We start from the raw sequence: 144,179 nt of genomic DNA on the forward strand, positions 1-144,179 counted from the left end.
AGAGTGGATGAAGCTCAGAATCAAATCAATGATTTAAAACATAAGAAAACAAAAAACAAGCAATCAGGACAAGAAAAAAGAATCCAAAAAATCTAGGATTCTCTATGGAACCTCTGGGACAACTTCAACAGCTCCAACATTTGCATCATAGGGGTGCCAGAAGGAGAAGAGAAAGAGCACGAAATTGGAAATCTATTAAAAAAAAAAAAAAGAAAATTTTCTTAATTTGGTAAAGGAAATAGACATGCAAGTCCAGGAAGCACAGAGTCTCAAACAAGATGGATACAAAGAGGCCCACTGCAAGACACATCATAGTTAAAATGCCAAAGTTTAAAGAAATAGAATCTTAAAAGCAGCAAGAGAACAGCAGTTAGTTAGCTACAGGGGAATTCTCGTAAAGAAAATTGCAAGCTAGGAGGGATTGGCAAGAAATATTCAGTCATAAAAAGCAGGGACATACAGCCAATATTGATTGCTCTTCCCAGCAAAGCTATCATTTAGAATTGAAGGGCAGATAAAGAGCTTCCTTGATGATAAAAAACTAAAGGAGTTCATCATCACTAAACCATTATTATGTGAAATGTTAAATGGACTTATTTAAAAAAAGATCAAAACTATGAACAATAACATGACAAAAATACATATCTATCAACAATTGAATCTAAAAACAAACTAAGCAAGCAAGAAGAACAGAGACAGAATCATGGATACGAAGAGCATTTTGATGGTTGCCAGATGGGAAGGGCTGTGGGGGAATGGGTGAAGAGGTGAGTGCGTTAAGAAGTACAAATTGGTAGTTAGAGAGTAGCAATGGGGATGTAAAGTACAGTATAAGAAATGGAGTAGCCAAAAAACTTATAGACATGACACATAGACATGAACAATGGCGGGGTGATTGCCTGAAGAAGTAGGGGGTGCTGGGTAGAGGGTGGCAAAGGGGAAAAAATTGGGACAACTGTAATAGCATAATCAATAAAATATAATTAAAAAAATAAAATATAATTTATTTTTTAAGTATATTTTATTGATTATATTGTTACAATAGTTCCAATTTTTTCCCTTTGCTCCCCTCCGCCCAGCACCCCCCTTCCCCAACAATCCCCTCCCCAAGTCCATGCCCATGGGTTGTACATACAAGCTCTCCTGCCTCACCCTTTCATATATTCTTCTTCTTTTTTAAAAAAAATAATTAATTAATTAGTTAAATATTTTAACAATAAAAAATAACAATCTCTCCCTCACAGACTTAAGACCCTTTACAATCTTATAAAGGACAATGGACGAAGGTCTCGAGCTCCTCTAGCTGCTTCAAGCTGGACATGGTCATCGTCCTACCTACCCTTGGGTCAAGAAATCCCTAATAAGAGTGGGGGTGTGGAGGGGAGGGTGGCCTTCCCACAAGGGGAAGGATCGTGCAGACTCCAGGTTGGTTGGCTGTCTCTGGACAATGGCATGATTGGTTTAACAGGCTGGCATCCTTGTTGTATTCTGGGGGCAACACTTAGTTTGGACTGAGGGAAATATTTTAGGTTTCCCCCCTCTCAGGCCTCTGGGCTCTTTCTGTCCAAGCCATTAGGATAGAAAAGAGAAACCAGTTTTAAAGTGAAGCCCACAGACCATCCCGTTCTTCACCAACCCAGCCACTTAGTTCAGCCAAACCATTGAGTCTCAGGAGGCAGCAATGCAGACAGGATTAAGTGAGGCTATACATACAGACAATCACTCAGGTAATGAGATCGTAGGCTTATGCCCTTTGAAAACAGAAAACACATGTTAATTTATGTAACATAACCCACATACAAGTCTCTAAATCTGTAGGACTGTCTTATCGGAAAGACATCCAGTTGCAAGGCATTTGACATTCTTCTTGCCTGTAAATTAAACATCTTTGATAATGCCACAGACATAGTTTAACTTTTAAATGAAAACAAATTTTAAATGAAAAGAAACTTTAAAGGCGGTTAGCTGCACTACTTTATAGTCTACCACTGGGCATTGTGATCTTCCTTGAATCATGATTTTTCTCCCTAAGATTACCCTCCTTGTCATTAAAGGGACTGCATTAAGTTCATTTTTAATTTATCCTGTTCATTTGCATAAACACAACAAGAGCAGCAAATGATCACTTATGATCTTTCGTTCTGCTTTGCTGGAACTTACACAAGGAACATTTAGGGTGACTTTCAGTCTGCCCTTCAGGGCACAGAAGTTGAGCCACATACCTGGCATTCAGCCTTGCCTGTAAACACCTGTCTTTTCCAGGTCCTCCTGGTTTTCCATTGTGCCTTAAGGTCCCTTCTAGCCATCTTTCAGGAAAACAACCTCCATTCCTTCCCTGGAAAGATTGCTATGGACCGCTCATCCATCCAAGGTACCAGGCCTTTTATCTCGTGGACTTTCATTACCTTTGAAAGTCAGTCCCAGTTGCTCAGGGCTTTTTGGTAACAACCAAAGCCCAAGCATGTCTCCTTTAGGCATGACATTCCATTCAAAGTCTCAGTTAAAAAAAAAAAAAAAAAAAAAAAAAAAAAAAAAACCTCTATTAACAACTGGTCTTATTAGTTTTATGCAAAGAAACTTAGGTCATTACTTACTTCTTTAGAATGCCAAATTCTGGAGGGATCAGATAGGGAGAAAATATATACAGTGTGAAGGAAAATCCTTGTCCTTCTAATATTCACTGAACTTGCATTTCTATTCTTTATATTTTTATTTTTCCCCCCACTAAAAATTTTTCTGTTTGTTTTTCCATTACAGTTGTCTCACTTTTTTCCCCCTCTTCCTTCCCTGCACCCTGCCCCCCCTTCTTCCACATTCAGTCTCCACCCAGTTGTCCATGTCCATGGGTCATTTATACATGTTCTTTGACTAGACCCTTCCCCTTCTTACCACTTCTCTCCCTCCCATCTCCCCCTTTGTTACTGTTAGTTTATTCCCTGTTTACATACCTCTGGTTCAGTTTTTCTCCTTTGTTTGTGTTGTTCATTAGTTTCCTTTAACAGGTGATAGCATAAGGTAATTTTCTTTTGTTGCCTGGCTTATTTCCCTAAGCATAATTCTCTCTAGTTCCAATCATGTTGTTGCAAATGGTAGAAGTTCCTTCTTTCTTTCAGTACTTATTCATTGTCATTTTCCCCCTTTGTACTCGTGTTCCTCTCTGTCTCTCTCTGTTTCTTCATCTTCTTAAAGCAGACCCTTTAGCATCTCTTGCAATGCTGGTTTGGTGGAGATATATTCTTTTAACCTTCTTTTGTCTTGGAAACTCCTTATTTCACCTTCCATTTTGAATGAGAGCCTTGCTGGGTAGAGTATTCTTGGTTGTAGGCCTTTGTTTTTCATTACTTGGAATATATTTTGCCATTCCCTTCTGGCTTGTAGTGTTTCTGCTGAGAAATCTGATGATAGCCTTATTGGAGCTCCCTTGTATGTTATTAGTTGTTTCTCTCTTGCTGATTTTAGGATTCTCTCTTTGTCTTTGAATGTTGGCATTTTAATTATGATGTGTCTTGAAGTGGGCCTGTTGGGGTTCATCTTCATTGGGACCCTCTGTGCTTCCTGGACTTGCATGATTCTTTCTCTCTTCATGTTAGGGAAGTTTTCTGTCATTAGCTTTTCAAAGAGGTTTTCTATTCCTTGATCTTCTTCTTCTCCTTCTGGAATTCCTATGATACGGATATTATTACATTTCATGTTGTCCTGCAGCTGTCTTAGAGCCTCTTCAGTCTTGTTCAGCCTTTTTTCATTTTGTTGCACTGTCTGGGAGTTTTTGTCTACATTGTCCTCCAGCTCGCTGATCCGATTTTCTGCTTCCTCTAGCCTGTTTTTAATTCCTTCTACTGTGTTCTTCAATTCAGAGATCGTATTCTTCATTTCCTCCTGGCTCTTATTAATAGCTTCCATGTCCTTTTTGATGCTGGTATAATTCTCAGTAAGTTCCTTATAGTTCTTCTGGAGTTCACTGTAGTTTTTCTGGAGTTCTTTGTAGTTTCCGCTGAGCTCATTCAGCTTCTCCATAATACATGCTTTCAATTCCATATCTGATAGTTGGCTCCCCTCCATTTCATTTAGCATTCTTTCTGGGGACTCTACCTTTCCTTTCGATGGGGGGTTGTTTCTCTGTGTCCCCATTTTTGTGACTCCTATTGTTTGTTGGTACTTCTTAGAATGATCTGCACTTCCTGGATCTGCCCCTGGAGGCGTCAGATCATGTACCAGTCTGGGCCTAGGCAGCCTGTTGGAGACTTCCAGGGATCTACTGCCTTTGTCTGACTCCTTTAGTTGTTAATCTATTCAATCTGTGATTAGCTGTCAGGCTTAAGGACCGAGGGTGTGGCAGCTTAATTCCTGTAGGCAGGGCCTTTGCTTCCCCTCAGGCTGCCGCCACTTGGCCGGGAATGGTCTGCCCGCAGTACTGGGGATGAGTCAGCACTGGGACCCGGCCGGCCGCTTCCCCAGCTCTCCCCTCAAAGCCACCACACCAAACTCTCCCCAAGCATTTCCTGTCCTCTCTGTCTTCCCTCTGCTTGTGCCCAGGGTAAGTGGGGGCAGAATATTTTCATATGTGATCCACTTAAGAGTTGTTTTTCTCCAGCTGTTTCTCTCCGGCTAGCAAGAAACCTTGTGGCTTTTCGCTTTTCTCAGCTGGATACTATTTTACTTTCCACTCTGTTGCTGTAGGCTGGGAAGCTCAGCTGGGGGTTTAGACCCTGCCCTTCTCAGGGGGAATCCCCGGCTGCTGAGCTGTTTCTCAGTCCCTTCAGCTGCCACCCGTGTGAGCCCAGCCAGCCCCTTCCGCGTCTCCGCACTTCCTACCGGTCATGTTGTGATGTAGCAGCCTTTTCTGTCTCTCCGTGGTTATAAGACTTCTCTCCAGCTGGTGTTCAGTTGGTTATTCCAGATGATTTCCTAAAATATAATTTTAATGAAAAGGCAAATGAACTAGAATCACTAAAATAATTTTGAAAAAGAAGTGGGAGAAATCACTCTACTCAGTTTCAAGACTTATTTTACAACTATAATAGTCAAGACTGTGGTGTGTTATTGACAGAGGAATAGGCACATATATCAATGGAACAGTATAGAGAACCCAAACATATCCACATAGAAGTACAGGCAACTGATTTTTGACAAAAGTGCAAAACCAATTTAATGGAAGGATAGTCTTTTCAACAAGTGGTGCTGAAGCAGTTGGACTTCCATCAACATAAATATAAACCTTGACCTAAGGACATCTTACACAAAAAATTAACTCAAAATGGATCATAAACTTAAATGTAAAATATAAAACTATAAAACACTTACAGCATAAGAAACTATAGGAGAAAGTCTTTGAGACTTAAAGTTAGGCAAAGAGTTCTTACACTGGATACTAAAAGTATGATCTATATAAGGAAAAAATTGACAAATTGGACATCAAAATAAAAAAACTTTTACTCTGAAAAAGGCCCTGTTAAGAAGATGAAAGACAAGTTACCACCTCGGAGAAAATATTTGCAAGCCACATATCCACCAAAGTACTAGAATCTAGACTGTACAAAGAATTCTCACAATTCAACAATGAAAAACAAACACTACCAGATATTTGACTCAGGAGGATATACAGTTGACTAGTAAGCCCATGCTTAATTAACCATCATAAAACTGACATTATCCTGCTCTTCCCACTAGTCTTTAGTAAAACTCCCCAATTCTCCTGAAGCCAACCCTGGCCCTTCTTTTCTCCCTCTTTCTTTCTCCCAGCCTAAAAATGACTTCCCTGATTTTGCCCTCACAGGTTCTCTCTTTTCCTAAATTAGCACTCCTGTCTAATTCATGCTGTTGACCTTATCTTGGTGTCTGGAGGAAAGTAATCCTGGGGTAGTTAAATCTCACCAAATCAGGCCAGCCACAGAAAAGTGAGGCAAAGTGGGAAAGGGAGGAGGGATTTTAAGGTATGGGGTTACATGGGTTGAACACAATTGGGTTCAGACAATGAGATGTTTTTGGTGTTCCCCTCATCCAATGAATGGCCACCAAGTTTTTTCTTTATTCTTCTCAGATAAGAAAGAGAAACTAAAGCATGGACTAACCTCAGTTTTTCTATTCCCTAAGCAGCAAAGCCTTTGCTGTTCAAATCAGTGTTAAATGTGCCACTTAATGGTCAGCCAATTGACTTCTGGTTATTTCACATCCAAAATATGGTTGAAATGGAAGAGGAATGTCTGGTTAAGAGGCAGGCCAAATTATCCACTGCAAGTTATCCACTAGAGGAAAATTGGTGTGTGTGAGTGGGTGGGTGTGTTTGTGTGTGTGTGCACACATGTGTGCACATGTGTGATCCATAGGAACACAGAGATTCAGAATTAAAACATTGGAGGGCAGAGGTGCTCAGCATCCTTTGAAACTCCCAGGTGGAACCCAGGTCGGATGTACATCCTGCATGGACTTTCCTGCTCAGCCAGGATATCCCGTGTTTGTCAAAAGGACTGCACAGGGAAGCCCTAACCATTGTCCTTTCCAAAATCTACCAGTCAGCCCCTCCCAGCCTGCAGCAGCTACCACAGGCAGAGGAAGAGTAACTCTGGAAACGGTGTTATCAGCATCCTCCATGGATTTCCTCATCTCCTCCCCAGCCTTGTTAGCCCCAACCACCTTAGCATCCTCAAACAGAAATCTGGGAGGCTGGGATGGGGTCAACACCCTGAAGCCAGCCCTCTTTCTTTTGCCAAGACCTGCTTCATCACGGCCCTGAGCAGACAGCTGAAGGCTGCAGCTAGAGTCCTGGGCCCTGATGGAGCCCCGGCCGGGGCCTGAGGCTGCTGCTCTCCGCCCGGGCTGGCCGGCCCTGCTGCTTTGGTTCTCAGCCCTGAGCTGTTCTGTCTCCTTGCCAGCTCCTCCTTCTCCTTCTCTGGTGCCCCGAGTCAGAACCAGCTACAGTTTTGGAAGGACTTTCCTCGGCCTTGATAAATGCAATGCCTGCATTGGAACATCTATTTGCAAGAAGTTTTTTAAAGAAGAAATAAGGTCAGAATCTCAATCAGATAACTCTGAGGGGCAAAACTGTGTTCCCATGATGTACAGATGTCCAGTAGTTTGTTGAAAATGAGCCAGGATGTAATTTATGGGAGGGAACTGAAACAAAGCCATTTAATCGTAGTAGTAATGGGTCGAAGTTGGGGTAGAGAGGAGAGTAAGATGTGAAGCCAAATTACAGCCCTTAAATGCTAAGTCCAAAGTGTCCTTCTGACGTGAGGACTTAAAGTTTTCTTTTTTTTTTTTTTTAATGTTTATTTATTTTTAGAGAGATGGGAAGGGAGGGAGAAAGGGAGAGAGAGAGAGAGAAACATCAATGTGCAAGAGAAACATCAATTAGTTGCTTCTCACACACCCCCAACCCAGGCATGTACTTTGACTGGGGATTGAATCAGTAACCTTACAGTTCAAAGGCCCGTGTTCAATCCACTGACTCACACCAGCAAGGACTAAAGTTTTCTTTTTTATGAATGGAGTAGCCTGGGCCTATGCATTAACCAAGTTCATTTCTCATAGAGAAAGGAAAGTAAAATTTCTAGAAAGCCTATTATGTGACAGGCATTTTTAAGCTATTTTTATTTACTCCTCACAACCATTCTGGGAGTTAGTGTTTTCCACTCATTAGTCAGATCGTGAACTGAGACATACAAAGTTTAAGTGACTTGCTCAAGGTCACCACCTAATAAGTGGCAGATCTGGGATTTAAGCCAGGGTGGTTTGCTCCAAAGTTTCTAAACCATTTTTTTGTTGTGAGATATTGCCTTGATCAGAGGGAAACTCAAGTTTAATAAATTGTGATGCACACCACTCTCACCAAAAAATGGGATCACATTGAAATTCAGGCCTGTCAACACACAGTCAATTAGCCTTTAACATGGCCAAGACCCAGCAGCTGCTGTAGCAACATCATTATAACTTTGGTCATTGCCCTCAAGGGGTTTAAGAGGAGAAAGCGGTGTTACAAATAACAATAATAAGGCCTGGTCTGATGCAGGCCAGAAGTGAAGTGTAAAGGACCTTTGGGAGCTTGAGGAAATGGTTATTATTTCCAAATGGGGACTGGGGAAAAGTTTCTCCAAGAGAAGGCATTCTGAGCAAGACCTTAAAGGATGAGTTGAAATTTAGTGGCAGGGGAAGGGATTAAGCTAGAAGGACCAGCTTAAGCAAAGACCCAGAGGAGTGGGAAGAGGTGAAAAAAGTTTAGTGACTAGGGCATGGGGTGTATGTGGAGGTGTGGCAGGAGGAGGTTTGGAAGAGTCAGATGGTGTAGGGAGCTTTGAACACTGTGCCCAGGAATTGGGATCTTAACATGTGGACAAGTGATTCCCAGCCTTTTCAGTACTAAAGACCCTTTGTAATAAGCCTCTTCTCCTCTGTCCAACTCCAAGGACAATCTCAGATGTGTAAGAGTTGATGACTAAACAAAAGGCATTAATTTACAATAATTTATAATAATTTCCAGTCTGTATTAACCAAAGGCATATTTGATTATTCAACTAAGTTACTAAACAGAAATATCAAATAGAAAATATCAATCAAAAATGTTGAACTTCTTTTGCAAGATGGTAGATTTTGAATGGAGTTTATGTGAATTTTCCTTATTAGGTGTTTTTCAAAGGCATTTTGAAAGTTGAACCCAACCCCCACAGACACACAAATGGGGAAGCTCTATTGCAGGTAATGGTGAGGAAGATAAGTGTGGTAGGGAGAAGATGACACTTGTGTTTTGAAAGGACCTTATGGAAAGAAGTGTGCAGGGTAGACACGTGATGCTGGCAGGGGCCTGTCAGATCAGCTCTCTTAGACTAGGAGAAAGGTCATTGGTAACAAAGCAAGATAGGAGGGATGCTAGTAGGCTCAGCTAGAGAGTTATTTTGTTTCCAACTCGATCAATGTGAGGGGAAGTAAAGATGGAGATATCAAAAATGGTCAAGATTTCTCACCTAAAAAATGGGATGGAGAGGACCAAGAACACAGAGAATGTGGAGCTGATTCCTTGGAGAAAGGAGGCAGTGCGAATCGGACACATTTTAAGATATAAGAGAAGGAAATTAAGGGATTCAATGAAGGAAGAGCTCCAGGTTCACATCCTCCTCCAGATAAGTAAACAAAGTATATGAATCTTACAGTTGACTCTTCCCCAAGTGGTAATAAATGAAGTTCTTCTCACCAGGCAGGAATTGGCCAAATTCAGGAAGCATTTCACCAAATAAGTTTGTGTGCCATTCAACTTCAGGATATTACTTAAGCTCCCTCAGAATTCATTTTCCATGTATGCCTGAAAGGGAAGTGTGCTGATGCAAGCAGGAAGCCACCAGGCAGGGCAGGTTGCAGTTTATAGGTCTCCATGTGGAGAATGCACATTCCTTATCACAGAAAGAGCAGAGAGACAGTCAGTGGGTCTGGAGTGTGGACTTGTTTATAGTCCTTTTCTCTACATTGTTAATAACTTTTTTTTCTTATTTTGAAAGTAAAATCTGTTTATTTTAGAATTTTCAGGAAATACTGATTAAAGAAAGCACAAAATAAAAATCACATATAATTTCTCCACCAAAAGATCACCCATTTATTAACATTTGGGTATATATCATCCTTGTCACTTTTTTTTCTAAGTATGGATTAAATTTTTTTCAAAAAAATATGATCATACTATGTATACTCTTTTGTAAACTTTTATTTAACAATATACAGGGTGTCCCCCAAAAATGTATACACACTTTAAATAATTATAAAGTTGGTGTTTATTAAAATACATCTCATTTTCAAAATGTAATAGAGTCTACAGACATTATATAATTGTTTTGTCAATGCCTGTTTTCAAACTGACATCCGTTCTGGCCCAGGCACTACTGACAACACAAAGCAATGGAATCACAAACATCACGAAACATTTTGTTTGGTATTTGTGTGCATTCTCATTCAATGGCTGCTCTCAATTCAGCAACTGTTGCAGGTTTCATAGCGTAGACTTTGTCTTTTAAGTATCCCCATAAAAAAAAAGTCTAGTGGTGTGAGGTCTGGTGAACGCGCAGGGTATTCCATGAAACCCCTTCGTCCAATCCACCTGATTGGCAAGATCTCATCAAGGTAGGATCTAACATAGTGGTGGTACTGTGGGGGAGCCCCATCTTGCTGTTTTGTGATGTTTGCAATTCCAAAGCTTCACATTGTCAGCCATGCCTGGACCAGAACGGACATCAGTTTGAAAATGGGCATTGACAAAACAATTAAATAATGTCTGTAGATTCTATTACATTTTGAAAATGAAACGTATTTTAATAAACACCAACTTTATAATTATTTAAAGGGTGTATACATTTTTGGGGGGGACACCCTGTATTTAAAAATATTTTGGTAACATCTTTTTGATTTTTCAGTAGCTTCATTCAATTGTATCAATCAACCAAAATATATTTAACTGATCCACTGTTGTGGGGCAAGTAGGTTTTTTTTCACTTTTCACTTTTTCACTTTTCAGTATTATAAACAGTGCTATGTTGACCATTCCTGTGGCTAGACCTTTGTACATATCAATGATTAATTTCTATGACAAACTCCTAAAATATATCTGTCATATAAATCAAAATATCCTGTATTTTTTGACACAGAAATCACATATATATGATAGATAGATAGATATCCAAATGGAGACTTCTACTTATAGAGCTCACTTCTTGCATACTCACGAATATTTAATATTACTAGTATTTTACTCTGTATTTCTCCTGAATTGAGTCCTTTTCTTTTTTCAGGATTACTTGCCATTTGTATTTCTTCTTTGCTAAATTGTCTACAAATTTTCATCTTTTGCCTCTTTCTAACAGTGTATTTGTTTATCTTGTTCTTGTTTAAATCTCCAAACTTTTCTCTACTTTTAAAAATGATTATAATGATACCTTAAGAGAAAGCCTATCCAGAACTCTCAGATATTTGGCTGAAATGCTATAGTCAGAGAAACATTAACACCCCATTTCTGGTCTTCATTAAGGATTAGGCAATGCTTGTTGTTCAACAACAAATAGAGTATGAGCTTTCCAGGCTGGCTAGGTAAGCTGAAGACACATGATTGGTAGATGAATATTACCAGTCCTTCATTTCCTTATCTTTTCTTGGGTGAGAATGTTAATAATGAATCTGATGCTTCCCATACTCAACCATTGACCTTTGAACATCTGAATGTTTTCAGTATCAATTTTCCCATGCATTCCATGTTGACTTTCAAATCTTGAATGAAAAAAGTTAAGGGAAGCTAGAAAAATGAATAAAACTGATTGACATATCCTTCCTACTGAAAATTCCTATTGTAAAATCCTAAGTGATGATGCCAACTGGCAAGATCTACCAGAATTTGATTGATCAGTATTTGTATGTGCAGGTAAAAGATGGGAGGGAAAGGAGTACTTAGTGGCACTATTTCTGATCAGAATCACTCATAGGGATTCCTAGGCTCTTACTAGGATGGATGCCTTAACTCACCTTCCTTATTATACCCACTTGGCCTTACATCCCCACTCCCAATCCCAAATTCTTTTATTAAATATATTTTATTGATTATGTTGTTACAGCAGTCCCAATTTCTTTTCTTTTGCTCCCTCCTGCCCAGTATCCCCTTCCCTCCAGCAATCCCACCCCCCTTAGTTCACGTCTATGAGTTGCGTATATAAGTTCTTTGGTTTCACCCTTTCCTATATTATTCTTAACTTCCCCTGTCTATTTTGTACCAAATGATTATGCTTCTTAATCCCTGCACTATTTCCCCATTTCTCCCCTTCCCCCTCCCAGCTGATAGCCCTGCAAATGATCCCCACACCTATGATTCTGTTCCTGTTCTGGTTGTTTGCTTAGTTTGTTTTTGTTTTTATTTTTTAGATTCAGTTGTTGATAGTTGTAAGTCCAAATTCTTAAAGAATTTCTAAATTATTCTGAGTAGTAGAAGGCTCACATTAAAATAAGTAAATCATTAGGCTTGATTTTGCCTTCCCTTCTCCTTGTCCTTGTATGTCTCCTTCACCTCAGAAGATGAGTAATTATTGTTCTAACTCACTTCCTCAAATCAAGTCAAGGTGTTGGAAGCAGCAGGTCTTAGAGCTTATGGCAAAAGGATCTACACATCATCTACACATTCAGTCATCCATACATGCACCCAGCCATCCATCCATCTATCCATCCATCCATTCACTCACCCAGGCATTATTCCATGCATTCTTCCACCCAACCATCACTCTGTGCATCTAGCCCTTATCTATCTGTATATCGAAACACCCATTCATCCATCCCTCCATCAACCCAACTAAAATGTATTCAGCACTAATTTGGTGTTAAGCACTCCACTAGGTACTGAGGAGGTTACTTTCTACTGAAAAGGCAGAGACATAAACAAATGGTTAAAGCAGAGTGTGAGGACTATGGTAAATACACAGAATCTCATGAGAGCATACAGGAGGAAACTTTTATCTCAACTAGGAGATGAATGAGTGAGAATCAGAAAAAATAATACCTGTCTGATTTTGAAAGGGTTGGTTAAGAATTATCCTGGCAAGAAAGAGGAAGAAAGTATGATAGACAAAGGGATTAGCACATGACAAGGTGAGTGGAGGCCCAGGCCCAAAATGATGTGGCTTAGCCAAGAATGGTTAATGGTTTGGTGAGACCAAATCAAGCTTGTAAGGAGAATAACAGGAGATGGACCTAGAAAGAGCATTATGGATTGCTCTAAGAAGAACAAACTGTGTCTTGGGAGATTTGGGAAGATGCTGGATGTTTCAAGGGTTCTGTGCACAGCTGAAAGATAGAGAAGAAGGAAGAGAGACAAGAAATATTTAGGAAGGCATACCTATATAATTAGTCTTTGACTGGATGCAAGCATAGCCCCTGGCTGGTTTGGCTCAGTGGATTGAGCGTCGGCCTGCGAGCTAAGTGTCGCTGGTTCGATCTTCCAGTCAGGGCACATCAGAGAAGGAAAACTCTGACTCCAAAAAACCTCCGCTGCCTTGCGGCATACCTCTTCAGGGGAAAGGCTAAGGGAGTAAACCCCGACAGAAAATCCGGAGCCGGAGTCCCTAAGGCGGTTTGACGTTGTAGTCAACACCGGCAACTCCTGCGGCGCACCTGAAGCCAAGCTGTATTGACTCCGTCTTTCCCTTGGACCCTTCAGCTGCGAAGAGAGGGGGGGTCTGCTGCATGGGCAACAGCAGACCCTCCATATCACCCTGCCCAGGCTCTGTAGCTTCAGCTTCACTGGAGAGGACACTCCAGCGTCATCGCAAGATGTCGATTCAACACGGGAGGAGACTGCACAGCCATTCTCAGCGGTGCAGATAGACTCTTAAGAAGCTACACCATCGTCTCTCGAGACGGACGGCTGCCGACGACGAGGATGCAAGCATGAGAAGTATACGAGAGAAGGAGGCATTTTATCCTCATTCAATGCTGTTGCTCTCCACACTCCCACCCTGCCTTCCAGCTCTGGGAAACTATGATCCTGATTTTTCATACTTCAACCAAGTGAAGACTTGGCCAGCCTCACTTCAAACATGCTCATGATCTCAGTTCAGAAGAAAGTTTATAATGCTGCCTGTGTTTTGAGGTTTTCCAAATTTCAGAACATTAACATATCTTGGAATGAAATAAAAATGAATAAAAAGTTCAAATGAATAAAAACGAATATAGTTCAGTGAATAAAAGGCAGGGTTCATTTTCTCACTGACATTCTTCTGTTAAAAAAGTAGGTAACCAAAGTGTTAAGAATATACATGTTTCCCATTCCATGTCGTAAACTTACTACCATTTTGAATGAGGGAGAAATGTGGCTTGTAAATTTTTGTCCTGAATTGATCCTTGAGCCACTCCTAAATGTGCACCAACCATCCCTTATAGGTTACCTACCAAGTCATGGCTGTCTTCAAAGCAAAGCCTACTCATGTGGTGGGGACAGAAAAAAACATTATCTTGTCCCACAGGGCAGGATGTTCCTCTTCACATCACCCCCACTAGCTGGAAGATAAGAAGCCCTGAGATCTGTCCCTCTCTGCTATTAATTGTCTGTAACTCACTCATCAGAGAAGTAGCTTTCAATTTTCTTATCCTCAAAATATGGGGAAGGGAGTAGGGACAAAAGGATCTTTAAGGACCTGCTGGATATAACCCACAATAATGTCACCAATCTGTCCCAAGTAGCTGATTTATAAAATGGATGATATAGGACTAAGCAATGGCAAAATGGCAAGCTCTGAAGCCTTGAATGTTGCTTCTTTCCTTTCCTGGTTGTGTGACATTGGGCAAGTTACTTTTAACTTCTATGTGCCGCAGTTTCCTCAATAGTACTGACCTCACAGGCTTATTGAAAGGTTCAACTGAATTGATATATGGAAAGCATTTAACAAAATGACTGGAACGTGTGTTTCATAACTGTGTGTTGCTAAAATCATTATTTAAGAGAGCCACCTAGTTGTAATTCCTTAGTCACAGGCCTTTTGTATTGGGAGGGGTGGGAGGAAGAGGTTGAACATCCACGAGCAGGAAGAGCTGCAGGAAACAGGCAGACAAACTTGCCTCAGAGACGTAGGCCATTCCTTATCCTCCCAGAAGAAATGATCATTGCCCATGGTTGTCCTGAAAATTCCAGTAAAATTGACTCATTGCAAGTTCACAGTGTTTCATCTTTTTAACTAAATTTGTGGCGATGTTCTAGCACAGAATTCTTTGTGCCTATTTCCTGGCAATTTGAATAGTCCTGAATTGCAGAAGGTCCTTATTGACTGTTTCCACTAGAGCCCCTTCTTCAAAAAGCTTGTGGTCTCTTACAATAAAGCTCTGTCATATAAGTGAGGAAACAAAACAATGTAGAGTTTAGGGCTAATCAAACTGCTAATTCTTCCAAAACTTATTATCACGAAGCTACCCAAAAATGCCCATGAATAAGAATTTAAAGATGCTTATTTAAATTAAGTATATAATGTATCTTATAAGCCTAATTTTTGTTTTCAGTATGACCCTAAATTATTAATAATAATGAAGGTAAATGTTGCCTCACTAATTTTTATACATAAATCAGAAGTTGATTTTATTAATTTATTTATTGTTTTTCTGTTAAAGTGGTCCCACTTTTTCTCCCATTGCTCCTCCCCTCCCTTCTCCCACAGTCAATCCCCACCCCATTGTCCATGTCTATGGGTCACTTATACAAGTTACTTGATTAGACCCTTCCTCTACTATCCCTATTCTCTCCCTCCCACCTCCTCCCTGCTCACTGTTAGTCTGCTCCTGTTTACATGCCTCTGGATCAATTTTGATCATTCGCTTGTGCTGTTCGTTAGTTTCCTGTATTAGGTGATATCATATGGTATTTGTCTTTTATTGCCTGGCTTATTTTACTAAGCATAATTCTCTCCAGTTCTATCCATGTTGTTGGAAATGGTAGGAGTTCCTTCTATCTTTCTGCTGCATAGTATTCCATTGTGTAAATGTACCACAGTTTCTTGATCCAGTCATCTACAGATGGGCACTTAGGTTGTTTCCAGGACATAGCTACTATAGAGCTGCTATGAACATAGGGGTGCATGGGTTCTTCTGAATTGGTGTTTCAGGATTCTTCAGGTATAATCCTAGCAGTGGAATCACTGGATCAAAAGGCAGTTCCATTTTTAGTTTTCTGAAGAAATTCATACTGTTTTCCATAGTGGCTGCATCAGTCTGCATTCGCACCAACAGTGCACTAGGGTTCTCTTTTCTCTGCATCCTCACCAGCACTTGTTGTTTGTTGATTTGTTGATATTGGCCATTCTGACCAGTGTGAAGTGATATCTCATTGTGGTTTTCACTTGCATCTCTGATGCCTAATGGTGTTGAGCGTTCTTTCATATGCCTATGGACCCTCTGTAGGTCCTCTTTGGAGAGGTGTCTGTTCAGGTTCTTTGTCCATTTTTTAATTGGATTGACTGTCTTCTTGGTGTTGAGTCATATAAGTTCTTTATATATTTTGGAAATCAATTCCTTCTCTGAGGTATGATTGGCAAATATGTTTTCCCATATGGTTGATTTCCTTTTCATCTTGCTGATGTTTTCTTTTGCTGAGCAGAAACTCTAGTTTGATGTAGTCCCATTTGTTTATTCTTTCGTTTAGTTCCTTTGCCTTAGGAGATGTATCAGTGAAAATATTGCTATGTGGGATATCTGACATTTTCCTGCCTATGTTTTCTTCTGGGACCTTTACGATGTCACAGCTTACATTTAAGTATTTTATCCCTCTTGAGTTTACTCTGGTGTATGGTGCAAGTTGGTGGTCTAGTTTCATTTTTTTGCATGTCCCTGTCCAGTTCTCCCAGCACCATTTGTTGAAGAGACTCTTTTTCCTCCGTTTTATGTTCCTTCTCCTTTTGTCAAGTATTAGTTGTCCATATAGTCCTGGGTTTATTTCTGGGCTCTCTATTATGTTCCATTGATCTATATGTCTGTTCTTATGCCAACACCAAACTGTTTTGATTGCAGTGGTCTTATAATATAGTTTCATATTAGGTATTGTGATTCCTCCTACTGTGTTCTTCTGCCTCACAGTTGCTATGGCTATTTAGGGTCCTTTTTGGTTCCATATAAATTTTTGAAGTGTTTGTTCTAGGTCTGTGTAATATGTCACTGATATTTTAATAGGAATTGCATTAAATCTATAAATTGCTTTGGGTAGTAGGAAATTTTATTGATGTTGATTCTTACTATCCATGAACATGCTTCCATTTATTTGTATCTTCCTTAATTTCTTTCTTCAGTGTTATGTAGTTTTCCAAGTACAGGTCTTTTACTTCCTTGGTTAAGTTTATTCCTAGGTACTGTATTTTTCTTGTTGCTATAGTAAATGGGATTTTTTTCTAGTTTCTATCTCTGATATTTTATTGCTGGTATACAGAAGTGCCTTCTATTTCTGGACATTAACTATGTACCCTGCTATTTTGCAAAATTCACTTATAATGTTGAGTACTTTTTTTGAGGGGGCAATAGGGTTTTCTATGAGTACATAGTACTCTACCATGTTGTCTGCAGATACAATTTTACTTCTTTTCCAATTTGGATGCCTTTTATTTCTTTTTCTTGTCTGATTGCTGTGGCTAGAACTTATAATTGTATGTTGAATAGGAGTGGAGAGAGTGGACATCCTTGTCTTGTTCCTGATCTCAGGGGAAATGTGTTCAATTTTTGCCCATTGAGTATGATGTTGGCTTCAGATTTCTTGTATAATGGCCTTTATTATGTTGAGATATGCCTCCTCTATTCCCATTTTGCTGAGTGTTTTCATCATAAATTGGTGTTGTACTTTTATCAAATGCTTTTTCAGCATCTGTTGATATGATCATGTGATTTTTGTCTTTCATTTTGTTTATGTGGTATATTACATTTATTGATTTGTGAATATTAAACCATCCTTGCATCCTTGGGATGAATCCCAGTTGATCATGGTGTATGATATTTTTAACGTGTTGCAGGATCCAGTTTGCCAAATTTTGTTGATGATTTTATCATCAGTTCTCATCAGAGATATCAGCCTGTAACTTTCTTTCTTTGTTGTATCTTGACCTGCTTTTGGGATTAGGGTAATACTGGCTTCATAGAAAGAGTTTGGGAGTCTTCCCTCTTCTTGGATTTTTTGGAATAGTTTAAGAAATATAGGATTTAGTTCTTCCCTAAATGTTTTGTAAAATTCGCCTGTGAAGCTATCTAGTCCAGGCTTTTTTGTGCTGGGACTTTTTTGATTCCAGCTTCAATTTCACTAGTTGTTATCAGTCTACTCAGGCTTTCTATTTCTTCTTGATTCAGTTTTGGAAGATTATATGTTTCCAGAAATTGGTCCATTTCATATAGATTGTCAAATTTCTTGTCATACAGTTGTTCATAGTAATCTCTTACAATCCTTTGTATTTCTGTGGTATCGGTGGTGATTCTACTCTTTCAGTCCTGATTTTGTTTATTTGGGTCTTCTCTCTTTTTTACTTCATAAGCCTGGTTAAAGGCTTGTCAATTTTGTTTATCTTTTCAAAGAACCTGCTCCTACTTTTGTTGATCTTTTGAATTGTTAGTTTAGTCTCTATATCATTTAATTCTGCTCTGATCTTGATGATTTCTCTCCTTCTACTCACTCTGGACTTCGTTTGTTTTTGTTCTAGTTCTTGTAGCTGTAGGGTTAGATATTTTTTATTTGAGATTCTTCTATCCTTTTTAGGTAGGCCTGTGTTGCTGTGAACTTTGCTCTCAGGACTGCTTTTGCTGTGTCCCATAGGTTTTGGGTTGTTGTGTGTTCATTACCATTTGTTTCCAGAAACTTCTTGATTTCTTCCTTGATGTCATTGTTAGCCCATTCATTATTTAATAGCATGTTATTCATTCTCCATGAGTTTGAGTGTTTTGAGTTTTTTCCTTAAGGTTGATTTATAGTTTCAAGGCTTTGTGATCTGAAAAGATGCTTGATATAATTTCAGTTTTCTTGAATTTGTTGAGGTTTGTTTTGTGTCCTACTGTGTGGTCTATCTTTGAAAATGTTCCATGTGCACTTGAAAAGAATGTATATTTTGCTTCTTTGGGGTGAAAAGTTCTATATATATCAACTAAGTCCATCTGATCTAGAGTGTTGTTCAATGCCTCAGTATCCTTGCTGTTTCTTTGCTTCAAAGATCTGTCTATTGTTGACAATGGAGTGTTAAAGTCCCCTAATATGAGTGTGTTGCTGTCAATATCCTTCTTGTAGTCTTCCAACATTTTCCTTATATATTTGGGTGCTCCTATGTTGGGTGCATATATGTTTACTAGGGTTATATCTTCTTGATTGATTGTTCCCTTAAGTATTATAAAATCTCCTTCTTTGTCTCTTTCTATGGCCATTTGCTGTGAAATCTGTTGTCTTATATATGTATGGCTACCCCAGCTTCTTTTTTCATGTCCATTTTCTTGGAATACTTTTTTCCATCCCTTCACTTTCAGTCTCTGTAGATCTTTTGTTTTGAGGTGGGTCTCTTGTAGACAGCATATATATGAGTCATGTTTTCACATGCATTTCACTACCCTATGTCTTTTGATTGGTGCATTTAATCCATTTACGTTTAAGGTTATTACTGACAGGTAATTATTAATTGTGACTTTTTCCCTTTCTACCTGTGTTCCTCTCCCTCTCTCTTTTCTTCTTTTTCTTAAAGCATTCCCTTTAGCATGTCTTGCAATGCTGGTTTGGTGGAGATGTATTCTTTTAGTCTTCCTTTGTCTGGGATACTCCTTATTTCACCTCCCATTTTGAAAGAGAGCCTTGCTAGGAGAGTAGTCTTGTTTGTAGGCCTTTGTTTTTCATTGCTTGAAATATTTTTGGTCATTCCCTTCTGGCTTGTAGTGTTTCTGTTGAGAAATCCACTTATAGCCTTATAGGCGCTCCCTTGTATATTATTTGCTGTTTTTTTCTTGCTCCCTTTAGGATTCTCTCTTTGTTTTTGAGTGTTGCCATTTTAATTATGATGTGCCTTGCAGTGGGCTTCCTTGGGTTCATCTTCATTGGGACCCTCTGTGCTTCCTGTATTTGTGAAACTTTGTCTCTCCTCGTGTTCGGGAAGTTTTTTGTCATTTTTCAAACAGGTTTTCTATCCCTTGCTCCTCTTCTTCTCCTTCTGGTATCCCTAAGATACAGATGGTATTATTCTTCATATTGTCCTGCAGTTCTTTTAAACCCTCTTCATTCTTTGTCAGTCTTTTTCATTTCGTTACACTGTCTGGAATTTTTTTCTATGTTGCCCTCTAACTCACTGATCTGATCCTCTGCTTCATTTAGCCTGCTTTTGATTGCTGCTACTGTGTTCTTCAGTTCAGAAATTGTTCTTCACTTCTTCCTGGCTCTTATTGATAGTTTCCATGTCCTTTTTCATGCTGGTGTAGTTCTCAGTAGTTTCTTGTAGCTTCCCTGGAGTTCTTTGTAGTTTTGCTTAGAGTTCATTGTAGTTTTCTCTGATTTTGTTGAATTCATTGAGCTTCCTTATTACCATTGTTTTGAATTCCATGTCTGATAGTTTGCTTGCTTCTATTTCATCTATCTCTCATTCTGGGAATTCCTCCTGTCCATTTGATGTGTTGTTTCTTCATCTCTTCATTTTATGTGGCTCTTCTTGTTTGTTTCTGCTTCTTAGACTGATCTGCTTTAACTTCCTGCTTTTGCATTGTGACTGTCTGTGGTAGGAGTTCTCTGGGATTCAGTGGTGAATACTTCTTGATCTCCTGAATTTGATGCTCTTGGGATGCTTTTTATGCCTTTTACTTGGGCTGTATGGTAGAATTTTGGTTTTGATTGCTGTTGTGTCTCTCTTTGGTGGGTCTGTCCCTCCAGCTAGCTGAGTGACAGTCACTCTGCCCACTTCATTTTGTAAACAGTTGTTGAGCTGATGCTAAAACAAAGCCACCTGCTCAGGCAAGAATCCCACACCCACAAAGATATCCCCCATCCTCAATCACCATATCAATTGCTAATAAACCATTATTAATAAGGATGTAAAAAAATTGAGACTATTATAAGAAAGGAAAAATAAATAAGGGTTGACTACCTGAAAGAAAATGATTTTTGAGAGGGGAAAGGGAGGAGCAATAATAGTAGCAAGTAGGAACAAAGCAATGAGAAAAAGAAAGTAAAATTTATATTGTATATTAAAAAGAGAAGGATGAAGGTGGAATGAATTAAGAGAGGGGAAACATGTAGTGTTAGACTTAAACAGAGGTTGTAAAATATATATATATAGCATATGAAAGAACCAACACAAACAGAGAGAAAAAAATAATAAGGAAAATGAATAAGAAAAAAAAAAAAGCCCCAAATTAGAGAAAAAATTTCACCACAGCACTAACAGTAACAGCTAAGATTAATGTAGGTGGAATGGGAGTAAGAGGTAAAAAAGAAAGAAAGAGAAGCTTAAGAGATGTCTGGAGGAAAGAGAAGTGATTTTGAGATGACAGAGGGAGCAGTAATACTTAGAGTGAGGAATGAAAACCAGGCTAAGACAGGGAAAATTTCAAATTTAAAGTGAGAGAAGGAAAGGGCTGGAGGAAGGTACAGATGGATTAGGAGAGGGGAACAATAAGGTTTGAGATTTGAAACACCAGAATAGTGAAGATCTATGAATAAAGTTGCAGGAATGTTACAGTTTGGTCAAGGTGGAGATAGAGTAAGTGCATTTTATGATTGAAAAAAGAAGAGGCTAGAGACGTAAGAAAAAATGAGTGCCAATTGGAAATGAGTGGTAGTAAGAGAAAATATAGAATTGAAAACAAAGATAAGAGGAGGAAATCAAATGGTAAAATTGATTGAGAAAAGGGAGGAGCAAAAATATGTGATTTAAAATAAACTATAACATAAATACTATTTACTTATAATGCATAGACTGGGAAGACAAAGAATGACTATTTAAAGGATATGTATGAGAAGGTCACAGTGTAATTTGTCATTGTAGTTCCTGTATTTTTTCACTTTCTTCTCTTTCTGAAACTGCCCTATTGATTTAAGCTTGTGTCCAAGTCTGGATCTAGGCAGCCTAATCTCAACTATTGGTGCTCTTCTGCCAGGGTCTCTCTCTTCAGCTGTTTACTCTAGTCACTCTGTAATCTGCTGTCAGGCTTAAGTATCATGGGGTGGGGCCAAGTACTTTCTTCAAGCAGAGCTACTGTTTCCCCTCTGACTATTGCTAAAGGGAAGGAAACAATCTCCCCAAATGATTTCTCCCACAGCACTCAAGGTCTCCTGTCCACCTCTTGCCCCACCAGAGCCCAGGGCAAGTGTTTGTACAAGCTCCCTGGAAGAATCTTGCTGAGCCTCTGGCTGTTCCTCCCGGGACAGCAAAAACAAGAAATGCATTGCTTTGTCCTCTTAGAGCCTCCGGGAGAAGAGCTATCTCCCCAAATGATTTCTCCCCCAGCGCTCAAAGTCCACCTTGCACCCCCGCCAGAGCCCAGAGCAAGTGTGCGCAGGAGCCACCCTTAAGAATCTCACCTCGCCTCCACCTGTTCTTCACCGTCAGTGATAACAAACTAACAAATAAACAGACTAACAAAAAACAAAAAACGTTGCTTTATGCCTCTTAGAGCCAGAACCCTCCTGGCTTACTCTCAGCTCTGCCAGTGGACCCAGCCTGAGTTTCACCTGCCAAACCTCTGAGGGAAAACCTTCCGGGCACAGTAAAATCTCTCTGCGCTCGGAGCCACCATCCACAGGTGCCAAGCCAGCAATGCATCGCTTCAGCGATCTGCACCCAACAGGTTGCTAGGAAGCAACATCTGCCCACAGCCACAAAACTCAACTCCTGGCAGTGATTTCTCAACAATTTAGCTGAAGATCCAGACCCAGAGGAAGGCCAGCATACCTTTTCATTGAGTCCCTCCAGGTATCGCTGGACAGGGCGCCCCCGGTGGGAATGCAGTCTCCAGGCCTCTGCACTTCCTCAGCCTTTGCTCTTCACCCCTGTCAGATCCCTGCTACTGAGTTGATCTGCCAGCATCCCCTCCCAGTGCAGCCGGAGGTGATGGGCTGGGGCGGGGGCCCAGGTGACTCCCCTTAGAAAGTGCGGGCCGGGGTTCCTTCTCTCTCCCACGCTGTTTCCAAGCTTCTGTTCCAGTTTGCCCTATCTGAAAGCTGCTCTCACCCACTCTACTCTCTGTCTGTCCTCCAAGTCTCCTCCATAATAGGAGAACACCCAGCATGCTGCTGACTACCCTGCTGCCATTTCCCCCACCCCCCACCCCAGAATATGATTTAACATTCTTTCCTAATGGAAATGTCTGCACACAGTTGGAGAAATAATGGAAGAAAAGGATCAAGGTGGGGTTCAGGATGGTAATAGGTAGTAACAGGCCAGTACTTCTCCCCTAGGGAAGATTAAAGACCAACCAGGCCCTTGTGTGGAATCACACACCTCATGGATTCCAGATAGCTTTGAATTTGGTGGCCATTTAGAAGCCACTGTTCCCTGTGACTTAGTTGGTACTGATGACTTACATCTTTAGACTGAAAGCAAAATTGATGGAGCTGCTTGAGGGTGGATATAGAGAGTCAATGGTCTCCCCAAGGCAGACCTCTTTAAGAACTATAATTTCAAGACCTAGCTATTGGTCAGAAGATGGGCTGTTTCTGCAACCAGTGTAGGGAAGGGGAAAGAACACGGGTTTTGCCAAAAGAGGGCCTTGGGTTTGCACCCTTGTTTTGCAACATATTATCGGACCTTTGGCAAGGTACTTAACTTAAACTCTATAAGCTTCAATTTCCACATCTGTAAAGTGGGGATGGGGTGTTAGAAGAATAAAGTTTGTGTGTAGCATGCACCTCCTTCACCTGTTCTGACATCATATATACATTTCCCTAAGTTTGAGGAAATAAAAGTAGTCCTCTCATAGAAAGATTTTGGGACATCCAAGTCTGAAGATGAGAAATGAATCAGATCATATGTTGTCCCTTGTCTTGCTGTCCCCCAGGGCTCTGCTGGCCTCTAGGTCTGGCACTGTTGTGACTAGTCTCTGCTTGGTCCCTGCTTCATCCCTCCATCTCCAAGGTGAACCCTAATAGGGCTCTTCTTCCAGGTTTGACAACTGGCTGGCCTCCCATCTTGAATTGTCTCTGGACTACTTGCCTTCTTACCCTGCAAATTACTCAGATGATTCTAAAACCTGGCGCCCTGTGGAGGTCTGGAGGCTGATCAGCAAACACGATAATGAAATCGCAGACCAGAGAATCTGTACCTCTGTAGCAGCCCCCAAAACCTGCAGCGTTGAGCATGTCCTGAGGAAAACAGGAAGGTTCCAGAAATGGCTGCAGGCCAAGCGCCTCACACCTGACCTAGTGCAGGTAAGTGTGCTGATCATGTGGTTGAAGATGGGTGAGACGGGGAAGGTATTTATTCCCATCTTACATCTCAGTCTATGGAAAAGAAGTTGTGGCCCATCTAAAGTGAGACAAAACAATGTCGTGGAACAGAGTGGCTTGTGACAAGAAAGGAACCAAACAAGATTTAGTTATAGGGATTCTTCCCATTGTCGTCCTCAATTCTCTCTGCTGTGACCCTCAGTGACTACTTGGGGAAAAGTTCCTAGCTGTTGCCTGTAGCCTGAAGACCTGACAGAGTGATCCTCACCAACTCTCTCCTCTGACAGGGCTTAGTTCACCTACTACCTTCTGAGGAGGCCTTTGCCAACCCCCAGATAGTACCCATTCTTAGAAGCTCCTGTTGATCTTCCACCATAAAAAGAAGAAGCAAGCCTCAGTTATTACAGGAGTGGACTTTCATAATACAGCTCCTTCTTCCCACTGAAGAGCTCCCACCCACTCCCATAAGTAGGTTGCCCTGAGAACTTTAGCACATTGCCAGTGTTGTGATATACTGCATTGGTCCCCTCCTGCACTGTAATCTCCAATGTTATCCTTCTTCATCCAGACCAGTACAGCCTTGTACCTTCCCATTGCACTGCACTGCACCCCCTAGGGCAGTAGATGCCACCCCAGAGGACTGGGGAGACTCACCTTCAGCAAAGATGGGAAGGAAGAGACTCACCCAACCACTCTGTCATGATGAGGCTGGAGGACTTGAACTGCCCCCCCTCCAGGGGGATTCTGAGGCTGCTTCTCATGCTCCTGAGGATACTATCACCTTCCCCTTCACATGGGCACCTAAGGCTTCCCAGGTGACTTCTGAGCATTCATACTTTTCCTTGGCCTCTTGGAGATGAGTGACACAGAACAAAGAAGGTGACAAGACCATCTGTTTTTGCTCTTACATTGTGTGGAAACTGCTTTGAAATCAGGAGGAGTAGAGTTGCTGGTAACATGGCCATCATCTGGCACTGAGCTTTCCAATGTAGTCCTTTTACACTCTGTACTCTGTGAATCTCTGTGGCATGTAGTGGGGAGAGAATGAGTCAGAGAAAACCAAGCTGTTAATAAGCTGGAAAGGCAGTAGGATCCAACATAAGGGTCTTGGAGTTGATATGGGGTACAGGAAGCGGAAGCTCAAGTGGGAAGGAGGCCATTGGGGGGCCGCTCAACATTGGGCGGAACCAGAACACAGAAGACAGACACTAGAGTCTAAACTATGCTTCACAACTTAGGTGTAATCCCTGCATCCCTCTCTTTCTGTGCTTGTAGACAGACCCTCCATGTGCTGGCCTGCACACCCACCATCTACAATTTGCAGGTTTGCTGCAGTATTACAGAGGCATAAGAAGGACCATTATGGGACCTCCTCTGCTTTGCCTCAAATATGTGTTCATGAACAAATATGTGTTCATCCTACAAGAAGTCCCCAGGAAGAGCAAAACAAGATATACAAGGGATTGTTTCAGAACACCCTGAAAATTCCATCGCATCTTTCTGCCCCCATTGTTTTCAGGTCCCAATGCTGAAGGGCACAGTTTCTTCCAGGCACTGATTTCAGAACACCTCCACCTGGGACATGGACAACATAGCAAAGCACAGAACTTCCTGGTGTGCAAGACACACTTGAAATTCCACAGAAAGTGGTTAGACTGACCTTAGGTTTTGAACTAAGAAAAACTCCCTCTTTCCCTCATCTTCTAGACACTTCCATAATAAAACAGCAGGAAGGAACTATCCCAGGGTCCTGAGAGGTCCAAAGCAACCTTCCAGGCTCATCTAGTGACTCCCACTTTGATGAGTGTAGACATTATGGTATAATCAAAAGATCCCTGAGGCTCGGAAACTGTGATTGAGTCCTGACTCTGCCATCAAAAGCTGTGGCAGAATGAGAAGGAGCAGAGACCCAGGAAGAGCAGAGGGCTTCCAGACCCTGTTCATTTGTTCAAAAAGTTTCTATAACTGTGCTACATCCTACAAGATGAATCAGACACAAGCTTCACCCCTAGGAGCATATGGCCCAGTGATGAGGACAAACAAAAGCACAAACCAACAGAAAGCAATGTACTGGATGTTATGATGACAATTTGTATGGGGGAAAAGGACAGACATTGCCTTGGGTCCTTCACTCACTGACTGACCAATTAACCTTGCATTTAAGCCCAGGACTTCCCTACTCTGCCCCAACATTCCTCCCCTAAGAATATGTTGTTGGGAGAGCTTCTGGATACTCTCCCAACTCTGACATTCTTTGACTTGGTATGACTCTGCTTCACTTATTTAACAAACCTCATTGAATGTCTACTATCGCTAGGCACTGTGCTGGGTGCCTGGATTTTCTGTTTCTCATAGGCAGTGAATAGTGCCTGTTCTACCTGATTCATTCATGCTAATGAACTTATAGATGTGAAGATGTTTTACAAAAAATTCATCAGCATAGAAATGCATGGTGCAGCATTATTGTAATAAAAGGATCCCATTCTTCACTTTGTTGTGCCAAAACTTGCTCTACCAGTTTTGTCATTTTTTATTAACAGCAGCTAAATAAGTTTGTCTTATTTCTTCCAAAAAAAAAATGCATCCATTAACAACACCTTGTTAAAACACAGCCAAAGCCATAACCATTTTCACTTTTCTTTGGCCCTCTCCCAGCCCATCTTCTCACCCCGAGCAGAGATTTTTTCCTTTCCTTATAAAAGACAGAAAAATATCAACAGACATGTTATAAATTCTGGACAAACCTCATTCCTATTCCATCCACCAAGCTCAAGGTCATTGCCTTCCCAGTTTAGCACCATCTCCTCCTTCTCCTGCCGTCCTTTTCAGAGACCTTTAGCTGTTAGGATTCCATACTGTGGAATCCTAAGGGCTAAGGGTGCTCTGTACCTTTTCCCTCTCAGGTCTCATCCAGGCAGGACCCAGACTCCTGCTTTTTCCTCCTTAACAAAACTCACCTATAAGATGGTTTCAAATAGGCCCATCATCAACAAAGGTGGGGGGAGGACTCACTTATCCACCCAAGAGAGTTGAGAACAAGTGTAAAAAAAACACTTGGATATGAATATTCATAGCAGCACTGTTCACAATAGCAAAAAGGTGGAAACAACCCAAATGTTCATCAACTAATGAATGGATAAACAAAAATGTTAGCATATCCATACAATGGAATAGTATTCAGCTATGTAAAAGAATGAAGTACTGATGAATGCTACAACATGCACAAACCTTGAAAACATCATGCTAATGGAAGAAGCCAAACAATAAAGGACAAATATTGTATGATTCTATTTTTAAGAAATATCCAAAATAGGCAAATCCATAGAGACAAAAATCAGATTAGTGGTTTCCAGGGGCTAAGAGGAAGAAAGAATTAGGAGTGCCTGCTTAATGCGTACAGGATTTCTTTTGGGGATGATGAAAAAATTCTAGAGTTAGAGAATGGTGATAGTTGCACAGCCGTGTAAGTGTACTAAAAGCAACGGAATTGTTCACTTTAAAATAGTTAAAATGGTGAATTTTATATTATGTGAATTTTACCTCAATTTTTAAAAAAGAAACCATTTAAAAAACTTCACCAATCCTATTATTCTATTCTTTTAGAGCCCCAACATGTGATGGGCAGGCAATCTATTAATTTAATTCATGTCAGTATGTTAACAGCTAACAGAATTTCACTGTTAGTTCCCCCACGAAACCATTTGTCTATAAAGCCAATACTGTAATGCTCCCACTAGTCAATCCAATGACTATCTAATACATCCTTTCATTTTTCTCCCACTAAATCCAGACATGGCCTCAGAATCTTTCTTAATAATGTTCCAAGCGAGCAGCCTCTGCCATGATCTCAGCTGGAATGTGAGTGAGATAAAATTGATTTCTAAGTTACAATTTATTTCAGACTTGGCTGAATATGAATCCTAATTTCTAGTTTGAAAATTAGGATATTCCTCTATTTATATGGGAGTTTCAGGAGCCAACTGAAGAGATATTATAAGATGGACAATAGAGAGACTTGCCTCATCTTTCAACTCATACCAAATGGCACAGAGCCTATCAGTAGAGTCAGCCCCAGGCACTCTCACAACATGTGACTTAGGTGGGTTTTCCCTGATTTCCTCAAAAACTACTTACCAAGAGGGATCTAGGCCAGATCCCTCAAATGTGCACATTTGCATGTGTGTTGGTATGTGTTTGGCTGAAGAAACTCACAGTTTTTGCTCAGAAAAATATAAAGGGAGAGGAGAGAAGAGAAACAAAAAAGAAAATTGAAGGCAGGAAAGATTTGACTGGTGCAGAAGCCTCAGAACCTTGACTCATTTCTGCTTATGAATAAATAAAGTCAACTTGAATAAGAAGCTCCAGTTGTCGCCATCAGAGGCTGACCCAGGGAGTCTGTGGTTCCATGCCTGCAGATCCAAGTGCAGCTTTGTATTAAGGACACTTTCTTGAGCCACAGGCAGTACACTGCAGCAAAAGGCTTCCAGGGAATCAGCACCATGAATCAGCAAGAGGGTGAAACGATGCAATGTATGTGTATGTGTATGTGTCCTCTGTGTGTGTCTGTGGTGTGTGTGTGTCCATGTAGCACCTATGCTAATAAAACCATGACTTTTATCCTCTAAAAACTGTATTGTTCTTATGGGAATATTTCACAGCCTAAATTACTAGTCCACAAATAAAACCACAGCCAAGAACACCACCTGGTTTATCATGATGTGCTTGTTCAACAAACCACAAAGAAGTCTTCCTCTGCTATTATGCCAAGCGCAAAGAGGCAACTACCCTCAGCAGCACTAATCAGAGGGAAACACATATCCTCCGTTGTGTCCCCCTCCCATACTCTCAACTACCAGCTGCTTTCAAAACTGTTCTGAACATAAACCCTGTTTGGTCCTCAAGTGGTAATGTATTTGATTGACATATAGTCTTTGCTCCCACTCGGTGGTATAGAGTGTTTGGGCAACTTCGTTTAAACAGGAATGGCTGACAATTTTATTTTATTTTTATTTTTTAATATGCTTTATTGATTATGCTGTTACAGTTGTCCCAATTTCTTTTCCCTTTCTTCCCCTCCACCTAGTGACCCCCGTCCCTCCAGTTGTCCCCCCCCCTTAGTCCATACCCATTGCTTGTGCATATAGTTCTTCTCAACATCTTCCTGTCTACTCCACTCCCTCCTACTATGCTTCTTTTTTTTTTCTATTTTTTTTTCTACTATGCTTCTTAATTCCTGTACCATCGCCCTCCCTTTCCCCCCTCCACCCTCCCTGCTGACCTCCCCCCATAATGCTCCCCATACCTATAATTCTTTTCCCACTCTCGTTGCCTCCTTAGTTTGCATTTGTTTCAATTCCCTAGCTTCTGTGTTGGTTGTTATGATACAGTTTTCATTTTAATGTTCATAGTTTTGATCTTCCTTCTCCTAAACAAGTCCCTTTAACATTTCATATAACAGTGGTTTGGATCTGATGAACTCCTTCGGTTTTACTTTGTCCTGGAAGCACTTTCTCTACCCTTCTATTCTGAATGACAGCTTTGCTGGATAGAGTAATCATGGTTGTAGGTTTTTGTTTTTCATTACTTTGAATATTTCTTGCCAGTTCCTTCTTGCCTGCAGAGTTTCTTCTGAGAAATCAACTGATAGTCTTATTGGGACCCCTTTGTACGTAATTCTGTTCTTCTCTCTTGCTGCTTTTAAGATTCTCTCTTTATGCTTAAATTTTGACATTTTGATTACAATGTGTCTTGGTGTGGTTTTCCATGGGTCCATTTTTTTGGGAACTCTCTGTGCTTCCTGGACCTGTAAGTCTATTTCCTTCCCCAAGCTAGGGAAGTTCTGCTTCATTATTTTTTCACATAATTTTTCAGTTTCTAGTTCTTCACCTTCTGGCAACCTTTGATTCAGATGTTGGCCCGCTTATAGCTGTTCCATAGGTTTCTGAACCTCTCCTCATTTTCCTCACTTTTCATTTCCTCTTTCTGCACTGGTTCCTTCCCTATGTTCCGATTTGTTGATTTGATCCCTGGTTTTCTTTCCCTCACCACTAGTTTTGTATGTGTTTTTGTTCATTTCAGCAGGACTAGCCTTCAAGGAATGGCTGACAATTTTATTTCGTCAATCTCAATTATTCGTTTAAATAGAATAAGGGAAATAAGTAAATTAACCAAAATGCAAATTAACAATTTAATCAGAATATGAGTTTAGAGGTAAACACTAAACAAACAAAATTTACTTGTGTTTAAATTTATTTCAAAAAACATTTACGGGCTGTTTACAGGACCTGTACTAAGCCCCGGGAGGTTATGAAGGTGTCAAGGCAAGGTCCCTACTCTCTGAGAGATGATACCCTAATGGGAACAACAAGCCATATACAACTCATCCTGATACAAGACAGGTTATGATTAAATGTTCAAGTGACAATGAAAATTTTATATTGGAGTCACAACTAGTTTTCAGACTAAATATTTTCATCCCTCACAAGCTACCAGCTTAAGTATTAAAAGTTGCATTTGTTCTTTAAAAATAATGTGGCTATATTGATGCTGAAAAAGAAAAACAGCTGACTGGTGGCTATACTGACCTAACATGGAAGTTAAAGATGAAATGTCTATTAATGGAAATTTTAATCAAGTAAAAGTGTCTTGTTCCTCTCACACAGGGCAATATGCCCAGGACATCAACACACACCCTCCAGGTGTATGGTCTTTTAGGAAACAGAGCACCTTCAGAGGTACATTGTAACCATGAGATCATGAGACTTTGCTCCCTGTGACCCATGGGAAGTAGTTACGATGCTTTATTTGTTGCCCATGGTAGTTTGAGGCACCAACTAGAGAAAGATTATGGCATGGATGCCAGCCCCCGATAGCTCACTTCCAATCATGGAATTGTTGAGAGTTGAAACAGCTAAGCTTTGAATCATGGGATTTGTTTAGAGTTAAAACCACTGAGGCTTTGTAACCTCAGCATTTGTGGCAAAAGAGTTATTTGGAATGGGACAGAGACCTAATTTCCAGGTCTTCATTGTAGAATAGGCTCATAGAAAAAGGCCTAATAGGTCACACAGCTTCTCCACTAAAGTGAATCCTAAATTATTCTTGATTATTTTCATAAGTGAAAGGGAGACATTGAACCCTGGCCAAGTGGCTCAGTTGGTTGGAGCATTATCCCATACACCAAAAGGTTTTCAAATTCAATTCCTCATCAGGGCACATACCTAGGTTGTGGGTTCAATCCCTAGTCAGAGAGCATACAGATTGTGGGGGCAACAGATTGATGCTTCTCTCTCACATTGATGTTCTCTCTCTCTCTCTCTCTCTCTCTCTCTCTCTCTCTCTCTCTCTCTCTCCCTAGCTTGCTTCCCCTTCCTCTCTTTAAAAATTAAGAAGCATATCCTTGGGTGAGGATTTTTAGAAAAAGAAAAGAAAACGAGACAGTGAAAGTTTCCCCAGCCTTGACACAGACAAATTGGGAAAGAAAAAAGAGGCAAGAGAAAACTGAGGAAGGTAGACACGTAATGAGTCACCATTGGTTTCTTCCCAGTGAGTCTCAAATGCAGAATACAGGCAACCCCCAGCAAAGCATAACAGGAGTCTAGACAATCATCAACACAAACCATCCAAAGTAGGCTTCACCTGAATTCACAGGGCTCTCAGCTTTCCCTAAATTTACATATTAGCTGACCAAGCCTCTTCTTTTCTTTTTTTTAACTTATTTTTATTGTTTTTCTATTAAAGCCTCTTCTTAAATAAATCAATCAACCCTTTGTTATTGCCTCAATTTCTTCCTTTGCTAGGTCACTATCCCTATTTTGGTGTACTCTGTAATAAATGCTTTTGCTGTACCCTGATGTGGCTCAGTGGCCTGGGATTTGGCTGTGCCTCTCTGTATGTCTATATAATGTGAACTAAATAGAAGTTAAACCGTATAGTATATAATATATATCTATAAAGACATCCACTTCAGCACTGGCTGGTGTGGCTCAAGGAGTTGGGCACCGGCCTGAGAACCGAAAGATCGCCGGTTTGGTTCCCGGTCAGGGCACATGCCTGGGTTGCAGATCAGGTCCCTAGTTAGGGGCATGTGAGAGGCAACAGTTCTCTTCTTCTCTTTCTCCTTCCTATCCCCTCTTTCTCCCTCTCTTCCCCACCATCTAATAAATAAATAAAATCTTTTTTTAAAGACATTCACTTAAAAGAATTAATAATAGAACCAATAGCTGTATTGATTATGTTCTAACATTTATTAGGCCACAAAACCCCTCAATAATTTTAAAATTTTTTCTATTATGGCTTCAACATGGCTTCTTCTTTCTATGCTTCATTCACTTCTTAATATAGTTTAAAAAGTAAAAATACTAAAGACCACTTTTCTCTGATTAAGAAGCAATAACATCAGAGATTAACAATAATAAAAAGGAAAAAAATGAAAACAAAAACCTAACAAGCCTGGAGTTGAAAAAATATTATCTTTTGAACCACATAGCAAATAACTGAAACTTTAATCACATCAAGAAAATAACAACGACAAAAACTCTATATATCCCACATCTAATTTTTTGATTATTTATTTGTTTTTCTATTACAGTTGTCCCACTTTTTCCCCCACTTGTCCCCCAACCCAGCCCACCCCTTCTCCCACAGTCAATCCCCACCTCATTGTACATGTCCAAGGGTTATTTATACTAGTTCCTTTACTAAACCTTTCAGAGAAGGAAAACTCTGACTCCAAAAAACCTCCGCTGCCTTGCGGCATACCTCTTCAGGGGAAAGGCTAAGGGAGTAAACCCCGACAGAAAATCCGGAGCCGGAGTCCCTAAGGCGGTTCGACGTTGTAGTCAACAATGGCAACTCCTGCGGCGCACCTGAAGCCAAGCTGTATTGACTCCGTCTTTCCCTTGGACCCTTCAGCTGCGAAGAGAGGGGGGATCTGCTGCATGGGCAACAGCAGACCCTCCATATCACCCTGCCCAGGCTCTGTAGCTTCAGCTTCACTGGAGAGGACACTCCAGCGTCATCGCAAGATGTCGATTCAACACGGGAGGAGACAGATACCGTGTCACTCCCGAGTCGGACTGCACAACCATTCTCGGCGGTGCAGATAGACTCTTAAGAAGCTACACCATCGTCTCTCGAGATGGACGGCTGCCGACGACGACTAAACCTTTCCCCTACATACCACCCTTCTCTCCCTGCCCCCGTTCTCCCCTGGTAACTATTACTCTTTTCCTTGTTTATATGCCTCTGGTTCAATTTTGCTCATTTGTTTGTGCTGTTAAATGGTTTCCTGTATTAGGTGATATCATATGGTATTTGTCTTTCATTGCCTGGCTTATTTCGCTAAGCATAATTCTCTCTAGATCCATCCATGTTGTTGCAAATGGTAGAAGTTCTTTCTTTCTGCTACATAGTTTTCCATTGTGTAAATGTACCACAGTTTTTTGATCCACTCATCCACTGATGGGCCCTTAGGCTGTTTCATGGTGTCATGGCTTACATTTTAGTCTTTGGTCCATCTTGAGTTTATTCTAGTGTGTGGTGTAAGTTGGTGGTTCATCTTCATTAGGACCCTCTGGGCTTCCTGTACTTGTGAGACTTCTTCTCTCCTCTTGTTCGGGAAGTATTCTGTCACTACTTTTTCAAACAGGTTTTCTATCCCTTGCTCCTCTTCTTCTCCTTCTTGTATCCCTATGGTACGAATATTGTTGTTTTTAAAATTGTCCTGCAATTCTCTTAAGCCCTCTCCATTCTTTTTAAGACTTTTTTCATTTTGTTGCAATGTCTGGGAATTTTTTACTACTTTGCCCTCTAACTCACGGATCTAATCATCTGCTTCATTTAGCCTGCTTTTTTTTTTTTAAGTATATTTTATTAATTATGTTGCTACAGTAGTTCCAATGTTTTCCCCTTTGCTCCCCTTTGCCTGGTAACCCCCTTCCCTCCAGCAACCCCACCCCCATTAGTTAATGTCATGGGTCATTCATATAAGTTCTTTGCCTTCACCCTTTCCTATATTATTCTTAACTTCCCCCTGTCTATCTTGTACCAATTGATTATGCCTCTTAATCCCTGCACCATATCCCCAATTCTCTCCCTCCCCCCTTCCAGCTGAAAACCCTCCAAATGATCTCCATACCTATGATTCTGTTCCTATCTTGGTTTGCTTAGTTGGATTGTGTTTTTATTTTTAGATTCAGTTGTTGATCGTTGTGAGTTTGTTGTCATTTTAGTGTTCATAGTTTTGATCTTCTTCTTCTTAAGTAAGTCCCTTTGACATTTCATACAATAATGGCTTGGTGATGATGAACTCCTTTAGCTTTACCTTGTCTGGAAATCACTTCATTTGCCCTTCCATTCCAAATGATAGCCTTGCTGGATAGAGTAGTCCTGGATGCAGGTTGCCTTTCATCACATTGAATACTGCTTGCCAGTCCCTTCCTGCCTGAAAAGTGTCCTTTGAAAATCAGCAGATTGTCCTATACGCAACCCCCTGTAGGCAACTCTCCACCTCTTTCTTGCTGCCCCCAGGACTCTCTCTTTATCTTTCACCTTTGGCCTCTCAATCATGATGCATCCTGGTGTGGTCCCCTCTGGGTCCAGATTACCCGGGACCCTCTGTGCTTCCCACACCTGTATGTCCATCTCCTTCATAAAATTTGGGAAGTTTTCCTCATTTTTTTCAATTATTGCTTCCTCATTCTGTACTGGTTGACTGTTTTTTTCTTCTTTCTGTTCCAAATCATTGATTTGAACCCCAGTTTCCTTCCCTTCACCATTGGTTTTGTGTGGGTTTTCCTTTGTTTCACTTAGCATAGCCTTCACTTCTTCTCTTATGCGTTTTCTGTACTCAAGCATATCTGTCAAGCCTGTGAGCATCTTAATCACCAGTGTTTTGAATTCTACATCTATTAGGTTGTCTATCTCCTCATCTGTTAGGTTGATTATCTCCTCGTCGCTTAGTTCTTCCACTGGAACCTTGACCCGTTCCCCCTTTTGGGCCATACTTCTCTGTCTCCTCATTCTGACAGGCTCCTGTGTTTGTTTTCCTCCATGTCCCAGATAGAGCTGTCGCTCCTGTTACGTTGTAAGGGGTGGAGCCTTAGGGATTCATCAGTACAGGGCAACCTGTTTCACCACATTGTGGTGCTGTATGTGGGGGAGGGTTCCGAAAGGGAACAATGCTGCCTGTCCAGCATGTGCCCCTTTTCCAGGCACCTCTCCCACTTCTACACTGAACTGGCACCCCTCTAGCTGCTGCTCTGGCCGTCATTCCCAGAATGGGTGGGTCTGCGGACATTCTAGGACTGTGGAGGTCCTTCAAACAAGTGGACTCTGCTTAGAGACTGGTATTCTCTGCCTCCACCCCAACCCCAAATGGTCTGCACAGTCAGAAGCAATGAGGCTTGACTTTCCCCAGTGCTGGGACCGTGAGCTGCTAGGTCTGGCGAGGAGCTGGGAACGCTCCCCAGGTACCCCTCCTGACTCTAAAATATGTGACTGCATTTTCTGCTGGCCTGCTGCTGCCACCGCTGCTGCTCTGTCACCATACTGCATCCTCTGTGCCCTGGCTCTGCCCCTCCTACCTATCTGGATGAGCATCTCCTTTTTATATCTTTGTTTGCTGGACTTCCAGTTGCAGTTCAATTTTCTGAAACTTCAGGTTGTTTCTAGTTTCAAGGTAGTTGTATTCCTTCCTAGCTGTGGAGGGAGACATAGCATGTCTGTCTATGCCTCCATCTTGGCCAGAAGTCTAGCCTGCTTTTGATTACTTCTACTGTGTTCTTCAGTTCAGAAATTGTATTCTTCATTTCTTCCTGGCTCTTATTGATAGTTTCTATGTTCTTTTTCAATCTGGTGTAATTCTCAGTAAGTTTCTTGTAGCTTTCATGGAGTTCTTTGCAGTTTCCCTGCAAAGAACTACAAAGTTCTTTGTAGTTTCTCTGAAGTTCATTGTAATTTTCTCTAAGTTTGTTGAGTTCATTGAGGTTTCTCATTACCATTGTTTTGAATTCTATGTCTGATAGTTTGCTTGCCTCTATTTTATCTATTTTCCTTCTGGGAATTTCTCCTTTCTTTTTGCTGGGGTGTTATTTCTCCTTCTCTCCATTTTGGGTGGCTCTTCTTGTTATTTATGTTCTTAGATTGACCTGCTTTTATTTCCTGCCTTTATGGTGTGACCTTCTTGTATAGAGTTGTTGAGCTGCTGCCTCCAGCTGATGTCACTTGGCGGTGAGTAGTCTGCTTAAGAGATTTCTCCCATAGCACTGGGGATGATTCTGCACTGGTATCTAGTCCGCTGCACTCCCAACTCTTTCTCCAGAGCCAGTGCCCAAAACTTTTACAAAGTGCCTCTAGTTCACTTCACCCTCCTTCAGCCTCAGCCAATGGCGAGGGCACTCCCTCTCCCTGGCCCATGGCGGACTGACCAATTGTGCACCGGGGCAGGTGGGTTGTGGGCTCTTCTGCCCACCGGCACCAGGTCGGCAGTGGGTGGACTGGGCTCCTGCGCATGCATTCCTCAAGAATCTCACCCCTCCCCTAGCCTTTACTCCCTGATCCACAAAAAACAATCAAAAGAAAAAAAGAAAAAAAAAACATTCACACACACACACACACACACACACAAAATACGCTGTTCCTTGCCTCCTAGAGCCAGATGCCACCTGGCCCACTCCTGGCTCTGCCCATGGGGAAAGTCTCACTTTCCACCCCTGACTCCTCTCAAGGGAAACCCAGGGTCACTAAAAAATCTTTGCGCACTGCCAACCGCAGCTCGGGAAGCCAAGCCAGCCAGAAATCCCATCTTGCCCATTTCTCCTCTGCTATCCTCACCAAATAGGTCCCTCCCAGATGGTCTTCTCTGAGCCAGCAGTGCCAAGGCTCAACTCCTGCCAATATCCAGATGTTAACTGAAATGCTCTGTCCACAATTAGCCTAAACTATAGACAGGTCTCGGGAGCAAGCAAGCGCAGCCTCCCCTCACTCCTCCGCCATCTTCAATCTCTACTTTACTACCCCCAATCTAAAATTTAAACTTTGTCAAATCACTGCTCAGAGGAAAACTGGAAATTAATAGTGTTGTATTAGGCATCTGACAACACAAATATGATCAGTAGTGTAGAGAAATAATACAAAAAGACATAAAAATGGAGAATTGCATGTCAACCTGGTCCTAATTCAGGGTTACTTATAACAGTAAAAATTTTAGCAGTTTTTTAGCCCTTCCCTCTTAAAATTACCAATGATTCTATGTAAGATTTAATTTATAAACCTTTTTGGTGGGTTAAGTGAAAAATAAGCATCTTTATCCCTAATTTATATATGAGAGCAGATCACAGAGCAATATGTCAATTTGTTAAATATCAAAATAAAGTTCTATCCACTGAACCATACATATATCATAAAATGTTGGGGTTAAAAGATGCTTGAAAACTCACCAATTTAAAATCTCAAAATATTTGCATCCTTTGTCCTACCATACAATAACAGAAAACTCACTACCTTCCAAAATAGCCTATCCCTTCTTTGAACAAAGCAGATCATTATAAAGCTCATCTCAAATCTGTCTTCTGGTAGCTTTCAGTCATTTAATTTATTAAATTATTTCTACTCCTTGGGGTTACACATTACATTCTCCCCTCCCATACATTCACCTCTTAAATTCTGGCTTCCAAGTCTAAACATCTTCAATTCGTTTTCACATCTTGGTCATTCCCCTCATATTGTCACATATTAAACACTGTATTAACTGAAACCCCTTCTGCAGCTAGATTTTTCTTTTCAGAAGCAAAGCCTTTTATTTACCCTATTAAATATGATCTTCTTGGATTAAATCTATTACTCTAGCCTGTCAACTTGATTATATTACTGTCTTAGTCACTATCACCCCAATTACATATCATCTTCAATTTTAATAAACGCAACTTTTATTTTGATCCCAGTAATTTTTTAAAAAAATAGTTCAACAGAACAGGGCCAGAGAGAAAGCCCCCTTACTCTATGGGAATTAATTCATTAATTGTTAGGTAAACTCAGTTAACAAATTACTAATCATCTTAATTTTCCGCACAGACAAAATCTTAGTTTACTTTCTCCTTTATAGGGCTAGCATGAGAATTATAGTAGTCTCTCCTTATCCACTGGGGATATGTTCCAAGACCCTCAATTGATGCCTGAAATCCCAGGATTTTGAACCCTATAGATACTAGGTTTTTTCTTATACATATATAGCTATGAAAAGTTGACAAATTAAGCCCAGTAGGAGATTAACAGGAAAAACTAATAATAAAATAGGATAATTATACCAATATACTATAATAAAAGTTATGTGAATGTGCTCTCTCCCTTTCTCTCTCTCTCTCTCATAACTGATCTGATAATGCCTTGGAGCATATCAACATAGATATGCTGGACAAAGGGATGATTCATATCCTGTGTGGAATGGAGAAGGATAGCATGAGATTTCATCATGCTACTCAGAACAGCATGCAATTTAAAATGTATGAGTTGCTTATTTCTGGATTTTTAATTTAATATTTTTGGACCGAATTTATTATTTTCAGACTGAAATTGCAGAAAGCGAAACCAAGGACAAGGAGGGACTTCTGTTGAATGCTCACTAAAAGAATGCCTCACTAAAATCTATATATTCTAAGTCTATTGCATTTCTCTGATTAAAAATCAAATAATCAGGCTAAAGAAAAATGTTAGTCTAGAATAATTTGATTTACTGAATCACTTCCTCTTCTATTAATAACCTGTTTTAGAATATTTTCTATGAGCCAGGGTCAGTTCATTAATCACTAATTTGTGAAATTGACTCTCTTGCTCCTTCAAATACAGAAATGGAGCCCTGGTTGGTGTGGCTCAGTGGATTGAGTGCTGGCCTGCAAACCAAAAGGTCATCCATTTTATTCCTAATTAGGGCATATGCCTGGATTGCGGGCCAGGTCCCTGATTGGAGGCGCATGAGAAGCAGCCGATTAATGTATCTTGATGTTTCTCTCTCACTCTTCTTTCCATCCCTTCTCTCTAAAAATAAATAAATAAAATCTTTAAAAAAAAAAAACAAATACAGAAATGGATTTTCATGCCTTTTCTGTTCTCTCCATTCACTGCCCATTGTTCAGCAATACCATTTGCAAGGAAGGTCACTGAATGATCCAGAGGGGAAACTCATTCAGAACAATGGAGGCTTCCTTTATATATTGTCTTTGCATTCCTGTTCACCACTTTTTGCTCCACCATCTTCAGATCAAAGGCCCAACACCTGACAAAGAAGACAAGCAAACATTATAAGTGAAAATTAGGTCTACATTTTGTTATCTACCAAATTCTCCCCATGGCCCTACTCAAAGATCTTTAGTTTCTTTTTACTCTATACTTTGAAAAATATATTGGGTTGGCCAAAAAGTCTGTATGGTTTTTTCCATTAAAAAAAGACACATTTTTCATTTTTACCAATAACTTTATTAATTTGGATATTTTGAGTATGTCAGCTATCTCCCACATGGTATAACATTAATTGTTCTCAATGTCTCAATTTGATTGCTATCAACTTCGACTTGTCTACCTGACCATGGAGCATCATCCACTAAACCTCACAAACTACTTTTGACATGTTCTATCAGTCACAGCACCTTCTCCATACACTGCCCAAATCTTTTGTGTGTGTGTGTTTCTTTTTTTTTTAATTTTATTTTTTGGTTATTCAATTACAGTTGTCCCATTTTCCCCCCATTGCTCCCCCCTCCCAGCCGATCCCTTCTCCCACAATTATATCCCTCCCCGTTGTCCATGTCCATGGGTCATTCATATACGTTCCTTGACTAGACCCTTACATTACTTATCCCCGTTCTCTCCCTCCCCCCTCCCCCCTACTGACTACTATTCTAGTCTTTGCCTATTTAGTTCGTTTGTTTGTGTTGCTCTTTAGTTTCCTGTATTGGGTGATATCATATGGTACTTTGCTTTCTTTGCCTGGCTTATTTCACTAAGCATAATTCTCTCTAGTTCCATCCATGTTGTCGCAAATGGCAGGAGTTCCTTCTTTCTTTCTGCTACATAGTATTCCATTGTGTAAATGTACGACAGTTTTTGGATCCACTCATCTACAGATGGGCACTTAGGCTGTTTCCAGCACTTAGCTATTGTAAACAGGGCTGCCATGAACATAGGGGTGCATAAGTTTTTTTGAATTATGGTTTTAGGATTTTTTGGGTATAATCCTAGCAGTGGGATCACTGGTTCAAATGACAGTTCCATTTTTAGTTTTTTGAGGTAATTCGATACTGTTTTCCATAGTGGTTGCACCAGTCTGCATTCCCACCAACAGTGCAGTAGGGTTCCTGTTTCTCCACTTCCTCGCCAGCATTTGTTGTTTGTTGATTTGTTGATGATGGGCATTCTGACTGGTGTAAGGTGGTATATCATTGTGGTTTTTACTTACATCTCTCTGATGGCCAATGATGTTGAGCATTTTTTCATGTGCCTATGGACCTTCTGTATATCCTCTTCAGAGAAGTGTTTGTTCAGGTCCTTTGCCCATTTTTTAATTGGGTTGTTTGTTTTCTTGATGTTGAGTCGTATCAGCTCTTTATATATTTTGGAAATCAGTCCCCTGTCTGTGATGTCATTGGCAAATATGTTTTCGCATATGGTTGATTTCCTTTTCATCTTGGTGATGTTTCTTTTGCTGAGCAGAAACTGTTTAGTGTGATGTAGTCCCATTTGTTTATTTTTTTCTTTATTTCTCTTGCCTTGGGAGATATATCCGTGAAGATATTGTTATGTGTGATATCTGAAATTTTCCTGCCTATGTTTTCCTCTAGGACTTTTATGGTATCACGGCTTACATTTAAGTCTTTAATCTATTTTGAGTTTATTCTGGTGTGTGGTGTAAGTTGGTGGTCTAGTTTCATCTTTTTGCACGTCCCTGTCCAGATCTCCCAGCACCATTTGTTAAAGAGGCTCTTCTCACTCCATTTTATGTTCCTTCCTCCTTTATCAAAGATTAGTTGACCATAGAGGCCTGGGTTTATTTCTGGGCTTTCAATTCTGTTCCACTGATCTATATGTCTGTTCTTATGCCAGTACCAGACCGTTTTGATCACAGTGGCTTTGTAGTATTGTTTGATGTCTGGTATAGTGATTCCTCCTGCTGTGTTCTTCTGTTTCAAGATTGCTTTTGCTATTCGGGGTCTTTTTTGGTTCCATATGAATTTTTGGAGTATTTGTTCTAGGTCAGTGAAATATGTCATTGGTATTTTAATAGGGATTGCATTGAATTTGTAAATTGCTTTGGGTAGTATGGCCATTTTGATAATGTTGATTCTTCCCATCCAAGAACATGGTATTTGCCTCCATTTATTTGTATCTTCCTTAATTTCTTTCTTCAATGTTGCATAATTTTCAGTGTACAGGTCTTTTATCTCTTTGGTTAAGTTTATTCCTAGGTACTTTATTTTTCTTGTTGCTATAGTAAATGATATTTTCTTTTTTGCCTCTGTCTCTGATATTTTATTGTTGGTGTACAGAAATGCCTTAGAGTTCTGTATATTTATTTTGTACCCTGCTATTTTGCCAAATTCACTTATTATATCAAGTAGTCTTTTAGTGGATTTTATAGGGTTTTCTAGGTATATTATCATGTCGTCTGCAAATAGTGATAGTTTTACTTCTTCTTTCCCAATTTGGATGCCTTTTATTTCTTTTTCTTGTCTGATTGCTGTGGCTAGGACTTCCAACACTATGTTGAATAGAAGTGGGGAGAGTGGACAGCCTTGTCTAGTTCCTGATTTCAGGGGGAATGCTTTCAGTTTTTGTCCATCGAGTATGATGTTGGCTTCAGGCTTCTCATATATAGCCTTAATGATGTTAAGGTATGCTCCCTCTATTCCCATTTTGCTGAGTGTTTTCAACATAAATGGGTGTTGTACTTTATCAAATGCTTTTTCTGCATCTATAGATATGATCATGTGATTCTTGTCTTTCATTTTGTTTAGGTGATGCATTATATTTATTGATTTGTGAACATTAAGCCATCCTTGCATCCCTGGGATGAATCCCACTTGATCATGGTGTATGATCTTTTTGATGTATTGTTGGATCCTATTTTCCAAAATTTTATTGAGGATTTTAGCATCTATGTTCATCAGTGATATTGGCCTGTAGTTTTCTTTCTTTGCTGTGTCTTGACCTGGTTTTGGGATTAGGGTAATACTGGCTTCATAGAAAGAGTTTGGGATTTTTCCCTCTTCTTGGATTTTTTGGAATAGTTTGAGGAAGGTAGGAGTTAGTTCTTTCCTAAATGTTTTGTAAAATTTGCCTGTGAAGCCATCCGGTCCAGGGCTTTTGTGTGCCGGGAGATTTTGGATTACTATTTCAATTTCCTTCTTTGTTCTTGGTCTGTTGAGACTTTCTACTTCTTCTTCATTCAGTTTTGGAAGGTTATATGTTTCTAGAAACCTGTCCATTTCTACTAGGTTTTCAAATTTCTTGCCATATAGTTGTTTGTAGTAATTTCTTATAATTGCTTGTATTTCTGAGGTATCAGTCATGATTTCTCCTCTTTCATTTCTGATTTTGTTTATTTGGGTCTTCTCTCTTTTTTTCTTAATGAGCCTGGCTAGAGGCTTGTCAATTTTGTTTATTTTTTCAAAGAACCAGGTCCTAGTTTTGTTGATTTTTTGGATTATTCGTTTAGTCTCTATGTCGTTTAATTCTGCTTTGATCTTGATGATTTCCTTTCTTGTTTTTGCCCTAGGCTTTGTTTGTTGTTGCTGTTCTAGTTCTTGTAGCTTTATGGTTAGGTTTTTTATTTGAGATTCTTCTAGCCTTTTCAGATATGCCTGTATTGCTATGAACTTCCCTCTTAGGACTGCTTTTGCTGTGTCCCATAGGTTTGGGGCTGTTGTGTGTTCATTGTCATTAGTTTCTAGAAATTTCTTGATTTCCTCTTTGATGTCATTGTTAAACCATTCATTATTTAGGAGCGTGTTATTCATTATCCATGAGTTTGGGTGTCTTTGATTTTTTTCCCTGAGGTTGATTTTTAGTTTCAAGGCATTGTGGTCTGAAAAGATGCTTGATGTGATTTCAATTTTCTTGAATTTGTTGAGGCTTGTTTTGTGTCCTATCATGTGGTCTGTCTTTGAAAATGTCCCATTTGCCTTTGAAAAGAATGTATATTTTGCTTCTTTGGGATGAAAAGTTCTATATATATCAGTTAAGTCCATGTGGTTTAGTGTGTTGTTCAATGCCTGTATATCCTTGGTGTTTCTTTGCTTCGATGATCTGTCTATTGTTGATAATGGAGTGTTGAAGTCCCCTACTATGAGTGTGTTGTTGTTAATATCCTTCTTGTGGTCTTCTAGTATTTGCTTTATGTATTTGGGTGCTCCTATGTTGGGTGCATATATGTTTATCAGTGTTATATCTTCTTGATGGATTGTTCCTTTAAGTATTATGAAATGTCCTTCTTTGTCTCTTTTTATTGCCCTTGCTTTGAAATCCATTTTGTCTGATATGAGGACTGCTACCCCAGCTTTTTATTCAGGTCCCTTTGCTTGGAATATATTTTTATATCCTTTTACTTTCAGTCTATGTAAATCTTTTGTTTTGAGGTGTGTTTCTTGTAGACAGCAAATATGTGGGTCCTGTTTTCTTATCCATTCCGTTACCCTATGTCTTTTAATGGGAGCATTTAATCCATTTACACTTAACGTTATTACTGACATGTATTTATTCATTTCCCTTTTGTATCTCTGTTCCTCTACTCTTTTTTTTGTTTTTTTCTCTTCCTTTTTCTTAGAATATTCCCTTTAGCTTCTCTTGCAATGCTGGTTTTGTGGAGATGTATTCTTTTAGTCTTCCTTTGTCTGAGAAACTCCTTATTTCACCTTCTATTTTGAATGAGAGCCTTGCTAGTTAGAGTATTCTTGGTTGTAGGCCTTTGTTTTTCATTGCTTGAAATATTTTTGACCATTCCCTTCTGGCTTGTAATGTTTCTGTTGAGAAATTGGTAGATAGCCATATTGGAGCTTCCTTGTAAGTTATTTGCTGTTTTTCTCCTGCTGCTTTTAGGATTCTCTCTTTGTCTTGGAATGTTGCCATTTTAACTATGATGTGCCTTGAGTGGGTTTTGGAGGGTTCCTCTTTATTGGAACTCTCAGTGCTTCTTGGACTTGCATAACTTTTTCTCTCATTAGGTTTGGAAAATTTTCTGTCACTATTTCTCCTATCAATTTTTCAATTCCATGCTCCTTTTCTTCTCCCTCTCTGATTCCGATGATCCTCATATTATTTTTTTAATGCTATCCTGTAATTCCCTTATATCTTGTTCATATTTTTTCAATCTTTTTTCATTTTTCTGTATCATTTGGGAATTATTACCTACATTATCCTCTAATTCACTAATCCGATCCTCTGCTTCATTTAGTCTGCTTTTGAGTGATTCTACTGTGTTTTTCAGTTCAGAGATTGCATTCTTCATTTCTTTCTGGTTCTTGTTAATAGTTTCTATGTCTTTTTTTATGCTGGTGTGGTTCTCTGCAAGTTCCCTGTAATTTTCTTGGAGCTGTTGGTAAGTTCCTTGGAGGTTGTCATAGTTGTTTTTGAGGTTTTCGAGCATATTGAGCTTCTTCACCACCATAGTTTTGAATTCCATGTCTGAGATTTGGGCTATGTCTATTCCATCTACCTCTCTTTCTGGGGATTCCTCTTTTCTTTTCATTGAGAGGTTGTTTCTGCATCTTACCATGTTGGATTCTTCTTGTTTCTTTTTGTTATTTGGATTTGTCTGCCTTGCCTTCCCACCTTTGTGGTATGAGATTATTTATGGTAGATCTGGGGGTTTCAGTGGTGCAATCTCTTTGATCTCCTGAGCCTGATGTTGTTGGGATACCTTTTACATAGTTTGTTTATGCTGTCTGGTTATATTTCATATTTTTTTATTAGGGTATTCCTTCTGGCTTGTTGATTAAGAGTCACTCTATCCACTTTATCTCAAATTCTTTTTTGGAGATGTCCGTTTTAGCCTTGGTGTGTCGCCTTCTTTTTCTGCGTCCACAGCTGGTCTAGTGTGGCGGTTCAGAGGTTCTTGTTTCTTGCAACACTGGTGTGCGCCCGTGGTTGCCGCAATGGTGCGCGCCTGCGGTTGCCGGCATGGCACGCTCCATTGCTGTCCGCAGGAGCCAGTTGAGGTGTCCTTGCGAGCGAGCCCCTGCACGGGGCGGGGCGGACTGAGAGCTTGCCCCGCGATTGGCGCCTATTGTTGCCGGGCAGCGGTGGTTCCGCGTTCGCGCCGAGGTGTCCCTGCGCGCGTCCCTGCACACACGCTAGTGGCCCGAGAGCTTGCCCCGCGATTGGCGCCTATTGTCCCCGGGCTGAGGTGTTTTCACGTTCGCATGTCTGTGCCCTTAGTCCCGCTGAACCGAGCTCCAGGAGTTGGTCTCTGGCCTCTTAGGGCAGGGCCGCGGACATTTGTGCTCAGTGGAAGTGAGCCTCTGTGAGTTGCTGCCGCCAGCTGTTCCGGCGCCGCAGCGACTGCCTTCCCTCACCCGTCTGGGCAGGCACAAACAGAGCCTGCGCTAGTGGTCTGCTTTCCGGCCTGGGGCCTGGCGCCAACAGGAGCTGGCTGGGGGTATCTGCGCACGGTCCTCTGCGTGTTCAGTGGGCCCTCCCTGTGCCCGTTGGGGCATGGATCTTATGTCCATTGGGGAGTGTCCGGAGGATGCTGGGACTCACGGCCCCGCGCACCTGGGCCAGTGAATGAGAGCACTTCCCTCTGCGCGCCCCCGCGACCCAAGAGTAGGGTTGGGGAATGGATGAGCACACCACTGCGCCTGCGCTCCTCAGGAATGGCCTTCCACCCCCAAATTTTCCTCCCCTCTCCACCGTCCACTAGAGAAAAATATAAAGGAGAATTATGTTCTCACTTGCCCGGCAGCACGCTGTCTCCTGTCCTTCAGCGCCAATGCCACTTGGTCGAATCCCGTCTCTGCCAGCAGGCAGAGATCCGCTCTCCTCCCGACTCCTCTCCCGGGTAGCCTGTGGTCGCCAAAAAGCCTTTGTGTACTTCCAGCCGCAGCTCGGGCAGCTGCCCCAGTCAGGAATCCCGTTTTGTCCCCTTTTCCTCCGCTATCCTCACTAAACAGGTTGTTCCCAGATGGATTTTCTCTAATCCAGCAGTGCCTTGGCTTGACTCCTGCCAGTGTTCAGCTGCTCACTGAGATGTTCTGTCTGCAATTAGCCCAAACTGCAGACGGGTCTCCAGAGCCTGAAACCGCAGCCTCTCCTCACTCCTCTGCCATCTTCCCCATTTGTGTGTGTGTGTTTCAGTTGTGTTTTTACCTTTCTTGAAATAATAAAGCATAATATGTCAAAAATACTGCATATTTTCTTCCATCTTCAATATTAAAATGGCTACACAAAAATTCAGTAATTTTGATTTTTTTTTTTAATGGATGCTGATATGACAACTGTCACAATTCAATCTAACAAAATTGTTTCAAAAAAAGTTAAAAACAACTAAGCATTACTAGAGTCATCTTATGGAAAAAACAAAGGAACTTTTTGGCCAACCCAATAGCTATTTTTAAAGTTTTTTTAGAATCAAAGTATAAATTGTATACTTAAATGCACAAATCTTAAGGGTACAGCTAGATAATATGTTTATTCATATACCCACCATCCACATCAATATATTGAACATTTTCAGCCCCTCAAAATGATCTTTTGTGTCTCCTCCCTAAAAAGACCCCTGCCTAGGGTGACCAACCTTCAATTTTCTTTAAACTATTCTGGTTTTAGCACTGAAAGTCCCACATCCTGGGAAACTACTTAGTCCCACGCAAACTAGAACAGTTGATCTCCTTATCCCCTCCCAATAGTAACCATTATTCTGACCTAAATAGCCATTAATTGGTTTTGCCTGTTTTTTTTTAACTTAATTAAAATAGAGTCACATGGTATGTACTCAACATGTTGTCATGCTATTTATCTATGTTGTTGCATGAACCAGTAGTTTGTTTTTTATTGCAGTGTAATATTCTACTATATAATGTCACAATTTATTCATCTATTATTGATGGACATTTGGGTTGTATTTAGTTTGTGCTATTGTGAATTAAAGCTGCTGCAAACATTCTTATATATGTCAATTGGCAAACATACAGAGGCAAAACTGCCCAGTCTTAGCATGCATATATGGACAGAGTTTTCCAAAGTAGTTCTACTGATTTCCTCCTATAAGCAATAGAAGAGAAAGTCCCATTGTTCCATATCTTTATCAACACTTGACACTGTTAGTGTTTCATTTTAGTCATCTTGGTAGATGTCTAGCAGTATCTCACTGTGTGGTTTGAATTCATATTTTTCTTATAACTAGTTAAAATAGAGACACTTTTCATATATTTATTGGCTGCTTTGATTTTATCATTTTTAAGTACTGGCTTAAGTTGTTTGTCCATTTTTATTGGGTTATCTGTCTTTCTCATTGATTTGCAAAAGTTATATTTATATTTGGGATACAAGTTTTTGTTGGAAATAATACTTACAAATATCATCTCCTAGTCCATGTCTTGCCTTTTTATGTTTTTAATGATATTTTTTGATGAACTGGAATTCTTAATTTAAATGAAGTTTAATTTATTAATTATTTTATTTTAAGGTTAATGCTTTTAGTGTCTTGATTATGCCATGGTCATAAAGGCACTCTCCTGCTTATTTCAAAGAGCTTTAATGTTTTCCTTCTCATATATTGGCTCACTAATCTTGTGTTCTATTGTTCCCAAATTGCTATTAAATCCAGCTAATAACTTCTTATATTTAGACATTGTATTTGTATTTTATACAGGTCCAAAATCTCTGTTGAAATTTCCCCTTTTCATTAATTTTGCCTGCCTTTCTCTATATATTCCTAAAATATTAGTCATAGTTTCTTTGAATTCCTTGTTTGCTAACTCCAATATCTGGATTATCTCTGGTTTTACTTCTGTTGGTTGTTTTCTTTCTTCTTGATTATCAATTAGTTTTCCTTGCTTCTTCACATTTTCCCAGCAAATTTTAATTGTATGCTGGATGTTAAGGATAACATTGTAGAAGTTCTGAATTATATCTTCCTCTAAAGATTGCTGAATTTTGTTCTATCAGCCAATTAAATTGCCAACAGATCACCTAAATCCAGAGTTTTTCAATCTCAGAACTACCGACATTTTAGACAGTGGTTAAGAGTGGGGTCTATCCTGTGTATTGTAACATGTTTAGCAACATCCATGGCCCCTACTCACTAGATGCCAGTAGAATCACAACCCCAAGTGTGACAATCCAAACTGTCTCCAGATATTGTTAGATGTTCCCTAGGGAGCAAAACTGCCACCAGGAGAGAACCAATACCTTAATCCTTTTGAGCCTTTGTGAGTACAGGGCTCTTTCGATTTTGCCCTTAGTCCTATGACATGGACCCTGCTGGTAGGACATGATCCTGATTACTGGAATGTGGAGTCTCTGAGGTTCAGTTGAAAGTCTAGGGTGCCCACCAAGATGTCTACTCCACACTCTAACCTCCATCTTGCCAGCATTATGCCATCTTTGAAATATCTGCTCAGCAGTACAGTCTTTTAATATGCTTCTCTTGCTAGGCCTCTAGACTCCTACCCTACTCCTATGCAACTTAGGAGTTGGTCAAAGACCTGAAGGGAAGTTTCACATACACTTTCTGGGCTCTTTTTTGTGGCTTTCTGCTTTATAGGACCTATCCCCCAAATCCTCACCACTCTGGCTCCCCAAGCCCTGATTGCTGTTTTCTCTACCTAGGAAGACCATGCACTGCAGCTTGGAAAATGTCCTCAGGGAAAAAGACAGTGTGAATATGGGGTTCACCTCACACACACTTTCTCACAAGAATCATTGCCTTATGTTTGTTGTGGTTAAATGCCCACAAATAGTTGTTTTATAAATTTTGCCCAGGTTTTAGAGCTATTGACAGCAGAAGGTTAAGTCTGATCCCTGTTACTCTGTAATAGCCAGAGCTAGAAATATCAGAATGATCAACTCTCCAGGAAAAAGGTGATAGGTGCTATTGTATGCATATATCCAAATCCTGAATATAGCTGTTAAAGCCATCTTTCTTGCTTTTGAAAATGTATAAGGTATATATATTTAAAAACCTATAAGGAAATAGAGAACAAACAAAACAAAACAGAAACAGACTAAAAGATACAGAGGATGAACTAGTGGTTGCCAGAATGGAGAGAGGTAGAAGGACAAGCAAAATAGGTGAAAGGGAATAAGAGGTATAAACTTCCAGTTATAAAATAAATAAGCCATAGGGTTGTGGTGTACAGTATAAGGAATATAGTAATAATATCATAATAACTTTTCACAGTGACAAATAGTTACTAAATTTATTATGGTGATCACATCATAAAGTATTATAAATGTTGAATCACTATATTGTACACCTGAAAGTAGTATAATATTGTTAGCCAAGTATACTTCAATAAAAATTTTAAACCTATAAGAAATTAGGGGAAAAACATCACTTATAACCCACCACCCAGAGACAACCACTGTGGAATTACTGGGTCAAAGGGTTAACACTAGTGTTTTTCCTTCTACTCTTTCTTCTAGTCATATTTAACTCAATTAAAAAGAAGTTGTATATTTAATGTTGTGTATTTCTCTGTGGCTTAATATTATATCTCATAGTATCCCCCATATTATTAAGACTCTTTATAAGCACTATTTCATCATGCTGACATACCATAATTTGATTTATTATCTTTGAATGTTCACATCATTCTATTTTATTTTTTGTTAACATAAATAATACTTTGATAAATAATACTTTTGTTAACATAAATAATACTTTGATGAACATCTTTTCACAAAGTTTTTGCTTGAACTTTACATTATATCCTTGAGACAAATTTTCTTTTCAGAACTACCACATCATGACTACTCTCTATGAGCCAGGCATGCTTCATGCATGTTTTGTCACAGTTAATCTTCACAACCCTTTCTTGTTCCAGTCATTTTACAGATGGGGAGTCTGAGGCTTGGAGAGATTTATATACCTTGCTCAAGGTCACCCAGCTAGAAAACTTTGGAACTAGGATTTGAACATAGGTCTATCTCCTGAATCCAGCAGTCACACCTTTAAATACTATCCTTTGCTACTTCCTTAATTCCCTGTAGTTGAATTTCTGAATCAAAGAGTATATATGTTTGTAAATCTTTGGATGTATATTACCAGAGTGAATTTAACTCCTGCCAAAAGGTTTTGCTTCTAAGATTATATACATTACCTGTATAATAAAACTTAAATTTCTAAATATATTCAAAAGGCCTCACAGTGTGGTCTCAACATACTTTTCCAGTCTTCTTTCCCAATAAACCTATGTCTGTATCCCATAAGCCAGACATGACCTTTAATTCTACTCCTTGCCTTTGGTCAATTCTGATCCTTGAGCTTGAAATGCACTGACATTAGATCTCCACCTGTCAAAATCCTACTCATTCTTCAAGGCCATGCTCATGCCACCTCACCTGCGAAGACTTCCTGAGTTCCCCTACTGCTCTATCTTCTGTATTCTCATAGCACTTTGCTTACATCATTTATAGCATTTGTCACATTCTGCCTCGTATTGATCTTTGCACTATGCATCTCACTTTGCTCCACCAGAGTACCAGTTCTTTGGAGGTAGGGGGCTTCTCTTATTTATCTTTGTGACTCCAGTGCTTAACACAATGCCTTATATAACATAGAGCCTTGATAAATTTTTGTTATATAAATGACTTGCAACAACCTCAGGGGGGGTGGCTTTTACAAATTTCTTAACTCACATGAGTGGCTATGACAGTGTATTTGGATTAGAAAGAATCTTCTCCAAATTTTTTGGTTTCCCTGCAATGCAGTCATAAAGGGCTGTTGAGCCTAGTGACAGACTTGGGCTTGGACAGCCAGCAACTTCTCAGGGTAAACACTCAACTCTACCAGGGCCTCTTGTCCTACTTTTTCATACCCACTCTCTAGGAAATCTTAGAGGCAAGATTATTGCTCATGAGGATGCCATGGACACCATCTGCTTTTCTCTGCCTCCCAACCCTTTCCTCTATCCAAGAAAAGACCTGGTAGATGGTACCTTGTGAAGGTAACTAGGGCCGCTTTTCTATCCAGGCTTTTTCCAGAATAGTAACCTTCCACACTCCCAATATGCACTCAGGGTGGTTGGGACCCAGTGAGATATGTCATTCAGATCAAAGAAAAGTTACTATGAGAGATGCAAGAAAGCCAAAGGTGATAGTGTTGGGCTTTGTACTTGGACAGGTTGAACTACATTTTCCAGAATTTCCTTCCCTTTATGTTTACTGTTAGAGTGGGCCACAGAGATTCTATTGGGAGTTCTGAAGGGTGGAAGGAAAACAGTAGCAATTTTGTAACGCATGCACAGTGCCTCCTAGCTGCTGGCTCCCCTTGCTGGTGTGAGGCAGCAGCCAGGCCTGCAGCTGCTCTGCCTTCCCCTGGATCCTTCAGTTTTTCTGGCTCCTAGGCAACCTGTAGCTCCATACAGAAGGACCCTAACTCTTTTTTTTGTTGTTTGTTTGTTTGTTTATTTATTTATTTTTAGAGAGAGGGGGAAAGGAGAAAAACAGGGAGAGAAACACCACTGTGTGGTTGCCTCTCACTCGAGCCCCCAACTGGGGACCTGACATGCAACCTAGTCATGTGCCCTGACTGGGAATCGAACCAGCTACACTTGGCTCGCAGGCTGACGCTCAATCCACTGAGCCACAGCAGCCAGGGCTAAGACCCCAACTCTTGCTCATCATAACACCATCACACTCAAAGGCAATAACAAGTGACACAGGTTTAAGTTCTTCCTTGTGAGCTCCAATTTGTGCTTGTGGATTCAATCTTGTCCTTGACCTTCCCCCAGTTTGTATCATCTTCTCTTCCCTACTGTCTGCCCATGGACTCCAAGCTCCAGCATCAGATGAGAGGACAGCAGCCTTATAGAGACTGCTTAACCTGCTCATACAGTTGTGTATGGTCAAATGCCTATTTTAAGAAATCTAGTGATTCTGCTTCTCTGATTACATCCTGACTGATGCAAGTGGTACAATTTCAACAGAGGCACTGGGGAGAGAAAGAAGCCTGCCAGGCACTCCCCCCAGTAAAATGCAAATCTGGTTGGAATGTTTTCCTGAGAATCAGAGTTCTCTCTGAACTTCCTGGACCACAGGACCTTTGCACAGCAGAAGCCACTGCGCTCCTATGGAAGTTTCTGCAAGCTTATATGCAAAATGAGTTGTCAGAAGCATTTGGCTTCCTTTATTTTGAGAAGGAAGAAGGGAGGGGGGAGGGCAGCAGCCCATAAAATGAAAAGGCCCAGTGAAGAATTATGACAAGCCTTGGCATAACTGAATCAAAATGACAGGCCATGAAACAAGGCATTTTACTCTGCACCAGATGTCTTGCCAATCCCAACTATCAGCTGCATTGCCTGCCACAATGATTATTTCACCTGCCAGAATGAAAATCTTTGCTTCAGTGGCAAATCCTTAGAAGCCCTTAAATGGGGGGCAATGGAGGGACAATTTAGGGAGAAAGAAAGAGAGAGACTCCAATAGGAAGGGAAAGCTAGTTATCACTTCCACCAGCAGGGCCATCCAAGATGTTGACTACTGCATGGAAGAGGGGACCATGATTACCACCAAGTGAGCCTATGTTTGCCAAAGGTTTGACAGCAAGGGGCACAGGTAGGCAAGGGAAGGTAGTTCTGACTAGGGCTTCCACTACATATATACCATGAGGACACTATGAGAATTCAGCTAAGATGGTCACTTACCTAACCACAATGCTGCATGTTTCCAAAAGAAAATAATTGCTTGTATCTTAATCAGGGGTCAGTAGTTTCAAGGATTAGAAACCTCAGAGCAACTGAAATAAAAGGGGGTTTCATTGCGTTGGAAGTACAACTGTCCAGACCTCATGGAAACTTGGAAGTGGTAAGGCCCATCTCTGCCTCCAGGACAGCACAACCCCTCATCTCTGCTCCTCTGCATGTCCACTCCATTACCTTATCAGCAGACTTGATCTCCCTGTGTGGTCATACTCCCTGCTCCTCCCCATTATGACATGACCTTACTGTTCCTGGACAGACCACCAACTGCCTGACTCAGCCTCTCAGGGTCTGGGCAAACACCCTAAGTGTATTGTGGCATATCAATCTGTCTGGGACCCAGTATTTGCTTCTTAAGGACCTCCTAGGTGCCCACCCTCAACTAGGAGCTGAGAAGGTTATAGACTGCAATTACTCAGTGTTCCTGTCCACAGGCACCCAACGGCTAAGGAGAAATCCAACACACACAGCATAAAGTGTGTGTAACAAACTCCAGGAGAGAGAAGAAAATGAGAGCTATAGTGGGAGGGTCATTAAAGCTGCTTGGAGGAGATGTGAGCTGAACTAGGAGAGGAAGGATGGGCTAGGAAAAATGTCACTGGAAAGTCTTCAGGGAATAAAAGAAAAGCATGCAGAGCAAAGATGTAGAAGTGAGAAAAAGGTGTAATTGTGGGACGCAGCAAGTGTCAAGATCCATGATTATAGTATGTGTTGAGAGCAGTGGGTAAACATTGCAATGGCAGGAATGGGAGGGGGTGGGGGACTAAATTTCGTTCTATAGGACAGTGTACTGAAACGTAAGCAGGCATCAGAATCCCCTGGGGAGCTTTTTAACACACATCGCTGTACCCCATCCCCAGAGATTCTGACTCATCAGATCTGGGGTAGTCTGCGTTTCTCAAGAAACGTGACTTGAGGACAGTGGACCTTTCCACAAATTGGCCTAAAAGTGGTAGGCGGGGTGAATAGGCAAGGAAATGGGGTCAGGGAGGCTGTGTGGCAAAAGTAGGACAGGGCGCTCTGGCTGGTGTGGCACATGCTTGGGTTGCAGGCCAGGTCTCCAGGTGGGGGTGTGCAAGAGGCAACTGATCATGTATCTCTCACACACTGATGTTTCTCTCTTTCTCCTTCTCTTCTCCTTTCTCTAAAAGTAAATAAAATATTTCTTTTAAGTAGGATGGAACTACTTACACACAGCTATTGTCAAAGAAAGTAAGAAAGGGAGGGCACATCCAAGAGGCGTATCACCTGCCATAGGCCTGCCAATGCTCAGAGTTCCTCAAGAAATGATAACACATGGGATCTAAGTCCTGCCCTTGAGGCACAGACCACCTGGCAGTATAGGAGACAGAAAAAAGAAAACAAAACAAGGAGGCTGCAGGTTCAATGCAAGAAGGCAGTATGGCCTGGCCTGGGTTCAAATATTGGCTCCACCACTTAGTAGGAAACCCTGAGTATGTACCTATATATTCTGACACACAAAGTCCTCATTGTAGACTGTCATAGTGTCTACCCCTGTGGAAGTGTGCCTGAAAAAGAGCAAGCATTCATTAATGTTAGCTATGGGTTGTTTTTTTTTTTTCTAAAGTATATTTTATTGATTATGTTCTTACAGCATCACAATTGTTTCCCTTTGCTCCCCTCTGCCCAGTACCCCACTTCCCTCCAGGAATCCCACCCTCCTTAGTTCATGCCCATGGGTTGTGCATATAAGTTCTTTGGCTTCACCCTTTCCTATATTATTCATAACTTCCCTATGTCTATTTTGTACCTACCAGTTATGCTTCTTAATCCCTGCACCATTTCCCCATTTTCACCTACTTCCCCCTCCCTGCTGACCTCCCCCCAATATGTTCCACATATCTATAATTCTTTCCCCACTCTCATTGCCTACATAGTTTGCCTTTGTTTTGGTTCCCTAGCTTCTGTTGTTGGTTGTTGTGATACAGCTTTCATCTTAATGTTCATATTTTTTATCCTCCTTCTCCTAAACAAGTCCCTTTAACATTTCATATAACAGTGGTTTGGATCTGATGAACTCCTTCAGTTTTATTTTCTCCTGGAAGCACTTTCTCTGCCTCTCTATTCTGAATGACAGTTTTGCTGGATAGAGTAATCATGGTTGTAGGTTTTTGCTTTTCATTACTTTGAATATTTCTTGCCAGTCCCTTCTCACCTGCAGAATTTCTTTTTGGAAATCATCTGATAGTCTTATTGGGACCCCTTTTTATGTAATTCTCTTCTTCTCTCTTACTGCTTTTAAGATTCTCTCTTTATGCTTAATTTTTGACATTTTGATTATAATGTGTCTTGGTGTGGTTCTCCCTAGGTCAAGTTTTTTTTTGAACTCTCTGTGCTTCCTGGACCTGTAAGTCTATTTCCTTCCCCAAATTAGGGAAGTTCTGCTTCATTATTTTTTCACATAATTTTTTAATTTCTAGTTCTTCTTCTTCACCTTCTGGCAACCTTATGATTCAGATGTTGGCCTGCTTATAGTTGTCCCATAGGTTTCTGAGCCTCTGCTCATTTTCCTCTCTTTTAGTTTCCTCTTTCTGCACTGGTTGACTATTGGTTCCTTCCCTATGTTCCGATTTGTTGATTTGATCCCTGTTTTCCTTTCCCTCACCAGTAGTTTCATATGTGTTTTCATTCATTTCAGCAGGGCTAGCCTTCATTCCTACCCCATCTTGTTTAAGATCTGCTGTTATGTCTGCAAGCATTCATATAACCAAAGCTCTGAACTGTGCCTCAGATAGATTTCCTATCTGCTGAGCCGTTAGATTAGATATTTGCTGCCTGGTCAGATGTGTGATTGGGATCTCTATCATGATCTGTCCCATCCTGACAGTTTTGTATTTACCTTTGCTTCCTGAGCAGGGCTGTTACACCTCCTACACAATAGGGGGTGAAGCCCCAAGCTTTCATCACAACTGGGCGACCCTTCTCACCACACTGTGGCATTTTGAATGGGGGCAGGGGTCCAAGATGGATTCCTGCTGTTCACTCTCCGCTGAGAGACCGGGAGCCTCCTCCTCCATCCCCACACCCTCTGACCCTCACAGTTCGTGGCAATAAGGGTCTGCCTTCCCTGGCATTGAAATCGTGAGCTGATGGGTTTTGTCTGCAGCTGGGGGTGCTCCCCAGACACTTCTCGCCTCCCCTTAAATAGAGGTGTCTGTTCTTACCGCCGTCCCGTGGCTGTTGCCAGCACAGCTTGACCTCTCTGCCCCAGCTTCACCCCTCCCACCCATGTGGACGAGCACCACTTCTTTATAACTTCATATGTTGGACTTTCATGCAGCTTTATTTTCTGGAACTTCTGGTTATTTCTGGTTTTGTGGTAGTTGTATTCCTTCTTAGTTGTGGAGGGATACAGAGCGTGTCAGTCTAGGCCTCCATCTTGGCTGGAAGTTGTCTCTGTTGTCATTTTAATGTTCATGATTTTGATCTTCTTTTTCTTAAGTAAGTCCCTTTGACATTTCATATAATGATAGTTTGATGATGATAAGTTCCTTAAGCTTTACCTTGGCTGGGAAGCATTTTATCTGCCCTTCCATTCTAAATGATAGCTTTGCTGGATAGAGTGATCTTGGTTGTAGGTTCTTGCTTTTCATAACTTTGAATACTTCTTGCTAGTCCCGTCTTGCCTGCAAAGATTCTTTTGAGAAATTGGCTGATAGCCATATAGGCACCCCTTTGCAGGTAACTCTCTGCTTTTCTCTTGCTGCTTTTAAGATTTTCCCTTTATCTTTAACCTTTGGCATTTTAATTATGATGTCTTTTGGTGTGGTCCTTTTTGGGTCTAGCTTGTTTGGGACTCTCTGTGCTTCCTGGACTTGTATGTCTATTTCGTCCTCCAAATTTGGGAAGTTTTCCTTCATCATTCTCTCACATAAGCTTTCAATTTCTTGCTCTTCCTCTTCTCCTTCTGGCACCCGCATGGCTTGGATGTTAGCATGTTTAAAGTTGTCCCAGAGGTTCCTAAGCCTCTCCTCATTTTTTTCAATTCTTGTTTCCTCATTCTGTACTGGTTGACTGTTTTTTTCTTCCTTATATTCCAAATCATTGATTTGAACCCCAGTTTCCTTTCCTTCACCACTGGTTTTCTGTGGATTTTCCTTCATTTCATTTAGCATAGCTTTCACTTATTCCCTTATACATTTGCCATACTTAAGAATACCTGTCAAGTCTGTGAGCATCTTTATCACCAGTGTTTTGAACTCTGCATCTGCTAGGTTGTCTATCTCCTCATTTGTTAAGTTGGCTATCTCCTCATCGCTTATTTCTCCCACTGGAAGCTTGATCCATTCCCCCTTTTGGGCTATGATTTTATGTCTCCTCAACTTGACAGGCTCCTGTGTCTTAGGTAGAGCTGTCACACCTGTTACATTGTGAGGGGCAGAGCCTTAGGTATTTGTCAGTATGGGGTGACTCATTTCACCACATTGTGGTACTGTATGTGGGGGAGGGGTCTGAGAGGGAACAATGCTGCTTGCTCAGCACTCGCCCCTTTTCCAGGCACTTCTCCCACTTTTATATGGGCCTGGCACCTCTCTAGCTGTTGCCCTGGCCATCGTTCCCAGGATGGGTGGGTCTGTGGACGTTCTAGCACCGTGGGAGCCCTTTAAACAAGCAGACTCTGCTGAGAGACTGGCAGTTTCTTCCTCTACCCCAACCCCCACCGGTTTGCACAGTTAGAAGCAATGAGGCTTTATTTTCTCCAGGGGCTGGGACCATGAGCTGTGCGGTCTGGTCTTGTTCTGGGAATGCTCCCCAGATGGCCCTCCTGACTTTTTATAACATGTGACTGTGCTTTCCGCTGGACTGCTGCTGCCACCACCACACTGAATCTTCTCCACCCCAGCTCTGCCCCTCCTACCTGTCTGGATGAGTATTTCTTCTTTATATCTTTGTTTGTTGGACTTCCATGCAGCTTGATTTTCTGGAGCTTCTGTTGTCTCTAGTTTTGAGGTAGCTGTATTCCTTCTTAGTTGTGGAGGGAGACACAGCATGTTTGTCTAAGCCTCCATCTTGGCCGGAAGTCTTAGCTGTGGTTTTTATTGTCATCATTGTCAAAGGTCATAATACATAACAATGTACAGGTGTGTCACCAGAAAGGCCATCATTTCTGCTGCCTCCCAAAGTGCCTCACATGTTTGCATTCACTACAGTCCAGGATTGGATCTTCAATAATTCCTTTACTGCTTTGTTTAACAACTATGTATTAAGTGTTAACTTTCTACCAAGTAGTAAGAACACAGTGGTTAATGAGACAAAGTTCTTGCTCTCTTGGAGCTGCAATTTCATGGTCTTACCAGCACACCCACAGTAGAGGCAACTCACACTGACCAAGTAAATCACAGAGCCAGCAAATTAAATAGCTACTTAAAAAGTGTAACTGTCACCCAAAGTAGGATGCACCAAGAATCTAAACAGAAGCCTAAGGAAAGGATGTCAGCCAGAGTTTGAGGCCCTGTTTTACATGGAAACTGGAGCTCTGCAACAGATGGACCTTCCAGTGCAAAGGAAATATTGTATATCCCTCATCTCACCCCATCAAGATTGTTTAGTGTTTAATTTAATATTGTTTTAACATCTATTCAACCCTCCTGGATATGTTAGCCACTCTGAGATGATCCAAGGCAAACTCCAAATTCTGGACCCACTTCTATCTGACTTTCTGCCTCTGCTTCTAACATTTGAGGCTGAATTTCCATCAGTGACCAAGCTGCAGAGAACCTGAATTGATCAGCATAGGCAAATGGTAGCAAAGAGAAACTTCCTTATAGGGAAGGGGCTCTTATAAGTCTACCATATCTTATGCATTTCAAAGCAAAATTGAAATGATTTGGGGACCATTTACTATACAAAATTCCATACCTCCTTTAGTATCAGTAACAGTGGCTGAGAGATTGAGCTGTATCATAAAGTATCACAATTGAGAGTTATGAGGACATTTTTGGTTGTGTAAACTTTTAAAATCACCCCAATGGTTTCTCCAAAATAATCACTGTGGTGACAAGCACTTGTAGAATGAAAAGTTAACAAACCAAGAACCCTCAGATTGTGTCTGGGTTTCAGAACAAAATCAATCAGAATGAACTTTAATAAAAGGGAAAAATCCAGTTGCTGGAAAAGAACTGCGAGCTGTTTCTCTTAGTAACATAAACCAAATGGAGGTTTTCATGATTTTGAATATAATACAGCTTAAAGAAGTGTTCAGTAAGTTTTGGCTTAATTATTCACAGGAACTGATATAGTCATTGACTCGTTATCATCTTAATTATGACACATTAACTATGATACATAACTGACTTTTTAGTTTTTTTTTTTTCTGGTATCACTACATGTGTATATCCCCACACACAACAATGGCAGCCTCTGGGGGTGGCAACAGGATATTTTTTTCACTTTCGCACTCTACAATTCCATATTGTTTTAATGTCTCACAATGAACATGCACAAGATGGCCAGCTTTAAAACCCTCTTTCTTCCCAGTGCATGGAAAAAAATGCACTAGCTAACCATTCTATATAGACTGCATGGGCACTGTCTGTGGCCTGATCCATTGATGGATAAGACAGTGGTGGCTGTTGGAAAGGTAAGAAGGGGAATAAAATGACTGAAGTTAGCATATCTCTGTCTTTAACATGTGTGCCATAATTTGCAAACATAAAATAATTTTTATTTGCCTTATTTTTATGTTCTAAGGCCTTAAGTTAATTCTCATTTTAACATGAAGTTCTTCTCTGTTGGTCAGTTAGATATGTCATTGGAAAGAGAGGTCAGCATCCTGAATTAGACCGTGCCTTCAGCTAGCACTGTGACTTCAAACTGCTGACTTCTGATCTGAAAGTGAAAGTCACACTTCTTGTCTTAGATTTTCTTCCTAACAGCAGCTAGTGTTCTTTCTTCTACACATTTATTTCCACTGGAGCAAGTATTTAACTATGTTTATTTATGGTAAACCTTTATTTTTTCAGTAATATTTGCTTTGGGGAAGCAGCCAAAAGTCATCCAGAACCAAGTGGGATGTTAATATGGGAAATGAGCTTGAGGATACCATGGCTATATAGAGGCCCAGGACATTGAGTCGTCGTCGGCGGCAGCCGTCCGTCTCGAGAGACGATGGTGTAGCTTCTTAAGAGTCTATCTGCACCGCCGAGAATGGCTGTGCAGTCCGACTCGGGAGTGACACGGTATCTGTCTCCTCCCGTGTTGAATCGACATCTTGCGATGACGCTGGAGTGTCCTCTCCAGTGAAGCTGAAGCTACAGAGCCTGGGCAGGGTGATATGGAGGGTCTGCTGTTGCCCATGCAGCAGACCCCCCCTCTCTTCGCAGCTGAAGGGTCCAAGGGAAAGACGGAGTCAATACAGCTTGGCTTCAGGTGCGCCGCAGGAGTTGCCGGTGTTGACTACAACGTCAAACCGCCTTAGGGACTCCGGCTCCGGATTTTCTGTCGGGGTTTACTCCCTTAGCCTTTCCCCTGAAGAGGTATGCCGCAAGGCAGCGGAGGTTTTTTGGAGTCAAGAGTTTTCCTTCTCTGATGTGCCCTGACTGGAAGATCGAACCAGCGACACTTAGCTCGCAGGCCGACGCTCAATCCACTGAGCCAAACCAGCCAGGGCTAGGACATTGAGTACTTTAAAGAGATTCACACACATTGTCTCCTGGAGTCCTCCAGCCATTCCATCATCCCCTCTTACAGAGGTGGAAGCTGAGTCGCAGCTGGGCCAATATTCAAATTCTAACCCACTGCCCTTCCCTTGGGCCTCAATGAAGCCATTTCTCTGCGTTGGTGGGCTACTTGATCTCCTGGGGGCAAGGGGAAAAGACTCAGTGAACCTACTCTCTAGAAAAAGTCTGTGATAAGGTCAACCCTGCCCCAGAACTGGGCCTGGAAGCTTCTAGGACCTGAGGCAGCTCTGAGGTCCAGCAACCATGCATGTAGTGTTTCTCATGGGTCCCCTGTCACCCGGCTCATGCCATCTCTGCTTCTTTCCATAACTCTTCCCTGTCCCCATTTTCTCAAAGGTATCCCAAGTATAAGTCCCAAAACAGGGACAGAATAACTGGCTTAATCTTCACCAACACCCCATTAGGCAGAGCCTTTCACACCAGGTACCCCAGTCTCATCAAAGATGGTCTCATCCTCTTCTAGCTTCAACTAGAAGGAGACATGAGGCATGGAGAGTAGCACAGCTGATTAGAAAGTGTGTCTATAATGTGGTAGTGACGATGCTGGTGCTGATGCTGATGACAATGATAGTGATAATAATCTGTACCATTTACTGGGTGCAAGACATGTGCCTCTCACTACAGCGAGCCTTTAGCATGCATGTTCTATGAGGCTTGCAAACTGACTCTGTGATCAATTCTTAAAGAGCTAGCAGGACAGGCCACAGTACAGAATTTGAACAACTTCTCCAGTCTTTCCACCGTGTGAAGATGGACTATTTGACAATGTGATTTCTGGCACCTTTTCCTGGCCAAATGACCAAAAAGTCAATCCTAGTACTTTCACCCATTCCTGACCCAACATAGGAAGTATAAAAAAGGAGGCATCTAGGAGTACAGCTCTCCTTTTGTTTGTCACCCTGAGATGCAGCGTGAGATTAATAGCCAATCTGAGACAGTATGTGGCCCTTGGACAACCAATGCCCTTCCAGCTGCAACTTGTCCCTCCAGAACCCTCCTTCAGCTTGAGCTCTCCTGTCTCTCTGGAAGAGAGGCTCAAACCTTCCAAGAAGGCAGAGCAGCCTCTGTGATGGGATTGGACGAGTCAGAAACCCATTTCTTCACCATATATTTGTGATTCCCACTCGAGAAATTCATTCGGTTGGATTTTGAAGGTTGTCTGGGCTTCAGGAGCACCTTACAGTATGCATAGCCCCTTTTCAAAGGTAATGCTAACTTCCGGCCAAGATGGAGGCTTAGACTGACACGCTCAGTCTCCCTCTACAACTACAGAGGAATACAAATACTTCAAAACAAAAGATAACTAGAAATTCCAGAAAATAAAACTACACGGAAGCCCAACGTACAAAGTTATAAACCAGTGGCGCTCTTTGGGCAGGTAAGAAGAGCGAAAGTGGGCAGTGCTGTTTGCAGTAGCACCAGGGACAGCGGCAGGGAGAACAATCCCAGCGGCAGTCGAACCTCGGCAGCTTACGACCCCAACGCTGGGAAAAGCAGCCATCACATCGCCCCAAACAGTGAGGCCCAGAGGGCGGGAGGACGGATCCTGGTCTCCTAGCAGAATAACTGCGGGAATCCATCTTGGACCCCCGCCCCCACACAAAGTGCCACAGCGCTGTGAAATAGGTTGCGGATCACCACTGGTCGCTGGGCAGTGACGACAAAGCACCACAGCGCGGCAAGAAAGGTTGCTGGACTGCCGCTGGTCACTGGGTAGTGACGACAAAGGGCCACAGCGTGGCGAAAAAGGTTGCAGATCGCCGCCGGTCGCTGGGTTGTGACAAGTACACAGGCACTGCCCCCTATAGCCGGCCCAAGAAAACAAAACACATCTGTCAAAATGAGGCAGACAACTATAGAAATCCCGGTGGCGCAGCTCACCACGCAACAGATGAAGAACCTGACAGATGAACAAATAAGAAACCTATCAGAGGCTCAGTTCAGGGCCATTGTTAACAGGTGGCTTACAGAATTAACAAAAGATCTGGGAAAAGATGAGAAAGAATTAAAAAACACTCATACTGAAAGGAACAAAACCACATACAAGACAGATGGTGAGGGAAAAAAATCCAGAGTTCAAATCAACAAACCAGAACATAGAGAAGGAACAAACAGTCAACCAGTGCAGAGAGAGGAAACAGTAAGCAAGGAAAATGATGAGAGGATCAGAAACCTCTGGGACAGCTATAAGAGATCGAACATACGGATTATCGGATTGCCAGAGGGTGAAGAAGAAGAACTAGAAATTGAAAATATAATAAAGCAGAACTTCCCAAACTTGGGGAAGGAAAGAGATGTACAGGTCCAGGAAGCACAGAGAGTTCCAAAACAACTGGACCCAGGGAGAACCACTCCAAGACACATTATAATCAAAATGTCAAAAATTAAAGATAAAGAGAGAATCTTAAAAGCAGCAAGAGAGAAGAAAAGAATCATGTACAAAGGGGTCCCAATTAGACTATCAGCTGACTTCTCAAAGGAGACCCTGCAGGCAAGAAGGGACTGGCAAGAAATATTCAAAGTAATGAAAATCAAAAACCTACAACCACGAATACTCTATCCAGCGAAACTGTCATTCAGAATAGAAGGGCAGAGGAAGTGTTTCCAGGACAAAATAAAACTGAAAGAGTTCATTAGATCCAAACCACTATTATATGAGATATATATTTTTTTAATTTTTTTATTTTGGTTTTTCAATTACAGTTGTCCCCTTTTCCCCCAATTTCTCTCCCCCACACAACCCACCCCCTCTCCCACAATCATATCCCTCCCCGTTGTCCATGTCCATGAGTCTTTCATACAGGCTCTTTAATTAAACCCTTCCCTTACTTATCCCCCTTCTCTCCCTCTCCCCTCCCCCCTATTGACTGCTATTCTGCTCTTTGTTCTATTTAGTTCCTTTGTTTGTGTTGTTCTTTAGTTTCCTGTATTAGGTGATATCATATGGTATTTTTCTTTCTTTGCCTGGCTTATTTCACTAAGCATAATTCTCTCTAGTTCCATCCATGTTGCTGCAAATAGCAGGAGTTCCTTCTTTCTTTCTGCTACATAGTATTCCATTGTGTAAATGTACGACAGTTTTTGGATCCACTCATCTACAGATGGGCACTTAGGTTGTTTCCAGCACTTAGCTATTGTAAACAGTGCTGCAATGAACATAGGGGTGCATAAGTTCTTTTGAATTGGGGTTTCAAGATTCTTCGGGTATAATCCTAGTAGTGGAGTCATTGGTTCAAAAGGCAGTTCCATTTTTAATCTTTTGAGGTAATTCCATACTGTTCTCCATAGTGGCTGCACCAGTCTGCATTCCCACCAACAGTGCAGTAGGGTTCCCGTTTCTCCACATCCTCGCCAGCACTTGTTGCTTGTTGATTTGTTGATGATGGCCATTCTGACTGGTGTAAAATGGTATCTCATTGTGGTTTTTATTTGCATCTCCCTGATGGCTAATGATGTTGAGCATTTTTTCATGTGTCTATGGACCTTCTGTATGTCCCCTTCGGAGAAGTGTTTGTTCAGGTCCCTTGCCCATTTTTTAATTGGGTTGTTTGTTTTCTTGATGTTGAGTCGTATCAGCTCTTTATATATTTTGGAAATCAGTCCCCTGTCTGTGATGTCATTGGCAAATATGTTTTCCTATATGGTTGGTTTCCTTTTCATCTTGCTGATGTTTTCTTTTGCTGAGCAGAAACTCTTTAGTTTGATGTAATCCCATTTATTTATTTTTTCCTTTATTTCTCTTGCTTTAGGAGATGTATCCGTGAAGAGATTGTTACGTGAGATATCTGATATTTTCTTGCCTATGTTTTCCTCTAGGACTTTTATGGTGTCACGGCTTACATTTAAGTCTTTGATCCATCTTGAGTTTATTCTTGTGTGTGGTGTAAGTTGGTGGTCTAGTTTCATTTTTTTGCAGGTCCCTATCCAGTTCTCCCAGCACCATTTGTTAAAGAGGCTCTTCTCACTCCATGTTATGTTCCTTCCTCCTTTATCAAAGATTAGTTGACCATAGAGGCCTGGGTTTATTTCTGGACTCTCTATTCTGTTCCACTGATCTATATGTCTGTTCTTATGCCAGTACCAGACTGTTTTGATTACAGTGGCTTTGTAGTATTGTTTGATATCTGGTGTTGTGATTCCTCCTGCTGTGTTCTTCTGTCTCAAGATTGCTTTTGCTATTCGGGGTCTTTTTTGGTTCCATATGAATTTATGGAGTATTTGTTCTAGGTCTGTGAAATATGTCATTGGTATTTTAATAGGGATTGCATTGAATTTGTAAATTGCTTTGGGTAGTATGGCCATTTTGATGATGTTGATTCTTCCCATCCAAGAACATGGTATTTGCTTCCATTTATTTGTTTCTTCCTTAATTTCTTTCTTCAATGTTATGTAATTTTCAGAGTACAGGTCTTTTATCTCTTTGGTTAAGTTTACTCCTACGTACTTTATTTTTCTTGTTGCTATAGTAAATGGTATTTTCTTTTTTGTCTCTGTCTCTGCTATTTTATTGTTGGTGTACAGAAATGCCTTAGATTTCTGTATATTTATTTTGTACCCTGCGATTTTCCCAAATTCACTTATTATATTGAGTAGTCTTTTAGTGGAGTTTATAGGATTTTCTAGGTATACTATCATGTCATCTGCATATAATGAAAGTTTCACTTCCTCTTTCCCAATTTGGATGCCTTTTATTTCTTTTTCTTGTCTGATTGCTGTGGCTAGGACTTCCAACACTATGTTGAAAAGGAGTGGAGAGAGTGGACAACCTTGTCTAGTTCCTGAGTTCAGGGGGAATGCTTTCAGTTTTTGTCCATTGAGTATGATGTTGGCCTCAGGCTTCTCATATATAGCCTTAATGATGTTAAGATATGCTCCCTTTATTCCCATTTTGTTGAGTGTTTTCATCATAAATGGGTGTTGTACTTTATCAAATGCTTTTTCTGCATCTATTGATATGATCATGTGATTTTTGTCTTTCATTCTGTTTAGGTGATGTATTATATTTATTGATTTGCGAATATTAAACCATCCTTGCATCCCTGGAATGAAGCCCACTTGATCTTCATGTATGATCTTTTTGATGTATTGCTGGATCCTGTTTGTCAATATTTTATTGAGGATTTTAGCATCGATGTTCATCAGTGATATTGGCCTGTAGTTTTCTTTCTTTGTTGTGTCTTGACCTGGTTTGGGGATTAGGATAATACTGGCTTCATAGAAAGAGTTTGGGATTTTCCCCTCTTCTTGGATTTTTTTGGAACAGTTTGAGGAGGATAGGAGTTAGTTCTTCCCTGAATGTTTTGTAGAATTCGCCTGTGAAGCCATCCGGTCCAGGGCTTTTGTGTGCCGGGAGATTTTGGATTACTGTTTCAATTTCCTTTTTTGTTATTGGTTTGTTGAGACTTTCCACTTCTTCTTGATTCAGTTTTGGAAGGTTGTATGTTTCTAGAAAATTGTCCATTTCTTCTACATTGTCAAATTTCTTGTCATACAGTTGTCTGAAGTAATTTCTAACTATCATTTGTATTTCTGAGGTATCAGTCGTGATTTCTCCTCTTTCATTTCTGATTTTGTTTATTTGTGTCTTCTCTCTTTTTTTCTTGATTAGAGTGGCTAGAGGCTTGTCGATTTTGTTGATTTTTTCGAAGAACCAGCTCCTAGTTTTGTTGATCTTTTGGATTGTTTGTTTAGTCTCTATGTCATTTAGTTCTGCTCTGATCTTGATGATTTCATTCCTTCCTCTTGCCCTAGGCTTTGTTTGTTGTTGTTGTTCTAGTTCTTGTAGCATTGTGGTTAGGTTTTTTATTTGGGATTCTTCTAGCCTTTTCAGATATGCCTGTATTGCTATAAACTTCCCTCTCAGGACTGCTTTTGCTGTGTCCCACAGGTTCTGGGTTGTTGTGTGCTCATTATCATTACTTTCTAGAAATTTCTTGATTTCTTCTTTGATGTCATTGTTAACCCATTCATTATTTAATAGCATGTTATTCAATCTCCATGAGTTTGGGTGTCTTTGATTTTTTTCTCTGAGGTTGATTTCTAGTTTCAAGGCATTGTGATCTGAAAAGATGCTTGATATGATTTCAATTTTCTTGAATTTGTTGAGGCTTGTTTTGTGACCTATCATGTGGTCTATCTTTGAAAATGTCTCATGTGCACTTGAAAAGAATGTATATTTTGCTTCTTTGGGGTGAAAAGTTCTATATATATCAGTTAGATCCATGTGGTTTAGTGTGTTGTTCAATGCCTGTATATCCTTGGTGTTTCTTTGCTTTGATGATCTGTCTATTGTTGATAATGGAGTGTTGAAGTCCCCTACTATGAGTGTGTTGTTGTTGATATCCTTTTTGTGGTCTTCTAGTATTTGCTTTATGTATTTGGGTGCTCCTATGTTGGGTGCATATATGTTTATCAAAGTCATATCTTCTTGATGGATTGTTCCTTTAAGTATTATGAAGTGTCCTTCTTTGTCTCTTTTTATTGTCCTTGCTTTGAAATCCATTTTGTCTGATATGAGAACTGCTACCCCGGCTTTTTTTTCCGGTCCGTTTGCTTGGAATATTTTTTTATATCCCTTTACTTTCAGTCTGTGTAAATCTTTTGTTTTGAGGTGTGTTTCTTGTAGACAGCAAATATGTGGGTCCTGTTTTCTTATCCATTCCGTTACCCTATGTCTTTTAATTGGACCATTTAATCCATTTACATTTAAGGTTATTATTGACGTGTATTTATTCATTTCCCTTTGTACCTCTGTTCCTCTCCTCTCTTGTTTTTTTTCTTCCTTTTTTCTTAGAACAGTCCCTTTAGCATCTCTTGCAATGCTGGTTTGGTGGAGATGTATTCTTTCAGTCTTCCTTTGTCTGAGAAGCTCCTTATTTCACCTTCTATTTTGAATGAGAGTCTTGCTGGGTAGAGTATTCTTGGTTGTAGGCCTTTGTTTTTCATTGCTTGAAATATTTTTGACCATTCCCTTCTGGCTTGTAATGTTTCTGTTGAGAAATCAGTTGATAGCCATATCGGAGCTCCCTTGTATGTTATTTGCTGCTTTTCTCTTGCTGCTTTTAGGATTCTCTCTTTGTCTTGGAATGTTGCCATTTTAACTATGATGTGCCTTGGAGTGGGTTTTGGGGGGTTCCTCTTGATTGGAACTCTCAGTGCTTCTTGGACTTGCATAGCTTTTCCTCTCATCAGGTTCGGAAAATTTTCTGTCACTATTTCTCCTATCAGATTTTCAATTCCATGTTCCTTTTCTTCTCCCTCTCGTATTCCGATGATCCTTAAATTACTTTTCCTAATGCTATCCTGTAATTCCCTTACATCTTGTTCATATTTTTTCAATCGTTTTTCATTTTGCTGTATTGTCTGGGAGTTTTTCTCTACATTATCTTCTAACTCACTAATCCGATCCTCTGCTTCGTTAAGTCTGCTTTTGACTGATTCTACTGTGTTTTTCAGTTCAGAGATTGTATTCTTAAGTTCTTCCTGGTTCCTGTTAACAATTTCTATGTCTTTTTTTATGGTGGTGTAGTTCTCTGCCAGTTCCCTGTAATTTTCTTGAAGCTGCTGGTAACTTCCTTGAAGGTTGTCATAGTTGATTTTAAGGATGTCAAGTATATTGAGCTTCTTTACCACCATTGTTTTGAATTCCATGTCTGACATTTGGGCTATGTCTATTTCGTCTATCTCTCTTTCTGAGGATTCCTCTTTTCTTTTCATTGAGGGGTTATTTTTGTGTCTTACCATGTTGGATTCTTTTTGTTTTCATTTATTTATTTATTTATTTATTTATTTATTTATTTATTTATTTGGGAGGGGTAGTCTGCTTTGACTTCCCTCCTTTGTGGTGTAATATTCTTTATCGAAGGTCTGGGAGTTTCAGTGGTGCAGTCTCTTTGATATCCTGAGCCTGCTGTTCTCGAGTTACCCTTTATGTCGTTTGTTTATGCTGTTCGGTTATATTTCAGATGTTCTTTGATAGGATCTTCCTTCTGGCTAATTGGTTGAGAGTCACTCTATCCGCTTTGTCTTGAGTTCTTTTGTGGATATGCTGTTAAAGACATAAACACACAGCCCAGGCAGGAGACCCACATCCTCAAAAAGTATCCCCCACTCTATCCTGCTATCGTTAGCCAACTAGCCCGTATTAATATATAATATAAATGTAAAGAGATTTGAGCTTTTATACTATAAGAAGAATAGATAAGAGTTGTTTTGGGGGAGGAAAAATATAATTTTTGATAGAGGGGTTGATAGATTAATAATAGTTGAGACTGTGCAAGCCAGTTAGTAATATTTACATTGTATGTTAATAAAAATAGAAGAAAAGGATAGAAAAATACATAGTATAGTAAGAAAGTGGGATTGTATTGTATTTCGGTTTATATAGTAATTATATTATATTATTTAGAGTGATAGGGGGGCTAAGCTAGACACACAAACGAATAAACCATGATTAAAGAGAAAGGATGAGAAGGAGAGGTTATATGCAACACGTTAGAGATAAAGTTTGTTATTATTGGAAGAGGTGAAGGAAAAACACCCCCCAAAAAAATCCCCAAGAAAATAGAAGAAAGAAGAGAGAAAGAGAAGAAAATAAAAAATTTACCACAAAACCCCCCCTAAAAAAAACCCCGAAAGGGAAGAAAGAAAGGAACAAAGATAGAAAAGAAAGAATAAAGAAGAAAGAAAGAAAGAAAAAAGAGAGAAAAAAAATTAAAAAATATATATATATATATACCCCCCAAAACCCCCCAAAAAAACCCCAGGAAAAGAATAAAGAAAGAAGGAAAGAAAAGAAATAATTAAGAAGAAAGAAAGAACAAGGGAGAAAAAATTTGGGAGAAAAAATTTGGAAAAAAAGAAATCGATGTTTTTACTCCGTTTTAGCCTTGGTGTGTTGCCTTCTTTTTCTGGGTCCGCAGCTGGTCTAGTGTGGCAGGTCAGAGGTTCTTGTTTTTTGCAGGACTGGTGTGCGCCCCCAGTTGCCGCTATGGTGCGCCCCCGCGGTTGCCGGCACGGCGCACTCCCTTGCTGCTTGCTGGAGCAAGTTGAGGTGCCCTTGAGCGCAAGCCCCTGCGCTCTCGGGCGGCCCGAGAGTTTGCCCCGCGGTTGGAGCCCACTGCTGCCGGGCCGCGGCAGTTCCCAGTTCGCGCCGAGGTGTCCCTGCCCGCGCGGGCGGCCCGAGCTCTTTCCCCGGGATTGGCTCCTGCTTTCGCTGGGCCGCGGCGGTTCCCCGCGCGGGCGGCCCGAGCTCTTTCCCCGGGATTGGCTCCTGCTTTCGCTGGGCCGCGGCGGTTCCCCGTTTGTGCCGAGGTATCCCTGCCTGCGCGGGCCGCCCAGAGCTTTCCCCGGGATTGGCGCCCACTGACCCCGGGCTGAGGTGCTTTTGCGCTCGCGCGCCGCCCTGTGCCCTCAGTCCCACTGAGCCGAGCGCCGGGAGTTGGTCTCTCGCCTCTTAGGGCAGGGTCAGGGACACTTGTGCTCAGTGGAATCGAGCGTCTGTGGGTCGCCGCCTCCCGCTTTTCCTGTGCTGCAGCTGCCCACCTTCCCTCACCCGTCTGGGCGGGCGCAAACAGAGCCTGCGCTAGTGGTCTGCTTTCCGGCCTGGGGCCCTGCGCCCACGGGAGCTGTCTAGGGGTGTCTGTGCACAGTCCTCTGCGTGTTCAGTGGGCCCTCCCTGTGCCCGTTGGGGCACTGATCTTATGTCCATTGGGGAGTGTCCAAGGGACGCCTGGACTCACGGCCCCACACACCTGGGCCAGTGAATGAGAGCACTTCCCTATGTGCGCCCCCGCGACCCAAGGGTAGGGTTGAGGAGTAGACGAGCGGGCCTCTGCGCCTGGGCTCCTCCAGAACGGCCTACCACCCCCAAACTTTCCTCCCCTCTCCACCGTCCACTAGAGAAAAATATAAAGGAGAATTATGTTCTCACTTGCCCGGCAGCACGCTATCTCCTGTCCTTCAGCGCCAATGCCACTTGGTCGAGTCCCGTCTCTGCCAGCGGGCAGAGATCTGCTCTCTGCCTGACTCCTCTCCGGGGCAGCCTGTGGTCGCCAAAAATCCTTTGTGTGCTTCCCGCCGCAGGTCGGGCAGCCGCCCCAGTCAGGAATCCCGTTTCGTCCCCTTTTTCTCCGCTATCCTCACTAAACAGGTTGTTCCCAGATGGATTTTCTCTAATCCAGCAGTGCCTTGGCTCAACTCCCGCCGATGTCCAGCTGCTCACTGAGATGTTCTGTCTGCAATTAGACCAAACTGCAGACGGGTCTCCAGAGCCTAAAACCGCAACCTCTCCTCACTCCTCCGCCATCTTACCTCTCTCTATATGAGATGTTAAAGGGACTGGTTTAGAAGAAGGAGGATCAAAACTATGAACACTAAAATGAAAACTGCATCACAAGAAACAACAACAGAAGCTAGGGAATTGAAACAAAGGTAAGCTAAATAGAGAACGAGAGTGGAAAAAGAACTATAGGTATGGGGAGCATATTGGGGGGAGGTCAGCAGGGAGGGGGAAGGTGGAGAGGGAGGGAGATGGTATAGGAATTAAGAAGCATTGTAGGAGGGAATGGAATAGACAAGAAGAGGTTGAGAAGAACTATATGCACAACCCATGGACATGGACTAAAAGTGGGGGACAAGGGGAGGGCGGGAGGCCACCGAGTGGAGGGGAGCAGAGGGAAGGGAAATTGGGACAAATATAACACTATAATCAATAAAACACATTTATTAAAAAAAAAAAAGAAAAGAAAATGAGTGTAAACTATTCTGGTTTCAAAAATAAATAAATAAATAAATAAATAAATAAATAAAATAAAAGGTAATGCTTTGGGCTTTTAGCAACCAAACCTTCTGGGGGGGGTGGCGTGGGATGCCAGCTAGCTGAGAAATGATGGGGAAGTGCTTTTATACCACATGTCCACACTCTGTCATCAGAAATTCACAATCATTTGTATTTGTGTCCCAAATAAAGGAAGAAGTCTTCCCAAGACTACTTTCAAAGCTCCTAAACAGGAACACTGAATCACATCTCACCCTCTCCTTTTCCATGCTCCCCACTGGCATTTCTCAGACTTGCGTAATAACAAGAGTGAATGCAAGACACTTGTCAAAATGAAGAGTCCTAGACCCTAACTGGACATACCTATTCAGAATTTTCATATGAGGCCTAGTGATTTGTACTTTTATAGCACCTGAAAGACTTTGATTGTCAGTCAAATTTGGGACATACTATTCTGAAATCACAAATTTCTCCCCCCCCGTCTTGCCCCATTAAATCATTTTTAAGGCCCTACTGAGACATAGGCTTGGAAGTAGGATTGGGCATGAATAAGCAGCATGATCTTTAACGAGCCATTTCCCTTTCCTGGTCCTTACTTTAGTATTCTCATCTGGAAAATGGGATCATTTTACTGGTTTGCCTGAAAATGGAGTCTATTATTTGCATTTACCAGCACGGGCTGTGAAAATTAATGTTGCTGTGTTTTCCACAAATTTTGAAAGCTTTCTGTAATGAATCACTTTAATTTTCCAGGAGAGTCACCAGAGCAACAGAGAACTAAAGGCTCAAAATCCCTTTGCATGGGGAGATGATGCTGTGAAAAGATTTGCCATAGGGCCTGACAGTTAGAGCTTTCAGAAAGTGTGGGCCTCTTTTCCCTAACTGTGTCTTGCCTACCATGTTTTCAAACAGCAAACACTATAAAGGCTTCTGCATCAACCTTCCATGCACATTTCCCATGATACCCCACCCACCCACCCAGAATTCACCAACACACAGGACCAGTGGGGATAGGCAACATGTGTACAACATTCTCCCATGGCAGGCAGTCAGCTGCAAAGCCCAGATCCTTTCCAGCACACTGTGTGGTCCCCTAGAAAGGGCTATCACTCAGCTGACCCCAACTGGGATATAGCCTTCTGCTGCCATCTTCCACTCCTGCTGGAACCCTCAGGCTGCGCAGATCTCAGCCATGGGATGAAACTTGAGAAGAAACTATGGCAGTTCTGGCAAGATCACTGACAATCCACCTAGCTTTTAAGTTGTTGTCTGTTGGAAGGGAAATCTCATTTCTGCTTGACCATTAGGTGAGCTTCTTTTTTAAAAAATATCTTTTATTGATTATGCTGTTATGCTGATTATGTTACAGTTGTCCCAATTTCTTTTCTTTCTGCTCCCCTCTACCCTGTGACCCCTCTCCCTCCAGTTGTCCCCCCCCCTTTAGTCCATGCCCATTGGTTGTGCATATAGTTCTTCTCAACATCTTCCTGTCTACTCCACTCCCTCCTACTATGCTTCTTAATTCCTGCATCATCTCCCTCCCTTTTCCCCTCCCTCTCCCTGCTGACCTCCCCCCAATATGTTCCCCATACCTATAATTCTTTTTCCATTCTTGTTGCCTACTTAGTTTGCCTTTGTTTCGATTCCCTAGCTTCTGTTGTTGATTGTTGTGATACAGTTTTCATTTTAATGTTCATAGTTTTGATCCTCCTTCTTCTAAACAAGTCCCTTTAACATCTCATATAACAGTGGTTTGGATCTAATGAACACACCTTCAGTTTTACTTTGTCCTGGAAGCACTTTCTCTGCCCTTCTATTCTGAATGAAAGCCTCGCTGGCTAGAGTAATCATGGCTGTAGGATTTTGATTTTCATTACTTTGAATATTTCTTGCCAGTCCCTTCTTGCCTGCAGGGTCTCCCTTGAGAAGTCAGCTGATAGTCTAATTGGGACCCCTTTGTACATGATTCTTTTCTTCTCTCTTGCTGCTTTTAAGATTCTCTCTTTATCTTTAATTTTTGACATTTTGATGATAATGTGTCTTGGTGTGGCTCTCCCTGGGTCCAGTTTATCTGCACCTCTCTATGCTTCCTGGACCTGTAAGTCTATTTCCTTCCCCAAGTTAGGGAAGTTCTGCTTCATTATATTTTCATTTAATTTTTCAATTTCTAGTTCTTCTTCTTCACCTTCTGGCAACCCTATAGTTTGGTTGTTCATTTGCTTATAGCTGTCCCAGAGGTTTCTGAACCTCTCCTCATATTCCTCACTTTTTGTTTCCTCTTTCTGCACTGGTTGACTGTTTGTTTCTTCCCCATGTTCTGATTTGATGATTTGATCCCTGGTTTTTCTTTCCTCACCACTTGTGTCATATATGTTTTTGTTCATTTCAGCAGGACTGGCCTTCATTCCTTCTCCATCTTGTTCAAGATCTTTTGTTAGTTCTGTAAGCTGCCTTATGACTATAGCTCTGAACTGAGCCTCAGAAAGATTATCTATTTTTTCATCGGTTAATTGATGTATTTGCTTTTTGGTCAGCTGCATGATTGGGATCTCAATCATGATTCCTGACATCCTGACAGTTTTTGTTTATCTTTCCTTCTTGGGCGGGGCTGTCACACCTCCTACACTGTCGGGGGCAGAGCCCCATGCACTCCTCACTGCCAGGCGACCCTTCTTACCACACTGTGGTGCTTTGAGTGGGGGCAAGGGTCCAAGATGGATTCCTGTCGTTCACTCTCTGCTGAGAGACCGGGAGCCTCCTCCTCTGTCCCCATGCCCTCTGGGCCTCACAGTCCGAGGCAATGGGGTTCTGCCTTCCCCAGCACTGGGGTCGCAAGCTGATGGGTTTAGTCTGCAGCCAGGGGTGGTCTCCAGGTGTTTTTCTCCTCCCCTTAAATACGGATGTCTGTGCTTACTACCATCCCACTGCTCATTGCTGCAGCTACCGCTGCCAGCACAGCTTGATCTCTCCACCCCCGGCTTCGCTCCTCCTACCCGTCCAGGTGAGCACCACTTGTTTATAATTTCATATGTTGGACTTCCATGTAGCTTTATTTTCTGGAACTTCTGGTTATTTCTTGTTTTGAGGTAGTTGTAGTCCTTCTTAGTGTGGAGGGAGATGGAGCGTGTCAGTCTAGGCCTCCATCTTGGCCAGAACAAATAAATATATCTAGATGAGCTTCTTAACTCTAGCTTCCACAGAGGAATAACAAGCATAGCTCTTTTACTTTCTAAGTACCTCCATCAGAGTTGCAAAATTATTTGTTTCGACAATGTAACTTGTATGCTTCTGTTTTGGGAAGAACCCTCTAAATAAGAACACTGTTTATTGCTGGTGGTGTGTTTTGAGCAAACACACACAGTAATGTGGATAAAACCCAACCGAAGGTCAAACGGCTCACTGAAGAAGTTAAGTCTTGTGTACTCAATGAAAGCAAATCTAGTTTCAGTCTCAGTTGCTATTGTTTCCACAATGAACAAGTGCTTTACCCTTAGCTAGTGTATAATCTGTGTGTGTGTGTGTATTCCGTCGGCAGCCGTCCGTCTCGAGAGACGATGGCGTAGCTTCTTGAGAGTCTATCTGCACCGCCGAGAATGGCTGTGCAGTCCGACTCGGGAGTGACAATCCCTGCCGCACTTGTTACAGGTGAAGGCAGATGGCTGTTGTTGCTGCTGTTGACGCTACTTCCGCCTCGATCTTTTCTGGACCGCCTCCTCGTTGCGCACAGCCTCTGCGCGTGACGTACCTTGCCTGACCGCGAGCCTCCAGGCTAGGCGGTCGTCTGCTTGAACTTCCCATGTGTTGAGATTGATGGAGCATTGTGTCATGTCCTTTTTGCAGATGTCTTTGAACCGCAGTTTTGGGCGCCCTGTCATCCTCTGGCCTTCTGCTAGCTCGCCGTAGAGGAGGTCTTTGGGAATACGGCCTGCATCCATTCTTTTGACATGGCCGAGCCACCTGAGGCATCTCTCACTAAGAACTGCATGCAAACTGCTCATGTTGGCTCGCTTCAGCACCTCGGTGTTGGGGACCTTATCCTGCCAGGCGACATGCAGGACGCGTCGCAGGCACCTCATGTGGAAGCTGTTGAGTTTCCTTTCGTGCCTTGCGTAGGTGGTCCACGTCTCGCTGCCATAGAGGAGAGTGCTGAGTACGCAGGCTTGGTAGATGCGCAGTCTGGTTTTCTCAGTGAGGCTGGAATTGTTCCACACTCGCCGGTTCAGTTTGGCCATAACTGTGGCTGCCCTGGCGATTCTCCAATTGACCTCCAAGTCGACTGACAGAGAGCTCGAGATGGTGGACCCGAGGTAAGTGAAATCGTTGACAACCTCCAGGGTGTATCCGTCGATGGTGATGCATGGGGGAGTCCCTGTGCCTTGAGCCATAACGTTCGTCTTCGTCAGGCTGATGGCTAGTCCGAACTCCTTGCATGCATGGGAAAGGCAAGTGACTAACTGCTGGAGTCCCTCTTCGGAGTGTGATGTCAAGGCTGTGTCGTCAGCGAAGAGCATCTCACGGATGAGCACCTCTTTGACTTTGGTCTTGGCTCGTAGACGGGCCAGGTTGTAGAGCTTGCCATCGGATCTGGTGTGAATGAAGACACCCTCGCTGCAGTCCTTAAAGGCGTATTGGAGGAGCATGGAGAAGAAGATTCCGAACAGCGTAGGCGCGAGGACGCAGCCCTGCTTTACTCCGCTGCTGACTGGGAAGGCCTCAGAGGTTGCGCCGTTGTAGGACACCGTGCTGTGCATGTTGTCGTGAAAGGACATGACCACAGCAAGCAGATGTGGTGGACAGCCAATCTTCCGTAGCAAGCTGAAGAGTCCGCTTCGACTGACCAGATCAAACGCCTTCGTGAGGTCGATAAAGGCGAGGTAGAGTGGTTTATGCTGCTCGTGACACTTCTCCTGCAGCTGGCGTAGGGAGAAGATCATGTCCACTGTTGATCGGCCAGCTCTGAAGCCACACTGGGACTCTGGGTAGACGCGGGAAGCAAGGGTCTGCAGGCGGGCAAGAGTGACCCGGGCGAATACTTTGCCAACGATGCTGAGGAAAGAGATGCCCCGGTAGTTGTTGCAGTCGCTGCGGTCTCCTTTGTTCTTGTACATGGTGATAATGTTGGTGTCTCTCATATCCTGGGGGATGTAACCCTCCTTCCAGCAGAGACAGAGTAGATGGTGGAGCAGCTGTAGCAGGACTGGTTTCCCGCTCTTTAGGATTTCTGGAGGGATTCCGTCGCTTCCTGGTGCTTTTCCACAAGCGAGGCGGTCGATGGCTTTGCCGAGCTCTGCCGCAGTAGGTGGGGTGTCTAGCTCCTCCATGACTGGTAGGTCTGGGATGGCGTTAAGAGCAGTGTCTGTTACGGTGTTCTTCGTTGCGTACAGCTCGAGGTAGTGCTCGGTCCACCGCCGCATTTGCTGTTCCTGGTCAGTGATGACCTCACCTGTCTTGGACTTAAGGGGGGCGATCTTGGAGGGGATTGGGCCTGTTGCCTTCTTGATGCCCTCATACATTCCTCGTGCGTTGCCTATATTGGTGGCTTCCTGGATGCTTCTGCACAGGTTTAGCCAATAGGTGTTGACAGAGTGGCGGACTGTCTTCTGGACTTTGTTCCTGGCAGCCCGTAGAGCTTGAAGTGTACTGGGAGTGGGCGTGGCCTTGTAAGCCAGTAGGGCCTTCCTCTTAGCCTCGATCACGGGTTCCATTTCTTCCCAGTGAGCCTCATACCAGTCAGTGTTCTTCCGCTCTTTCTTCCCGTAAGCAATAATGGCGGAGTTGTATATGGCGTCGGGGAGACGTGACCAATTGGATTCGATAATGTCGTCTGCCGCCATTCCCTCGCCGAGTGCATCTTCCATCCTGTTGATGAATTTCTGGGTCTTAATTGGGTTGCTGGCACAACTGGTGTTGATGCGTGGGCAACCCTTCATCTTGGAGTGGTGCAACTTCTTCGACGTTATGCGCACCTTGCTTACCACGAGGGCATGGTCCGTGTCGCAGTCTGCACTGTGGTAGCTGCGGGTGAGGAGGGTGCTGCCAATATCCGTTCTTCTGGTGATGACGAGGTCAAGCTGGTGCCAGTGGCGGGAGCGGGGGTGCCTCCATGACACCTGGTGGATCTCTTTGCACTTGAAGAATGTGTTTGTCATGCACAGGCCGTGGTGACATGAACGCTCAAGCAGTCGCTGACCATTCTCATTGATCTTTTCTCTCCCAAAGTTTCCGAGGCAGGTGGGCCAGGCCATGTGGTCGGCTCCTACTCTTGCGTTGAAGTCTCCAAGGAGATAAAGAGCGTTACTTCTGGGGATCTTGGATAACGCTTCGTCCAGTGCATGGTAGAACTGTTCTTTCTCTTCGGTGGTGGCGCAGAGGGTTGGGGCGTACGCGCTAAGAATGCTGACTGGGCCGAAAGTTGTTGACAATCGGAGGGTAAGTAATCTCTCTGTGCCTCCTGTGGGTGGCTCTATGGAGTTAACAAGCGTGTTCTTCACAGCGAACCCAACACCGTGCTGTCTTGGTTGGTCCGGAGACTTCCCTTGCCAGTAGAAGGTGTAGGGTGTAGTTGGTTTCTCTGATAGTTCCGTTGTCGGCCAACCGGGTCTCCTGTAGAGCCGCAATGTCGATGTTTAGTCGTGCCAGTTCCCTGTCGATGACAGCGGTTTTCCGGGCATCATTGATCCACGGAAGGTCTGCAGTAAGTCCGGGACACATGGTCCTGATGTTCCAGCTAGCGAGGCAAAGAGCTGGAGGCTTCTTTCTTGTTTTTTGCTTGGAATTGCCTGGTGCGAGTGTTTTGTGGCCCACTTTTCGAGAGACGCCTCTCTGATCCCCACGCACCCAGTGGGGCAGGCGAGCCATGGCAAGACTGCACCTAATTGGCTGGGGGCTGCCCAGCTTGAGGCGAGCGGTAGCTGTCCAGTGAGGTGCGATGACCTCTCCCACCGTCAGAGGAGACCCCTGGTGCTCGTTTCCTTCGCCAATCGGATGAGCTTATAACCGGTATCTGTCTCCTCCCGTGTTGAGTCGACATCTTGCGATGATGCTGGAGTGTCCTCTCCAGTGAAGCTACAAAGCCTGGGCAGGGTGATATGGAGGGCCAGCTGTTGCCCATGCAGCAGACCCCCCCTCTCTTCGCAGCTGAAGGATCCAAGGGGAAAGACAGAGTCAATACAGCTTGGCTTCAGGTGCGCCGCAGGAGTTGCCGGTGTTGACTACAACGTCAAACCGCCTTAGGGACTCCGGCTCCGGATTTTCTGTCAGGGTTTACTCCCTTAGCCTTTCCCCTGAAGAGGTATGCCGCAAGGCAGTGGAGGTTTTTTGGAATCAGAGTTTTCCTTCTCTGATGTACCCTGACTGGAAGATCGAACCAGCGACACCTAGCTCGCAGGCCGACGCTCAATCCACTGAGCCAAACCAGCCAGGGTCAATGTATATGGCAGGTGCATAAAATTCAAAGGAGTGGCTTTTGAGAGTCTTAATTCCAGTATGTCTGACTCCAAGTCCAGCACTTGCTCACCTCTCTCGCTCTCATTGGCAGCTTTCTCAGCTTCCTCCAGCTTTTGCAGGGCAGTGTGTGTATTATAGATAGAAATATTATATATAACATATAATTATAATATATATAATATTAATTGTGAATTCATATGATTGCTTATTGACATAATTAACAACATTTTATATATAAAACAATTATATATAATTTTATGTATATATAAATCAAGTTTATTTCAAGAAGCTGGCTTATGAGATTGTGGGGGTTGGAAAATCCCAAATCCAGTGGGCTGGAGACCTTGGGCAGGAGCTGATACTATAGTCCCCAGGTAGAATTTCTCCCTCCTCAAGGAAACCATAGTTTTGCTCTTAAGGCCTTTAAACCAATTGGGACAGGCCCACTCACATTATCAAGAAGCATCTCCTTTACTTAAAGTCAACTGACTGGGAAAGTTAACCATATTTGCAAAATATCTTCACAGCAGCATCTAGATTAGGGTTTGACTGAATAACTGGGAACCATAGCCTACTCAAGTTAACATGTAAAACTGACCATATAGTGACATACCCACTAAGTTGTATTGACTGTTTTACAGACTGTTAGAGATTGTGGTGAAGAAGTGTGACAGTCACTCTCAGTACTACCCTACACAGAAGTTAAGTGGCCAGGTTGTAGTAGATCAACAAGCATCCTCATTGACCTCAACCAGTTTGTTCCGGTCCTCATCTGGGGGCAGAAGCTTATGCTGCCCAAGGCCATGGTCAAGCTGTGGCATTGTGGTAGTGTGACTGACCATTTTGATTTCTCAGTTTTAACACTGAAAGCTTTGTGTCCCAGGAAACCGTCCATCCCAAGCAAACAGGATGGTTGGACAACCTACTCTATTGGCTTGTCTGGGCCTTCTCCAAATTCCAAGCTCTTACCTTGAGGTCCTCAGAGGTCTTTCTGCCCTCCTGGGTTCTCACTGGGCAGGTCAAGGGCTCCCCTTTGCTGTTCTTGCCACATGCTGTGATGCCCAGGACTTTGGGAACTGCCTTGAGCTGCCTATCCCAAAGGCTCGCTCAGCCAGAGCTTCCCCTGTGCAGGCCACCTGCAAACACTGTCTACAGATACTCTTTGGACACATGTTCTTTCATGGGACTTTCAGGCATGGTTTGTGATCTTCAAAGCCAGGCTCTTAGAACTCAAAAATCCTGTTCTCACTCACAAAGTCTGACTTTTGCTGTCATTGCTATCATTGCCTATCACCACTATTCTCTGTGTTGGGAGTTTAAACTTTTTAATTTAATAACAGCAGAGTATTTATTGAGTGTTTACCAGACACTCTTCCAGTATTTTACATATATTAATTTATTTAATCCTTATGGTCTCTTAGGGTGTTGTTACTGGCACCTCATTTTAGAATGGAACCAGAAGTACAGAGAAACTAAGTAACTTGTGCAAGATCACACAGCTAGCTGGCACATGTGGAGCTAGGGTTAAATTCTGGCAGACCGGGTCCAGGGCCTTGTTCTGAAATATTTCTTTGCTTTTATTAATAGGTTCGTTGTCTTTGTTCAGCCTGAGGAGAAAGGTGTAGGAGAGGGTTAGAAGGTCATGAGAAGTATCCAAATTTTATCCCAAGAGGAACAAAGCGGCATACATAAGATGCTAGTGTGCAGCCTCATAACTGTGGTGACATCCTAGTGAAATGGTGGAGGGAATTAAAAAGGCCAATTGCAGAGGGATGATCCCATCAATTCAGCCTGAGATTAGCTCTGCTTGAAGGGCAGGGTGGGGTACCATGAGGGTGGGGATGCAGACAGGAGCTCCACAGTTCAGACTGCCTGCTGACTGCCTGATGGGGGTGCCCTACCTACTCAGTGCCCTCCTCCCCTGCCCCCAGGATGGTTCTGGCCCTTCTCCTCCACTCCAGGGGCCTCCCCAATCCCCTCCCATGTGGCCTGCTGGGACACCTCCTGCCCTCCCCCTAAGGGTGCTCTGCCCTACACCCCCACCCCAGGGGTCTTCTCCCCCCCCCACACCCGCCCCATCCCCTAATAGTGCTCAGCCCACTCCCCAACCCCCTCTACCTTCCTGGGGTCTCTCCCCTCCCAGAGCCCACTTGGGCCCCTAACCCTAGGGTGTTCCCCACAAGCAAGGCCTGCCAGTGCCCTGATTGGCCAGGCCTCTGTGAGCTTTCAGCAACCTTCAGAGTCTCTCTCACCTGTCTCCCATCAGGGCCTGTCCAGTCCCCTCTTGCGCTGCCCTTCACAGCGACTCCTGGACCGCGTGGTTCGGCGCTATGCAGAGGTGGCTGACGCCGGCAGCATCTTCATGGACCACCTCACAGACCGTGACAAGTTGCGCCTACTCTACACGTTGGCTGTCAACACGCATCCCATCCTCCTACAGGTATGTAGGGACCCTGAAAAGCCGCTCCAAGAAGGGAGTTCACATCGGACTCCTAGAAGGACAACTCTGGGTTGAGCTCTCCCCCTTTATTGTATGCCTCGAGGCAACCAGCCCATGTTAGTACCTTTGTGACATTTGGTAAATATTCCTTGGCTTCTGCAGGGAGAAAGTGCTGTGGTTGCTGTAAAGGAAAGAGGTGTGGGAGTTGGGGGTTGGGGTTTACAGCCACCTTAACTGTCTGAAGTAGCCCTGAAGGGTTCTGTGAAGGAAGGCAACTCTGATCAGTAATATTTGAGCAAGCCCAGGAGGTGAGGAAATAGCCAAAGAATGACCCCCAGGAGAAGTGCTCTGTAGGTACATACAGTTGGAAAAGAGAAAAATGGAAGTAATTTATATGTCCATCAATAGGGGAATGATGAAATAAATGAGGAACACTAGAGTGTGGGGATATACTGGTCAACAAGACAAGGGAACAGAGAGAGATTCTGGGCCAGTTCAGTGGTTCCCAAAACTTGTTTCACCCAAGGGGAACCTTCATGTCTCACCCTTGGTGCCTGTATAAAAATTTTTTTTTAATTTTATTTATTTTTTATTTTTATTTCTTTCCATCACTGTTTATCCCCCCTACACTCTCTTCCACCTCCATCCAACTCCCCCACATACACTGTTTTTTTTAAAATTTTTTTCTCTAAATCATCCTTAAGGTGACCCTCTTTTCCCCCCATGGCCTCTTCTTAAGCAGTGATATCTGTGAAATCTCAAATAATAGTTATATTTTTTCAACTATAAAATTCTTAAAAATAAACATATTCCCCTGAATCTGAATACATCTAAAATCCTGGCAAGTGCCTTAGCATTTTCATACCTTGCATTCTCATACCTTACGTGGGGACCCTGCTAAAATGCAATTCTCCATATAGAAACAAGAACTTCCTTTTCTTATAAACAATAAACATTTATTTCTCACAGTTTTGGAAACTGGGAAGTCCAAAATCAAGGCACTGGCAGATTCATTGTTTGGCAAAACCCACTTCCTGGTTCATAGACATTCATTTTACCCTGTGTCCTCACATGGCAGAAGGGGCTCTATGATATCTCTCTCTCTCTTTTTTTTTTTCTTTCTTAATTTATTTTTTATTGTTTTTCTATTACAGTTGTCCCATTCTTTTCCCTTTGCTCTTCCCTGCTCCACCCACCTCCCCCCTCTCCTACAGTCCATCCCCATTTATTTGTCCATGCCCATTGGTCATTCATACTAGTTCCTTAACTAGACCATTCCCCTTCTTTCCCTCTTCTCCACCTCCTCCCTCCCCTCTGGTCACTGTCTGTCTGTTCCCTGTTTACATGTCTCTGGTTCTATTTTGCTCATTTGTTTGTTTGTTCTTTAGTTTCCTGTATTAGGTGAGATCATATGATATGTATCTTTCGCTGCCTGGCTTATTTCACTTAGCATAATACTCTCAAGTTCCAGCCATGCTATAGCAAAAGGTAGGAGTTCCTTCTTTCTTTCTGCTGTATAGTATTCCATTGTGTAAATGTACCACAGTTTCTGGATCCACTCATCCACTAATGGGTACTTAGGCTTTTTCAAGTACTTGGCTATAGAAAATAGTGCTACTATGAACATAGGGCTGCATAGGTTCTTTTGAATTGGTGTCTCAGGATTCTTTGGATATAATCCTATCAATGGAATCGCTGGAACAAAAGCCAGTTCCATTTTTAGTTTATTGTTTATAAGCCACTCATATATAGTATTTCATTATAGCGCACTTAACGAACTAAGACTATGTTTTCAGGACTTAAATTAAAATTTACTGTGTTCTTACAGCAAGAAAAGCTATGAAGTTATGTGCTTTCAGTAATAATACATTTGCTGTTTGAGAGTTTCCTTGCTGAAAAGAGGCAGAAAAGATACAGGTAGAAAACTCAAAAGGAGAAATGTCTTGCCTACATGTTTCTCATTCTAGAAGTCCTTTCTTGATATCTTAGAGAGAAACTGATAACAAATAAAAGCTTTTCCACCAGGGGTTGGGGAGAACATCCTTTTCTGAATCTATTAATCTAAAACAAGCACAAAAGGGGGGGGGGAATGGGGTAGGGGTGTTGCCTTGTTCCAAAAGACTGCGAGGCAGAGACAGAGAGAGTGGGAGAGAGAGAGAACATTGTGTCTGTGATTTTTTTCCCTCCACTCTTTTAATGCCTCCTCCTCCTCCTGGCTTGGCAGATCTTCCCTGGAGCTGAAGGATGGCCGCTGCCCAAGTACCTGGGCTCCTGTGGACGATTCCTGGTCAGCACAAGCACCAGCCCACTGCAGGAATTCTATGGTGCACCCCCAGACCAGGCAGCTGACCTGGCCTACCAGCTCCTCAGGGTCCTAGAGTCTCTCAGGAGCAATGATTTGAACTACTTTCTCTACTTCACCCATGTGGATGCTGCCATGTTTGGCATCTTTAACAACGGACATCTGTTCATCCGGGATGCCAGTGCCCTGGGTGTCATTGACAAGCAGGAAGGTACTCAGCATGGGCCTGGCTGAGCAGCTGTCAAAATGGAAGTCAGAATGACAGGACCTTGAAGGGATGCCTGGGGATAGCACCATTAGACCTTTCCCATTTCCATATGTTGTAGAGAGAGCAGCCCAAGTTCATGTCAAATGTCCCTCTACCCCTTTAGACTTTATGCCCTAACTCTATCTCCAAAGGGGAACTGGCTTTGACCTTGTCTATGAGGGGCATTTTTCATCATGGCATGGCCCCAAGGGCAATACTGTTGTCCAATTCAGTCTCTGTGACCCAGGGACCTGCCCTGCCCTTCATCACACACACACCACTCCTGGATCCATCTCCCTCTCAGCGCCTTCCTCATTAGATGCTTTTAGCATTTATCTGAAAATTATCTGGCTGATTCACTTGTATATTTTGCACCATTTTGGCTCCTTTGCTTATTATAAAATTTCCAACTAAAAAGCATGGCACCACATGAGGTATATGAGGGAATCATGTTTTTCACTGTGTACACAGACTCATCAGGAATTCTGGAGCCCTTTGAGCATCCTAGTCTCTAATGGTGACCAAAAGTTATGTGCCCAATAATAGGACAGAGGGTTTTTTATATGAGAAGGCCTACAAAGATATAGATCAATTAAACCACACTTATTCATTTCCTGGTTTTCCTTTACTAGAAGATAATGAGGCTGATTCCAGAATATTTAGGATATATAAAGCACTGAATGTCAGTCCCACTACAACCCACTGAATGCATATTCTGAATTACCTGTTCTTTCTACCAACTTTGTATTTTTAAAGAACAAATAATTCTGATTCTAGAAATTTCCTGAGTTCCCTAATTCAGTAGTAAGAATGGGAGAACTGCAATATAGAGGTGCTCCCTATAGTTATAAGTCCAACTTCTGGTAGGGTGGTGTGTTTTCCATGCCCAGGCCTCAACCTATTGTAGCAGTTTCGCCCATGTTGTTCTCAGCAGGGGCCATTGTGTCCCTGAGCCCTAAATCTCCTCCTGACAGGAGATGCTAGGAGACTAAACCACTTCACCCAGCAATTCTAATTAGTGGCATCTCCCACAAGGAGAGCAGGTTGTAGGGTGTGTAACATTTCCTGTTTCTCTTCCAGGCAGCCAAGCAGCCACCAAGGCAAGAGAGAATAAAGACATCTTTAGCTGCCTGGTTACTGGCTGCCAGGCCGAGCTGCCCTCCTGTGACACCATCCCTGAGAAGCAGAGCGTGGTGCTGGTGTGTCAGCAGGTTCTGCCTCAACTTCTCCAGGGGAAGTTCCCCTCTCCAGTACAGGAGCAGATAGATGTCCTCCTGGCTAAGTGTGGGGAGAGTACCCACCCAGACACTGAAGTCTTCTGGGCCGCCAGCCAGCTGAAGGACATCTTGAGACCCCTGAGAACCTGTGACCCCAGATTTGCCTATCGCTACCCAGACTGCAAGTATAATGATAAGTTCTGAGGGCTGGAACCTGGCTGGCCTCCAGGAACATCCTTGGCTCTCTATTTCCCAGTTGTGTTGTTGCAAGGTTGAAAGAAGCAGCTGTTTTAGACATTAGGAGAAATGCACATTCATTTCCCAAGGACTAAGGAACATTCCAATGACTGGAGGGTAGTTGTGTGGTAGAGTGTCATTGCCTCCGCTGGCTAGAACATCACAAAAGAGCCAGAAGTGGGAAGCAGAAGATCCAGCTGTGGACACTCACTCAACCTCTGAGCCTCTATTTCCTCTGTTCTCCACCAGACTCTCAAATTAGTGAAAGAAGGCAGAGATATGAAGGGCCAGGGAAATAAGCTTCCTACCCTCAGCCCAGATGTTTATAAAATGTGTTTAGAAGTGTACACGGGCAGAATGAATGAGACAGAACAGTGGAGGTCAAGAGGCTGGCATGAAGAGAGAGCCAGTAGCACATTAGGTTAGACTCAGACAAAAGGGGCCCCTTCCTGCTCCTTTTACCCCTGAGCTAGCCCTCCTTTCATACTCTCCACACCACCCTAGGGTGAGAGGACTGCAGGCCAGGGGCACACATGGATAAGACCACACCCTGGGTGTCTGGGGTCCCATAAAGGAGTGAGTGAAGCACCTCATGGTGTGGGAAGGGGCCAGAGGTAAGAAGTACGGGACAGGTTGGAGGTCAATATGTTCATCCAGGTCCTCTGAGAATCAACTAATTTGTTCAACCAGATCCTGTGAGGTCAAGACAGGGTGAAACAGTCAAGGAGTATATTAAGGAAGATGCCTGTGTGGAAGGAAAGAAGGAGGGAGCCAGAAACAGCTGGGAGAGCCAGAAGGCCAGGTTTCAAGTCTAAGCCCAAAGGTTGAGTGGGAGTATTCTAGACTGTTTTTACATAATAGAAAAAAGCTTTGGGAAGCTTGTCAGAGTGTTCTTGAGCCAAAGCTAGCCATTAGATGGACGACAAGTCTCCAAGAATATGCTGCCCTTATGCCTCTGCTGCAGGGAACAGGTCACAGGAGGCATGGCTTCAGGCCAACCACAAAGATAGATTTCAAAGCTCAGCTCAGGGCACCTATCCAGTTCCAATCCCTGGAGCAAGAGGTTTGTGAGTAGAATATTCTCACTGTAGCTACAACTGGACCCTGGCCAGTTTTCTCCACACTGTGTCCTCCAATGTAGGACTCTAAGTCATCCAAGAATTTTTATTCAAACTTGACCTTAAGTTTATTATAAAATTTTGTTCAAGGTCAGCAACAAAACATATTTTATCAAATGTTTGTTAGTTTGCTTTATCTTTCTTAAATATTTAGCCACATGGTATGTGGGCCTCCATGTATATTTTTGCCCTGGCTCCCCAGACATTAGTGGTAAGCTCTTTGAACCTTTGCCCAGCCTCTGTGCCAGTTCTTTACCACCCTTCCCCCAAGGGACTTCTCAGTTAACCTCTCTTTTTTACCTCTGAATCACCACCTTAAGGTTAGAAGGCCTGGCTTAACAAGCTTTATAACGCAGATGGATAAACTGAGGCCCAGGGAGAAAGAGTGACTTGCTGGGAGAGTTCAGAACCCCTGCTACCAGTCCATGCTCTTCTTACATTTCCCTTCAGCCTTTCACTCTCACCTTGGCCTACCCAATTCTGGTCATTTAACTCACATTTAAAGCTGGGCCAAGAAAAGTCCTATTTTATGGCAACTAAGTTGCCTGAGAGGTTTGCCTTTGACTGTTCCAGGTACTATGCCTGGGGAAACCATGACAGTGAGGATGACAGGCTAAGCTTCTGGAAGGGCAGGGTAAGGCTGGCTGAGAGTCTGAGTCAGTATCCTTCTGGCCAGGTCTGAAGGATGAGGATTGACCACCCTTCCCAACACCTTACTTTCAACCCAGTGAAACTGATCTTAGACTTCTGGCCTTCAGAACTGTGAGAGGTTAAAAGCCTGTTACTTCAGGCCACCCACTTTGTAGTCATTTGTTACTGCAGCTCAAGAGGTGAACACACACTCTGAACTTCATCTGAGTGTCTGCTTCCAGAGAACCCAACTTGCAGTACCCCCTCCCCCAACTCCAATCTGTTGTGATGGATTCAAAAGTCAGACCCAACATGAGGGAGTATGTCAGCATCTGTACTCAGGACTGAGGCTTGACTGGTTCCATTCCTCCTCTGCATTATTTAAGACTCTATCTGAGGTCTCACCTTAGCCAGAAGTTTTTCCTGACAGCACAAGCTCCTGTGAGCCCTTTCTGAATCCCATCTTTGTACCCCTGAGCCACAGGTCTGTGCCCCATTTGAGGATAATCCCAAGGAGTATTCCAGAGAGCTCTGTGTCCCACCTTCCCACCAAGCTGGGAGATCCCTGAGGATGGTGGGAGGACTTCTGTATTCTCATAGCAACCATCAGGGGGCTGGCCACAGAGTAGGCACTGGGAAACTTCTCTCTGAGGACAATGTCTGTGTTCTTCAGATGTTTTGCTTGCTGTTTTTCACACACCATGTGCTATAAATGGAATGTTTATGTCTCCTTAAAAGTCATATATTGAAATCTTAACCCTTAAGGTGAAGGTATTAAGATGTGGGGCTTTTGAGAGGTGATTTGATCCTGAGGGTGGAGCCCTCATGAATGGGATTTGTGACCTTTTAAAAGAAACCCCAGAAAGCTTCTTGGCCCTTTATTCCCCATGAGGACACATGGAGATGGTACAGGCTATAAACCAAGAAGTGGGCCCTCACAAGGCTCTGAATCTGCCAGTGCCTTGATCTTGGACTGCTAACCTCCAGAACTGTGAGAAATAAATGTGTGTTGCTTATAAGTCACCCAGACTGTGGTATTTTCTTATAATAGCCCGAATGGACTAAGACACCATGCTGACTATATACAGGGTGGGGCAAAAGTAGGTTTACAGTTGTGAGTATACAAAACACAGAGTTTATTCTTATGTTATTATTTATTAATCATTGTATTATGTTCCATAAAAACAATAGTAAGCCTACTTTTGTCCCACCCTATACAGGACACAGCCACTTTCTCAAGAACAACTCTTTTCTCTCAACATTCAGAGGAAAGATAAGTCAACACTCAAGGAACTTCAGTCAAAAAAAAAAAATTATCGTGGTATATTCTTAGTCCTCTGGTATAGGATTGGATGCATTAGAGTATTTTTCAGAGTTTTTCCAGCCACTGCTTTTTGCCCTCAGGACTGGCTACATAATTTGTGGGATCCAATGCAATATGAAAGTCAGGGGCTTACTGTCATTAAGATTGCAATACGGGGACAGCAGAGCATTAAACTAAGCACAGGTCCTGTGGGACTGCATACATTGTACAGCCAATAGTGGGTGCCTGAGAATACTAATTCTCATTAACCTCAGTGTAGAGTTTTCTTGGAGTTTACTGAGCTCTTACTTGACTTCCACAACCAAGGGGAGTAGGTGTGGGACCAGAGGTGGTTTATAAAATATTTAACAACTGTCATGGCAAAGGAACTGACTTATGAGAACATACCCCATCAGCTGCAGCTACCAGGTGGGCATAACCACAACTCTGCAGGTAAATTATACTTTTCAAATGAAGAAATTGGGTCAAGTAATTTGCTCAAAGCAACAATTTTTAGGTCTCCTGCTTTCCCAGTGCTCCCTATAGTATTTGACTTCTGCCTCTAAGTGATTCCATGAGCCTGAACATTTCCCATAGAGCAACGATAAACACTTTGTTGGATTTGTGGGGGGTTTGAGGAAAGATCTAAAGATCTGAAAACAGATAGAACTAGTTTCAAATCATGATTCTGCTGGCTACTGTGTAACCTTGGACAAGTTGCTTAAACACTCGGAGGCTCGCTTTCTTTATCCATAAAATGGAAAGAAAAAGTTTCACTCTTGTGGGGTTATTGTCCTGTTTAAATAATAGAATATCTCTCAAGACCCTGGTGTATATGGGCATTCTGTATTGAAAGCAAATGTATGAAAAGAGCAGAAGGTCTCCCAGCAGAAAGGGCTCTTCACACAGCTAAGGTAAGTGCTGTGACCTCTTGGGAGGGACCCGGATCCCTGCCCCAAGCCACTATTACCCCATCCCAGAGGAATCCTCAGAATGCTGCAAGCTGCTAGACAACCTGATTAGGACCATTTTTCTTCCCTCCTGCTATCTAGGCTCTAGATTGATCATGAATAGCAGCTGGACAGTCACTACACTTGCCTCCCCAGCCTGGCTCTCCACCAGGCTCAGAAGGTAATCCTTCTCAACCAGGTAGTGTTGGGGGCCTTGGGAAGTTCATCTGCGCTCAGTATTGGAGAGAAATGAGGAAGTTACATTGACCCATTGAAAGCTCCCTGCCTATTGAGGGCAATGTGGCTTTTCTGCCCACTCTGAGCCTGTTGCCCACATATATTGGCATATTTGTGCTCACATGCACACAAGTATACTCTGTTTTGCCCATAGCTCTTTATGGTATTGTTTAAGAACAGTTGCAGTTGCAGTTGTGGGCTGTTTAAGAGGGTCAATTCCCAGGCAGGGACCCTGAATTTTCAGATTTAATAACTCTCCTAGAAGGTAACTTAGAGAAATTAGTCAGCAAAGGGCAAGTGGGCAACCAGTTCAAGTGGCCCACCCATTGGAGATCTTTGTAGAAGTAGACAAGGACAGGGAGGACCCCTTCCCATGAGGGTCACTAGGCCATAGCCTCAGACCAGGGCTATGACTATAGAGTCAGTGTGGCAGTACAGAGGGAGCAGCAGTTCTGAAGCAGACACATCAGCCTTCAGATCCTATGCTAGCCCCTCTTGCAAAAGTCAGTGTACTGAAGTTAGTTAATCATAGCATTGTTTGCAATGGCCAACACTGAAAACAACTTAAATGCTCATACATGGCAAAGTGGCTGAATAAATTGGTACATTCACACAATGGATGCAACTCTACAAGTAAATGAAGATTTCTGTGAACTGACATGGAATGATTTGCAGGATATATGGCTAAGTGAGAAAAAAGGAGCAAAACACACAAGGGTATTTATAGGATGCTACCTTTCGTGTAAGGAAGAAGGCAATGCTGCATAAGAAAACATTTATGTATCTGCTCACTTGTGATATATATATCACCCTAACCCTAACTCTAACCTTAATTTTGTGATGTATATCGAGAGAGAGAGAGAGAGAGAGAGAGAGTAAACCAGAAGCTGATGAGGTTGGTTATCTATAGGAAGTGGGTAAGGATAATGGGAATGGACTAGTAGGGATGAGGGGTGACACTTGCCTGAGTATACCTTTTAGTATAAATCTGACTCTTAGAACCATGGGAATGTCTCACATAGCCACAAATAAATAATTAAGATTAACCAGGATGTTGGTTAAACTAAAATAAACTACAAACAATTACAAATGCATCTAACAAGTTTACAAATGAATAAGATAACTACACTGAAGAATTAACTGAAGTAACTTGGAAAGGAAGCATTTTGACTACATAGTACAAAGTTAAAGACAAAAAGAAACTGTATACACACTTTAAAATGGATAATTTTATGTTATATAAATTTTACCTTGACTGAAAAAGAACCATAGATAAAAATTGTTCTCTGTTTATTATTTTTCCCATGGGGATCTGGGTTAGCAAGTCCAAAACTACTTTAACTGTTGAGCAAGCATGTAAATATGTTGTGGATAATGAGAGATGGGCTTCTCAGTCTTGGAAAAAGGAAAGAGGGAAGAAAAAATTGATTCCTGTGGTGTTGGACTAGAATTGAAGGTATCACTCTGCACTCAGGATTTTAGATGATAGATAGCTATAGATACAGATATAGAGTTATAGATATAGATACATAGCTAGATATAGAAATAGATATGAGTGTATAGAAATATATATCCTAGCTCTGTCTCTGAGAGGGCCTGCAAGCAGTGACACCTTGGTACCTGGTGTCCGGGTCTTGGTTTCTCCAATAAAAGAAACCAGAACTCGTTGGGAAAAAAAAAGCTGATTCAAAGACTAGGACAGAGAAAGTACGAGATGAGTCTGGAATAATGTTGTATTGCAAGAAAAGAAGGAAATGCTCAAAATACTTGAGCCCTGGTTGGTGTGACTCAGTAGATTGAGTGCCAGCCTGCAAAGTGAAAGGTCTCCAGTTTGATTCCCAGTCAAAGCACATGTCTGGATTGCAGGCCAGGTCCCAGGTTGGGAGCGTGTGAGAGGCAAATGATCGCATATCAATGTTTCTCTCCCTCTCTTTCTCCCTCCCTTTCACTCGCTCTGAAAGAAAATAAATAAAATCTTTAAAAAAAACTTGAAGGGACTCTCAAAAGCCAAATGTGGGACAATTTGAACTACAAAATAAATAATGATAGTAATGGGTTATAACCCATAGAATAAATTCTTATGCTATCATACTGATATAAATAACTGAAAAGTGAATAAATAAGGAAGTCTAGAGCTCTTTCCTATAATAGAATTCCAATTAATAAATATAGATGGAATGATGAAAGTGAAAAATCACCACAGTAATAATTGTTGCAGGCAAGAATTATCAATGGGGGCTAAAACTAGTAGATTAAAGTATGAGAAGCAGCCCTGGCCGGTGTGGCTTAGTGGATTGAGTGCCAGCCTTGGAACCAAAGGGTCCTGGTTTGATTCCCAGTCTGGGTGCATGCCTAAGTTGCAGGCTGGGTCCCAGGATAGGGGTGTGTGAGAGGCAGCTGCACAGTGATGTTTCTTTCCCTCTTGTTTCCTCTCTCTAAAAATAAATAAAATATTTTTTATAAGCATGAGAAACAGATTGTTTGCATAGTCTCAAAGTTATCTTGCCACAACATACTTATTAATCACAAAGGAAAAAATAGTAACTTTATGGTGAAGAAGCCTGGAACACATGACCTTAACCAAGTGATCAAGGTCAACATCACCAATGATAAGTCACATAGACATTATGTATCCCCTGATATGATGCACTGAGAAGGGCACAGCACCTTCTGTGTTATTCTTGCTGAAAATGCAGAACTTCAACTGAATCATGAGATAACATCAGACAAATTGAGGGACATCTTACAACTGACCATGAAAGACAAACTACAAAAAAAAAAAAAAAAAAAGACTAAGTAATCACAGATTGAAGAGGATGAAAGAGACAAGAGAACTACATGCAATGTGGAGTCCCCGTTTGGGTCTTGGACTAGAAAAAGGGCATTAGTGGTGTCAGTACTCATCAGCCAAAACCATCAGAACACACCTACATTTGGACAAGTTAAGTTTATTGCTTGTCTCAAGAAGGGAGAAAGTACACCATGGAGCAACATGAGTAGTCTCAAGAAGAGGGAGTTAGAAAAGACTTCTTACAGGATTGGGGCTCATTAGGTGATTTGGAGGAAGGGTCAAGAAAACAGGGTTTTACTCTCTATAAGATATTGTCAGGAAGTGGTGGTAAATCCATGATTGCACATCTCAATGAGTCTTATCTATAGGGCAGGAGAGATGAAGCAGGCTAACACTGTAGTTAGTAAAGCAGCAGTCACTCAGCTTGCATAGGAAGATGTTCAGTCATTTTTATTTAAAATATGCCCATATTGTTGTTTGTATTCAGACATGAATATGGAGTGATTTGTTTTGTCTTGATTCATCATGGTCACATGTGGCCTTGTTTGATGTTAATGATCTGAGAAATTGTTTCTGTTCAAGGAGAACATGAAGGCCCGGCTGTGAGGGCCAGGCCAGCTCTGAGTAACACCACTTCAGGGCCAGTTACCAGCTATCATGGGCTGCTTTCTCTTTCTCAGTGGGACAATTGGTGAAACTCCAATAAGATCTATAGAGGGGAGGGAGAGAAGGGGGATAAGTAGGGGAAAGGTCTAGTCAAAGAACATATATAAATGACACATGGACATGGACAACGGGGTGGGGAATGACTGTGGGAGAAGGGGTGGGCTGGGTGGAGGGGAGCAATGGGGGAAAAATGGAACAACTGTAATTGAAAAATAATAAAAAATATTTAGAATAAAAAAAGATCTATTAGATTAGTATTTCATCAATGCTGATTTCTTAATTTCAATAATTGTATTATGTTTTTGTAAGATGTTAACATTAGGGGAAATTGGATGAAGAACTCTGTATACTATTTTGGAACATTTTTGTAAGTTTGAAATTATTCCAAAATAAAAAGTTCAAAAGACAACTGAGTGTATGAAGCAGAAATTGGTTTGGCACCAGATGAATAAGCTGGCTTGCATATTGGGGCTATGCTATATATTAAAAAGACATATCCCATAACATGAGAGCATTATCTGTGTGACAAGATGGTTCCCACTACAAGAAACACATGAAAACTGAGTTGGGTTAAAATGAAGGTTTAGGTCTCTCACTGGGGGCTTATTCTAGGGTGATGCTCATTGAGTAGAAGCACCACAGTCCCATTTTTATGACTAATGCTCTTTTCCTCCTTCCCTCTTATTCAATTGGTTCAAGTGAATGTACCTGTACTGGAGCTGGGGCAGCTCCCACCATACTGAAAAGCAGTAGAGACCTAGGATTCACACACTCAGTTCTGATTCCTTCCTTTCTATACAAAAATTATAGTGCCTCTTGTAAACAGGGCATCTAGTACAAGTTGAAAACCCCTTTACACTCCTACATCCTCACCTGAATCCACCTTTCTGCCTCATGTCCTTACCTGGAGCTTCTCTCTGAAAAATCATTCTTTAGGGGGAGTTGTAACAAAAGCGAGTTAATACTCCCCTTGTCAAAATAATATATATTTTAGCATGTTTTTAATGAACCTACACAAGGCAGACAAAAATTCAGGAAAAGAGGCAAGTCATGGAAAGTTGGTGAGAATATAATCCTATTGAAAAAAATTGGCAAAACTAATCAAAAGCCTCAAAAAGGATTGCACACTCTACCCAATAATTTCACTTCTGGGACACTATCCAAAGGAAGTAATCAAGAATGCATAGAGATTTACTCACAGACTGTTAAAAACCATGGACTGAACACTTGTAACCCCCACTGAGAAGAGAGTCTGTGGAATTTTTAATAGGCATAAACTACCACACAGGGAGAAATGAGAGAGGAGAAAAATAGAAACAAAGTTTTGAAAGCTGGAAAGCAAATAACACCAGGACCAAAAGAACTGAAGCCTAAACTGGCAGCAAAGGATGCTGGGAATCATTCCAATTTGTACCACAAAATCTCAAAACTGTGGAATTTGTGGCACTAGGTCCCTCGGGAAGTGAGAGAGAAGACGTGACTGAAATAAGAATGGTTTCATTTTTGTGTGTGTGTCAAAAATATAGTCAAGGAACAAGTACAAAGGACCCATTGACATAAACAACAGGGCGGGGATTGACTATGGGAATGGGGGAAAGCAGGGCAGGGGAGAGCAATAGGGAAAAAATTGGGACAACTCTAATTGAACAACAATAAAATAATATAATATATATTTAAAAAACAAAAAAATATTTAAAAATACAACTGTATTTAAGCACAGTCAAAGACCTAGAAGCAGAAACAAGGGCAGCAACAACACACACAATCCAGAAATCAGGAAATTCTTCATGGCATGTGTAGGGAAAAGCACTTTCATGTGTGTAGTTCTTCAACTTGTGCCGGCTACTTAAGAATGGTCCTGGAACACTTCCTTACCAAAAGATAAAAAGCTCACACAACCTGTGCAGAGCTTATTGACTTGTGTGGGAATATCTTTCCCTGTTACGGAGTCAATGTGTACTCCTTTGTTCTGCTTAAGTGTGTGTGTCAAAAGCCCTCAGGTGCACCCCTAGCTTTCTGCATTTCAGAATTTATGAGGAAGGAATTAGGGTCCTTCTGCTGTGGCACAAGAGAAGTGCATGCAGCCCAATTGCACCCACTGGGCATGGGGGACAGACATCCACTATAGAGCTGAACTTGTTTGGTCTCTGTTCTATGTGACTAAAAGTGTTGTTCTATCCAGTGCTTGACTGTATTGTGTTTTTGTTAGTGACTCCGACACCAAGATGCAGTGGGCAGAAGTTTTTGGATTTTTATTTCTGATGATTGGCATTTCTATGGTCTTTGCTATCTTCCATGTAGTCGGAGTCCTCTTCTGGCATTGGTAATCAGTGCATGGTGTTCTGCTCAACAGAATGAATTGACTCAGAGCACTTCAAGAAGCTGTGTAGATATTCCAGAACAAAAAATATGAGGTGAGGGGGAACAGAACTTCAGGTTCAGAGGGATGAAGAATGCAGATTGGTTTCTGGCAGGTTCCTTGTACGATGGGCACCTTGGTGAAGGTAGGGGTCCTCTTGACTAGTGAATCTCTTAGCTCTGGTGGCTTTGGGATGATAACTTGTTTCCTCTGTATGACTCTAGTCTGCTCTGAGTTTCTGTCCCTCCATGGGAGCCCAAGGGAAGTGGTCATGAAAGATATTTTATGTGCTGATCCTTTAAGAGTAGTCTCTTGTCTCACCCTGGCAGACAGAATCCCTGCTGGTTTTCACAGGCAGATATTATATGTGCTTCTCTTCCCAGCTCTGATGCTCTGGTTTGGTAAGCGCAGCATGGGGTTGAGACCCCGCATTCTTCAAGGGGAACCTTTGCAGCTGAGATATCCCTCTAGAATCTCAGCCACCGCCAGTTCTCCTATTCCTTGTGTTTTCAATGTCATATCTAAGAACTCACTGCCAAATCTGAAGTCATGAAGATTTACCACTATGTCTTCTTCTAAGAGTTTTAGCTCTCCATTTGGATTTTTGTCCATTTTTAGTTAATTTTTTAGAGGGTATCAGGCAAGCATCCAAATTCATTCTTTTGCATGTGGTTGTCCAGTTTTTCTACCATGATTTGTTGAAAAGACTGTTCTTTTCTCATTGAATGAACTTGCCACCTGTCAAAAATAAATTGACCATAGACGCATGTATTTATTTTCATTTCAATTCTACTACAATGATTTATGTCTATCCTTACACCAGTGCCATATGCTTTGTGATTACTGTAATTTTAATCAAAGTTCTGAAATTGAGAAATGGCAGTCCCCAAAGCTTGTTTTTTTTTTCAAGATTGTTTTGGTTATTTGGGGTCCCTTGCAATTCCATATGAATTTTAGAATTAGTTTGTCCTTTCTGCAAAAAAAAAAGTAGTTGAAATTTTGATAGAGATTGCATTGAATCTGTGGATTAATTTGGAGAGCATTACTATCTGAAAAACATTAAGTCTTCAAATTGGTAAACAGAAAATATCTTAATTTACATATATCTTTTAAAATTTCTTTAAGAGGTGTTTTATACTTTTTAGTGTATAAGTCTTTCACCTTGATTAAATTTATTTCTAATTTATTACTTTTTGATGCTTTTGCAAATAAATTGTTTGCTTAATTTCATTTTCTAATAATTCATTGCTAGTGTTTTGAAATACAATTGATATTTATATATGTTCATTTTGTATCTTGCAACTTTGCTGAAATTATTTATCGGTAATAATTTTTTGTGGATTCTTTAGGAGTTTCTGTAAACAGCATCATGTCCATCTATACACAGAAATCATTTTAATTCCTCTTTTCCAATTTAGATGGTTTTTATTTGTCTTTCTTACCAAATTTTTCTGGCTAGAATATTCAGTACAGTGTCGAATTAAAATAGTGACATAAAAATAAATATATACATTTTAAAAATCATCAACAAATTACTAACCAACTAAATCCAGAAACATGTTAAAAGAATTATACACCATGAACAAGTAGGATTTATCCAGGCATGCAAGGTGGTTTAACATATAAAAATCAATGGATGTAATATATTATATTAATAGAATGAAGGGGGAAGTATGATTATCTCAACTGATAAAGAAAAATATAAGATTAATAGCAAAATATCATAAATAAAAAGAGAAAAGTATTTGACAAAATCTAACACCCTTTCATGATAAAAACACTCTCAGAAAACAAGAAATGGAAGAAAACTAACTCAACCTGATAAAGAACATCTATGAAAAAATCCACAACCAACATACTTAATATTAAAAGACTTGATGTTTTTCCCCCTTAAGATCAGGAACAAGATAAGGATGTCTGCTCTCACCACTTCTATTCAAAGATGAGTCTTTTTAAAAAAAAAAAATGTGATAGCTCTTCATTGCCAAGATAAAATCATCTCCCCCAAACCAAAAAACCTATTCCTGAAAATTTTAGCCTACAGTGATATATTCCTATAGAGAGACATTTATTTGGAAGATTATTACAAACATTTATAAATTTGTAGTTTACTAGAGGTTTTTCAATAACAAAAATCCTTAAAATTTTACTCTACCAGAGTAGTTGTATTATTAGTCAACAATTCATTCTTTTTTAAAGTATATTTTATTAATTACGTTGTCACAGCAGTCTCAATTTCTTCTTCCTTAGCTCCCCTTTTTCCAGTACTGCTCCCGCCCCCGCCTCCAGCAATCCCACCCCCTTAGTTCATGTCCATGGGTCATGTATATACGTTCTTTAGCTTAATCCTTTCCTATATTATTCTTAACTTCTCCCTGTCTATTTTGTACCAACCAATTATGCTTACTCCCTGCACCATTTCCCCATTTCTCTCCTTACCTCCTCCTAGATGATAACTCTGCAAATGATCCTCATACCTCTGATTCTGTTCTTCTCTGGTTGTTTGCTTAGTTTGTTTTTGTTTTATTTTTAGGTTCTGTTGTTGATAGTTGTGACTTTGTTGTCATTTTAATGTTCATAGTGTTTATGTTCTTTTACTTAATTAAGTCCCTTTAACATTTCATATAATAATGGCTTGGTGATGATGAACACCTTTAGCTTTACTTTGTCTGGGAAGCACTTTATCTTCCCTTCCATTCTAAATGATATCTTTGCTGGATAGAGTAGTCTTGGTTGTAGGTCCTTGCTTTTCATCACATCGAATACTTCTTGCTAGTTCCTTCTTGTTTGCAAAGTTTCTTTTGATAAATCAGCTGATAGTCTTATAGGCACCCCTTTGTAGGTAACTCTCTGTTTTTCTCTTGCTGCTTTTAAGATTCTCTCTTTATCTTTCACCTTTGGCATTTTAATTATGATGTGTCTTTGTGAGGTCCTCTTTGGGTCTAGCTTGTTTGGGACTCTCTGTGCTTCCTGGACTTGTATGTCTCTTTCATTGGTCAAATTAGGGAAGTTTTCCTTCATTATTTTTTCACATAAGCTTTCAATTTCTTGCTCTTCTTCTTTTCCTTCTGGCACCCCAATGATTTGGATGTTGGCATGTTTAAAGTTGTCCCAGAGATACCCAAGGCTTTCCTCATTTTTTTCAATTCTAGTTTCCTCATTCTGTACTGGTTGACTGTCTTTTTCTTCCTTATATTCCAAATCATTTATTTGAACCCTGGTTTCCTTCTCTTCACAATTGATTTTGTGTGGATTTTCCTTCATTTCATTTAGCATAGCTTTCACTTCTTCTCTTATGCGTTTGCCATACTTAGGCATATGAGTGAAGTCTGTGAGCATCTTTATCAGCAGTGTTTTGAACTCTGTATCTGTTAGGTTGGCTATCTCCTTGTTTGTTAGGTTGATTATCTCCTCATCGCTTAGTTCTCCCACTAGAACCTTGATCCATCCCCTCTTTTGGGCCATACTTCTCTGTCTCCTCATCTTGACAGACTCCTGTGTTTGTTTGTCTCTGTGTCTTAGGTAGAGCTGTCACACCTGTTACATTGTGAGGTATTCGTCAGTACATGGCGACTTGTTTCACCACGTTGTGGTGCTGTGTGTGGCGGAGGGGTTTGAGAGGGAACAATTCCGCTTGCTCAGCACTGGTCCCTTTTCCAGGCACATCTTCTACTTCCATATGGGCCTGGTGCCTCTCTAGCTGTTGCCCTGGCCATTGGTCCCAGAGTGGGTGGGTCTGCGGATGTTCTAGGACTGGGGGTGGGGGGGCTTTAAACAAGCCGACTCTACTGAGAGACCAGCAGTTTCTGCCTCCGCCCCACCCCCACTGCTTTGCACAGTCAGAAGCAATGAGGCTTTATTGTCCCAGGAGCTGGAACCGTGAGCTGCGTGGTCTGGTCTGGTGCTGGAAGTGCTCCCCAGGTGTCCTTCTGTGCTTTTTAAAATGCTTGACTGCATTTTCTGCCAGCCTGCATCTGCCGCCACTGCTGCCGCCACTTCTGCCTCCACACCACCATGTCCTCTTCGTCCCGGTTCCACCTCTCCTACCTGTCTGGATGAGTATTTCTTCTTTATATCTTTGTTTGTTGGACTTCCATGAAGCTTGATTTTCTGGAACGTCTGGTTGCCTCTAGTTTTGAGGTAGTTGCATTTCTTCTTTGTTGTGGAAGGAGATGCAATGTGTCTGTCTGGGCCTCCATCTTGGCTGGAAGTCCTCAACAATTCGTACTTAAGTGCTTATATGGTGCACATACTGAAAGGATGAGTCTTAAAAGTTTTTTTAAAGAAGAAATTAGATCTCAGATGCTCCTACCCCCTTCACAGACAAGTAATGACCAGGTGATGGCCCTCCAAGACCCAACAAAAAATTGGAGGCTCAGGAGAGAGTCAAAGGATCTTCAGAAACAACATGAGGATTAAGAGCAGGTCACACCAAAAACTGGGAAATTAAGGGCATGTGTGCATAGTCACTGTCACTTTCTACCCTTCCCTGCTCTGACACCATGGCCATCCTCACAACCCAATAGAACTGACCAGTGAGCTTCAAAGAAAGAGACCAAAAGATTTCGACATCAGAAGCCCTTCAACCACATCACCCAGTTAAGTCTCTACAGCGAAAGTCGCAGCTGGCAAACCCCACTGACTGTCCAGAGCACCAAGTCATCTCTTTAGTTTCTCACTCTTTTTTTTTTTCTCTAATATTATTTTGAAACAATTTTATACTTTCAGAAAAGTTGAAAAAAGTACAAATAATCCCCATATACCCTATGTCTATATACGTAATTGTTTACTTTTTCCTGATTTTTGTTTCATCTTCTCATTCTTCATATGTCTCTCTCCATTCCTATCTCTTCTTCTCTTTCTCTCTCACTCTCCCCACCCCCCCTTTTTTTGAACCATTAGAGTAAGTTACAAATGTGCCTCCAAATACTTCAGAGTTCAAATCCTAGAAACAAAATATAGGCTGACATAACCACAATACAATTCTCAAAATCAGGAGCTTACCATTGATACACTACTATCTAACTGCAGCACTTAAATTGTGCCTATTTCTTCAATAATGTTCTTCACAGAAAAACGTTTTCTGGCCCAAGATCCAATTCAGGATGATATATTGCATTTAGTTGGCATGTCTCTCTAGTCTCCTTTAATCTGGAATAGCTTGTGTGTTTGTGTGTGTGTGTGTGTGTGTGTGTGTATTTGTGTGTTGAAGAGGAAGGCTGGTTATTTTGTTAAATATTCCTCAATTTGGATTTGTTACTCCCTTATGATCCAGTTTATGTTTTTCATTTTCAGTAGAAATGCCTCTGAAGTGACACTGTGCTCCCTTCATTCCATCCTACCAGAAGACACATGAGGTCAGGTTGTCCCATTATTGGTGATGTTCATTGGGTTAATGTGAGACCTACCAGGTTTCTCCAATGTAAATTTAATAAGTAATTTGAAAGGGAATGCTTTGAGACTACATAAATATCTTGTATTTATCTAACTTCCATCCACTTATTTTTGCATCCATTGATGATTCTTGCCTGAATCAATTATCACTATGAATGTTGTCAAATGGCGACATTTTAAATTCTATCTTTCCTTTAACATTTACTAGTTGGCATTCTATTGTAAAAAAGAAAAACTTTTGTTTCCTCCTACTTACTTATTTACATTTATATAAATATGAACTCATAGATTCTTATTGAATGGGTTATATTTATTATTATCATTCATTTTGATGCTCTAAATTTTCCCAGGTTTGGCCAGTGGAAGAACTCCCATGAGGCAGAGCAAAAATTCAAACTAAAAATAAGAGGGAAAAAAATTGATTACAGAACTAGCCCAGGAGTTTCTTTTTTTTAAGATTTTATTTATTTATTTATTTATTTATAGAGAGAGGGGAAGGGAGGGAGAAAAAAAGAGAGACATCAATATGTGGTTGCCTCTTATGTGTTCCCAACTGGGGACCTGGCCTGCAACCCAGGCATGTACCCTGACTGGGAATTGAACCAGCAACCCTTTGGTTCACAGGTCAGAGCTCAATCCACTGAGCCACACCAGCCAGAGATAGTCCAGGAGTTTCAATATCAAATAATAGGATTTCCAAAGAGAATACATGCACAGACAGACACACAGATGCAGATGCATACATAAACACAGTTACCACACAGTGACATGGCTCATACATGAAGACACATATAGATACACAGACATATTTACTGAAACACAGATACAGACACAAAAATGGAGACATGTATGCACACAGTCACACACAGACATGCAAACAGATACAGATGCATACACAGGAGGAAATCATCAACAAGAAAATTAAATTTTCCAGAACGAAAGGCCATCAGTGTCTACACTGAAAGGACTTTAGAGTGCCCATTACAATGAATGAATGTTCAAAGCTCTAGAGACAAAAGAAAGACTCTACAACTCTCTAGAGCAGTGGTTCTCAACCTTCCTAATGCCGCAACCCTTTAATACAGTTCCTCATGTTGTGGTGACCCTCAACCATAAAATTATTTTTGTTGCTACTTCATAAGTGTAATTTTGCTACTTTTATGAATTGTAATGTAAATATCTGATATGCAGGATGTATTTTCATTGTTACAAATTGAACATAATTAAAGCATAGTGATTAATCACAAAAACAATGTGTAGTTATATATGTGTTTTCCGATGGTCTTAGGCGACCCCTGTGAAAGGGTCGTTCAACCCCCAAGGGGTCGTGACCCACAGGTTGAGAACTGCTGTTCTAGAGGCTGGAGGGTATGTCAGATGGTCACATACAAAGAATCAGGAGTCAGAGCAGCTACATACTTCTCAACAACTTTAGAAGCCAGAATTCAATGACTTCAAAATTCAGAAAGAAAATTATTTCCTACCTTTAATTCTCTACCCAAACGAACTACTAATCAATCCTATATTATTCAAACTGTGAGAAGTGCTCACAATAAACACTGGGACACAGGACTTGAGCAGCAAAGCAAGGCATTTATTCATGAGTCTGCAGAGTCAGGCGCACCCTCAGCCAGGAGAATGTGTGCGCCAAGTAGACAAAGAAAACTTTTTATAGTAATGTGATTACCTGCCCCTCCCTAATGCTATTAGCTCCCCCACCTTCCTCCTTCTCTGGAGTTACAGTCTAACACGATTATCTAAATGCCCCTATTGTGATTTGTAAATATGCCACTACTGTCAACTCCCTTCTCCCATTTTCCCTTTGTCTGGTGATGACTATCTTTCTACTGGTTTGGGAGTCACTATTTCCTTGTTTCTTACAATTCTCCCTGTCTTCCCTTGGGAAATTGACTACTCAAACCATTCTATTTATCTCTTCAAATCTAAGGAGGATTTCTCAACTTTCTTCCTCATAGTTGGGATTCCCTTTGGCCTCCAGGAGGAGGAGATATGAAAAGATGCTGGCATTTGTTTAGTTAATGCAGTCTCAATTAGTCTCTGAACTAAACCTCTGATGCATGGAATAATAATAATACAGCAGCCTAAAGCGGTAAGGACACCTGCTACTACTATGAGGGAGAGGAGACAATAGCTGACATGATCATTCCTTTCCAATTGCCAAACCAGTTTTCTAACCATCCTATTATAGGACTGTTGATTCCTGAGTTTTCTGCTAGTTCATTTGTTAGGGTGGTCAATCCTTGTAGAGCCTTAGTAATAGTCCCATCAGGAGCTGTATTATTGGGGATAAAAGTGCAACACTGTCCCCTGAGCATTACACATACACCTCCTTTTTCTGCTAGCATCATATCATCCTATTCTCCCAAGTCATTCGACTGGTGGCATCTGACTATTGAGCTATTTCTTCTATAACATCTCTGGTATAATAAATAAATTTCTTGTTGACTGTAATAAATATAGTTTACCCAATTAATACTATTATTAACTGTTGACCACCAGAAGAGGACTTACTCAGACCCTGCCATTATTTGGTTCCTAGCCTTAAACTCATCTGGAACTCCTTTAGGAACCCCAGTGACATTGACACAGATGTGAGGATCGAACGATCCACCAGGAGCTGTTGACCTCTTTTTCGTCACCATTTTATAGTCAAAATCCCTCCCATCTCCTTGAGGCCTTGGAAGAACCAAAACCATTTGTATAACTAAGATTCTAGCTACCAGCCATAGCTATACAAAGATATCTTGAAGGCTGTCCTCTTCCCCCATCCTTCAACAACAGGCTCTTGGGAATTTGGGGGGACCTTACTCTGTAACAATTCCCTCTCTCAGACTCAAGACTCTTTATAATCTTATAGAGAACAATGGGTGAAAGTCTCATGCTCTTCTAGCTGTTTCAAGCTGGACATGGCCATCGTCCTAGCTACCCTTGGGTCTAGATATCCCTAATAGAGTGGGAGTGAGGAGGGGAGGGTGGCCTTCCCATATGGGGAAGGATTTTGTAAAGTCCAAGACAGTTGGTTGTTCCCAGGCAGTGGCATGCTTGTCATATTCCAACCACTTAGTTCAGCCAAACCATTGAGTCTCAGGAGACGGTGATGCAGATGGGCTTCTCAAGTGAGGCCTATACGTACAGACAATTACTCAGGTAATGAGATTATAGACTTATGCCCTATGCAAACAGAAGGAAGAATATACATGTTAATTCACACAACATAACCCACAAACCAGTCTCTGAATCTATAAGACTGTAGAGACATTCAGACACAGGGCCTTTGCTGGAATGAAATTTAACAGTGGCAATTTGACAGGTCCTCCTTGCCTGTAGATTGAACATTTTTGATGATTTTACAAACCTAGTTTTAACGTCTAAATGAAAACAAACTTTTAAAGACAATTAATTGCACTAGTTTATAGTCTACCACTGAGCATTGTGATTTTCCTCAAATCATGATTTTTCTCCTTAAGATTACCCTCCTTGTTATTAAAGAGACTGCATTAAGTTAAGTTTTAGTTTAGCCTGTTCATTTGGATAAACACAACAAGAGCAGCAATTGATCACATAAATCTTTTAAGTCTGCTTTGCTGGAACTCACACAAAAAACCTTCAGGCTGACCTTCAGTCTGCCCTCTGGGCACAGAAGTTGAGCCACACACCTGCCATCTGGCCTTGCCTGTAAAACCCATGCTTTTTATAAGTCCTTCCAGTTTTCCATTGTGCCTTAAGGTTCCTCCTAGCCATCTATCAGGGAAGCAACCTTCGTTCCTTCCCTAGAAAGATTGCCATGAACCGCACAACCAACCAGGGTATTAGGTTTTCTCTTCCTTGGCTTTCATTAGCCTTGAAAGTCAACTCCCATTCCTCAGGGCTTTCTGGTAACAACCAGAGCCGAGGCATGCCTCCTTCAGGTAAGACATCCCAGTCAAAGCCTCAGCTGACAAAAACCACCATTAGCAACTGGTCTTATTAGTTTTATGCAAAGGAACCTTATGTCACTTCTTACTTCTTTAGAATGCCAAATACTGGAGGGTTTAGGTAGGGAGAAAAATATAAAGGCGTGAAGGAAAACCCTTGTCCTTCAAAACTGCATTTCCAGCGAAGGGAAAGATGGCAGAGGAGTGAGGAGAGGTTGCGGTTTTAGGCTCTGGAGACCCGTCTGCAGTTTGGGCTAATTGCAGACAGAACATCTCAGTGAGCAGCTGGACATTGGTGGGAGTTGAGCCAAGGCACTGCTGGATTAGAGAAAATCCATCTGGGAACAACCTGTTTAGTGAGGATAGCGGAGAAAAAGGGGACAAAACGGGATTCCTGACTGGGGCGGCTGCCCGACCTGCGGCGGGAAGCACACAAAGGATTTTTGGCGACCACAGGCTGCCCCGGAGAGGAGTCAGGCGGAGAGCAGATCTCTGCCCGCTGGCAGAGACGGGACTCGACCAAGTGGCATTGGCGCTGAAGGACAGGAGACAGCGTGCTGCCGGGCAAGTGAGAACATAATTCTCCTTTATATTTTTCTCTAGTGGATGGTGGAGAGGGGAGGCAAGTTTGGGGGTGGTAGGCCGTTCTGGAGGAGCCCAGGCGCAGAGGCGCGCTCATCCACTCCCCAACCCTACCCTTGGGTCGCGGGGGCGCACACAGGGAAGTGCTCTCATTCACTGGCCCAGGTGCGTGGGGCCGCGAGTCCAGGTGTCCCTCGGTCACTCCCCAACGGACATAAGATCAGTGCCCCTACGGGCACAGGGTGGGCCCACTGAACAGGCAGAGAACCGTGCAGAGACACCCCTAGACAGCTCCCGTGGGCGCAGGGCCCCAGGCCGGAAAGCAGACCACTAGCGCAGGCTCTGTTTGTGCCCGCCCAGACGGGTGAGGGAAGGCGGGCGGCTGCAGCACGGGAACAGCGGGAGGCGGCGACCCACGGACGCTCGCTTCCACTGAGCACAAGTGTCCCCGGCCCTGCCCTAAGAGGCGAGAGACCAACTCCCGGAGCTCGGCTCAGCGGGACTGAGGGCACAGGGCGGCATGCGAGCGCGAAAGAACCTCAGCTCGGGGTCAGTGGGCGCCAATCCCGGGGAAAGCTCTCGGGCCGCCCGCGAGTGCAGGGACACGCGCAGGGGCACCTCAGCGCGAACGCGGAACCGCCGCAGCCCAGCGACAGCAGGAGCCAATCCCAGGGAAACTGCTCGGGCCGCCCGCGCGGGCAGGGACGCTCGCAGGGACACCTCGGCGGGAACGGGGAACCACCGCGGCCCGGCAGCAGTGGGCTCCAACCGCAGGGCAAACTCTTGGGCCGCCCGAGAGCGCAGGGGCTCGCGCGCAAGGGCTCGAGTGCAAGGGCACCTCAACTGGCTCCAGCGGGCAGCAAGGGAGCGCGCCGTGCCGGCAACCGCGGGCGCGCACCATAGCGGCAACCGGGGGCGCACACCAGTCCTGCAAAAAACAAGAACCTCTGACCTGCCACACTAGACCAGCTGCGGACCCAGAAAAAGAAGGCAACACACCAAGGCTAAAACGGAGTAAAAACATCGCTTTTTTTTTCCAAATTTTTTCTCCCAAATTTTTTCTCCCTTGTTCTTTCTTTCTTCTTAATTATTTCTTTTCTTTCCTTCTTTCTTTATTCTTTTCCTGGGGTTTTTTTGGGTGGTTTTTGGGGGGTATATATATATTTTTTTTTCAATTTTATTTCTCTCTTTTTTCTTTCTTTCTTTCTTTCTTCTTTATTCGTTCTTTTCTATCTTTCTTTGTTCCTTTCTTTCTTCCCTTTTGGGGTTTTTTTGGGGGGGGGTTGTGGTAAATTTTTTTATTTTCTTCTCTTTCTCTCTTTCTTCTTTTCTTTCTTCTATTTTCTTGGGGATTTTTTGGGGGGGTGTTTTTCCTTCACCTCTTCCAATAATAACAAACTTTATCTCTAACGTGTTGCATATAACCTCTCCTTCTCATCCTTTCTCTTCAATCGTTGTTTATTCATTTGTGTGTCTAGCTTAGCCCCCCTATCACTCTAAATAATATAATATAATTACTATATAAACCCAAATACAATACAATCCCACTTTCTTACTATATTATGTATTTTTCTATCCTTTTCTTCTATTTTTATTAACATACAATGTAAATATTACTAACTGGCTTGCACAGTCTCAAATATTATTAATCTATCACCCCCTCTATCAAAAATTATATTTTTCCTCCCCCAAAACAACTCTTATCTATTCTTCTTATAGTAGAAAAGCTCTAATCTCTTTACATTTATATTAATACGGGCTAGTTGGCTAACGATAGCAGGATAGAGTGGGGGATACTTTTTGAGGGTGTGGGTCTCCTGCCTGGGCTGTGTGTTTATGTCTTTAACAGCATATCCACAAAAGAACTCAAGACAAAGCGGATAGAGTGATTCTCAACCAACTAGCCAGAAGGAAGATCCTATCAAAGAACATCTGAAATATAACCGAACAGCATAAACAAACGACATAAAGGGTAACTCAAGAACATCAGGCTCAGGATATCAAAGAGACTGCACCACTGAAACTCCCAGACCTTCGATAAAGAATATTACACCACAAAGGAGGGAAGTCAAAGTAGACTACCCCCCCCCAAAAAATAATAATAAATAAATAAATGAAAACAAAAAGAATCCAACATGGTAAGACGCAAAAATAACCCCTCAATGAAAAGAAAAGAGGAATCCTCAGAAAGAGAGATAGATGAAATAGACATAGCCCAAATGTCAGACATGGAATTCAAAACAATGGTGGTAAAGAAGCTCAATATACTCGACATCCTTAAAATCAACTATGACAACCTTCAAGGAAGTTACCAGCAGCTCCAAGAAAATTACAGGGAACTTGCAGAGAACTACACCAGCATAAAAAAAGACATAGAAATTGTTAACAAGAACCAGGAAGAACTTAAGAATACAATCTCTGAACTGAAAAACACAGTAGAATCAGTCAAAAGCAGACTAAATGAAGCAGAGGATCGGATTAGTGAGTTAGAAGATAATGTAGAGAAAAACTCCCAGACAATACAGCAAAATGAAAAACGATTGAAAAAATATGAACAAGATGTAAGGGAATTACAGGATAGCATTAGAAAAAATAATTTAAGGATCATCGGAATACGAGAGGGAGAAGAAAAGGAACATGGAATTGAAAATCTGATAGGAGAAATAGTGACAGAAAATTTTCCGAACCTGATGAGAGAAAAAGCTATGCAAGTCCAAGAAGCACTGAGAGTTCCAATCAAGAGGAACCCCCCAAAACCCACTCCAAGGCACATCATAGTTAAAATGGCAACATTCCAAGACAAAGAGAGAATCCTAAAAGCAGCAAGAGAAAAGCAGCAAATAACATACAAGGGAGCTCCGATAAGGCTATCAACTGATTTCTCAACAGAAACATTACAAGTCAGAAGGGAATGGTCATAAATATTTCAAGCAATGAAAAACAAAGGCCTACAACCAAGAATACTCTACCCAGCAAGACTCTCATTCAAAATAGAAGGTGAAATAAGGAGTTTCTCAGACAAAGGAAGACTGAGAGAATACATCTCCACCAAACCAGCATTGCAAGAGATGCTAAAGGGAGTGTTCTAAGAAAAAAGAAGGAAAAAACAAGAGAGGAGAGGAACAGAGGTACAAAGGGAAATGAATAAATACACGTCAATAATAACCTTAAATGTAAATGGATTAAATGGTCCAATTAAAAGACATAGGGTAACAGAATGGATTAGAAAACAGGATCCACATATTTGCTGTCTACAAGAAACACACCTCAAAACAAAAGATTTACACAGACTGAAAGTAAAGGGATATAAAAAAATATTCCAAGCAAACGGACCAGAAAAAAAAGCCGGGGTAGCAGTTCTCATATCAGACAAAATGGATTTCAAAGCAAGGACAATAAAAAGAGACAAATAAGGACATTTCATAATACTTAAAGGAACAATCCATCAAGAAGATATGACTTTGATAAACATATATGCACCCAACATAGGAGCACCCAAATACATAAAGCAAATACTAGAAGACCACAAAAAGGATATCAACAACAACACACTCATAGTAGGGGACTTCAACACTCCATTATCAACAATAGACAGATCATCAAAGCAAAGAAACACCAAGGATATACAGGCATTGAACAACACACTAAACCACATGGATCTAACTGATATATATAGAACTTTTCACCCCAAAGAAGCAAAATATACATTCTTTTCAAGTGCACATGAGACATTTTCAAAGATAGACCACATGATAGGTCACAAAACAAGCCTCAACAAATTCAAGAAACTTGAAATCATATCAAGCATCTTTTCAGATCACAATGCCTTGAAACTAGAAATCAACCTCAGAAAAAAAAAAAATCAAAGACACCCAAACTCATGGAGATTGAATAACATGTTATTAAATAATGAATGGGTTAACAATGACATCAAAGAAGAAATCAAGAAATTTCTAGAAACTAATGATAATGAGCACACAACAACCGAAAACCTGTGGGACACAGCAAAAGCAGTCCTGAGAGGGAAGTTTATAGCAATACAGGCATATCTGAAAAGGCTAGAAGAATCTCAAATAAAAAACCTAACCACAATGCTACAAGAACTAGAACAACAACAACAAACAAAGCCTAGGGCAAAAAGAAGGAATGAAATCATCAAGATCAGAGCAGAACTAAATGACATAGAGACTAAACAAACAATCCAAAAGATCAACAAAACTAGGAGCTGGTTCTTCGAAAAAATCAACAAAATCGACAAGCCTCTAGCCACTCTAATCAAGAAAAAAAGAGAGAAGACACAAATAAACAAAATCAGAAATGAAAGAGGAGAAATCACGACTGATACCTCAGAAATACAAATGATAGTTAGAAATTACTTCAGACAACTGTATGACAAGAAATTTGACAATCTAGAAGAAATGGACAAATTTCTAGAAACATACAACCTTCCAAAACTGAATCAAGAAGAAGTGGAAAGTCTCAACAAACCAATAACAAAAAAGGAAACTGAAACAGTAATGCAAAATCTCCCGGCACACAAAAGCCCTGGACCAGATGGCTTCACAGGCGAATTCTACAAAACATTCAGGGAAAAACTAACTCCTATCCTCCTCAAACTGTTCCAAAAAATCCAAGAAGAGGGGAAAATCCCAAACTCTTTCTATGAAGCCAGTATTATCCTAATCCCCAAACCAGGTCAAGACACAACAAAGAAAGAAAACTACAGGCCAATATCACTGATGAACATCGATGCTAAAATCCTCAATAAAATATTGACAAACAGGATCCAGCAATACATCAAAAAGATCATACATCATGATCAAGTGGGCTTCATTCCAGGGATGCAAGGATAGTTTAATATTCACATATCAATAAATATAATACATCACCTAAACAGAATGAAAGACAAAAATCACTTGATCATTTCCATAGATGCAGAAAAAGCATTTGATAAAGTACAACACCCATTTATGATGAAAACACTCAACAAAATGGGAATAAAGGGAGCATATCTTAACATAATTAAGGCTATATATGAGAAGCCTGAAGCCAACATCATACTCAATGGAGAAAAACTGAAAGCATTCCCCCTGAACTCAGGAACTAGACAAGGTTGTCCACTCTCTCCACTCCTTTTCAACATAGTGTTGGAAGTCCTAGCCACAGCAATCAGACAAGAAAAAGAAATAAAAGGCATCCAAATTGGGAAAAAGGAAGTAAAACTTTCATTATATGCAGATGACATGATAGTATACCTAGAAAATCCTATAAACTCCACTAAAAGACTACTCGATATAATAAGTGAATTTGGCAAAATCGCAGGGTACAAAATAAATATACAGAAATCTAAGGCATTTCTGTACACCAACAATAAAATAGCAGAAACAGAGACAAAAAAGAAAATACCATTTACTATAGCAACAAGAAATATAAAGTACGTAGGAGTAAACTTAACCAAAGAGATAAAAGACCTGTACTCTGAAAATTACATAACATTGAAGAAAGAAATTAAGGAAGAAACAAATAAATGGAAGCAAATACCATGTTCTTGGATGGGAAGAATCAACATCATCAAAATGGCCATACTACCCAAAGCAATTTACAGATTCAATGCAATCCCTATTAAAATACCAATGACATATTTCACAGACCTAGAACAAATACTCCATAAATTCATATGGAACCAAAAAAGACCCCGAATAGCAAAAGCAATCTTGAGACAGAAGAACACAGCAGGAAGAATCACAACACCAGATATCAAACAATACTACAAAGCCACTGTAATCAAAACAGTCTGGTACTGGCATAAGAACAGACATATAGATCAGTGGAACAGAATAGAGAGTCCAGAAATAAACCCAGGCCTCTATGGTCAACTAATCTTTGATAAAGGAGGAAGGAACATAACATGGAGTGAGAAGAGCCTCTTTAACAAATGGTGCTGGGAGAACTGGATAGGGACCTGCAAAAAAATGAAACTAGACCACCAACTTACACCACACACAAGAATAAACTCAAGATGGATCAAAGACTTAAATGTAAGCCGTGACACCATAAAAGTCCTAGAGGAAAACATAGGCAAGAAAATATCAGATATCTCACGTAACAATCTCTTCACGGATACATCTCCTAAAGCAAGAGAAATAAAGGAAAAAATAAATAAATGGGATTACATCAAACTGAAGAGTTTCTGCTCAGCAAAAGAAAACATCAGCAAGATGAAAAGGAAACCAACCATATGGGAAAACATATTTGCCAATGACATCACAGACAGGGGACTGATTTCCAAAATATATAAAGAGCTGATACGACTCAACATCAAGAAAACAAACAACCCAATTAAAAAATGGGCAAGGGACCTGAACAAACACTTCTCCGAAGAGGACATACAGAAGGTCCATAGACACATGAAAAAATGCTCAACATCATTAGCCATCAGGGAGATGCAAATAAAAACCACAATGAGATACCATTTTACACCAGTCAGAATGGCCATCATCAACAAATCAACAAGCAACAAGTGCTGGCGAGGATGTGGAGAAACGGGAACCCTACTGCACTGTTGGTGGGAATGCAGACTGGTGCAGCCACTATGGAGAACAGTATGGAATTACCTCAAAAGATTAAAAATGGAACTGCCTTTTGAACCAGCGACTCCACTACTAGGATTATACCAGAAGAATCTTGAAACACCAATTCAAAAGAACTTATGCACTCCTATGTTCATTGCAGCACTGTTTACAATAGCTAAGTGCTGGAAACAACCTAAGTGCCCATCTGTAGATGAGTGGATCAAAAAACTGTGGCACATTTACACAATGGAATACTATGCAGCAGAAAGAAAGAAGGAACTCCTGCCATTTGTAACAACATGGATGGAACTAGAGAGAATTATGCTTAGTGAAATAAGCCAGGCAAAGAAAGAAAAATACCATATGATATTACCTAATACAGGAAACTAAAGAACAACACAAACAAAGGAACTAAATAGAACAAAGAGCAGAATAGCAGTCAATAGGGGGGAGGGGAGAGGGAGAGAAAGGGAATAAGTAAGGGAAGGGTTTAGTCAAAGAACCCGTATAAAAGACTCATGGACATGGACAACGGGGAGGGATATGATTGCGGGAGAGGGGGTGGGTTGGGTGGGGGAGAGAAATTAGGGGAAAAAGGGACAACTGTAATTGAAAAACCAAAAAAAAAAAAAAAACAAAAAAACAAAAAAACTGCATTTCCATGCTTTATATCTTCCATTACTAAAACCATACAATTTCTTTTCAAAATCTTTATTAACTTCTAACAAACCTTTTCATTTCCATGCCTTACACTTCCCCCGGTTCCCTTTCTTTCATGCGAAGTTTTAAATTTCCCTGGAAAACCTCAATTTTTCCTTTCAGAGCATAAACAGAGCAATAATTCAAAACACAGATAGCTAGGCCCTCTCTCTCCAGTATGCCCACTGACCTCCTAGAGAGACATGCCCTTGGCAGAGACATGTTCACTTGCCCAGGCTATAGCACTCAGCGTCCCTGAATGACCCTTCCTGGGTCCTGGGTGGCAAAAGGAATTTTCACCGACCAGTTTACAGCCAACCTTTCCGAGGTCTCATTGGTCAAAACAGATACAGAGAATTCCACAGCAGAACAGACGAAGGTACGCTTTTATAAAATCAGAACACAAGCAGCTGAGGTTTCCTTTTCCCAGGTTTAAAACTTCCATAATTTTCCTTTTTATCATTACAACTTTCCTCAGACCTTCTGCAACATTCACAAACTTTCTAAAAACCCTTTACTTCTTTAGATTTTACCATAACATGCTTCCTATCCTTGTTCTTTTTCACACCGTGAAGGACTGTACTCAAACTCAGTATCTGGCAGCTAACAGTTCCTAGATTTGCAGAGATATCCTACAGCATTTTGAAGTTCCTGCTTCTCCTCCTCTCTTCTAACATACACTTTCTGAGCGTTCCTGAGGAGTTTTTCAATTGTTCTATCTGGCCCATTCATCTTACCTTCCGCAATTTCTTACAAATATCTGGTCAGTTTCTGTTACAACGGTGACTTTTAAGCGTCCTTGTCCTACAGCATTCTCTGGATTTAGACCAGAATACTTCCTCATCTGGTCCCTGAGCTTCTGTAGGAATGCTGATGGAGCTGTATCTCGAATGTCTTGGAGACATTGTATGCTTGGGGAACGGACTCGTTGATTCCCCTGATGATGAGGCTCCTAAGTTCTCTCATCTGAGCCCTATCCTCCAGCCTATTATCCCATTCAGGGTCTATACTGGGAAACTTTTGTTAGGCCGGGACAATTCCCTGACGGGGAGGATGTTCCCCTTCCCATATCCTGTCTGATCATTCCCCTCTCTTCCCCACTGAAGATGTCTAGTATAGACATTAATTCTGCCCACATGTATATGCAGGGTCCAAGGAACTGATCTAATTGTTCTGCCAATCCAAAGGGGTCCTCTACCAAGCGCTTCATATTGCGCTTGAAGTTTCTAACTTCAGTGCTTGTTGAAGGAGCATTTGACATATCCAGTTTGTCCTGGGCCCATGGAGACCTCCCTAAGGAGAAACATCGGCTGCTCTGAGGGAATGGGGAAGTTCTTTAGGTCTTGCTTACATTGTTCTAATTCCTTTTTTAATCTAGAATAAGTTCCCACCGGTGCCATAGGTGTCATGGGGGCGGATACTGGTGGGGTATCTGCTAGGTGTTCCTGGACTCTTACATCTGTACTGCCTATCCGCGGTGCCTTTGTTCAGTTGGCTGCCAGCTGGCCAGAGCTGTAAGGTGGCGGGAGACAAGACAGATGGTCCCAGGCTTTGTCTTTTTCTTTGTTTGTTTGTTTACAGGGAAAGAGACCTGTAGACCTGCTGGTAGGTTGCAACCAGAAGAGAGCATATTCCTTCTCTTCCTTAGAAGCTGATGCCTGATCACTCACATATAAGACCAGGGCTTGACAAACCCAACAATCATCAGACCCAAACTGGGGCCAGAAGACACATTTCCCCTTAATGGGTTCCTTTGGCCAAAGGAGACAAAATATTCTACCATTGTCTGTTTTTTCTTACTTTTGGTCCGGGGATCCTCTCCCCAGTGCTCTTAACATTCTCCCTAATGGACTGTTGGGTGGAATGTCTATGGGGCCTTCCTTGGCCCCACCCCTTTTAACTTTCCTAGGCCTAAAATTTCTATTTCCCATCCTCAGCTGATTCCTGTGGCTGAATCTGGTTGTGTTCTCAACTTCCTTTACCAGAGATTTATTGAACACAGACCCCATGAGCTCAATCCCCCTATACCGGAGAATTTCTACCCATGCCCTGTATACTCAACCTCCCTTACTGGAAGTTTCTTGTATACAGTCCTGTGTGCTCAACCCTCTTACCAGAGACTTTGCACACAGCCCGAGATGTTTCGTCCATCTCTGGCCATTTTCCTCATGGGAGAACGGAACCGCGGATTGGGACTCCGCACTCACTTTGTGTCTTGAGACACGTGCCAGCCACACACACAATCAGCTTCCTGAGGATGCCCAACCACCAACGCAGTACTTAAGTACAATTTTCTTACCTTGGCCCGTGCACAAGGTTGCCTGGTTGCTGCGGTGTTTGCTCTTGTTTCCCCCTTGCGTCGATCTACTGCTGTCCCAACTAGAAGTCTCGGGTTGTTTCCAGACACTGTGAGGAGTGTGGGCCCTGGGTCAAGCAAGCCACCCAAAAGCGGGTAGGACACATCTCCTCGCCTCGGCTCAGAGCCCCTTCCAACACACAGGCAGAGGAACCCGGACGAGCCCCCAAATTGTAAGAAATGCTCACAATAAACACCGGGACACAGGACTTGAGCAGCAGAGTGAGGCGTTTATTCACGACTCTGCAGAGTTGGGCGCACCCTCAGCCAGGAAAATGTGTGCGCCAAGTAGACAAAGACAACTGGTTTATCGTAATGCGATTAGCTCCCCCACCCCTTTCCTTCTCCCCCATTTCTCCATTACTGGTCACTCCGGAGTTACAATCTAATGTGATTACCTAAATGCCCCTATTGTGATTTATAAATATGCCACCACTGTCAACTCCCTTCTCCCATTTTCCCTTTGTCTGGTGATGGCTATCTTTCTACTGGTTTGGGAGTCACTATTTCCTTGTATCTTACAAAACGATAGCAATTTTAGAAATCCAAGTATTCAAAAGTTTTTATTTTGAAGAAACCTGTCCTTGAATATTCTAAGAACTATGTGTGGTGTCAGATGGGTGCAAGATTTATTGGGATGAACATTTAGTAAGTTATGTAGTGTCTAATCACTGGAGTATACATGTGACCCTAATATAATAATGTACATAAACTATAATTGAAAAACAAAAATGGGTGTCTTCTGGTCAAGATGTAAGCCTAGACAGACATGCTGCATCTCCCTCCACAACTAAGAAGGAATACAACTACCTCAAAACTAGAGACAACCAGAAGTTCCAGAAAATCAAGCTGCATGGAAGTCCAACAAACAAAGATATAAAGAAGAAATACTCATCAAGACAGGTAGGAGGGGTGGAGCCAGGGTGGAAAGGATGCGGTGTGGTGGTGGCAGCAGTGGCAGCAGCGGTGGCAGCAGCGGCAGCAGTGGTAGTGACAGGCTGGCAGAAACCGCAATCAAACATTTTAAAAAGTCCAGAGGATCACCCGGGGAGTACTCCCAGCACCAGACCAGACAACACAGCTCACAGTTCCAGCCCTGGGGACAATAAAGCCTCATTGCTTCTGACTGCAAACCAGTGGAGGTTGGAATGGAGGCAGAAATTGCCAGTCTCTCAGCAGAATCCGCCTGTTTAAAGGGCCCCCATGGTCCTAGAACATCTGCAGACCCACCCACTCTGGGAACAACAGCCAGGGCAAGTGCTAGAGAGGCACCAGGCTCATATGGAAGTGGGAGAAGTGCCTGGAAAGGACGAGTGCTAAGCAAGCAGCATTGTTCCCTCTCAAACCCCTCCCCATACACAGTGCCACAACGTGGTGAAATGAGTCACTCTGTACTGACAAATACCTAAGGCTCTGCCCCTTACAACATAACAGGTGTGACAGCTCTACCTAAGACACAGGGGCAAACAAACACAGAAGTCTGTCAAGATGAGGAGACAGAGAAGTATGGCCCAAAAGAGGGGATGGATCAAGGTTCCAGTGGGAGAACTAAGCGACAAGGAAGTAGCCAACCTAACAGATGAAGAGTTCAAAACACTGGTGATAAAGATGCTCACAGACTTGACAGATATGCTTAAGAATTGCAAATGCATAATGGAAGAACTGAAGGCTCTGCTAAATGAAACGAAGGAAAATCCACACAAAACCAATGGTGAAGGGAAGAAAACTGGGTTGGAGTGCTGGCTCGTAGACCCAAGGTCGTGGGTTCTATTTCCAGTTAGGGCATGGGGGATTGGGAAGTGTACAAGAAGGCAACCAGTTGATGTTTCTCTCTCTCTCTCTCTCCCATCTTCTCTCTCTAAAAGCAATGAAAAAAATGTCCTTGAGGATTAAGAAAAAAAGAAAATGGTTACCTAAAAGTGGTGGGTAGAGATAGTATGAAGGTAAAAAAGCAGGGAGCAAGACTTCTCCGAAAGTACCTTTTAATATAGTTTTGCATTTTGAACCATGTGAATATATTTTTGAAAAGTTAAATCAAATGAAAGGGATGGAGGGGGTGGCTACATAGAGGCTGAAGCAAGCCTAAAATGCAAGTTTCAGAGTGCTAGCATCACATGGCATCCAATGTTATCTTGCAGATTACATGTTGACATGCAGCTCTTCAGTGGGCTCTTGATATATCTTGAGGAGTAGATGCAGACAGTCTTAAAGAAAAAATTTAATTCATGGACTACGAGTCTCGTCTGACTTAAAATGGTATATTACAGGGTGATTTGTAGGCTGATCAATACTTAAAAACTATCTAGGTTTTGTATATAGTATATTTTAAACCTTTGGTATTTTCTAGTTTTTCTTTTTTACTGAAATTTTTGATGTATCAGTATTTCATACACTTTTGACCTTGCCACCCCACACCAACGTTTTCAGTACCTTAAACCAGAAAATTTGGTTGATCGTAGATTTGGGTACTGATTTCCATTTTGTAGATATAGAATCGTTTCCATGTGCACACAGCCTCATATTTGCATTTGAGTACACTTAATGAAAGATGACATTTAAATCACATGTAGAAGTTTTCTAAAGATAACATTCTCATCTAGTTCCACTCTGCCAAATGTATTTCTACCACAAAGTGGAGAGCTCCAGTTAATGCTTACCTGTAATTATATATATATATATATATATATGCCTATGAAAGCAGTGTTTTCTTTTTCCACTTTTCCCCCCCTTACTCAATTTAATAGATGCTGTATATGAGCATTTTTGGAAGTAGGTGTGGCTCAGAGCAATGCTGTGTTAATCATACCTTTAATCAACTGAATTCATCATACACTTACACACATTCATGGTAATAACTTACATATCTAGGAGTATGATGTTGGGAGGAGGTAAATACTGGGTTGGCCGAAGTTTGTTAGGACTTTTTTTCTGTAAGATGGCTCTAGTAGCTCTTAGTTGTTTTTAACTTCATTCAAAACTATTTTGTTAGATTGTATAGTGACAGCTGTCATATCAGCGTGCATTTTTAAAAAAAAACATCAAAATTGGTGAGTTTTTGTGTAGCCATTTTAATATTCAGGATGGAAGAAAATACGTTTTTGGCATATTATGATTTTAAGAAAGGTAAAAATGCAACTGAAATGCAAAAAAAGATATGTGCAGTGTATGGAGAAGGTGCTGTGACTGTGATTGAACATGTCAAAGGTGGTTTGCTAAGTTTTGTACTGGAGATGTCTCACTGGACAATGCTCAATAGTCAGGTAGACCAGTTTGCTGATAGCGATCAAATTGAGACATTGAAAACAATCAACGTTACACCACATAGGAGATAGCTGGCATACTCATAATATCCAAATCAATTAAGTTATTGGTGAAAGTGAAAAATGTGTCTCTTACTTTATGGAAAAAAGTAAACGGACTTTTTGGCCAACCCAACGCTAATCCCAAAATGCTTTCTCTGAAGACCAGATTAAACACTATGCCATACATTCCAACTTGCCCAGGAGGGCCCCATTTTTTGGTTGTTACCCCTTCTAATTACTAATAGTGTCCCCTTTTGATCTCAAAGGGGTTCTGGTTTGGACTATAAAAGATATGACCAGTATAATTATAGATTCTCAAATTTAAAGACACCTTTCTCTTAAATACTTGAAAAGATTCTTTAAAACATGACTGCAGAGTAAGCACTAATTCCTATTTCTCTGTAGGAGGTAGAACAGCACTTGCTCTGAAGTTGATCACCACGATTAAAATCTTAGCTTCAACAATTGATAACTGCAAATCTTGGGCAAGTTGCATGATCTCTTTTCCTCAATTTACTTATCTGTAAGATGGGGATAAAAGACCTTCTCCCATTGTCCTTTACAAGATTACAAAGGGTCCTAATATTTGAGAGGGGGGGGGATAGTTAATTTTTATGAACCAGGGGTATAGACTTGGGGGGGATTGCTGGGGGAGGGGGGTGCTGGGTGGAGGGGAACAAGGGAGAGAAAATTGGAACTGTTGTAACAATATAATCAATAAAAAACATTAAAAAAAAAAGGATAAAAAAAAAAAAAAAAAAGAACAGTACCTAACTCAAAGGGTCACTGTTAGGACTCAAAAGAATGTATATAAAGTACTTAGCACTGTGCTTTGCACAAATAGTTAAGTGGTAGGTGCACCACACTAAAAAACACCGTAACTAAGTATGTTTTCCTTTCAAAAAACGCATGGGTTTCTTCATGGTATATATAGAACTATTACTGTGTAAAGCACTCCAGGACAATGATACAAAATGTTTAAAATTGGTAATCTGTTTGCTATTCACCAAAAAACCAACATAATTTCATATCCGAGGCTCCGGAGAGCCCAAAGTGACCCCAACTTCCTCAAATTCAATGCGTTTCTCCATCCATGGTAATCAGATTGTTGCTCCACTGAGGGTGCCTTAGCAAATAAATGTCACCAATCACCTTGTACCCAGCCAAAAGAATCCCTTTAACCCTCATTTTCAGTGCATGATGTGGCTGTTTTCAAGAGCTCTAGGTTGTGTAACATCATCCAAAGCTGGTTTCTTTCAGCTTTCTCCTCCTTCGCAATCTCCTCTCCTCTTTATGCTGGTGTGATCTCTCTTTACCACAGCTCCTTGTATCATTTTATGTCCTCTGGCTCTAAGCACAACCTTAATGAACAGCTAGATACATGGTTCTGGTCCATGCCTCTCCTAATTCCAACTACTTAAGATACCCTACAAGCAATTTATCTTCTGCTTCCAGAACTATACTTCTGTATTTCCTATTCTGGTTAGAAGGACCTCCACCCACCTGAAGACATCTAATGGGTTCTGTGGACTTCACCTTTTGTCTTTCATATCCATGCTCTTATTTCCATCCTCACACCACCTTAAGTTCAAGACAAAGTCCTCTCTCCCTTGAATTTCTGTACTTAGAAATATCCCTCAGGAAGCATCTGTATGTCTGTCAAAACCTTGCTTCCAGGCATATCCTCTGTTTAGCGCAAATACATTTTTATAAAAATTTAAAAAAAAAGAAATATCCCTCTGGCAGCCATATGCAGGGTAGATGGTGTGTTAAAGCAGGCAGGAAGACTACTGTAAATTCAATATTGTACTTTTGCATAAATTCCGTGGATGGTTCTGTTAACCACAGCATCAGGTATGAACATCTCTCATGGCAGGAGGCTTTACAACATCAGGGCCTTCCTCCCTGTCCAGTTGTCTTTAAACACTCCACCAACCCTGTAGTCAAAGTTCCCAAATCCTCTTGCTCTGGAAGGTGTGACCATTGATGTAAATTAAACCCTGCTGAAATGCAAGCCCCAATACCACTCACCTTTTATTACCTCTTCTAGGTTTTTGCCTGATACATCACATGAATCTCCCATATTATATGTGTATGAAGGGTAGAAGGCAGGGATCACATCTTATTCAGATTTTAGGAGATGCTAAATAAATATAGACAAGTTGAAAATACACATAATAACTTAAAGATTTAATAACTAGGTTCTGAGAAGCAGATACTTCATTTCGGGTAAACTCATATTATGTGACCTTCAGTTTCAGTTGACCAATTACTAATATATTGAAGGTTCTGTCAATTTACTACTTTGGAAAAGTGATTCAGATTCCTTTTCAAAACGCAAAAGCCAAATTTTTATTGACTTAGCTTAAATAGGTTAAGCAAGTGGAACTGCTATATTGATGGTATAAAATTTCCTATTTAATTGGTGACAATGAGGAAAAAATATGATTTAGTTCCCATTTTCTGGATCAACACTTTTCCCCCCCTAATATTGTAATTAGTTTCTTTGCATAAACAATGTTATGATGAAATCTCTTATTATTAAGGAGCCAGGACTCAGTTTGCTTTAATGGAACTTACCTATACAAGCAGTAAAAAGAAAAAATATTCTACTTTTTCTGAAACCTGAAATTGGAAATTATGAAGGATATTAAATTAATGAAAAGCAGTTTTACATATGCCTTTTTTCACCTAGTTATAATTCAGAGTAATGTTCAGGTGTTTGATTTCTATCTCCTATCCTCTCTATCCATTCAAAGACTAAACTGAACATTATTCTTGACATGCAACTTCCAAACAGGTATCGGTGAAATGCCATTAAATAATTCCTAAATGTCACACAACTTACATTAATCTTGACAATAAACTATCTTGATAAAACCAGAGAAAGACACTGTGTCAGTAAGATAAAGCAGAACTGGTTAAAAAACATTTAAGTATAGCTTTTGCATTCTTATCTTTGTTTCTGGATAGCTGGCTTATAATTCTTATTTGCAAAAATTGTTTGCCTTGAGTTTCTTTAGAAATATTAATGGTTAAATATCCTGAGCAGCACTTAGACAAGTACTCTTGCTTCTTAAGTACAGTAAAAAAAGTACTTGATTAATGCAACCAGCACAGCATTTTAAAAGAATTATAAATTCCTCTTAGTCATACATATAACTTCATTTATAGCATTCTCTATGCTTCTTCACTAAAGCTTCCTGGAAAAATCTTAGAAAGTTATAAAGAACGGAGTAATAAAATGGGAATATGTGCCAAATGCAAGGTACTATTACTATAAAATGAAATACAGTGGTCCCTCTCTATATCGCAGTTCGCTTACTGCGGCCTCACTGTATTGCAGGATTTAAAAATATAAATTATTTATTGCAGATTTTGCGGTACTGTATACGTATGTTGTTAAAAGTTATGTAGGTTTAAGAGTGTAGAATATGTTTAAGAACATAAGTAGTGTTTATAAAAGTGTGGAAAAGGTTAATAAGGGACTGGGAATAGTTTATAAGTGTGTGGGAAGGGTTTATAAAGCCTTAAAATATAAATAAATACTAAAATAAATGTAAATGTAAGGTTCCTAATTTGCAGATTTTCACCTATCGTGGAGGGTGTGTGTGTGTGTGTGTGTGTGTGTGTGTGGTGTGTGTGTGTGTGTGTGTGTGTGTGTGTCTAGAACGTAGTACCCGTGATAAGTGATGGAATACTGTACTATTGTTAATTAGAAGTGACTTGTTAATGCTAATATAGCTTGCTATATTTTACTAGTGATACGGAATTTGCAGACTAGCACCCCCCCATCATGTCATGCAAAAAACGAAAGCATGAAATTTCAGCATTGCCTAACATTAAAAAATAAGTCTCAATTTATTTGCATTCTAAAATAGAATCCTTTATCTGATTTTTTTCCCCCATATTAAATGCTAAGTGATATGCAGGATTTGTCAAGCCCATATAACATTCCCTTAAGTTCAATCACTATTGGTTTTCTACTATTATACTACATTTTGGCAGCAACTGTTTATTGGTCTGTCATTGCAGTAATTGCAACTTAACAATAAACCAGTCTGACATTTTGGGTGTTGAAGATAGATACCATATATATTTCTTTAAAAATAAGCATACTTTTGTAAGCAATACTTTACAGTAGACACCTCAAAAATCTACCATAGATGTGAAACTTAAAATGAGAAAATTTTAAGTTCTAAATCTATATACATATATATCCAGATTTCTATATATATTATATATACATACATAAGTATATATAAAATATATATAATCAGATTTGAAAAATGAACAAAAACTGGGCACTGTACATAAAATCTTTTTAAAACTCAAACAATAGAAAACTCTTTAAACATTAAACAATTTTAATAAAAGTTTCTGTACAATGCTAAGCAGTTTTATTTACACATAGAAAATGTAATAGGAGTAGTGTTTAAAATTACAGAACTCCTTAAAATTTCAATGGCCGGTAAATCTGGAAAAAATAACAGCATTCCATTCACAAATATTTTCAAGCAATAAATATGTATTTATAAATAGTGTAAATTTACATCAAGATTAGAAACAAAAATCACAAATCTGAAGTTTATTCCTTAGTCTATGTGCAATCCATTATCTTTGTGACTTGGCTGTTAAATTTTTAAACATTTCATTTAGGAACCAAAAGTGTAATAACTGTCATGGTCTCAAAACAAGACAGAAAAACATAAAAGCAGTAAAAAAGTTCCTTACCTAACCTTTTACATTAAAAAAAAAAAAAGGTGACCAAAGAAAGCCTTAAAATTGCTAACTACCTTACAAAGAAATGATCCGCTAGGCTAGTATTTTTTCCAAGGAAAATTCTGAAGGGGAAAAAACGAAAACTAAATCATCAGCTCAGAAACAGACAAATATAAAAGAGGTTGTCTTCAAGTCAGTAGTCTGTTTGATGTTGCCAGTTTTGTCAGATATATACAAAACATGGAAATTATTATTTTATTTTTCTGAAGTACAGCTGATCAGCTTTGTGAGAGTCCTGGAGTAGGAGCAGTGCTCTCTGTCCAGTTGGTTGACACTCCGCACTTGGAAGGTTGCATAGACACAGTTTTCAGCCAGCAGCCTTACGAGACAGCTACAAAAACCAGTGGTGCAGAACTGGATTACTTCCTGAATAGTAGAAAAGGTTGGTTTAATGTCCATGGAAATATATCAAGATGAGGAAGATGGTAATGGAGGAGCCTAAAAATAAAAGTAAGGTATGTTACTTTGGTATACAAATTGTTAACAGTGTTCCCTAACTCAATGCTGAAAACACAGTCTGCTTATGAAGGTAGGGAAAAAAACAACTCTCAAGAAAGTTCAACAGCCTGAGACATAATGTCAAAGTACAACCTCCTTTACTGCCTGCCACCTAGCCAATTCATAAATTATGTCTGTTTCTATTCATAAAACTAGTGATGTGCTAGAGTAAAATGCTTCCCCCAAACATCTGCCGTTTAAAATTTAAAAATTGTGTGTAATTTGTAAGTATACTTGAATTCCATAAGGTTTTGTAACACAGCAAGAAGTTAAGACCCATCAAATAGTCCCATGAGGTTAATACTTCTGGCAAAGACAAAAATTTAAATAAATGCCATGAGCTCTAAAAGCAGAAGTATATTTAAAAGCAGATTTGCTGATTCATTTTGTTGACACCAATAACCTGTGTGGACACAAAAATTTTATCAACTGATATCAGATGACAAAGAATATGATAGTGTTCAAAAAACAAAAGTTTAAAAAATATAATTATTGTGACATTATTTAGGCTGGTCTCACACAGGAAGAAAAGTGAAAATGAAATATGCTATCTTCATAGGAATAAATTCTTGGAAGTAGAGGGGGCATGGAATGATATGAGTAGTTCCTCATGCAATATCCAACAAACCAAAAGAAAATTTAAATATTTCATTACCTCCTACTTATCAGGTGCAGAACAAATAACACTGCTTCCCTATCCAGCTAACTATGTACTCACATGCTGATTTCACTTACTAATGTAAATTGATCATAGACTTGCATCAGGTCCTCCATCTTGTACTGTTCTAGCACCACAAAATTTTCCAGGTTTCTGCTTGTTTTCCGTGCACAATCTTGGCAATGCACTATGTAGGTCTTTCGAGAAATGCTCTCATTAGTAACAAAAAGCAGATCAAAAACCTCCACCTATTTTATACAAGAGAAAAAGCGACAGTGGTATTTATTTATTGTATTGCTTTAATATAATCATAGAATTCTACTTTACATGAAATTGTGGACAGTTACTTCTAGTTAAGATGGGCACCAAGATATACATAGCTGTGTTTAAGATTCTTTAATGGACCAGATTTATTCTGAACCAAACCCAAAGACATGAGTGGTAATGCATGTTCAGGGCAGTGACCTAAGGGAATGGCATACTCATTATAACCACTGGCAAAAGCCTAATTTAAAAGTTTGATAAAGGTCAGTCTATTTTGTTTTAAATCCAGAACATTTGTATACAATCAGATAAGAGTAATCATCATTTTTCCTTTTACTTCTCATAACAGGACACTATGTACAGTAGTCCTTCTCTCGCAGTTCACTTATCATGGCCTCAACTGTATCGCGGGATTTTTAAAAATATTATATTGAATTATTTATCGCGGATTTTCGCTATATAGCAGGATTTTGTGGTACTGTATACGTATGTTGTTAAGTTACGTACGTTTAAGAGTGTAGAATATGTTTAAGAACATAAGTAGTGTTTATAAAAGTGTGGGAAAGGTTAATAAGGGACTGGGAATGGTTTATAAGTGTGTGGGAAGGGTTTATAAAGTTTTAAAATATATATAAATACTAAAATAAATGTAAGGTTCCTACTTCGTGGATTTTCACCTATTGTGTGTGGGGGGGAGATCTAGAACGCAATACCCTCAGTAAGTGAGGGAATACTGTATAGATATTTGTCTTCCTCTACAGACTGAGCTCCTCAAAGATAAGACTATGTTTACTCACCTTTGCACCTCCAGGGCATATCATAGTGCTTAGTGCTTAGCCAAATCTCAAAACACTTGTCAAATGAATACAATCTGATTTTACAGACGAGGAAACTGACAATTAAGTGATAATAAGTATGTAGCTATAAGCCTATTAAGGAGTATGAGCACAAACAAAAAGTGAACTGAGCTCATGGGTATACCATAATTTTTTAAATAATATCTGCATCTTATACAGGAAGATTGGTGAGTTGCTAAGGTTCAGGCAGGATAAGGAATAACACTGTAGGATAGGAGTCATTCTGAAATACTGAAAAGCTAATACGTTCATCTTCCTGAGGTATAATACACCTAATTAGAATCTATCTAACTTCCCAATGACTTACTTTGACCAGGTGATACATCATTAAAATAGCTGATGGATTAGAGTATTTAAAATAAAAGCCAACATCAGAATTAAGAGAACTTCAAGGTTTGGAATGGTTTGTTAATGCCTCTGGAATATCCTGGAATTTACAGAAAACTCTCATGACTTCATGTCTTCTTTGAAAAGTTATGTCAATCAAAACCCCAGAGTCCACCATGTCTCCCATTATCATCAATGGGCAACAACATGAACCTCATGAGCTAGAAAATGTATGAATATTCTTTCAACCTGTCCCTCACTTCTGCCACTGAAGGAGCTATCTTGTGAATTTTACCTTCTTTTAAAAAATATTTTATTTTAGAGGCGAAGGGAGGAAGAGAGGGAGAGAAACATCAGTGTGTGGTTGCCTCTCATGCATCCCCAGCTGGGGACCTGGCCCACAACCCAGGCATGTGCCCTGACTGGGAATGGAACCGACGACCCTTTGGTTCGCAGGCTGGTGCTCAATCCACTGAGCCACACCAGCCAGGGTGTGAATTCTACCTTCTAAGTAATTTTGAATTCTAGCCTAGGTCTTAAAACAACAACTATTACTTAAGACCACTGCAACAGCTTCCTACCTCCATCTTTTCAAATCACTTCTCTCTTTGAAACACATATCCAAGTTGGTTGCCTGCTCAAAATCTTCTGATGGCTTCAACGACCTCAGAATAAATAGCAAATTCCTTTAAGTCATTTAAAATGCTCTGTAAGCTTCCTACCACCTAGATTTGTAAGTATAATTAGCATAGTGTGTGTTCCAGTCACATTGGACTACTTATCCATTTATGAATAAGCTATTCCATTTCCGATATTGTTATTATACTTCATAACAACTCATTCTACCTCTAATTCTCATCATTTTTTAGCCCTCTGAGGTCAGTCATCCTTAAGTATGGACTCAAATGTTAATACTTTTGTGATCTCTTATGCCAATAACAGATAGGAGAATTTGGTCATTTTTTATACCCTCACTGTTATCATAACAGCAAGACCAATTTCACATTTACAAGTCTCATGTACATTATAATTAGTTGTTTATAATTTGCCTTCTTTGAGTAGAACTGACAGCTCCTGCAGGTACCATTATCTTCCTTATCTCTGCATGTCTTGCAAGCACTGGCTTCGAAAGAATATTGACCAATGTAATGTGAATTGTATCAGAGAGGATTGAACATCGGTCTGCCTAGAGCTATACTGAACTACAACCAGTTTATTAGCATTTGTCTGCTTCTAGACTGTTCACAGTTTAAAATCACAAGACTAAACTTCTTGATGATTATCATCTGTTAAATATCTACCAGATAAATGACTCTGTAGTAGCTACTTTTAGTCAATTCCTATTTTAGTAAAGTAACATTCCATCAGATTAAATTTTAATAGCTAAATAACAAGAAAATAAGATTAAACATGTCAATTTCAGTAAAATGTATTATATAAAATTTTAAATACATTTAAAAAAATAACTAAAGGGAAACCAAAAGTGGAGAGGTAAGGGGCTTTATAAAACAAGGGTGGGTTAAGAACAGTAATTTACCTCACAAATGCTACAATAATGCGCTGGTTCTTCTTTTGTCCGCCCATGCCATATAATCTCTTTTCCTGCAGCAATGAGAGCTTCCCTCAATGTCTGACATTGCTTCAGAGTTCTTAGAAGACAATACCTATTGTGGGGAAAAAAATTATTTGTGACCAGCAACTGAAAATTAAACAATATTTAGCATAAAAGATATACTATTAGAAATAATGCCAAGAGATTTAGTTCCAATATCTGTGACTTTTTCTTCTGTCAATTTCTCAATTTTCTCAGATTTAAAATAAATAAGGTTAATGTTCAGCAATTTTGATAATATTAGATCATTTAAAGTTGAGAATAATTTGTATCCGAATATAAAAATATAATGATCTTAATATATAAAACCTGATTCCTTGCTTAAATATAAGCTGTTAATTTTGGCTCTTATTTGGGCAAGTCAATTAATTAACCTCTTTGGGAATCAATGTGAACCACTATGATTCTAGCAAGGTGGGAAGACACATTATTTCTATCAACACTACCCAGATAATCATAAACAGCATCATCTGTATAGTTGCTTTGTAAACTTTTTTGAGTCTGCAAGTGGAAAACCAAATTGGTTTCACTATAACACTAATGATGAAAAAAAAAAAAAAAAAGAAGACACTGAAATCCTCTATTTTAACTTGAAGATAATATAGTGGAATCTTTCATTTATATTAACACAACTGAACTTTTCTTCTTATAATTTGTACCTTTTCTAAACTCATATATATGATGCTAATGATATAGTGAATTCTCACAATCTGTACTGATTTTCTTACAGGTTTGCTCTCATTACTTGGACTTCTCCGCTAAATTCTCTTCCTCCCCTCTGAATCTTAGTGGCTCAGGTTCTCCCCTTTGAACAAAGAGGTTGGACTAGATGATCTCTAAGGCATTTTTGCCTCTACAATTTGGAGACTGTGAAAATACTCCAAAGAAAACGAAACAGTTTAGCAACTGAGTATAGTTTGAAAGCGAAGGTCTTACTTGTTTTATTCATACTGTCTACTCTTTGCCTATAACAGTGCCTGGCATATAGTAGGTGCTCAATAAACATTTGATTACTGAAAACCTAAAGTTTAGAGTATGGTAACTAATAGCATATTTAATTTCTCTTAATTTATATTTCCTTGTTATTTTATAAGAGACTAAGTTAAAATTACCATCACTTTATAGGAACCCATGTAAATTAAGCCAGGATAAAAGATGACTAAAAATATATGAAGAACTTGTTAACTTATTTAACAAACATAAAACAGTATCAGCCTCACAGCTGTAAGGCAAATCTGTTAAGTATCATATTAAAAGAATGTCTCACTTTGTTCAGCAATTCTTGCACATTTAACTTATTTAGAAACAAAATAATACTTTAGACCATGGTCGCAAATCGTGTGTGTGTGTGTGTGTGTGTGTTAGTTATATACACATGATGGTATGTGTTTGTGAAGGTGTGCCAGGGGAGGTAGCAAATAAAAATTTATATCATGGCAAAAAGAGAGAGAATATAACTCAAGACTATGCCACTAGGTCTTTAATAGTAAGCAGTACACCACTCTTCCCCTTTTCTGTCCCCATGTCCCATACAATTCACTTCTGAAGGCACTGATCTTACTGAACAAGTTAGCCAATCAGGGTTTCAAAATAAGGTCTCTTTCATAGAAAAATAATGCCTAAAACTCTGTAGATACCTCTGGAAGATTGGCAGATTCCACTATGCTCTCATGTGGGAAAACAAGCAAAAATAATAATACAATAAAAATAAATAATGAAAACTAAGGACCAGACAGGAGGCATGGTATTAAGTACTTCACACATTATTATGCTACTTAGGCCTCTCAACAACCCTGTGCAGGAGGCACTATTATCTCCATCTTGCGAATGCAGAGACTAATGCTCAGAAGCTAAATTTGTCTGATGTCATAAAGCTATATCACTTTGACTCTTACACATCTTCTTATTCACTCCCTCTCTTCTCTTTTGAAGACGAAACAAAATCAGTGCAGTCCCCACAATCACGGAGCCCTGGTTCTGTGGAGTATTATTATCCCACTTTTTACTCAGCAAATGAACTTTCAACTCCAATGCTACTGGCTACATTGGCAGTTACATGGCAATTTATAATTTATGGTTAGTTTGGTAGTTTCATCTAGAAAAAGACAATATACTATTTCCCTGAAAACAGGAAAGGGTCAGAGCTAGGGCTGCTAGTAATACTAAGTCATGAATATTCTGTGTCTGAAATCACAGCTCTGGAATTTTTATTCTGTGAGATACTAGAACCTTAGAAAACTGACAGCTCTATTAATCTGATCTGACAATGAATAACCAAACTATAGTTTCCTCCTTGCCCTTAACATTAAAATTGCTTGTTCTTTCCCATTTTCAAAAGGTAGCCATTGGAATACAAAGAGAATTTAGAGAGACAGAGGCTCTACCGAAGTCCACAGCAATGAGCAGGTCCTAAAAAAATAGTATGATTCCATTGAAGGGTAGGGAAATATTTGAAAATACAGAGATTTAGGAAAAGAATTCTAGGGAGATAGGATATAATATTCAAGACTTATCAGTAATCTGTTCTGCTTTGATTAATCCTAGACTTTGATTTTACATGAAGATAATATTTGAGTGTGTCGAAGAGCTAAAAAATAAAGTGTAAAAAAATAACCAAAGGTTTTATTCCCTCTATCATTTGTTTTGCTGAATTTTAATAAATTTACCTTACAGCAATTAAGAATTCATTTGTTAAAAATCATATATTAAATCACTAGCAAAAACTAAATATGCAGAAGATATGCTGTTTTTAATATATGTATTTTAGAAACAGGGTCAGAAATAACTTCAGGAGATAGAGAAGCAGGGAATTCTTTGACTTTTAAGGATCAATGTGGTTTCAGAATCTAACCCATTTTTAGCTGTTTGGATGAAAGACTATCACAAAATGGCAGGGAATAGTAAAGACAGCTCTGGCTTAGAAGACAACCAAGAAAAAGCTGATTGAGGGCTTGGTGTATTTAAGGTTACATAGTAGACTCTAATCTGCTCAAAAACCAACCTGCAAAGATGATAAACCTAAAGAATGGAGTTTTAGAGAATGACTTCACACATGGGATAGAAATGAAAATATACTTAAAATATTAGAATTAAAAAAATAGAAGAGGATAATATGAAGACAAATAATCATGCACAATATATTCATAAATTAGGCAAAAGATAAACAGACATAGTATAACCAAGGATGCTAAGGAGGGAAAGCTCATCTTCAGGTGAGGGGAGGAAGAAATCACAGAAGTTTGCATAAAGAAGTTGTCAATTTAGATGTAAGCAGGAAGGAAAGGCAGGGGAAAGGTACTTTCCAGGCAGAAGAAATGCCATGAGCAAAGACTACTTAGAGAACAAACAACTGTTTTTACAAGATTTAATCTTGGGATGGGTTTCTGGGGCAGGAAAATAAACAAATGAAGCCATCGTGATATTATATCGAAGTTAAGACAACGCTGGGGATTACTCTGACATTGTGAGGACAACTTGACACAAATGTCAGTGTAGAGACAGATGAGACATGGGTTAACTTGATATGGCACTTTAAAAGTCCTTATGGTAACAATCTCAGCCACTAAGAAGTAGATGGTGTAAAAAGATGATATAAAAAGAGGCGCTTTGCCTTGCACAATCCCTCTTACTGAAAGAGCCATGCAAGGAAAAGTAAGCCAACACCTGAGCCCTCATTAACATACTTGCCACCTGTCATTCCAGGGTTGTATTCCCCCTAGGACAACAGTGAGGGTTTAAATGTCAGTAAGACATCTAACAGTTTCATTTAAACCAACCACGTGGCGGAAAACCAAGGTCTCAGTCGATGGCAAAATGAGTATCTTAAGAACTTTAAACTCTCAGGTAGAAAAAACAAGCATTAAAGCAAATATATGTTAAACACGAGAGAGTGGTTTTACAACTTTTAGATCATTTGCTCAATGTTACCACAAAGCATTAGTATTAGTGTATTAGAAGACTCCCTAGGACAACAGCACTAGGATCTATGTTAACTATGGGCTGGTCTTCGTAACCATACCCTCCATTCAATTTATTAGGCCAAATGGCTTTGACTAGTGTTGTAGAACACTTCATTTATCCATTAAAAAATGGGAATTAACAGGAAAAGGTTAATGCTTAACAGTTTGCTTTAATTTCTATTCAACTCTTCTGTGCTTGTGATAAAATGTGCATTATGTAGGCAGGGTAATAATCCATAAGATGTGTGAGAGAAAAACAAAAAATATTGTTAGTTTTGAAAGAAATCTAATCTAGTAGAATGTTCCTAATTTGCCTGATCACAGGACTCATCTAGGTGATCATAAAAGAGATTCCCAGAATCTAAAACTTTTCATTGAGCTTTATATTAACTTGTTAAAAACAAAGTCTAGAAATCTATTTTAGTAAGAGTCTAAGGTGATTATTATAATCAGGCAAGTAAAAACCAGTGCAAACCTCTTCTTTTATAAGTGGTGAAGTTGGAAAAAAGGTCTAAAATTTGTAATATTTCCAATACACTAGCATAATAACCACCTCACAAGTCACCATATTTTTGTAATGAGAGTCTCAGAAAATAAGAGACAAAGCTGTAGGGTAGGTAAGAGCAAAGATTCTAGAGCTAGATGGCCTAGGTTCAAATCCCAGCTCCACACATACTTATTCTCTGTGCCTTCGTTTGTGCAACTATAAAAAGGGAACGCTTAACTTATGGTGCTACCATGAGGACTACATGCCATATAAATGATTGTGATTAGTGTCTGACCGTGATCCATACCTGAACTTGACAAATAAAATGTGTAACCTGAGTTAAAATAATTATATAATTACTAAATCAAAGTTATTTTTTTAATTTGAAAAAATTGTGCGATGAGTGCCAACTGAAGAACATAAAACAAATTATTTCAAAGGAGTTTAGTTTAGATTACATTAAGTCAGAATTTCTCAACCTCAGCACTATTGTTACTTTGCACTGGATAATTGTGTGTGTGTGTGTGTGTGTGTGTGTGTGTGTTGGGGGGGGGACATGGGGAGGGAGCTGTCCTGTACACTGTAGGATTTTTTTAGCTGTATGTCTAGCTTCTACCCACAAAGTATCAGTAGCACCCCTCCCAGTCAAGTCATGACACGGCCATATGTCCCCTGGGGAAGAGGGGGAGGGGAAGCAAAATTGCCAACAGTTGAGAACCACCATACTAGGTCAGTGAATATTAACTTACTTAAAAAACAGGTGATTGAGGCTTCTGTAATATTAATAACAACAACAGCTTACTCTATGCTAAGACCCAAACAATAATCATAAAAGTTATATTAGATAGAATTATTATCCTCATTTTTCAGAAAAAGAAATGAGACTAATAGGTTTGTTTAATAATTTGTCCATGATCCCACAGCTGGTAAATGAAGAATCTAAGATATGAAGGTAAGCTGGACTCCAAATAACTACACAATGCTGCTGTGCCTGTAATATTTCACTGGGGTGTAAAACAGCACAGACTCCAAGACATAAAAAAAAAATTGAAAAGGAAAGGCAAATAACAAATATAGTAATTACACATATAACAAAAGGCACAGGAAAAGCACATAAAGTGTTACTATTGTGAATGATACTTTTAAAAACTGAAAGAGTGCTTTTATAAAATGGTCAAAAAGAATGACAAAATGATACCAGAAATTAAGTTTATGACTTTGTTTATATTGACAAAGAGAACAGACTGATGGTTGCCAGAGAGGAGAGGGTTTGTGGCAAAGACTTATCTGATGACTCCCAATGGGGTTATGTAGGTATTCGTTGTACTTAAGTCTTTCAATAATTTTTATAGTTAAAAAAAATAATAATAAAAAGTGGGGGTGGGGGGATAAAACAAGTTTGGGGGGCATGTAACAATGTATGATATGCAAATTTTATATATTTTAAAGGAGAGTAAGTTATATCAACATAGAAAAACTACCATAGTTCAATGAATTAAAGGAAGAGATCAGCAGCCTTATGTTTATGTCTTTCTTAATTCATTTCTTTGTGTGGGACTGCTCTACTTCAAAAATAGCTAATGAAAGCTCAACAGCTAACAAGTAGGGCATAAACCTGAGAGAAATTTTAGTGTTTTGTCTAAAGAAGGAGAAACTAAGTTTGTTTGCAATATATGGGGAATGTGTAAAAAACATTTTTCACTTAAAAGGTTAAAGGAAATCAAAAGAGGAATTATGCCTTGAGCTCCCACTAAAATTTTCCTAAGGAGTTAGGCTGTGAACTTTTCAAGTCAAGTTCACTGCATTATGAAATGAAAGAAGTAATCAAGATAATGAATATTCTTTTGATTCATTGTAATGTAGGAGGTATCTGGAAGAATGTGAAGTATAAAGATTAGTATCTTTTAGTAAAATAGAATGTACCAATTCGAAGAGATTTACTAAATGACCTATGAAATTGCAGAGCTCTAAAAGACCCAACTTGATTTTGAAAATGCAAAGAAAAAAAGAATGATGTTGACTGGTCTAAATAACCACAAGCAATTCATTCTCAAAATAAGGAGGGACAGTAGGTGACAATAGGAGGTAACATCATTTCCCATTGTTAAATCACTTATTATAAATATAGGCTCATAATTTACTACAATCTTACAAATTTTTCATAAATTTTGCATGAACTCATTTGATGTTGAAACTCGACCTGAGGCTTTTTATAGTTTTCACTTAGCTCATCAGAGTGACTATAGGTTTTACTGCAGAAATTCTAGGATACTGCTACACACCTTGTTGGGAAGGTAAAATATATTGTAAATGCACTTTATCACCTTACTATATCCTAAGAATTCTGAATACCAAAACACATTTGGCCTAATGGGTTTAGGATAAGAAATTATGAAGCTGTAGTACTTTTGTGAAGCCCTTCCTGAATGTTTCCCTCTTTCAGAAGTACGTTCCTCCGTGCTTCCCCATTAAAAAACATTTTATTTATTTATTTTTAGAGAGAGGGGAAGGGAGGAAGAAAGAAGGGGAAAGAAACACTGATCAGTTGTCTCTCAAACACCCCCAACCCAGGACCAAACCGGCAACCCAGGCATGTGTCCTGACCGGGAATCGAATCGGTGACCTTCCAGTTTGCAGAACAACGCCCAACCAACTTAACCACAACAGCTGGGGGCTCCTCACATTTTTTTCAACCAATTTTTCCATCATTATAGTAAAGATCATGTATTTTACTGTTTTGACTATTTTCCCACGAAGTGATCAAATTCGTTTGTCACCTAGCACAATACCCAAGTATCAACTCAGTTCAAAATAAATATTAAACAAATATGAAAGAATGAAAAGAATTGAGTAGAGTTCACTGTATCAGCCGAGTGGATGAGAAGGCACAAGGTAAATTTTGTTTACTTTCATGTTGATTGGGCAGACTGACCACTTAACTGTGAAAACCAAAAAAATCATACACTGTAGATTCACAGTATTTATGAATTAAAAACAATTACTTTCAGGGAGAAAGTTAAGGAAGAGAGAACTGTATTTGTATATCTTCTCCATTCTACTTCTTATATCTCGCTGATATATATACTTTTAAATAACCTATATAATGCATATGTTCAATGTACACTGAATTTATGCTTTACTAGAAGATAATTCAGAGGAGAAAAAAGGTGTAAATGTTACAATGCATATTAAAGAAGGTTTAAAATAGCAAATAGAATTATAAAAATAAATAGAAAATTCAAGCACACATCTCAAGGCAGCATTGGGAAAAATGGATGACAAGGTAAGTGGGGGTCAGATTTCAGGTATAAATGGGAACTTAAAAGAAAGTTTACATTTGTGCCTTAATAGGCATAAAATAGTTGGTTACTGGTGACCCCAGCAAGGGAAGTGACAGGGGCATATTAAAGGTAGAAAGCCACATTGGTATGGATGGTGGAGTGAACAGGGGATGAAGAAAATGACTCAAAGCAGACGGAAGAAATGGTGAGGGAGAACACCATTTCCTTAGAATTGGTACAGTGAGTGCCCTGGCCAGTGTAGCTCAGTTGGTTGAAGGTCACAAGTTTGATTCCCTGTTAGGGCACATACCTAGGTTGTGGGTTTGGTCCCCAGTCAGGGGCATGTACAAGAGGCAACAGATATAAGTCTTCCTCTCCTCCCCTCCCCTCTCCACTCTCTCTAAAATTAGTAAGCATGTCCTTGGATGAGGATTTTTTAAAAAGAATTGGTTTTGCTCACAGAAGCCAGAACAAATCAATACCTTTGTTGGCAGGATGCTAAATTTGAAGACCAAAGCAATGATGTGAATAGTTTTACAGCAAACTTGAGCTTATGAAAAAGACCCTTGTCTCTATTTTCATAACAGTATATTCTCCATGCTCTCTTCTGACCTTTATCTAATTCACCTATTTGCTTTTCTTAAATATTCAATAGATATACTCCCCAGACTGTCCCCAAATCCTCTTCTTCCTCTCAAGGCAATCACAAACCATTAGGTAGAAGACTCCCTAGCCAGTCAACTCTGACTTTGCTCTCTAAGAGTTCTGCATTTCCAACTGTTTCGGTTAAACAGCTCTTTCCAACTATTCTACTGGCTCTTCAAACCTGCACTGCCCCCAAATGAAGTCCTATGGCACTGATACACACAAATGGATTTTACATAAGGCAGATATGGGCTTAAATCCTGTTTCTAAACAAGTGGATGACCTTGGGATGCTGAGAGGAATAAATGAGATAGTTTGGGGAGCACTTTGCTTACTGTTTGGCTAAATACCAAGCTTAATTTATTAACTGGTATTATTACCAAACCATGTAGAACCCAGACTTGAAAAGCCAACATATCTTTGACTCACTCTTCTTTCTCATCCAGAAGCTTATTGTATTTAACTACCAGAAACTAGATATTTATGAAATCAAAATTAGATCATACTAGTTAAAAACCCACCAAAACTTTCTCACCCTACCTCCACATCTTCACCTTTCGCACAACATATCTGCCTCACAAAATACACAGATTTCTCTGACTCCCTGGGCCTGGAAAGAATCCAGTGCATCTGTTGTTGTATTTCTTTCAATATACTTATTTATATGTACAAACTTTTACTTCAAGACAGGACACACACACACACCCCTTCTCAGTGCCTAGCCAAGAGCCTTGGATACAGTTGGTAGTCATTAAGTGAATAAAAGTACAAATGAAAGGAAGTACAAATAAAAGAAAGAGAGCATTGTTAGCTGATGAAAAGTATATTTTCAACAATAGCTGAATGACTATTTTAAAAAGGAAGTTTATAAAGCAAGGCCTATAGGTTTGATGTATGATTAACATTTTCAATCAGTGTGGTAACAAAATGTTTGCTAATCACATCTCATGACAATGGAAGCTGGGTGCAGAACTGTTAATAAGGAATAAAATCAAGACTCAAATGATTGGACATTTTGTAATGCAGGGTAAAAATGGAGTAAGATAAATATGTAAGTGCATTTAGGTTAAAAAAATGTGAGGAAGGTATGAGGAATATCAGTATCACCAGTGATTTTAGGTGAAAAAACACCCAAATTGTGTGTATCCAATTTCAGTAGAACAGCTTTATAACAAAGATGATGCAAATGTCAACACTCAACATTTCAAATATTAAGAAGGAAAATGATAAATTAAAAGGATGTATGGAAAAGGTGACAGAGGTAAGGGAAGTTTAAATCAATGAAGATTAGGTTGGAAGAAGAACAGACTATGATAATGAAGTCTCCATTTCTCCTCTTTCCCCACCACCCAATCTATGAGCAAGTCCTGTGAACTTTATCTCCACCATAGTCCCTAGTTTGATCTCTCTCTCCACCCTGATGGGTAAATGTCTGTCTGGGTCCGTCTGTCCTATTAAAACTGCCTCCTAACTGTTCCCTTTTCTAACCCTGCCCCTTGGAATCCATTCCCTATAAAGCAACCAGATTCATTTTCTTAAAGTTTAAAAATTAGGATCTATCCCTTGTCTGCTTAAAATTCTCTAATGGTAACCTGTAACATCCAGAACTAATACATAAACTTACCATGTCCTGAATGTCCATGTCCAAACAAGTCCAATCTGGTTCCTGTTTACTTAGTTTATTGCCAATTGCCACCCCTCTTTCTTTCTCTCACTCTATCGTCACACTGACCTTTTTGTCCTACAAACATGCAAAAGTTGTTCCCAATTCAGCCTTCATTTGTTCCCTGGGCCTGAAATGTTCTACTCCTAGATCTTTGCATATTTAAGTTCTAAACACAAAACTCATCTTCTCAGATACCTTCCCCGATCACTTTAGAAGAAGCAGCTCTTACCACACCCCCAACCCAAATATTATGTATTTTACCTTATTCATAGTACTTATCAGTAATTTAATTATCTACCTGGAGATCTCTCTGTCTTGTTCCACCAGAAATTAAGTCCCCTGAGGGAAGGGATTTTAACTTTCACTCCAGTACATCTATCATTAGTGCCCAGAAGAGTGTTTGGCATAGAGCTGCTTCTCAAACACTTGTTGAATGGGATTTATTCTACATAAATCCCAAATATACTGGGGAAATTGGGACCAAATGTCAAGTAGATTTTAGGCCAATTTGCAAAGAATCTTCAAGAATTATAGTGAAGTAATGAAAACGTTCAAGACATTGTTGGATGACCACAAGTTATGAAAACTATACAAGGGATTACTGCATTAAATAGGACCTTAATAACTTTTAAATGACCTTTAAAATCCTTTCGAATTATAAAATCCTAACCTATCTAAAATCTAATGAGTTATTTCCAGTCTATATAGCTGTTGGATAAATGGTTTCTATACCATACCAGCCTTTTACCTTCAGGTGATCTGAATTAGCCTCCAGTTTATGCCTATCTCCAACTTAACTAAACATCTTTAGTGACTTCAGACAATTTTTTCCCCATAAGCAACCTTGATTTGCTATTCAGAACCATGTACCATTCTGAGATATAACAGCCTATCTTCCCCTACCCTACTACCAATTACAGGCATAGATTATGACACCTAAAATCCAATTTTTTCAAGGCTTTGTACATTACTTGCTATGATTTAGTTTTTGTTACCTTTTGCCTCCTCCTACCACTTCTGCCCAGGACTAGATAGAACAGTACAACTGATAAAAGACTATATCATAAGATAATTCAGGGACATATTACCTTAGCCACAAAATTTTTGTTTGAATAAAATTTTGGACTTAGATTTGAAATCATTTTAATAAGTCATGATCAGTTTGAAAAGACAGTATTTTAAAAATTCGTGCTGACCAAATTAATATGGCTGCAGGAAAAATACTTAATATAAGTATTATTTTAACAAAGACATTTATTTTTATCAGTGAGTATAAAGCAGTATATTCCAAAATGAGTTTTATAAGGAGATCAATTCTTCAAAAGATAATGGTCAAACAAACAGGTTGGAGAAACACAATACATTATAATCCTTCTCTCCATTCACAAAATACACCAACACTTAGTCTTTAAATCATTTAAAAAAAAGAGACAAGACTTGAACTTCACCTAAACCATCATTTCCCATGTTTCTTTGACTAGAATTCCCTACCTTTTGGGGGCACAAATAGTAAGGGTAGAAAGTACAATTTAGGGAAACACTGCTATGTAACACTATATTTGAAAATGTTACTTCTAAATAGATTCACAAAATAGCTAGGATAGAAACTGACAATAAATAAAAGCTTACTAAGACATATGTATTCTAATCACTTTTATTACATGTTTAAAGCAGCTAAAAAAGGGGACAATTATAAAGCTGATGATTTATTTTAAAACAAATAAAAAATTGACATTTTAGTCAAATCCCTATATTTAAATGCTAATTTCTCTATACCAGCAATTATTTTGTGACATCCTTTCTTACCCCCAATATTAAGGGCTATCTTTCAATACTAAAATTAAAGTTCTCCTAGGAATCAGGGGGTTCAGAAGGTAGTGGAGAAGCACAGGTTTGTGAATCTACTGGTTTAAAAGTCATTTGTACTTTTGATCCTCTTTATACCACACTGTACTGACTATTTGGAAGAGAAAAATACTTTTAACATGTGGATTCTTGTATTACATTTTGCTCAACTTCTGGACCATTTTATGTCAACATATTTCCATTGGGCAGGGGGTGGAGGGGTGGAATATTGAATAGTTAACACTCCCCCAAAAGGGAGGGACTACAGCAGTTTTAGAAAGCACTTACTTAATCATTTCAAAAAGCTTTGGATCTGAGACCTTGATATTTCGTGCCATATTCCAGGAAAGATGAACCATGGGAACTATTGACTTCACACTTTGCAATTTGTTCCATTCGTACCGTTCCACTGCCAACTTATACTGGCAGGCTAGGGGGGGGGGAAAAAAAAACAGTTATAAAGCACCAAAGTACCAAAATAGATGAAGATAACCATTATCACCTTCTTGGGTGATATCATCAACATCAATTCTGAAAATCTCAAAACATTACAAAAATAATTTTTATGTTTTTTCTGATAATTAAGGTAATAACAGCAATCATGTAAAGAGTGCTTATTGTAACTATGTGCCAGGTATCGTTCTGAGCTATTTTAATAATTATTTAATTTAATCTTTAGCATCACCTTTTTAATTTTATTATCCCCATTATACAGATGAAAAAATTGAGGCCCAGAGAGGTTATATAGCTTGCCTACGTTGCAAGAGCCAAGTCTTGGTCCTAATCCTGGGCTTTCTGGCTCCAAAGGCCATATTCTTAATCTTAACTATCTACTACTGCCTTAAGACAGGCATTATTCAAATGAAATCTGACTTAAAGGGTTATTCATATGATACCATGGGCAACAGCAGACCCTCCATATTACCCTGCCCAGGCTCTGTAGCTTCAGCGTCATCACAAGATGTCGATTCAACACGGGAGGAGACAGATACCATGTCACTCCCGAGTCGGACTGCACAGCCATTCTCGGCGGTGCAGATAGACTCTTAAGAAGCTACACCATCGTCTCTCGAGACGGACGGCTGCCGACCAGATAAAAGAAACATTTGAAAGAATGAGTAACTACTCTAGTTTGCTTTTTCCCATAAAGGGATTCCTTTATAAAACAAACCAAGCACTCTAATCATCACATGGAGGAAAGCTACCCACTGACCACAAATACCCATTTTGGACTATTATAAAAGGAATAATAAATGTCTATTGCTTTTGAAAATAATAGATACTTTCCTTGTATATAAAGACATAATTTTTTTATTTGCTGAGATCTATAGTCTTGAATTTCTATTTAATTTGAATTTAATTTCTTGTACTACAAAATTAAATTTTTATCCAAGGAGACACTCTTCTTCCAATTTATAGTGGGGTATATTCCAAGAAAAAAAAAGACCTATCAGATACAATCCCTTATAAGTTAAACTACTTTAGCATATTCTTTAAAATACCTGTAAGTGGACCAACATTCCAAGCAATGTTGTTGCACCAGCCGATAGCTTGAACCCAATGAACAGTGCCTGCATTTATCCAGACCAAATCCCCAGGTCGCTGAATAAACCTATACACTGGAACATTTGCTTCATAAAGATCTTCAAGGTTGGGCCACCAAGAACCCATTAGGAAATTCAAATTATTTCTGAAATAAGATAAAATAATGCAAATAAATCAAGTATTTTAATAAGCTCCTTATAAAACTAGAAGACAATGTCAAAAGTTTAAAAAATATGTGTTCATTGCATTGGAACTTAATTGCTTGTGCAAAAAGAACTGCCATATATAAAGTGAGTAAAATTAATTACAGTTAAGTTCTGGATGACTTAAGCAAAGATCAGTATTACTTCCTTAAGATGATTTTTTAAAGATCCAAATGAAATCCAAAACTACTTTTAAGCAACACTTATATATAAACATTTAGCTTCACTTCACTTGATTGAATCCTTCACCCTGAAGTATTGAGAAATCTCTAAAAGGTACTGGAAGGCAAAACAGACATCAAGTCATTTAAATTCATAAACAGGAACACTACTGACAGATACTAAGTACTAGGAACCTCTATTTCTGACTAGAAAGCAGAGGTGGTCTCTACTGCTATTTTGAATCTTAAGCAGGAAAGGGGGACAGGATGTCAGTCTGTACGGACTTCATAACTGGTTGACTAGGAAAAATGAACCACCACACATGCACAAATAACCATCATCACCACAACCAACACCAATATACTTTGGAAACATTCTAAAGATCACATTACTAAGCTTTTACTTTAAAATCCAGCTTCTTCTTATTCTATTTCATCATGATATATTTTTTAAACTACACAGTAACTTCTACCAAAGAATTTTTTAAAATTCAACTTACTACTTTAGATTTCACATTTTGAAGAATGAAAAACCTCCAGTGTTTAAATGTGCCTTTCCTTAAGACCTAAGAAATAGCCTTCAGTTTATTTCTTTGTCTTATGTTAAAGGATATGATAAAGCGCAACTTTAAATTATTTTCATTGGTTTAAATTTCATTTTTTTGTTTATATCAAGGGTTGGCAAATCCAGGCCCCTGCCTGTTTTCATAAATAAAAATTTTTATAAAAACACAGACATGACCCTTCATTTACATATTATGACTATTTATATACTACAATGACATGATTGTGACAGAATCTGTATGAACTGCAATGCCTAAAATATTTATTATTTGGACCTTTATGAAAAGCTTAGCAATCTCTAACCTACATGGAATCTCAGCCCTACTTTTTTCCTTAAAAAGATAAAACAAAACAAAAAACCAAGGCTGCTCTTCAAATTCTAGAATAGATTGCCGATGTTAGCCTAATTGTAAGATATGGAGTGGCTTATTGTTTGTGATATGGCTAAGAAGATATAGTCCAGAAAAATTTGTCCATAAAGCAAAATATGGCTACAAACACAAATCCTAGCTCTACGTCACCATGTGTTGCTGTCATATAATTGGTGAAATCTTTCTATACAAAAGCAAGCAAGCAAGATGACCAAATTATCAACAACTAAGTGTAAACACACACACACAACAAAACAAAAAAACCCTCAAACTTATAAAACAGCAAGCACCCTTTTTATCATTTATTCAAATGAATGGTTATTTCAAGATAGATATTATTTAAAGTCATAAAACACACTACAGACATGGCCAATACCAGTCAGTATAAAATAACAATCCTTAAGCAAAACAAAATTATGCTGAAATGTTAAGGTAGCAAGTACTATTTCTGCGACTTAGTTAAATTTACCTAGCTCTTCGTACTAACTTGACATTTTTATTATCCCCAATTCAAGGTTTTTAGATATCATTGGCCCCTGGCTGGTTTGGCTCAGTGGATTGAGCGTCGGCCTGCGAGCTAAGTGTCGCTGGTTCGATCTTCCAGTCAGGGCACATCAGAGAAGGAAAACTCTGACTCCAAAAAACCTCCGCTGCCTTGCGGCATACCTCTTCAGGGGAAAGGCTAAGGGAGTAAACCCCGACAGAAAATCCGGAGCCGGAGTCCCTAAGGCGGTTTGACGTTGTAGTCAACACCGGCAACTCCTGCGGCGCACCTGAAGCCAAGCTGTATTAACTCCGTCTTTCCCTTGGACCCTTCAGCTGCGAAGAGAGGGGGGGTCTGCTGCATGGGCAACAGCAGACCCTCCATATCACCCTGCCCAGGCTCTGTAGCTTCAGCTTCACTGGAGAGGACACTCCAGCGTCATCGCAAGATGTCGATTCAACACGGGAGGAGACAGATACCGTGTCACTCCCGAGTCGGACTGCACAGCCATTCTCGGCAGTGCAGATAGACTCTTAAGAAGCTACACCATCGTCTCTCAAGACGGACGGCTGCCGATTCTAATTATCTTTGTTCCCAGGTTGCCTTTTTATTTAGATAGAAAACGAAATCCTAAAAATAGTCCATCCCTACTCTAAAATACATGTACTGTAGCTGCAACAACATACTATCTCAAAGTTAAAGAAATAAGTCTTTCTGTAGCACAATGGAGATTTTCTACGTGACATTGTTCTTTCTCTGCTACTACCAGGTTGCTAGTCCATAAAAATAAATACAGTTAAAGTAAATTATTTTATCAAGTATTTGAAAATTGAAAATTCCACATCTTCAGCATTTTTACACTGAAGGAAACCTATGTGGTTAAATAGCAAAGACAATAAAAGGTGATTACCTTTTGCTTATATATAGGAAATTTTAGATTAATATGGTTTTTGCAATTGTATTTACATTTCTTACTGAATTTAGACTTCTACAGAAACAGAAATTCTTTAACCCCAAATTAAAAAATTATAAGTATGTGGAATATGTATATAACTGGTTTCCAAAATCTCACATATGTAAATGTTTTTGGTGTTTTTTCCCCCTTTATTCAATTGGAGTAGGGGACTAACACTGAATATATTAACCATAATAAATTTCTAATATTATTAACTGAAAATATCAGATGCTTGCATAATGGAGTACTTAAGAGAGAGAGAGAGAGAGAGAGAGAGAGAGAGAGAGAGAGAGAATGAGTTTCCATTTAAATAAACATTACAATTTAAACCAATGAGAATGCCCTGGCCAGGTAGCTCAATTGGTTAGAGCATCACCCCTGATACACCAATGTTACGGGTTCAATTCCTGGTCAGGGAACATACAAGAATCAACCAATGAATGCATAAATAAGTGGAACAACAAATCGATGTCTGTCTCTCTCTCTCAAAAAAAAAATCAATAAAAAAAAAAAAGGAAACAATTCCAAGGTACCTTTTAACACAAGATAAACAAATAAATGAAGGCTATTTCTAGGATTCTAGGAAAGGAACACTTCCACCAGGTGAGTTCTTTCGACTATAGAAAACAAAATCTGAAATAGTTGATTAGATTTTATAATATTACTTTATAGGAAAAGTTGCCAGAGTAGGTAGTTTTAAAAAAAATTTAAAAAAATAAAAATGAATTTATATCATAATAATATAGCAAAGAGTACTGTGTTCAAGTTTGAGTTATTAACAACCTATAAGGGTGCTCAATTATAGAATTTCTTCTATTTTGAAACCATTTATAGTAAAAACATTTTTTCTTGGAATACAAACCTTTCACATGAACAAGTATTTATGTATCAGTTGTTCAATTAGCCTAATAAACAACTCAACTTTCTATCCTTTAAATTCAAGACTATTACTATTGCATGAAGTGGCTTCAAGGCATCTTAC

The 144,179-nt window shown here is 40.5% G+C and overlaps 2 protein-coding genes across 4 annotated transcripts in view; one reads left to right on the forward strand and one right to left on the reverse strand.

Annotated features, from left to right (window-relative positions):
• The first annotated feature begins 6,659 nt into the window (after positions 1–6,659).
• On the forward strand, positions 6,660–87,910 carry DIPK2B (divergent protein kinase domain 2B). The gene is made up of 5 exons (XM_090264108.1): positions 6,660–7,002; positions 23,584–23,848; positions 80,963–81,136; positions 83,361–83,649; positions 84,766–87,910. The coding sequence occupies exons 1-5, from the start codon at positions 6,770–6,772 to the stop codon at positions 85,104–85,106; spliced, it is 1,302 nt and encodes a 433-aa protein (XP_090120234.1). The 5' UTR covers positions 6,660–6,769; the 3' UTR covers positions 85,107–87,910.
• Positions 87,911–122,392: 34,482 nt separating this feature from the next.
• KDM6A (lysine demethylase 6A) overlaps positions 122,393–144,179 on the reverse strand; it is a 201,082-nt gene continuing 179,295 nt past the window's right edge. For 2 of the 3 annotated variants that reach the window (XM_090264983.1, XM_090264982.1), the window contains 5 exons: positions 140,417–140,604; positions 139,203–139,344; positions 126,957–127,083; positions 124,049–124,219; positions 122,393–123,253 (listed from right to left, as the gene is read on the reverse strand). In XM_090264983.1, the coding sequence (XP_090121109.1) occupies positions 123,224–123,253; positions 124,049–124,219; positions 126,957–127,083; positions 139,203–139,344; positions 140,417–140,604 (658 nt within the window). In that variant the 3' untranslated portion in view covers positions 122,393–123,223. The remainder of the gene's footprint in view (positions 123,254–124,048; positions 124,220–126,956; positions 127,084–139,202; positions 139,345–140,416; positions 140,605–144,179) is intronic. The other variant, XM_090264980.1, reaches the window with a different exon arrangement.

Source organism: Furipterus horrens, unplaced genomic scaffold (assembly GCF_987537825.1).
Source record: "Furipterus horrens unplaced genomic scaffold, mFurHor1.1.pri manual_scaffold_17, whole genome shotgun sequence".
NCBI lineage: Eukaryota > Metazoa > Chordata > Mammalia > Chiroptera > Furipteridae > Furipterus > Furipterus horrens.

Bases quoted from the DNA above. Each gene is read 5' to 3' on its own strand.
- DIPK2B (XM_090264108.1), top strand. From the start codon at position 6,770: ATGGAGCCCCGGCCGGGGCCTGAGGCTGCTGCTCTCCGCCCGGGCTGG. The intron at 23,849-80,962 runs GTAAGTGTGCTG...GTCTCCCATCAG, and splicing joins TCACACCTGACCTAGTGCAG to GGCCTGTCCAGTCCCCTCTT. The intron at 83,650-84,765 runs GTACTCAGCATG...TTTCTCTTCCAG, and splicing joins TGTCATTGACAAGCAGGAAG to GCAGCCAAGCAGCCACCAAG.